The following is a 141,049-nucleotide window of genomic DNA, read 5'->3' as shown; positions in this document are numbered from 1 at the left end:
CCAGATCCAAAGATACTTTTTGCTCAAAAACAAAGCAGAGAGAACACTCTCTGACGGCGTCACAGCAACACACCTTGAAGTTCTCTCCGAATCACTGTGTCTATCGCCGGGTGCAGTGGCGTGCGCCTATAATCCAAGCGTCTGGGAGGCTGAGGCTGGCGGATCGTTTGAGCTCAGGGGTTCTGGGCTGCATCGGACTATGCCGATCGGGTGTCCGCGCTAAGTTCGGTATCGATATGGTGCTCCTGGGGGAGCCCGGGACCACCAGGTCGCCTAAGGAGGGGTGCACCGGCCCAGGTCGGAAACGGAGCAGGTCAAAGCCCCCGTGCCGATCAGTAGTGGGATCGCGCCTGTGAATAGGCGCTGCAGTGCAGCCTGAGCAATACAGCGGGACCCAGTCTTTTAAACTCAGCCTCTTTATTTTTGGCCACAAAAAACATTTATGTTTAAACAAAACACGTGATATACACATCATAACTTTTATCTTCAACTTACTCGCCTTTCACAACAAAAACTTCTATCAGGCAATCATTTACTGGCTTAAAATGCCTATAGCGCACACTGTCTCCTATAGGAATCAAACTGCAACTGCAGTGTTTATCCAAAAAGGTACTGATAGGTCACTGTAGTGGGTGCAATTTGTCTTTTTCAGGGGTTTTTTCCTTCATATTTTTACATGCCCGTGGCCTAATTAAATGCAACCAAACTATCTACACGTCAGGCCAACTGAGCATTCAGAGCTGTCCCTTTTTTCAGTAACTTGTATTTTCATGTCACAAACTTCCAGATCCAAAGATACTTTTTGCTCAAAAACAAAGCAGAGAGAACACTCTCTGACGGCGTCACAGCAACACACCTTGAAGTTCTCTCCGAATCACTGTGTATATCGCCGGGTGCAGTGGCGTGCGCCTATAATCCAAGCGTCTGGGAGGCTGAGGCTGGCGGATCGTTTGAGCTCAGGGGTTCTGGGCTGCATCGGACTATGCCGATCGGGTGTCCGCGCTAAGTTCGGTATCGATATGGTGCTCCTGGGGGAGCCCGGGACCACCAGGTCGCCTAAGGAGGGGTGCACCGGCCCAGGTCGGAAACGGAGCAGGTCAAAGCCCCCGTGCCGATCAGTAGTGGGATCGCGCCTGTGAATAGGCGCTGCAGTGCAGCCTGAGCAATACAGCGGGACCCAGTCTTTTAAACTCAGCCTCTTTATTTTTGGCCACAAAAAACATTTATGTTTAAACAAAACACGTGATATACACATCATAACTTTTATCTTCAACTTACTCGCCTTTCACAACAAAAACTTCTATCAGGCAATCATTTACTGGCTTAAAATGCCTATAGCGCACACTGTCTCCTATAGGAATCAAACTGCAACTGCAGTGTTTATCCAAAAAGGTACTGATAGGTCACTGTAGTGGGTGCAATTTGTCTTTTTCAGGGGTTTTTTCCTTCATATTTTTACATGCCCGTGGCCTAATTAAATGCAACCAAACTATCTACACGTCAGGCCAACTGAGCATTCAGAGCTGTCCCTTTTTTCAGTAACTTGTATTTTCATGTCACAAACTTCCAGATCCAAAGATACTTTTTGCTCAAAAACAAAGCAGAGAGAACACTCTCTGACGGCGTCACAGCAACACACCTTGAAGTTCTCTCCGAATCACTGTGTCTATCGCCGGGTGCAGTGGCGTGCGCCTATAATCCAAGCGTCGCTGAGGCTGGCGGATCGTTTGAGCTCAGGGGTTCTGGGCTGCATCGGACTATGCCGATCGGGTGTCCGCGCTAAGTTCGGTATCGATATGGTGCTCCTGGGGGAGCCCGGGACCACCAGGTCGCCTAAGGAGGGGTGCACCGGCCCAGGTCGGAAACGGAGCAGGTCAAAGCCCCCGTGCCGATCAGTAGTGGGATCGCGCCTGTGAATAGGCGCTGCAGTGCAGCCTGAGCAATACAGCGGGACCCAGTCTTTTAAACTCAGCCTCTTTATTTTTGGCCACAAAAAACATTTATGTTTAAACAAAACACGTGATATACACATCATAACTTTTATCTTCAACTTACTCGCCTTTCACAACAAAAACTACTATCAGGCAATCATTTACTGGCTTAAAATGCCTATAGCGCACACTGTCTCCTATAGGAATCAAACTGCAACTGCAGTGTTTATCCAAAAAGGTACTGATAGGTCACTGTAGTGGGTGCAATTTGTCTTTTTCAGGGTTTTTTTCCTTCATATTTTTACATGCCCGTGGCCTAATTAAATGCAACCAAACTATCTACACGTCAGGCCAACTGAGCATTCAGAGCTGTCCCTTTTTTCAGTAACTTGTATTTTCATGTCACAAACTTCCAGATCCAAAGATACTTTTTGCTCAAAAACAAAGCAGAGAGAACACTCTCTGACGGCGTCACAGCAACACACCTTGAAGTTCTCTCCGAATCACTGTGTCTATCGCCGGGTGCAGTGGCGTGCGCCTATAATCCAAGCGTCGCTGAGGCTGGCGGATCGTTTGAGCTCAGGGGTTCTGGGCTGCATCGGACTATGCCGATCGGGTGTCCGCGCTAAGTTCGGTATCGATATGGTGCTCCTGGGGGAGCCCGGGACCACCAGGTCGCCTAAGGAGGGGTGCACCGGCCCAGGTCGGAAACGGAGCAGGTCAAAGCCCCCGTGCCGATCAGTAGTGGGATCGCGCCTGTGAATAGGCGCTGCAGTGCAGCCTGAGCAATACAGCGGGACCCAGTCTTTTAAACTCAGCCTCTTTATTTTTGGCCACAAAAAACATTTATGTTTAAACAAAACACGTGATATACACATCATAACTTTTATCTTCAACTTACTCGCCTTTCACAACAAAAACTTCTATCAGGCAATCATTTACTGGCTTAAAATGCCTATAGCGCACACTGTCTCCTATAGGAATCAAACTGCAACTGCAGTGTTTATCCAAAAAGGTACTGATAGGTCACTGTAGTGGGTGCAATTTGTCTTTTTCAGGGTTTTTTTCCTTCATATTTTTACATGCCCGTGGCCTAATTAAATGCAACCAAACTATCTACACGTCAGGCCAACTGAGCATTCAGAGCTGTCCCTTTTTTCAGTAACTTGTATTTTCATGTCACAAACTTCCAGATCCAAAGATACTTTTTGCTCAAAAACAAAGCAGAGAGAACACTCTCTGACGGCGTCACAGCAACACACCTTGAAGTTCTCTCCGAATCACTGTGTCTATCGCCGGGTGCAGTGGCGTGCGCCTATAATCCAAGCGTCGCTGAGGCTGGCGGATCGTTTGAGCTCAGGGGTTCTGGGCTGCATCGGACTATGCCGATCGGGTGTCCGCGCTAAGTTCGGTATCGATATGGTGCTCCTGGGGGAGCCCGGGACCACCAGGTCGCCTAAGGAGGGGTGCACCGGCCCAGGTCGGAAACGGAGCAGGTCAAAGCCCCCGTGCCGATCAGTAGTGGGATCGCGCCTGTGAATAGGCGCTGCAGTGCAGCCTGAGCAATACAGCGGGACCCAGTCTTTTAAACTCAGCCTCTTTATTTTTGGCCACAAAAAACATTTATGTTTAAACAAAACACGTGATATACACATCATAACTTTTATCTTCAACTTACTCGCCTTTCACAACAAAAACTTCTATCAGGCAATCATTTACTGGCTTAAAATAACTATAGCGCACACTGTCTCCTATAGGAATCAAACTGCAACTGCAGTGTTTATCCAAAAAGGTACTGATAGGTCACTGTAGTGGGTGCAATTTGTCTTTTTCAGGGGTTTTTTCCTTCATATTTTTACATGCCCGTGGCCTAATTAAATGCAACCAAACTATCTACACGTCAGGCCAACTGAGCATTCAGAGCTGTCCCTTTTTTCAGTAACTTGTATTTTCATGTCACAAACTTCCAGATCCAAAGATACTTTTTGCTCAAAAACAAAGCAGAGAGAACACTCTCTGACGGCGTCACAGCAACACACCTTGAAGTTCTCTCCGAATCACTGTGTCTATCGCCGGGTGCAGTGGCGTGCGTCTATAATCCAAGCGTCTGGGAGGCTGAGGCTGGCGGATCGTTTGAGCTCAGGGGTTCTGGGCTGCATCGGACTATGCCGATCGGGTGTCCGCGCTAAGTTCGGTATCGATATGGTGCTCCTGGGGGAGCCCGGGACCACCAGGTCGCCTAAGGAGGGGTGCACCGGCCCAGGTCGGAAACGGAGCAGGTCAAAGCCCCCGTGCCGATCAGTAGTGGGATCGCGCCTGTGAATAGGCGCTGCAGTGCAGCCTGAGCAATACAGCGGGACCCAGTCTTTTAAACTCAGCCTTTTTATTTTTGGCCACAAAAAACATTTATGTTTAAACAAAACACGTGATATACACATCATAACTTTTATCTTCAACTTACTCGCCTTTCACAACAAAAACTTCTATCAGGCAATCATTTACTGGCTTAAAATGCCTATAGCGCACACTGTCTCCTATAGGAATCAAACTGCAACTGCAGTGTTTATCCAAAAAGGTACTGATAGGTCACTGTAGTGGGTGCAATTTGTCTTTTTCAGGGGTTTTTTCCTTCATATTTTTACATGCCCGTGGCCTAATTAAATGCAACCAAACTATCTACACGTCAGGCCAACTGAGCATTCAGAGCTGTCCCTTTTTTCAGTAACTTGTATTTTCATGTCACAAACTTCCAGATCCAAAGATACTTTTTGCTCAAAAACAAAGCAGAGAGAACACTCTCTGACGGCGTCACAGCAACACACCTTGAAGTTCTCTCCGAATCACTGTGTCTATCGCCGGGTGCAGTGGCGTGCGCCTATAATCCAAGCGTCTGGGAGGCTGAGGCTGGCGGATCGTTTGAGCTCAGGGGTTCTGGGCTGCATCGGACTATGCCGATCGGGTGTCCGCGCTAAGTTCGGTATCGATATGGTGCTCCTGGGGGAGCCCGGGACCACCAGGTCGCCTAAGGAGGGGTGCACCGGCCCAGGTCGGAAACGGAGCAGGTCAAAGCCCCCGTGCCGATCAGTAGTGGGATCGCGCCTGTGAATAGGCGCTGCAGTGCAGCCTGAGCAATACAGCGGGACCCAGTCTTTTAAACTCAGCCTCTTTATTTTTGGCCACAAAAAACATTTATGTTTAAACAAAACACGTGATATACACATCATAACTTTTATCTTCAACTTACTCACCTTTCACAACAAAAACTACTATCAGGCAATCATTTACTGGCTTAAAATGCCTATAGCGCACACTGTCTCCTATAGGAATCAAACTGCAACTGCAGTGTTTATCCAAAAAGGTACTGATAGGTCACTGTAGTGGGTGCAATTTGTCTTTTTCAGGGGTTTTTTCCTTCATATTTTTACATGCCCGTGGCCTAATTAAATGCAACCAAACTATCTACACGTCAGGCCAACTGAGCATTCAGAGCTGTCCCTTTTTTCAGTAACTTGTATTTTCATGTCACAAACTTCCAGATCCAAAGATACTTTTTGCTCAAAAACAAAGCAGAGAGAACACTCTCTGACGGCGTCACAGCAACACACCTTGAAGTTCTCTCCGAATCACTGTGTCTATCGCCGGGTGCAGTGGCGTGCGCCTATAATCCAAGCGTCTGGGAGGCTGAGGCTGGCGGATCGTTTGAGCTCAGGGGTTCTGGGCTGCATCGGACTATGCCGATCGGGTGTCCGCGCTAAGTTCGGTATCGATATGGTGCTCCTGGGGGAGCCCGGGACCACCAGGTCGCCTAAGGAGGGGTGCACCGGCCCAGGTCGGAAACGGAGCAGGTCAAAGCCCCCGTGCCGATCAGTAGTGGGATCGCGCCTGTGAATAGGCGCTGCAGTGCAGCCTGAGCAATACAGCGGGACTCAGCCTCTTTATTTTTGGCCACAAAAAACATTTATGTTTAAACAAAACACGTGATATACACATCATAACTTTTATCTTCAACTTACTCGCCTTTCACAACAAAAACTTCTATCAGGCAATCATTTACTGGCTTAAAATGCCTATAGCGCACACTGTCTCCTATAGGAATCAAACTGCAACTGCAGTGTTTATCCAAAAAGGTACTGATAGGTCACTGTAGTGGGTGCAATTTGTCTTTTTCAGGGGTTTTTTCCTTCATATTTTTACATGCCCGTGGCCTAATTAAATGCAACCAAACTATCTACACGTCAGGCCAACTGAGCATTCAGAGCTGTCCCTTTTTTCAGTAACTTGTATTTTCATGTCACAAACTTCCAGATCCAAAGATACTTTTTGCTCAAAAACAAAGCAGAGAGAACACTCTCTGACGGCGTCACAGCAACACACCTTGAAGTTCTCTCCGAATCACTGTGTCTATCGCCGGGTGCAGTGGCGTGCGCCTATAATCAAAGCGTCTGGGAGGCTGAGGCTGGCGGATCGTTTGAGCTCAGGGGTTCTGGGCTGCATCGGACTATGCCGATCGGGTGTCCGCGCTAAGTTCGGTATCGATATGGTGCTCCTGGGGGAGCCCGGGACCACCAGGTCGCCTAAGGAGGGGTGCACCGGCCCAGGTCGGAAACGGAGCAGGTCAAAGCCCCCGTGCCGATCAGTAGTGGGATCGCGCCTGTGAATAGGCGCTGCAGTGCAGCCTGAGCAATACAGCGGGACCCAGTCTTTTAAACTCAGCCTCTTTATTTTTGGCCACAAAAAACATTTATGTTTAAACAAAACACGTGATATACACATCATAACTTTTATCTTCAACTTACTCGCCTTTCACAACAAAAACTTCTATCAGGCAATCATTTACTGGCTTAAAATGCCTATAGCGCACACTGTCTCCTATAGGAATCAAACTGCAACTGCAGTGTTTATCCAAAAAGGTACTGATAGGTCACTGTAGTGGGTGCAATTTGTCTTTTTCAGGGGTTTTTTCCTTCATATTTTTACATGCCCGTGGCCTAATTAAATGCAACCAAACTATCTACACGTCAGGCCAACTGAGCATTCAGAGCTGTCCCTTTTTTCAGTAACTTGTATTTTCATGTCACAAACTTCCAGATCCAAAGATACTTTTTGCTCAAAAACAAAGCAGAGAGAACACTCTCTGACGGCGTCACAGCAACACACCTTGAAGTTCTCTCCGAATCACTGTGTCTATCGCCGGGTGCAGTGGCGTGCGCCTATAATCCAAGCGTCTGGGAGGCTGAGGCTGGCGGATCGTTTGAGCTCAGGGGTTCTGGGCTGCATCGGACTATGCCGATCGGGTGTCCGCGCTAAGTTCGGTATCGATATGGTGCTCCTGGGGGAGCCCGGGACCACCAGGTCGCCTAAGGAGGGGTGCACCGGCCCAGGTCGGAAACGGAGCAGGTCAAAGCCCCCGTGCCGATCAGTAGTGGGATCGCGCCTGTGAATAGGCGCTGCAGTGCAGCCTGAGCAATACAGCGGGACCCAGTCTTTTAAACTCAGCCTCTTTATTTTTGGCCACAAAAAACATTTATGTTTAAACAAAACACGTGATATACACATCATAACTTTTATCTTCAACTTACTCACCTTTCACAACAAAAACTACTATCAGGCAATCATTTACTGGCTTAAAATGCCTATAGCGCACACTGTCTCCTATAGGAATCAAACTGCAACTGCAGTGTTTATCCAAAAAGGTACTGATAGGTCACTGTAGTGGGTGCAATTTGTCTTTTTCAGGGGTTTTTTCCTTCATATTTTTACATGCCCGTGGCCTAATTAAATGCAACCAAACTATCTACACGTCAGGCCAACTGAGCATTCAGAGCTGTCCCTTTTTTCAGTAACTTGTATTTTCATGTCACAAACTTCCAGATCCAAAGATACTTTTTGATCAAAAACAAAGCAGAGAGAACACTCTCTGACGGCGTCACAGCAACACACCTTGAAGTTCTCTCCGAATCACTGTGTCTATCGCCGGGTGCAGTGGCGTGCGCCTATAATCCAAGCGTCTGGGAGGCTGAGGCTGGCGGATCGTTTGAGCTCAGGGGTTCTGGGCTGCATCGGACTATGCCGATCGGGTGTCCGCGCTAAGTTCGGTATCGATATGGTGCTCCTGGGGGAGCCCGGGACCACCAGGTCGCCTAAGGAGGGGTGCACCGGCCCAGGTCGGAAACGGAGCAGGTCAAAGCCCCCGTGCCGATCAGTAGTGGGATCACGCCTGTGAATAGGCGCTGCAGTGCAGCCTGAGCAATACAGCGGGACTCAGCCTCTTTATTTTTGGCCACAAAAAACATTTATGTTTAAACAAAACACGTGATATACACATCATAACTTTTATCTTCAACTTACTCGCCTTTCACAACAAAAACTTCTATCAGGCAATCATTTACTGGCTTAAAATGCCTATAGCGCACACTGTCTCCTATAGGAATCAAACTGCAACTGCAGTGTTTATCCAAAAAGGTACTGATAGGTCACTGTAGTGGGTGCAATTTGTCTTTTTCAGGGGTTTTTTCCTTCATATTTTTACATGCCCGTGGCCTAATTAAATGCAACCAAACTATCTACACGTCAGGCCAACTGAGCATTCAGAGCTGTCCCTTTTTTCAGTAACTTGTATTTTCATGTCACAAACTTCCAGATCCAAAGATACTTTTTGCTCAAAAACAAAGCAGAGAGAACACTCTCTGACGGCGTCACAGCAACACACCTTGAAGTTCTCTCCGAATCACTGCGTCTATCGCCGGGTGCAGTGGCGTGCGCCTATAATCCAAGCGTCTGGGAGGCTGAGGCTGGCGGATCGTTTGAGCTCAGGGGTTCTGGGCTGCATCGGACTATGCCGATCGGGTGTCCGCGCTAAGTTCGGTATCGATATGGTGCTCCTGGGGGAGCCCGGGACCACCAGGTCGCCTAAGGAGGGGTGCACCGGCCCAGGTCGGAAACGGAGCAGGTCAAAGCCCCCGTGCCGATCAGTAGTGGGATCGCGCCTGTGAATAGGCGCTGCAGTGCAGCCTGAGCAATACAGCGGGACCCAGTCTTTTAAACTCAGCCTCTTTATTTTTGGCCACAAAAAACATTTATGTTTAAACAAAACACGTGATATACACATCATAACTTTTATCTTCAACTTACTCGCCTTTCACAACAAAAACTTCTATCAGGCAATCATTTACTGGCTTAAAATGCCTATAGCGCACACTGTCTCCTATAGGAATCAAACTGCAACTGCAGTGTTTATCCAAAAAGGTACTGATAGGTCACTGTAGTGGGTGCAATTTGTCTTTTTCAGGGGTTTTTTCCTTCATATTTTTACATGCCCGTGGCCTAATTAAATGCAACCAAACTATCTACACGTCAGGCCAACTGAGCATTCAGAGCTGTCCCTTTTTTCAGTAACTTGTATTTTCATGTCACAAACTTCCAGATCCAAAGATACTTTTTGCTCAAAAACAAAGCAGAGAGAACACTCTCTGACGGCGTCACAGCAACACACCTTGAAGTTCTCTCCGAATCACTGTGTCTATCGCCGGGTGCAGTGGCGTGCGCCTATAATCCAAGCGTCTGGGAGGCTGAGGCTGGCGGATCGTTTGAGCTCAGGGGTTCTGGGCTGCATCGGACTATGCCGATCGGGTGTCCGCGCTAAGTTCGGTATCGATATGGTGCTCCTGGGGGAGCCCGGGACCACCAGGTCGCCTAAGGAGGGGTGCACCGGCCCAGGTCGGAAACGGAGCAGGTCAAAGCCCCCGTGCCGATCAGTAGTGGGATCGCGCCTGTGAATAGGCGCTGCAGTGCAGCCTGAGCAATACAGCGGGACCCAGTCTTTTAAACTCAGCCTCTTTATTTTTGGCCACAAAAAACATTTATGTTTAAACAAAACACGTGATATACACATCATAACTTTTATCTTCAACTTACTCGCCTTTCACAACAAAAACTTCTATCAGGCAATCATTTACTGGCTTAAAATAACTATAGCGCACACTGTCTCCTATAGGAATCAAACTGCAACTGCAGTGTTTATCCAAAAAGGTACTGATAGGTCACTGTAGTGGGTGCAATTTGTCTTTTTCAGGGTTTTTTTCCTTCATATTTTTACATGCCCGTGGCCTAATTAAATGCAACCAAACTATCTACACGTCAGGCCAACTGAGCATTCAGAGCTGTCCCTTTTTTCAGTAACTTGTATTTTCATGTCACAAACTTCCAGATCCAAAGATACTTTTTGCTCAAAAACAAAGCAGAGAGAACACTCTCTGACGGCGTCACAGCAACACACCTTGAAGTTCTCTCCGAATCACTGTGTCTATCACCGGGTGCAGTGGCGTGCGCCTATAATCAAAGCGTCTGGGAGGCTGAGGCTGGCGGATCGTTTGAGCTCAGGGGTTCTGGGCTGCATCGGACTATGCCGATCGGGTGTCCGCGCTAAGTTCGGTATCGATATGGTGCTCCTGGGGGAGCCCGGGACCACCAGGTCGCCTAAGGAGGGGTGCACCGGCCCAGGTCGGAAACGGAGCAGGTCAAAGCCCCCGTGCCGATCAGTAGTGGGATCGCGCCTGTGAATAGGCGCTGCAGTGCAGCCTGAGCAATACAGCGGGACCCAGTCTTTTAAACTCAGCCTCTTTATTTTTGGCCACAAAAAACATTTATGTTTAAACAAAACACGTGATATACACATCATAACTTTTATCTTCAACTTACTCACCTTTCACAACAAAAACTACTATCAGGCAATCATTTACTGGCTTAAAATGCCTATAGCGCACACTGTCTCCTATAGGAATCAAACTGCAACTGCAGTGTTTATCCAAAAAGGTACTGATAGGTCACTGTAGTGGGTGCAATTTGTCTTTTTCAGGGGTTTTTTCCTTCATATTTTTACATGCCCGTGGCCTAATTAAATGCAACCAAACTATCTACACGTCAGGCCAACTGAGCATTCAGAGCTGTCCCTTTTTTCAGTAACTTGTATTTTCATGTCACAAACTTCCAGATCCAAAGATACTTTTTGCTCAAAAACAAAGCAGAGAGAACACTCTCTGACGGCGTCACAGCAACACACCTTGAAGTTCTCTCCGAATCACTGTGTCTATCGCCGGGTGCAGTGGCGTGCGCCTATAATCCAAGCGTCTGGGAGGCTGAGGCTGGCGGATCGTTTGAGCTCAGGGGTTCTGGGCTGCATCGGACTATGCCGATCGGGTGTCCGCGCTAAGTTCGGTATCGATATGGTGCTCCTGGGGGAGCCCGGGACCACCAGGTCGCCTAAGGAGGGGTGCACCGGCCCAGGTCGGAAACGGAGCAGGTCAAAGCCCCCGTGCCGATCAGTAGTGGGATCACGCCTGTGAATAGGCGCTGCAGTGCAGCCTGAGCAATACAGCGGGACTCAGCCTCTTTATTTTTGGCCACAAAAAACATTTATGTTTAAACAAAACACGTGATATACACATCATAACTTTTATCTTCAACTTACTCGCCTTTCACAACAAAAACTTCTATCAGGCAATCATTTACTGGCTTAAAATGCCTATAGCGCACACTGTCTCCTATAGGAATCAAACTGCAACTGCAGTGTTTATCCAAAAAGGTACTGATAGGTCACTGTAGTGGGTGCAATTTGTCTTTTTCAGGGGTTTTTTCCTTCATATTTTTACATGCCCGTGGCCTAATTAAATGCAACCAAACTATCTACACGTCAGGCCAACTGAGCATTCAGAGCTGTCCCTTTTTTCAGTAACTTGTATTTTCATGTCACAAACTTCCAGATCCAAAGATACTTTTTGCTCAAAAACAAAGCAGAGAGAACACTCTCTGACGGCGTCACAGCAACACACCTTGAAGTTCTCTCCGAATCACTGTGTCTATCGCCGGGTGCAGTGGCGTGCGCCTATAATCCAAGCGTCTGGGAGGCTGAGGCTGGCGGATCGTTTGAGCTCAGGGGTTCTGGGCTGCATCGGACTATGCCGATCGGGTGTCCGCGCTAAGTTCGGTATCGATATGGTGCTCCTGGGGGAGCCCGGGACCACCAGGTCGCCTAAGGAGGGGTGCACCGGCCCAGGTCGGAAACGGAGCAGGTCAAAGCCCCCGTGCCGATCAGTAGTGGGATCGCGCCTGTGAATAGGCGCTGCAGTGCAGCCTGAGCAATACAGCGGGACCCAGTCTTTTAAACTCAGCCTCTTTATTTTTGGCCACAAAAAACATTTATGTTTAAACAAAACACGTGATATACACATCATAACTTTTATCTTCAACTTACTCGCCTTTCACAACAAAAACTACTATCAGGCAATCATTTACTGGCTTAAAATGCCTATAGCGCACACTGTCTCCTATAGGAATCAAACTGCAACTGCAGTGTTTATCCAAAAAGGTACTGATAGGTCACTGTAGTGGGTGCAATTTGTCTTTTTCAGGGGTTTTTTCCTTCATATTTTTACATGCCCGTGGCCTAATTAAATGCAACCAAACTATCTACACGTCAGGCCAACTGAGCATTCAGAGCTGTCCCTTTTTTCAGTAACTTGTATTTTCATGTCACAAACTTCCAGATCCAAAGATACTTTTTGCTCAAAAACAAAGCAGAGAGAACACTCTCTGACGGCGTCACAGCAACACACCTTGAAGTTCTCTCCGAATCACTGTGTATATCGCCGGGTGCAGTGGCGTGCGCCTATAATCCAAGCGTCTGGGAGGCTGAGGCTGGCGGATCGTTTGAGCTCAGGGGTTCTGGGCTGCATCGGACTATGCCGATCGGGTGTCCGCGCTAAGTTCGGTATCGATATGGTGCTCCTGGGGGAGCCCGGGACCACCAGGTCGCCTAAGGAGGGGTGCACCGGCCCAGGTCGGAAACGGAGCAGGTCAAAGCCCCCGTGCCGATCAGTAGTGGGATCGCGCCTGTGAATAGGCGCTGCAGTGCAGCCTGAGCAATACAGCGGGACCCAGTCTTTTAAACTCAGCCTCTTTATTTTTGGCCACAAAAAACATTTATGTTTAAACAAAACACGTGATATACACATCATAACTTTTATCTTCAACTTACTCGCCTTTCACAACAAAAACTTCTATCAGGCAATCATTTACTGGCTTAAAATGCCTATAGCGCACACTGTCTCCTATAGGAATCAAACTGCAACTGCAGTGTTTATCCAAAAAGGTACTGATAGGTCACTGTAGTGGGTGCAATTTGTCTTTTTCAGGGGTTTTTTCCTTCATATTTTTACATGCCCGTGGCCTAATTAAATGCAACCAAACTATCTACACGTCAGGCCAACTGAGCATTCAGAGCTGTCCCTTTTTTCAGTAACTTGTATTTTCATGTCACAAACTTCCAGATCCAAAGATACTTTTTGCTCAAAAACAAAGCAGAGAGAACACTCTCTGACGGCGTCACAGCAACACACCTTGAAGTTCTCTCCGAATCACTGTGTCTATCGCCGGGTGCAGTGGCGTGCGCCTATAATCCAAGCGTCTGGGAGGCTGAGGCTGGCGGATCGTTTGAGCTCAGGGGTTCTGGGCTGCATCGGACTATGCCGATCGGGTGTCCGCGCTAAGTTCGGTATCGATATGGTGCTCCTGGGGGAGCCCGGGACCACCAGGTCGCCTAAGGAGGGGTGCACCGGCCCAGGTCGGAAACGGAGCAGGTCAAAGCCCCCGTGCCGATCAGTAGTGGGATCGCGCCTGTGAATAGGCGCTGCAGTGCAGCCTGAGCAATACAGCGGGACCCAGTCTTTTAAACTCAGCCTCTTTATTTTTGGCCACAAAAAACATTTATGTTTAAACAAAACACGTGATATACACATCATAACTTTTATCTTCAACTTACTCGCCTTTCACAACAAAAACTACTATCAGGCAATCATTTACTGGCTTAAAATGCCTATAGCGCACACTGTCTCCTATAGGAATCAAACTGCAACTGCAGTGTTTATCCAAAAAGGTACTGATAGGTCACTGTAGTGGGTGCAATTTGTCTTTTTCAGGGTTTTTTTCCTTCATATTTTTACATGCCCGTGGCCTAATTAAATGCAACCAAACTATCTACACGTCAGGCCAACTGAGCATTCAGAGCTGTCCCTTTTTTCAGTAACTTGTATTTTCATGTCACAAACTTCCAGATCCAAAGATACTTTTTGCTCAAAAACAAAGCAGAGAGAACACTCTCTGACGGCGTCACAGCAACACACCTTGAAGTTCTCTCCGAATCACTGTGTCTATCGCCGGGTGCAGTGGCGTGCGCCTATAATCCAAGCGTCGCTGAGGCTGGCGGATCGTTTGAGCTCAGGGGTTCTGGGCTGCATCGGACTATGCCGATCGGGTGTCCGCGCTAAGTTCGGTATCGATATGGTGCTCCTGGGGGAGCCCGGGACCACCAGGTCGCCTAAGGAGGGGTGCACCGGCCCAGGTCGGAAACGGAGCAGGTCAAAGCCCCCGTGCCGATCAGTAGTGGGATCGCGCCTGTGAATAGGCGCTGCAGTGCAGCCTGAGCAATACAGCGGGACCCAGTCTTTTAAACTCAGCCTCTTTATTTTTGGCCACAAAAAACATTTATGTTTAAACAAAACACGTGATATACACATCATAACTTTTATCTTCAACTTACTCGCCTTTCACAACAAAAACTTCTATCAGGCAATCATTTACTGGCTTAAAATGCCTATAGCGCACACTGTCTCCTATAGGAATCAAACTGCAACTGCAGTGTTTATCCAAAAAGGTACTGATAGGTCACTGTAGTGGGTGCAATTTGTCTTTTTCAGGGGTTTTTTCCTTCATATTTTTACATGCCCGTGGCCTAATTAAATGCAACCAAACTATCTACACGTCAGGCCAACTGAGCATTCAGAGCTGTCCCTTTTTTCAGTAACTTGTATTTTCATGTCACAAACTTCCAGATCCAAAGATACTTTTTGCTCAAAAACAAAGCAGAGAGAACACTCTCTGACGGCGTCACAGCAACACACCTTGAAGTTCTCTCCGAATCACTGTGTCTATCGCCGGGTGCAGTGGCGTGCGCCTATAATCCAAGCGTCGCTGAGGCTGGCGGATCGTTTGAGCTCAGGGGTTCTGGGCTGCATCGGACTATGCCGATCGGGTGTCCGCGCTAAGTTCGGTATCGATATGGTGCTCCTGGGGGAGCCCGGGACCACCAGGTCGCCTAAGGAGGGGTGCACCGGCCCAGGTCGGAAACGGAGCAGGTCAAAGCCCCCGTGCCGATCAGTAGTGGGATCGCGCCTGTGAATAGGCGCTGCAGTGCAGCCTGAGCAATACAGCGGGACCCAGTCTTTTAAACTCAGCCTCTTTATTTTTGGCCACAAAAAACATTTATGTTTAAACAAAACACGTGATATACACATCATAACTTTTATCTTCAACTTACTCGCCTTTCACAACAAAAACTTCTATCAGGCAATCATTTACTGGCTTAAAATAACTATAGCGCACACTGTCTCCTATAGGAATCAAACTGCAACTGCAGTGTTTATCCAAAAAGGTACTGATAGGTCACTGTAGTGGGTGCAATTTGTCTTTTTCAGGGGTTTTTTCCTTCATATTTTTACATGCCCGTGGCCTAATTAAATGCAACCAAACTATCTACACGTCAGGCCAACTGAGCATTCAGAGCTGTCCCTTTTTTCAGTAACTTGTATTTTCATGTCACAAACTTCCAGATCCAAAGATACTTTTTGCTCAAAAACAAAGCAGAGAGAACACTCTCTGACGGCGTCACAGCAACACACCTTGAAGTTCTCTCCGAATCACTGTGTCTATCGCCGGGTGCAGTGGCGTGCGTCTATAATCCAAGCGTCTGGGAGGCTGAGGCTGGCGGATCGTTTGAGCTCAGGGGTTCTGGGCTGCATCGGACTATGCCGATCGGGTGTCCGCGCTAAGTTCGGTATCGATATGGTGCTCCTGGGGGAGCCCGGGACCACCAGGTCGCCTAAGGAGGGGTGCACCGGCCCAGGTCGGAAACGGAGCAGGTCAAAGCCCCCGTGCCGATCAGTAGTGGGATCGCGCCTGTGAATAGGCGCTGCAGTGCAGCCTGAGCAATACAGCGGGACCCAGTCTTTTAAACTCAGCCTCTTTATTTTTGGCCACAAAAAACATTTATGTTTAAACAAAACACGTGATATACACATCATAACTTTTATCTTCAACTTACTCGCCTTTCACAACAAAAACTTCTATCAGGCAATCATTTACTGGCTTAAAATGCCTATAGCGCACACTGTCTCCTATAGGAATCAAACTGCAACTGCAGTGTTTATCCAAAAAGGTACTGATAGGTCACTGTAGTGGGTGCAATTTGTCTTTTTCAGGGTTTTTTTCCTTCATATTTTTACATGCCCGTGGCCTAATTAAATGCAACCAAACTATCTACACGTCAGGCCAACTGAGCATTCAGAGCTGTCCCTTTTTTCAGTAACTTGTATTTTCATGTCACAAACTTCCAGATCCAAAGATACTTTTTGCTCAAAAACAAAGCAGAGAGAACACTCTCTGACGGCGTCACAGCAACACACCTTGAAGTTCTCTCCGAATCACTGTGTCTATCGCCGGGTGCAGTGGCGTGCGCCTATAATCCAAGCGTCGCTGAGGCTGGCGGATCGTTTGAGCTCAGGGGTTCTGGGCTGCATCGGACTATGCCGATCGGGTGTCCGCGCTAAGTTCGGTATCGATATGGTGCTCCTGGGGGAGCCCGGGACCACCAGGTCGCCTAAGGAGGGGTGCACCGGCCCAGGTCGGAAACGGAGCAGGTCAAAGCCCCCGTGCCGATCAGTAGTGGGATCGCGCCTGTGAATAGGCGCTGCAGTGCAGCCTGAGCAATACAGCGGGACCCAGTCTTTTAAACTCAGCCTCTTTATTTTTGGCCACAAAAAACATTTATGTTTAAACAAAACACGTGATATACACATCATAACTTTTATCTTCAACTTACTCGCCTTTCACAACAAAAACTTCTATCAGGCAATCATTTACTGGCTTAAAATAACTATAGCGCACACTGTCTCCTATAGGAATCAAACTGCAACTGCAGTGTTTATCCAAAAAGGTACTGATAGGTCACTGTAGTGGGTGCAATTTGTCTTTTTCAGGGGTTTTTTCCTTCATATTTTTACATGCCCGTGGCCTAATTAAATGCAACCAAACTATCTACACGTCAGGCCAACTGAGCATTCAGAGCTGTCCCTTTTTTCAGTAACTTGTATTTTCATGTCACAAACTTCCAGATCCAAAGATACTTTTTGCTCAAAAACAAAGCAGAGAGAACACTCTCTGACGGCGTCACAGCAACACACCTTGAAGTTCTCTCCGAATCACTGTGTCTATCGCCGGGTGCAGTGGCGTGCGTCTATAATCCAAGCGTCTGGGAGGCTGAGGCTGGCGGATCGTTTGAGCTCAGGGGTTCTGGGCTGCATCGGACTATGCCGATCGGGTGTCCGCGCTAAGTTCGGTATCGATATGGTGCTCCTGGGGGAGCCCGGGACCACCAGGTCGCCTAAGGAGGGGTGCACCGGCCCAGGTCGGAAACGGAGCAGGTCAAAGCCCCCGTGCCGATCAGTAGTGGGATCGCGCCTGTGAATAGGCGCTGCAGTGCAGCCTGAGCAATACAGCGGGACCCAGTCTTTTAAACTCAGCCTTTTTATTTTTGGCCACAAAAAACATTTATGTTTAAACAAAACACGTGATATACACATCATAACTTTTATCTTCAACTTACTCGCCTTTCACAACAAAAACTTCTATCAGGCAATCATTTACTGGCTTAAAATGCCTATAGCGCACACTGTCTCCTATAGGAATCAAACTGCAACTGCAGTGTTTATCCAAAAAGGTACTGATAGGTCACTGTAGTGGGTGCAATTTGTCTTTTTCAGGGGTTTTTTCCTTCATATTTTTACATGCCCGTGGCCTAATTAAATGCAACCAAACTATCTACACGTCAGGCCAACTGAGCATTCAGAGCTGTCCCTTTTTTCAGTAACTTGTATTTTCATGTCACAAACTTCCAGATCCAAAGATACTTTTTGCTCAAAAACAAAGCAGAGAGAACACTCTCTGACGGCGTCACAGCAACACACCTTGAAGTTCTCTCCGAATCACTGTGTCTATCGCCGGGTGCAGTGGCGTGCGCCTATAATCCAAGCGTCTGGGAGGCTGAGGCTGGCGGATCGTTTGAGCTCAGGGGTTCTGGGCTGCATCGGACTATGCCGATCGGGTGTCCGCGCTAAGTTCGGTATCGATATGGTGCTCCTGGGGGAGCCCGGGACCACCAGGTCGCCTAAGGAGGGGTGCACCGGCCCAGGTCGGAAACGGAGCAGGTCAAAGCCCCCGTGCCGATCAGTAGTGGGATCGCGCCTGTGAATAGGCGCTGCAGTGCAGCCTGAGCAATACAGCGGGACCCAGTCTTTTAAACTCAGCCTCTTTATTTTTGGCCACAAAAAACATTTATGTTTAAACAAAACACGTGATATACACATCATAACTTTTATCTTCAACTTACTCACCTTTCACAACAAAAACTACTATCAGGCAATCATTTACTGGCTTAAAATGCCTATAGCGCACACTGTCTCCTATAGGAATCAAACTGCAACTGCAGTGTTTATCCAAAAAGGTACTGATAGGTCACTGTAGTGGGTGCAATTTGTCTTTTTCAGGGGTTTTTTCCTTCATATTTTTACATGCCCGTGGCCTAATTAAATGCAACCAAACTATCTACACGTCAGGCCAACTGAGCATTCAGAGCTGTCCCTTTTTTCAGTAACTTGTATTTTCATGTCACAAACTTCCAGATCCAAAGATACTTTTTGCTCAAAAACAAAGCAGAGAGAACACTCTCTGACGGCGTCACAGCAACACACCTTGAAGTTCTCTCCGAATCACTGTGTCTATCGCCGGGTGCAGTGGCGTGCGCCTATAATCCAAGCGTCTGGGAGGCTGAGGCTGGCGGATCGTTTGAGCTCAGGGGTTCTGGGCTGCATCGGACTATGCCGATCGGGTGTCCGCGCTAAGTTCGGTATCGATATGGTGCTCCTGGGGGAGCCCGGGACCACCAGGTCGCCTAAGGAGGGGTGCACCGGCCCAGGTCGGAAACGGAGCAGGTCAAAGCCCCCGTGCCGATCAGTAGTGGGATCGCGCCTGTGAATAGGCGCTGCAGTGCAGCCTGAGCAATACAGCGGGACTCAGCCTCTTTATTTTTGGCCACAAAAAACATTTATGTTTAAACAAAACACGTGATATACACATCATAACTTTTATCTTCAACTTACTCGCCTTTCACAACAAAAACTTCTATCAGGCAATCATTTACTGGCTTAAAATGCCTATAGCGCACACTGTCTCCTATAGGAATCAAACTGCAACTGCAGTGTTTATCCAAAAAGGTACTGATAGGTCACTGTAGTGGGTGCAATTTGTCTTTTTCAGGGGTTTTTTCCTTCATATTTTTACATGCCCGTGGCCTAATTAAATGCAACCAAACTATCTACACGTCAGGCCAACTGAGCATTCAGAGCTGTCCCTTTTTTCAGTAACTTGTATTTTCATGTCACAAACTTCCAGATCCAAAGATACTTTTTGCTCAAAAACAAAGCAGAGAGAACACTCTCTGACGGCGTCACAGCAACACACCTTGAAGTTCTCTCCGAATCACTGTGTCTATCGCCGGGTGCAGTGGCGTGCGCCTATAATCCAAGCGTCTGGGAGGCTGAGGCTGGCGGATCGTTTGAGCTCAGGGGTTCTGGGCTGCATCGGACTATGCCGATCGGGTGTCCGCGCTAAGTTCGGTATCGATATGGTGCTCCTGGGGGAGCCCGGGACCACCAGGTCGCCTAAGGAGGGGTGCACCGGCCCAGGTCGGAAACGGAGCAGGTCAAAGCCCCCGTGCCGATCAGTAGTGGGATCGCGCCTGTGAATAGGCGCTGCAGTGCAGCCTGAGCAATACAGCGGGACCCAGTCTTTTAAACTCAGCCTCTTTATTTTTGGCCACAAAAAACATTTATGTTTAAACAAAACACGTGATATACACATCATAACTTTTATCTTCAACTTACTCGCCTTTCACAACAAAAACTTCTATCAGGCAATCATTTACTGGCTTAAAATGCCTATAGCGCACACTGTCTCCTATAGGAATCAAACTGCAACTGCAGTGTTTATCCAAAAAGGTACTGATAGGTCACTGTAGTGGGTGCAATTTGTCTTTTTCAGGGTTTTTTTCCTTCATATTTTTACATGCCCGTGGCCTAATTAAATGCAACCAAACTATCTACACGTCAGGCCAACTGAGCATTCAGAGCTGTCCCTTTTTTCAGTAACTTGTATTTTCATGTCACAAACTTCCAGATCCAAAGATACTTTTTGCTCAAAAACAAAGCAGAGAGAACACTCTCTGACGGCGTCACAGCAACACACCTTGAAGTTCTCTCCGAATCACTGTGTCTATCGCCGGGTGCAGTGGCGTGTGCCTATAATCCAAGCGTCGCTGAGGCTGGCGGATCGTTTGAGCTCAGGGGTTCTGGGCTGCATCGGACTATGCCGATCGGGTGTCCGCGCTAAGTTCGGTATCGATATGGTGCTCCTGGGGGAGCCCGGGACCACCAGGTCGCCTAAGGAGGGGTGCACCGGCCCAGGTCGGAAACGGAGCAGGTCAAAGCCCCCGTGCCGATCAGTAGTGGGATCGCGCCTGTGAATAGGCGCTGCAGTGCAGCCTGAGCAATACAGCGGGACCCAGTCTTTTAAACTCAGCCTCTTTATTTTTGGCCACAAAAAACATTTATGTTTAAACAAAACACGTGATATACACATCATAACTTTTATCTTCAACTTACTCGCCTTTCACAACAAAAACTTCTATCAGGCAATCATTTACTGGCTTAAAATAACTATAGCGCACACTGTCTCCTATAGGAATCAAACTGCAACTGCAGTGTTTATCCAAAAAGGTACTGATAGGTCACTGTAGTGGGTGCAATTTGTCTTTTTCAGGGGTTTTTTCCTTCATATTTTTACATGCCCGTGGCCTAATTAAATGCAACCAAACTATCTACACGTCAGGCCAACTGAGCATTCAGAGCTGTCCCTTTTTTCAGTAACTTGTATTTTCATGTCACAAACTTCCAGATCCAAAGATACTTTTTGCTCAAAAACAAAGCAGAGAGAACACTCTCTGACGGCGTCACAGCAACACACCTTGAAGTTCTCTCCGAATCACTGTGTCTATCGCCGGGTGCAGTGGCGTGCGTCTATAATCCAAGCGTCTGGGAGGCTGAGGCTGGCGGATCGTTTGAGCTCAGGGGTTCTGGGCTGCATCGGACTATGCCGATCGGGTGTCCGCGCTAAGTTCGGTATCGATATGGTGCTCCTGGGGGAGCCCGGGACCACCAGGTCGCCTAAGGAGGGGTGCACCGGCCCAGGTCGGAAACGGAGCAGGTCAAAGCCCCCGTGCCGATCAGTAGTGGGATCGCGCCTGTGAATAGGCGCTGCAGTGCAGCCTGAGCAATACAGCGGGACCCAGTCTTTTAAACTCAGCCTTTTTATTTTTGGCCACAAAAAACATTTATGTTTAAACAAAACACGTGATATACACATCATAACTTTTATCTTCAACTTACTCGCCTTTCACAACAAAAACTTCTATCAGGCAATCATTTACTGGCTTAAAATGCCTATAGCGCACACTGTCTCCTATAGGAATCAAACTGCAACTGCAGTGTTTATCCAAAAAGGTACTGATAGGTCACTGTAGTGGGTGCAATTTGTCTTTTTCAGGGGTTTTTTCCTTCATATTTTTACATGCCCGTGGCCTAATTAAATGCAACCAAACTATCTACACGTCAGGCCAACTGAGCATTCAGAGCTGTCCCTTTTTTCAGTAACTTGTATTTTCATGTCACAAACTTCCAGATCCAAAGATACTTTTTGCTCAAAAACAAAGCAGAGAGAACACTCTCTGACGGCGTCACAGCAACACACCTTGAAGTTCTCTCCGAATCACTGTGTCTATCGCCGGGTGCAGTGGCGTGCGCCTATAATCCAAGCGTCTGGGAGGCTGAGGCTGGCGGATCGTTTGAGCTCAGGGGTTCTGGGCTGCATCGGACTATGCCGATCGGGTGTCCGCGCTAAGTTCGGTATCGATATGGTGCTCCTGGGGGAGCCCGGGACCACCAGGTCGCCTAAGGAGGGGTGCACCGGCCCAGGTCGGAAACGGAGCAGGTCAAAGCCCCCGTGCCGATCAGTAGTGGGATCGCGCCTGTGAATAGGCGCTGCAGTGCAGCCTGAGCAATACAGCGGGACCCAGTCTTTTAAACTCAGCCTCTTTATTTTTGGCCACAAAAAACATTTATGTTTAAACAAAACACGTGATATACACATCATAACTTTTATCTTCAACTTACTCACCTTTCACAACAAAAACTACTATCAGGCAATCATTTACTGGCTTAAAATGCCTATAGCGCACACTGTCTCCTATAGGAATCAAACTGCAACTGCAGTGTTTATCCAAAAAGGTACTGATAGGTCACTGTAGTGGGTGCAATTTGTCTTTTTCAGGGGTTTTTTCCTTCATATTTTTACATGCCCGTGGCCTAATTAAATGCAACCAAACTATCTACACGTCAGGCCAACTGAGCATTCAGAGCTGTCCCTTTTTTCAGTAACTTGTATTTTCATGTCACAAACTTCCAGATCCAAAGATACTTTTTGCTCAAAAACAAAGCAGAGAGAACACTCTCTGACGGCGTCACAGCAACACACCTTGAAGTTCTCTCCGAATCACTGTGTCTATCGCCGGGTGCAGTGGCGTGCGCCTATAATCCAAGCGTCTGGGAGGCTGAGGCTGGCGGATCGTTTGAGCTCAGGGGTTCTGGGCTGCATCGGACTATGCCGATCGGGTGTCCGCGCTAAGTTCGGTATCGATATGGTGCTCCTGGGGGAGCCCGGGACCACCAGGTCGCCTAAGGAGGGGTGCACCGGCCCAGGTCGGAAACGGAGCAGGTCAAAGCCCCCGTGCCGATCAGTAGTGGGATCGCGCCTGTGAATAGGCGCTGCAGTGCAGCCTGAGCAATACAGCGGGACTCAGCCTCTTTATTTTTGGCCACAAAAAACATTTATGTTTAAACAAAACACGTGATATACACATCATAACTTTTATCTTCAACTTACTCGCCTTTCACAACAAAAACTTCTATCAGGCAATCATTTACTGGCTTAAAATGCCTATAGCGCACACTGTCTCCTATAGGAATCAAACTGCAACTGCAGTGTTTATCCAAAAAGGTACTGATAGGTCACTGTAGTGGGTGCAATTTGTCTTTTTCAGGGGTTTTTTCCTTCATATTTTTACATGCCCGTGGCCTAATTAAATGCAACCAAACTATCTACACGTCAGGCCAACTGAGCATTCAGAGCTGTCCCTTTTTTCAGTAACTTGTATTTTCATGTCACAAACTTCCAGATCCAAAGATACTTTTTGCTCAAAAACAAAGCAGAGAGAACACTCTCTGACGGCGTCACAGCAACACACCTTGAAGTTCTCTCCGAATCACTGTGTCTATCGCCGGGTGCAGTGGCGTGCGCCTATAATCCAAGCGTCTGGGAGGCTGAGGCTGGCGGATCGTTTGAGCTCAGGGGTTCTGGGCTGCATCGGACTATGCCGATCGGGTGTCCGCGCTAAGTTCGGTATCGATATGGTGCTCCTGGGGGAGCCCGGGACCACCAGGTCGCCTAAGGAGGGGTGCACCGGCCCAGGTCGGAAACGGAGCAGGTCAAAGCCCCCGTGCCGATCAGTAGTGGGATCGCGCCTGTGAATAGGCGCTGCAGTGCAGCCTGAGCAATACAGCGGGACCCAGTCTTTTAAACTCAGCCTCTTTATTTTTGGCCACAAAAAACATTTATGTTTAAACAAAACACGTGATATACACATCATAACTTTTATCTTCAACTTACTCGCCTTTCACAACAAAAACTTCTATCAGGCAATCATTTACTGGCTTAAAATGCCTATAGCGCACACTGTCTCCTATAGGAATCAAACTGCAACTGCAGTGTTTATCCAAAAAGGTACTGATAGGTCACTGTAGTGGGTGCAATTTGTCTTTTTCAGGGGTTTTTTCCTTCATATTTTTACATGCCCGTGGCCTAATTAAATGCAACCAAACTATCTACACGTCAGGCCAACTGAGCATTCAGAGCTGTCCCTTTTTTCAGTAACTTGTATTTTCATGTCACAAACTTCCAGATCCAAAGATACTTTTTGCTCAAAAACAAAGCAGAGAGAACACTCTCTGACGGCGTCACAGCAACACACCTTGAAGTTCTCTCCGAATCACTGTGTCTATCGCCGGGTGCAGTGGCGTGCGCCTATAATCCAAGCGTCTGGGAGGCTGAGGCTGGCGGATCGTTTGAGCTCAGGGGTTCTGGGCTGCATCGGACTATGCCGATCGGGTGTCCGCGCTAAGTTCGGTATCGATATGGTGCTCCTGGGGGAGCCCGGGACCACCAGGTCGCCTAAGGAGGGGTGCACCGGCCCAGGTCGGAAACGGAGCAGGTCAAAGCCCCCGTGCCGATCAGTAGTGGGATCGCGCCTGTGAATAGGCGCTGCAGTGCAGCCTGAGCAATACAGCGGGACCCAGTCTTTTAAACTTACTCGTCTTTTTCTGTTATGTTACATTACACATCACATTTGACTTTGGTCAAGAAGTGTCTGCTAAATGTAATGTTTAATGAACCAGACACGTAGCGTATTGTGCTAGTCCAGTTCCCTCAGCTGTCTTGCAAAATATTATGAACGGCTCATTGTAGTTCCACACTAGGTTATTATTCTACATGAAAGAGTGAAGTTGGTGTATCTGTACATAAATATGCTTAGTTGAAATGGGGGGAAATAATTTTACCATCCGACTTAAGAGTCTGACAACTAGAGAAATGGCTTGTTAGCTACAATAAGAAACAGAAGGGAAAAATAATTTGCTACAAAGCCTTCACTCTCGTCTTACTACTTTCTCACACCAGTTTTCCCCTATGGTTTGCTTGCTTATTAATTTCATAGTCAAAACTTTTTTGTGTTTGTTTCATCAAAGGTTGCTTATTAGCAGTCTTAATGTTGTGGAATATTTTGCAGTCCAGATACTACCAACAGTCTGTTTTTCATATTTGTTTTTATTTTATTGTGGAATTTTCCACAGTTGAAAGATAAGGCAGGCACCAAGGCCACATTCTTCCCCCCTTCTCCTCACTGTCTGGGTAGAGAATGTTCTCTTTGACTTTTGGAAAACATAAGGTAATTGAATAATTCTGCTTCCATAGCCACAGGCTTCACCACTCAAGGGCAAAGAGACTCAATCGAGAAATCAGTTCCCACTTGAAACTTGGTAATAAATATCTAAACCTTTGTTGAGCATGTTCATTTTTTTTTTTCAGAATTGAAGATTTTCACCCTACCTCAAATGAGAATGGACAGATTAGGAAAAAAATAAACATTGAAGAGCTTTGTGACACAAGACCTAAAAGTGATGCAATTATCTTGTCTCATCTTACAGTTCATCCTGCCACTGTGATGAGCACAATGACATGAGCCAACATTTTACTATTTTGGAATAAGCCCTGATATGTCCAAGAGGCAGTAGTTTCACAAGGAACAGTTCGGGTGCATTCAACAACACATTTCCATCACACGTGCTGATGTTTACCTTGCTTCAGGCTGAATTTGACGTGTTTGTCAGCTTATTAAAGTGGGAAATGTATTAAAGGCAGTCGGCAAAAAATTGTGAAAGTAAGCCATTTTGAAACAACAGTCAAAATTAAAAGCGCGGCACTATACTGGTTTTCCCAAATTCCAGAAGAGTTATTCTTAAAGAGCGCGGGAACATGTCAGTTTAATACACATATTTGTAGAAATATTATTCTACGTAAGGTTATCCATGGGGGGAAAATCTATCTAGGGAATGAGAAATAAGTATAGACATACCGAGAATACTATAGAATGCTTTACTGCACAAACAACATTCCGAAAATATGTGCAGAGCTTTACAAAAACAAAAATTCTATATTCAAATCATTTTTTTTAAAATCTCTTTAAACAAAACCATGACAAGACAAAGTTCAAGTCAACTAAAACTACTGAACAATCAAATATTGAACCAAACAAATTCAAACATCAGGTCATGCCAACAAGTCTTCTGCAGGTGTGATTCTTCTTAACTGGAGAAAGAAGGGGAGACATAAGAACAAAAAAAGTTACTGGTTACTTGTGATCATATCAGTATCTTTTCAGTGCAAGGACACATTTATCAATATTTTTATCCAAGCTTCAGTAAGTTAGGAGACCTCTGTAGTAAGCACTAAGTACTTATTCTAGTCAATCAAGGCACAAACTCTATTCCCTGGTCAGCATGGGTCTGCCTCTTAAAGAGGCAGTCTGCATTATGTCTTTAAGGAAAGCTGTTGATATTTGTGCGGAACAGCTAATGGGCCAGTCTTTTATTCGTTGAAAGTGCCCAGTCTTGCTTGACCCACTGCCTCAGTTAACTCATGGCCTAATTTAGTTTGTGTGATCAGATCTCTCTTGCTTCATAAATCTTATGTATGTTCAGAGGATTTTGGACTTCTTGCTCAAAGCAAGTCTGAATATTTTTTTGTGAAAGTGAAAGTGAAAGTTTTATCTGAACTTATGATTAACTGATCTGATTAGAACTGATTAGAACATGTTAGTTGTAATGTATGTAAGCTGTTGCTGGGACATTTCATATAAGAAATTAAGAAATTCACCTCAGTGTAACGGAGGCGAACTGAGCTAGCGTGCTAGTTGCCCGTGTAAATCCTCACAGCCCTAACCTTAAGAACACTTCTAACTGCTGAGTTGAAAGCCTGGGCTTTTAGCTCAGTGGTTAGAGCGTTCGACTCCCATGCCGGTGTGTGTTGAGGTGGCGGGTTCGAGGGCCGTGATCGGCGGATGAATTACGACCTCTGTTACATCAGGATGAAGAGTCTTCACTCATTTCAAATCATCAACTTGCCATTTACATACACTCTGTATCTGTGTCTGTGGTTACGTACCTGCTCTGAGTCTTCGTCCATTTCAGAGCATGACGCGGGGGCACCGAGGTCGAGGGGTGGTAGAAGCTGCATCCTTGGCGTTTGCACTGGCCAGCAAACCTGCAAGGCTACACACACACACACACACACACACAATATCCTCAAACTCAAATTCAAATAAGACTTCTCTCATACATTAATAATAAGCAAACTGATTTCAAGTCCAAAGAAACAGAAAGATGTAACGGGGTAAACAGCCATTCTTCATCATGTGCTACCATTACAAATTAAGACACGCACGCACACGCACGCACAAGAAGACTCAAGGCTCAAACCTTAACATTCTCAGACACATGAAAGGCCACCAGGCACACTCACCTTTGGATGATAAAAGGGGCAGTCCATCTTCTTGCAGTCTGGGAAGAAGCGGCAGATGGTGGGGGGCTGTGCTGCAGCTACTGCGGCCACTGTAAAACAACCCAGGAGTTCACTTTACACTATTGCACATTACATTATTAGTGACTGCACATGATGTTATCCAGAGCCACTTAAAGTGAGCTAACTACATGGGCACTGGGCAGTCCCCTTCTGGAGCAACTTGGTGTTGGGTGCCTTAGGGACACAATGGTTGTAGAATTGACAATCCTGGGGTATCCTACAGTACTTGTAAGCCAGATCCCCAACCACTAGACCACCCACCACCCATTAACCCAACCCAATGGCTCTCTTACGAAAGGATTCTGAGGACGGAAACAGCAGAAAGGATGGGTGAGGGGGTGGGGGTGTGAAGGGGAGTGTGTGTGTGGGGGGGTGCTCACCTGGTCGAGGCAGGTTGGGTGCTCCTCTGCGGCTAACGTGCGTGAATGGGCAGTCAGGTTTCTTACACTTGGCATCAAATTTACAGTTGGGGTGGACGAACAGGCACTTGTCACCAAACTTGCAATTGGGGAAGGTTCTGAAAGGGGGGGGACATAAGAACAAACAAACAAACAAACAAACAAACAAACAAACAAACATTCGTGTCAGCACATAATCATGAGAGGTCATGATGCTTTTAATAACTGTACGTACACACCGCCGGGGACTTGAGCTGCAAAAGATACAGGAAGTCATTCATTTTCAATGGAAGCCGGCTTCTCTCAGCTGCAAGAAGCGGCAAATCCGTCAGCGTCGCGTTTTGGGCTTGTTGAGCGACCAGAGCGTCAAGCATAAAGTTGAAAGTTGGTCAGCGGCAAACGACCAGCAACATAGAATGCTGCCACGTCAGAGCAGCCAAAGCGTCAAAAGCTCTTTGACAAGCGTCCTTGACATGGCGGCCAGAGCTTCTTTTGCAGCTCAATTCGGCGGTGGCGTGTACGTACAGTAACGAATGAACAGGAACGCAAAATACAGATGAGAATTACTTTTACAAGGTTACATGCGTCCCAGTGTGATTTAATCATTACGCTTGAATTAAAAACATTCCATTACAAAATACTCTTTTGAAAATAAACTAGGGCTGTCAAAATAATTTATTAATTTCAATTCATTAATTTGAGAAAAAATAACTGATTAAAAAAAATAACGCAGATTAATCGATTCTGTATGACATTTGACCCCGAGCCATTGTAGTCAGTAACCATTAGACTGTAAAATGAAGGAGAGAGAAGAAAATGTGCTGCCTAGATCATTGATTGGAACTTTTACTTTTCAAAAACGGCTTGATGGTGTTGATATTAATAAAGTGTTAATTAAAATAAAGTCCTCTGCAATGTATGTGATAAAAAAAAAACTTCTTCCCGAAGCACTTTTGAATTTATTTCCTCAGCATATTAGGTCATATCATAGATTATTATGGCCATTATTAAAATAATAATAAAAGAGTTTTTGAACTTTAATGTCACTAATGCTGATTATTCAATGATTCATTTGAATTTAAATATTTAAAATACTTTCGCAGCAAAAATCATATATGCGATTAATTTAGATGAATTAATCACAGAGTATGTAATTAATTAGATTATTTTTTTTAATCGATTGACAGCCCTAAAATAAACATTCCTCAACACTTACTTGCACTGGGTGGTGGGATGGTGGTACACACAATCATCCCCACTTTTACAGACTGGCCAAAACTTGCAGCGTTCCAGAACTTTCTGTCGCTTCACAGGGACGGGCTCTTGATCCATCATGTCACTGTCCTCCGCATCCATATCCTCCTCTAATGTAAAACCATCTATTAGGCATCCATATACTCTTCTAATGTAAAAATCTATTAGGCATCCAGATACTCTTCTAATGTAAACATCTATTAGGCATCCAACACGATAAAGGCCAACTACAGTACATAAGTCACAATGTGGCACTGTGTTTAACTTAAAAAAAACTGGGAATGAATGACAGCCAGACCAAGCTCTTCACTAGTCTGCATTGTGCTGCTTTGTGTAATTTCATTTTAGATTGAAAGGTGTGGAGCTGAAGTTAAATCCACTACTCCTACCCTCTTGTGGACCGAGAGATCTAGTCTGGCCACTCAACAGCCAGCTCTCGTCGCCACCACCTGTTCACGCTACCTGGACTTCTTCCGCAGACTAGATCCACTAGATCGTGCACTGGCAGACACAGTTGTGTAACCTGTGCCCAGATGTAACTGTTTTTAACTCCACTCCAAAACCAAGAGCTTTGACAAAAGATGTCAGCACAGCTAGCCTAAGTAGCTATGTTCATAGCACAGTATAGAGATTGGTGCTCAAGGATGGCAAATAAAAACTGAAGGGACGACACACACACATCCCCAACACCATTTTGTTGGGTGTAGAATCAAATCAGTAGTAAGAGAAAAAAAAATAATAACGACTCCCACGCCAAGAATACCGTGGGATAACATGCGTTCATGCACTGCTTTTCCTCAGGGATACCCACCGTCTGAGAAGCTGACGACCTTCTGCAGTCGCTGGTGGGCACCGAGTCGCTCTCGGATCTTCAGTCCCAGACCAGGTGGGTCTGCGGGCCTGTCCACTCTGGGCACGTCGCTGTCGTCCACATCCATGTCCTGGTCGCCGCGGCTGGCCAGCGGGCTAGGTACCCCGTCCAGCGTCACGATGAACTTAGGACTCGCAGGGGCTGCCTCAGGTCGCTCCCTATGAGAACGGGTGGAGAAAATGACAATGTTCCAACAGATAACACAGCAATGCAGATGTGAAAAAAAACAGGCCAACCAATCATATCCTTTTTTTTTTTTTTAAGTTAGCAGAAAAAGGTGTGGAAGAGGGACAGGGGGTAACCACACACACACACACACACACACACACACACACACACACACACACACACACACACACACACACACACACACACACACACACACACACACACACACACACACACACACACACACACACACACACACACACTCTCACACACACACACACACACACACACACACACACACACACACTCACTAAGAGACCAGTGGCGACTGGTGACCAAATTTTGAATAAAAACAATGTGTATGGAAAGGCATATGATGGTGAACTAGAGTAGTGGCAGGAGTGCTGTGGTTTACTGCACCTGGGCTGGACCATACGGAGTGGGGTGAGTGGGGTGGTGGGAGCGGCGGCGGGGGTGGGGGCTGTAGTGGACGGGACCTCCTGCAGCTGAACAGAGGTGCCCAACCGGCTCCTGACTGAGGGCGTCTCCTCCAGCTCCGGTCGCTTCACAATGAAGGAGCGCGTGTCAAAGGCCTTCAGCCTGTTCATGTCACACAGCTGGGTCTCTGAGCAGGGCAGAGGGAGAGGCTGCATTCAGACTAACACATATTCACACAGCTGGGCACTGAGCAGGGCTGAGGGAGAGGCTGCATTCAGACTAACACATATTCACACAGCTGGGCCTCTGAGCAGGGCTGAGGGAGAGGCTGCATTCAGACTAAAGGCCCATTCACACCAAGAACGATAACGATAACTATAAATATATATCGTTCTCATTAATATGAATGACTACGTTCACACATAAACTATAACGATAACGACATGAAGAGCGATATCGTTGGAGATCACTTTCAGAGCGATTTTCAGAACGATAAAAAGCTAATAGCCAATCAGAACCCATAGAATTTTAACCGTCACATTCATTAACACAAGGAGAGACTCTGTTTATCGTTGTTCAGTGTGAACGCTTTTATCGTTATGGTTATAGTTATCGTTATCGTTCTTGGTGTGAATGGGCCTTAACACATATTCACATGCCTCTGAGCAGGGCTGAGGGAGAGGCTGCATTCAGACAAAGGCTGCATTCAGACCATTCTATTTTTTACAGTCTATGATTCAGACAAACACTTTTTACCTTTTTCTCACTTTTAATCAGCACTACTGCCTCCAATATGTGCGTTCCAAAACTACTTACAATACTCATAGCACTTAAATTGCACTCAAGGTTCAATTCAGACTTCAGGGACATGGTAACACTATTTTGTGCTCATTAAAACGTAAACGTTTCTGATTTGAGAAAAAGAAAAGAAAAGCAGCATCAAGATACTGACTAAGGGAGAAATGTGGTGCAGATGGCTGCTCTATCACATTTTGGTCAAAGTGCCCACGGGAACCTCGGGGGCAACCCCGACCCAAGGACATTGCTATCTCCCACTCATTACCTGTTCCTGGAGGAATTTAGATCTATGCCGCTTGGCATCGACATTCAACAGCAGTTAGCGCTAAGACGATACCCCCAATTAGTCATAAACTGACTAAAAGGGTCACGATCCTACCCGATCAAGAACTTCACATAACACAATGTCAAACTTCACATAGAGCAATGTCAAACTTTCATAGGCAATGTCAGAGACTTCATTCTTATTATAAGTCGTTGTAGCATCAGAATTTGTGTTAAGTGTTAAGTAAAAGAATTGCATTGTGTTCCTTTAACCCTTAAAAGGTGTAGTGTCACACAGGTGTGATGGAAATGTTGGAAAATGTTGTAAAGAATATCTGGGTTCATTGAATTCAAGATAGAATTTTAGAACCTTCAATTGTTGCAGAATGGAAATCTTATGTCAGAATGTTCAAAAACCCACACCTTTAAGGATGATGGGTTAAGGATGATGACCGTACCGTAGTCTGGCTGCTGGGGCGGTTCCTCGTCCTCCGGCACCTCCTCCACCTGGAGCCGCGAGGACAGTGACCTGGACTGACCTGAGAGAACAGAAGCTGCAGAAGCAGCTATGGAAATGATAAAGAACAGAAACACACTGCGGTCAGGGTGGGAAATACACATGACCATCTTCAAAGAGAAATATATACAAGATATATAACTCAGACTGTTTTTGTTGCGTGTTTCTTCCCCCAATTCATTTGTTGTGTGTGTGTGTGTGTGTGTGTGTGTGTGTGTGCGCGTTCAAGTGTAAACTAGTTGTAGGTAACACAGTTTGGCACTAACCGAGTTGTGCCTCTGGTGTGATAAGCCCCTGCAGCTGCTCCTGGACGAAGCGGATGGCGCTCTTCATCTCCTCGCTGCTGGGACGGGTGCGTGGGGCTACTGGGACCGTCTGCCTCCGTGGACCTGGGGGGGGTGGGGGGGCGGTCAACAGGGGGTGGGTCAACACTCCAGTCAACAGCTCATATTGTCATGATGCTCACAGGTCTGTTTTTACATACGAATGAAATGTTCCAACAATTCAATTGTGAACAACACAAAACGGTATACGGACACACTACGGGCATTTTTACCTGTTGTGCGGCTTGTTGTGTAACTGGTCGTCTTGGTAATAGACTGCTGTGCGTCTGAGATCGCCTTCAAGATCAAGTTTTTGTTGGCCTGCTTGGCGGGTGGAAGAGAGGGCCTATGCCAGCAACATACATACATATATTTATATCAAATATTTTATACACATGGGCTTGTGCTTTAACCTGACTCTCGCCAGATGAATTTCATTCCGCCTAGCTCCACTCATCCATCTGGGATCGCATCATTGGAGAGGTGTTTCAGAAGGCTGGGCCTCATCAAAAATCCTTGCATATGATTGGATAAGCCACTTATCCGTCATCTTTATTGACGTGCTACTTCAACCACTCACATCGAAGCCAACCCGTGAAGCTGATGAGAGCCGCCATTGTTGTCTGAATCAAAACACTCAGTCGCTTCTACGCTACGTCACATCTATAAAACTCCCGCCCTGCGTCCTGATTGGCTCTACCATAAAATCTGGTGCCGAAATTACTCTCAACGAAAGCGATCCCATATGGATGTGAGCGGAGCTAGGCGGAACGAAATTCATCTGGCAAGAGCTTTACATAAATAACCACAATATAATACATATGCCATAGATCATGTCACACACACACACACGTGTTTACACAGACGCCCTGGAATGAGACAGGACTGCATACTTGCGCTCTGGTTTGGATGGAAGGGATACTCTGCTGGAGACGCCACTCCTCGAGCCGTACTCTTCCTCATCATCGTCGTCGTCGTCCACATCATCGCTGTCCTGGCCCTCATTGGCTCCTCTGTGAACACGAACCACAGAACTGGCCACAGGGGCCTTCCTCTTCCGGTGCATCTCATCCTTGATGAGAGACGAAGAGAGACAGAGAGAGAGAGAGACAGAGAGGGAGGGAGAGAGAGGAAAAAAGACATATGATTGAAGTTAGAAGATGACTTGGATAAATTCTAATGATGTGGCTATTGTGGTTGTAGCACAATAACAGATACTTCAGAAGAGCTTGTGCGTCTCTACCCTGCTGCCGCTGCTCCTGGAACTGCGGCCGTAGGCTGAGCTTAGGCGCTCCTCCGATGGCCTGTAGCTCTCCGCCATGCGGCCCGAGCTTCGCGACGAGGCCCCCGGCGGCACCCGTGACCTGTGGAGTTCGGCCGCGGAGCGTCCTGAGATGACACGCGGGGGCCGGCCGGAAGTGACGCTCGTCTCGGCGTGGACTTCGGCGATGAGGTCGTCGTCCAGGTCGGGTTTAATGTCTATGATGGCTTCAGCAGAATGGGGTTCCATCAGGGGCTTGACTGCGGAGGTCAGTCTGGAAGCATTCTTGTCTGAAGACCCTCGCCTGAGGATGAATAGACAGATAGACAGATAGATAGATAGATAGATAACTATTGATCCTTGAGGGGACATTGTAGTGTTGCAGTAACAATAAGAGTGATAGCAAACAGGGGCTTAGAAAACAGCTGAGTTTGTGTGGTCAATGGTGATGGATCAATTGGTGATCGATTTCAGTCATGGCTTGTGCACAACACCTGCTGTGGTTGTCGTATGCAGAGCTGGAGACGCGAGCTTCTGTCCTATCGGAGCGCGAGCTGGAGACAGCCAAGGCTCTGGAGTCCTCGCCCCTCCGCTCACCGTCCCGGCTTTTGGAGATCGGGGCACTTGTGTCTGAGTCAAGCTGTGGCCTCATCGATGTCGGTTCTAAAAACACACAAGGGTGCGACGGTGTGAGGAAAACGAAAATGGCCAAAGCAAAGTCTTCAAATGTTTAATGCAATGTGGTCACAGGAATTAATATTCATATTTCAGACAATCCATTAGTCCTAACATTTTTGTACAACCCAGAAGAGGCTCAAAACTAAACTTACCAACAGCAACTGATCTAAGTTTTTCCAAGACACCATGTAACCTGTAAAAAAATGAATTAAACATTAAAACATCGTAGGTATATCGTCAAATGTCACATTCCTTTCTGCCAATTGCTGTGCAGACATACCATACTGTGAACTTGATTGTGTTGTTTCCAAGAAAAAGAGACAGATCATCTGCCATTTGCTGTGCATTTTTCTTGTTGGCCACCATAACCATTATGTAGTCAGGAAGTTCTTCATCTAGAAAGGAATTTACGGGTCATAAAGTTGGTCATAGTGCAACCTCTGCAGCCGAACACTTCACAAAGGGACATCATTCAGTTTTTGGAGAACCAATTTGCCTGCACAATGCATGACCTGCCCCTGAACTGAACCCATCAGTACCTCCCCTTGGTTAATGCAGCGGTTCATCCGATCCATAATCTAGTGTTTATTCCAATAACACATTTCGGGGTGCATGCAGCTAAAAGGTGTGGTGGGCTCAGCCTTGAGAACCAACCACAACTTTAAATGAATAATGAACGTTCTACTTACCAACATAAGCGCCAAGCTCCTGCAGTTTTCCTTTGATAGCAGCCTAAAGGAAAACCATACGTTTAGATCGCGGCAGTAATGTCAAGTATCTGAAAATTGCACGAGCTGTTGGTTAGCTGATCTTGGAAAACAACGCTCTCCTTAGCCTTCGCAACTGGCTTTATTTAGTAGTCCCTTTTCACGCTTGAGAATGGTAGGAACTCTGTCTATCAAATTACCAAAATGCTCAAGAGCAGTAACGTTAGTAGTGGTCACCATGTTTCAAGGCCCAAGAAATGCAGTGATTTTCGAATGCCTTAGACTATTAGATTATGGTATATCTAACTTGCATACTACCATTTCAATAACTATGGGTGGCAGTAACGTTAGAGCCAAGTTCACTTTGTAGCAATGCAAACTAAAATAACTAACCAAAAGTAAACAGCTTCGTGGTGAAAGTGCACATTTGATTAACGTTTCGTTAACGTTAGCTACTTGAAACCGAGACATAACGTTAACGTTATTTCAAAGTATTCTGCTAAACATTAACTGTTATTTGCAACCTGAATGCATGACTCTAAGAGACTGCCTACATACTTATCAAGCAGCTATTAGATAATGAGCATTAACAAGTAGGTATAACGTTAAATGTGTACCAAAATAATTAACTTAGCTTACAGTTAATTGTTAGCCTTAAAGCTATTCTGACGTTATGCTCCTTGCTAAACGCAGCTAGCTTCTTAGCAAAGTTAACATTGGCCAAGACGGGCCAACCAACGTTAGCCAGCTAACGTGAACTAGTGCTAGCTAGCTGGGACAGGTTGAGTAGGTGGTCTTGACATTCTTATTTACCCGTATTTTCTTGCTGATTTCTGTCCCAATCTCCATGTCTGCTGTGGTATATTCCAACACAAAAGATGATCAGTCTGCAAGAGAGTGCTGAGGAGATATGTATGGATGATATGAAACAACTAAGTACACCACACGACTAGCAGCATTACAATCACTGTCCCCTTCCTTAACAGTGGAAACTGGTATAGTGCATTGTGGGAATTATAATCTAGTTCTTCTATCAGAGAATGTATGTGATTCTATCAGCTATCCGAAAAGCTATGCGAAAATCCTATGGTGAAAACTCCTTATTGTATGACTTCTAAGAAAGTGTGTGCATTCTCTGAGAGGTAAAAGTCATTCATGTTTAATTTATGTTGCTTTGTAAACTAAAATCACTTTTTGCATATAGCGCCTCTAGTGGCTGGTAGACTTGTGACGTCATGACCATTAGGTTCAAGAAAACCAAAAACTGCTGTAGAGATCGCCGGGTGCAGTGGCGTGCGCCTGTAATCCAAGCTACTGGGAGGCTGAGGCTGGCGGATCGTTTGAGCTCAGGAGTTCTGAGCTGTTGCGGACTATGCCGATCGGGTGTCCGCACTAAGTTCGGTATCGATATGGTGCTCCTGGGGGAGCCCGGGACCACCAGGTCGTCTAAGGAGGGGTGCACCGGCCCAGGTCGGAAACGGAGCAGGTCAAAGCCCCCGTGCCGATCAGTAGTGGGATCGCGCCTGTGAATAGACGCTGCAGTGCAGCCTGAGTAATATAGCGGGACCCAGTCTTTTTCTGTCAAAATTGTTAGAATATTTGTTTGACGTGTGGAAATGGTTAACTAAAACATTTTTGCTTGATTATCAAATCGTTAAAATTGGCAGTCCATGTAGACCTGTAATCATGAAACATAAACAATATTTTAATATAAAAAAACCCTCAAAGGTTCACGCATTTTGAGTGTTTTTTTAGGTCCAAATGATAGCAAAAACACCTCACATTTTGACATTAAAACTATTAGTTCGTGCTTGTGTTGAGCACCTCCCTCTGGGTGCTACGTGTAATTTCAGGTGTAATTGCGTTGCAATTGGATAGATGACAAGTTGAGGGCGCTGTTTCGACAAATTATTGCCCACCTACAGGCACATCGTTCATTTCAAACACGTTTCAAAGGCCTTACAAATAATTTATTAGCACTTTTAGCAATTTTAACTTCATGTACAAATGTATTTGAAAAACTATTATATAAAACGTTTTAAAAGGTGTATTTTATTGCCATCGCTACATGAAATGTACAGACTGCCTTGGAGTTAACTCACATTCAACACAATGTCAGTTTTAAAGATTACTTTAACAGATAATCAATCAAACAAAACAAAAAACAGTGTACAAGATGCTCAGTATACTTTGCTGAGGTTTAAGTGACATAAGTGCTTCTGAGAGAGTTTCTTAGGGTGTTTACTCTCAATTATTTGATCAAGTTGATGTGGTGTCCATGGCAGTGTGTTCCTTATATGTAGTTAGTTCCATATTAATTTCAGTTCAATTTCAAGTGTTAGTATACTGATGGTACCACTACACAGTAACTCATATCATCCCCCATGTGCTTCACCTCACTGTGTGTTCACTGTGTGCTGAGTGTTTTTCACTAATTCACGGATTGGGATAAATGCAGAGACCAAATTTCCCTCACAGGATCAAAAGAGTATACTTATACTTATAAGTATACTTATACTTTCACACACACACACACACAAAGATATTCCAAAGGCACCTGAAGAGGCAGGCCGTTTTCTGTCTAGTACTTTCACAAAAGCTCCCAAACACAGCTAATTCTGTTAACATCTATCCGCCACGATCTCAATAAACACAACACAAACAGATGCAGTTAGGTATATTGCCTTTTTATTTACAGGTCTTACAACTCATGGTCTTCAGGGTGGTAAAGCTCACTCACTAAACGGTATATGTATGAGGGAGCATTTCCACCAATGTTGGAGATGAAGAGTGTGATGAGCTCTGGAGGAACGTAGTCAAACACGGGGCAGTGTACGTTCACCTTGGAGAGGATTTCACCTGGAAATGAAAACCAACATGTGTCTCTCTAATACCCTGTCACACGTGAATCTAATGCCATGGCACAACCAACAACTACCAGTTCAGTTGCAATGTAGAAAAAAATCCCAGAATTCCAGTTTGGAATATTTACAGTCTGTCCCATTGACTAACAGTTTTGTTACCTTCAGAGAAGGGAAGAACTTCATGTGGGGACACAAACTTGTGGAAAGTGTCCTCTTCATTAGGGAACTGAAAAGGGAGAATGTGATAAAAGCAAAACAGAAAAGAATAAACCGCTTTTACCACTGGCCTTAGCATGGACAGCAAAGCAATGGCAATATTACAGTATAGCTCATCTAAACAAGAAACACAAAACATTTAAATCAAAATAGTCGAGGAAAAAGAAGAACACAAGAATAGATTTAGCACATTCATAGGTTCAAAAGGAAGTGTCAAGCAGTGGAACCTTTCAAAAGAAAGAACAATGTGGATGAGGAATAATAACAGCATGTTATGTAATTTACCTGTGGCGACAGCTTGAACATCGGAGCACACACAATAAGTGGAGTCGAGTGGTGCTTGGCAGCCAGTGCCAGTGTGTGTGTCCCGTTGACAGCTCGCAGTCCTCCATTTGCCAGCACAGTCTGTGTACCAATGATGACCTAGGCAGTAGACACAAATAATCCACTGAGCAGGGAATACTTAAATATTTTAAAAGCTGCCAGTTTAGCAACAATATATAAACAATCACTATTACTGACTGGAGAAAATGTATAAATGCAAAAATTCAGTAGAATCCAATGAAGCAGGGTGTATATTTCACGTGTCTATTACCATTCATTTATCTATTCATTAACCATTAGGTGTCAATGACGCACAATGTGCATGTAAATTCACACCTTGTTAACCCGGGACATCACAGCAAATATGGCAGCATCAGCAATGACAGTTGTCTCAATGTCAGCTTCCGATAGGCTGGTAGCCATCTCATGACCCTGGAATGAATAAGGAAAAAGTCTCATTTGCTGACAGCAAACTAATCAGAAGAGTATATACAAAAGAACAAACAGCAAAGACATACCTGACAGAAAGGAGCACACTCTGCCACAATGACATGGAATTTACGCTTTCTCGCCGCGTCTTTTAAGAAGGCCTCTACTGTTCGAGAGCGTCCAATTGTCATGATGACCTCATTAGAATGGATGTGCTCCAAAGCTTGCATGGCAATGTTGTCTGTGGTTCCCTCTGTAAACAATCAGAAGACAAGTTTGGCTTTCCATCACTCAAGAATGGATGGAATGTTTAGAAGTTCAAGCGAACGTTGGAGGACTAGCTTCAGGCCACATATTTAGGATTTACCCAATTCAGTGAGGAGCTCGTTTATTGCTTCTATCACGTTAGCTTTAAGTGACGGGAAGTGTTGCCTGAAGTTATCATCGCTCAGTCCCCCAGATGTCAGAAGTTTGTGAAGAGAATCCTGCTGATCAGTTTCTTCACTACTCCCTGTAGACCTGAAGTCATTAAAACAATATCTTTAACATTTTCTTTTCCAATAATGTTTAATGCACTAGGGTGAAATCATCCTTGACCTAGACCCACCTGGCATACTCTTCTCTGATGATCTTCAACACTCTGCGTACCATGTTGCCTACTGTGGTCTCAGATGGCTGAGCAGCTGTCATCCGTCTCCCCTCCTTGCGTATGATCTCCATCAGATCCCCTGCAATTCATTGAACCACATCATGGTGATTTAATAATCTAGTCATGTTAAGTCATGGTTGCTGTTATTATTTGCACTGCCATCTGTGTGCATTTCCTCTGATCAGTTGCCACTTCATAAATGAAAACCTTTCGCTGTGTTATTTAAAGTCAATCTGATCTCGGGGTACCAGCCACAGATCGCTGTTAACATTTTTACTGACCAGCGCTGCTCCATCGTGCTTGCGCTGTGATCCTCCGTAACAGGGCTGTGGTTTCTCGGGCTGTCTCTCCAGCACCACGGAGTGGTCCTGCCCCACTTCCTCCACGTTTCAGTTCAGCAAGGAAGGCCTCTATGCGTTCCGAGAGGTCTGTTCCTTTATCGGCACCAGGCATAGTTACTTGAGTCAATAAATCCCAAAACTACTTGTTTGTGTAGGCCAGTCGCTCAAAAACACACTGGGTACAGCCACAGCGTTGACAGCAACATTACCCAGGAAATACTATCAACACATCCGGGTCAATTGAAAGTGGGTGAAAAGAAATGCCACTAGAGGGCGCTGTATGTCAACATGCCAGTACTTCCTGATTATACTCATCGTGTTTTTTTTTGTTCGTCGCAGCGCTATTGCGTGTATTTATACAAAGAGTCTGTGTCAGATTTGCGGTGATTTGAAGAAACTCCTAAAAATAACGATGGCATCGAACTGATTGTTTAGTTGAAGCAGGATAGTGGTAATTTACCGCCATATTGGTAGGACCCATGTCGGACAGTCGGGCTCAGAAGAAAGTTCGGAGGCCTAGGGCTACAAAGGCTGAAAAGGGCACCCAGTGTTGTGCATATGGTTGCAAGAAGCGTAAGAAAAGCAGACTTAATGGCAGAAGTGATAGCGAAGGCAGCGAAGACGAAGAGTCGGCCTTAAAGAGATGCCACCCTAGAACATTTCATTCGTGAGTATGCTCTAATACCCTGCAAGCAATAATTGATTGAACGTTATATTTGTCACAAACCTCAACCTTCATCAAAGTAAATGAATGTAGACGTGGTAAATAGACCTCTGAAGTTCGCCTACAAAAAAGATCCAAAACGGCCATTTTTGCCCATATAAGGAGATCCGGTTGTTAATTGAAGCTAACTACCTATGGCAAATTGCATTGCAAGTTAGCTCTGGAGTAGCAAAAATCTAAGTGTGCCGCCTTCACTTACCGGAGATCACAGTATCCACTCGAAGGCAGAGGACAAAAGTGTGTTCAGGAAAACGTCTGCATTTCAGACTTTTTCATCCCCACGAGACTTTAACAGGTGCGATTATTCAAAATCCCCATGTTATTTTCCCATAGGAAAAATCGCCAGATACCGGATGTCAAAGATGGCAGCTTTTTTTGTAGGCGAACTTCAGAGGTCTATAGCCTACGTTCAAGACAAGTTGATATGCGCCCTATGCAATTATAATTAGATTGCCTGGCCTACTTGGAATTAATGGGCTGACTATCATCACATCATAATTAGTGTGAATGTGAAGATTTCAGGTGCTCATTCAGACATTGAGAATATATGCATTGTATAACTGTTGTCTAAGAAAAAATATGTTTTCCATTTTTATTTGGTCTTCACAATATTTAGGCCAACATTATAGGCCCTCTCATTACAAAACACACCCATTGACTGCCCCTGTAGTAGGCTTACATGTCAGATGTTTTTTCAAGACCAAACAAAAAAAGAAAAGAAAGAAACTATTTGTCATTTGTTTGTCACATATATATCCTTGATAATATAGGCAGCAATCATGATTGGGTCGCACCCATCTTTGTCATTTTACAGTATCCCAAGTGATCCAGAGAGAAGAAGAGCCTGGCTTGTTGGTCTCCATCGAGAGAAATGGACACCTAGTTCACATTCGCGTGTCTGCTCTGACCATTTTAAAGAGAGTGACATGGATAGAACTGGCCAGACTGTCCGGCTTCGTTCTGAAGCCTTTCCAACTCGATTTAAAAGCCTCCCAAAACATTTGAGGATGACGGTGAGTTCTCAACTTCTCAACCAAACAGCCAAACAGCTGAATAAATGAAAAGTTCCATATTGTGTAACTAAATTACATGTTTTACATGTCTATTACGTCATATTTTCCATTTATCTACTATTTGTGAGTTGTTGTCAGTTGAATTTCTTTTTCTTGGATGTGCCGTGATCCAATACAGTGTTTCCCACAGAATTGGATTCAATTTGTGGCGGTAGCTGACTTGGACAACGGGGGGGGGGGGGGGGGGCATCGTCTTGGTAGTGTATAGGTCTAATTGAGTGCCTGTCACTTGAGGGAACCCTTGCAAATTGCAATTGTAACACAGTTTAAAGGCTGCTGATGTGTGGATGCAATTCATAACGTTTTCTACATCGTTAAAATAAAGGTTCGTACTTTTCCTTGTAAGCACTTTTGAGTTTTGGAAAACACTTTTCCATTTACATCGGGATTTTGCAAACATTCAGTGTCAAATTCATTGCTTGATTGCATAACTTAACTTATAGTCCATGAGCCACAGGCCCAAAAAGGGGCGTGTCACTACCACTTGGGGGGGCAAATTCTCACTATATTTTTCTGAAAGCTACATATCTCTGGAGTATTAAATGGTATGATAGCAAGTTGGATCTTGTAGCTTTGTGGCTGTACAGGCCTTCAAAGTTGACCTCTGATTTGAAAAAAGGAAATTCCGCCTATTGGCTTTTTTTTTGTTAAGCCACTCATAAGAGCCCAGAAAATAATCCAAACCTCATTATTACTGATGCATATGTGGTGTTTGATGTTGGCATACATATTTTGAATCATTATGTGATTTTGCCCTTCATTTTGGTTGATAAAATTCAAGATTTATGTGTAATAATGAGCAAATCTACGTTTTCAGAGACACAACGTGTTGCAGCACTAATTGAAATGCCCACTACCTCATTAATCAATGTATTTATACCTTCCTACCTCCCAGCAGAGACTTGAAATACAAATGATTACATAGGTCTGCATTTCTATGCTATTTACTATTTGTAAATGTACTATTCGGAAACACCCCAAAAATCAGTAAATTAGTATTTAATTGAAACTACTAAGAGATATTCCAAGAGATCAAAACATCATGATTACCCATCACATATTACCTTTACATTCAAGGAATACCATATGAAAATTGTTCACATCACCACATGTACCCAGCCTAACATAACTATTATAATTTTATAATGTCCAGGGCACATGAAATACATACAGTAATTTCCTGTATATTAGCCGTATTGTGTATAAGCCACAGGACAGTGTTTTATGCAAGTTAAAAGAAACAAAACCATATACCATATTAACTGCCCCCATGTATTAACCTCATAGCTGAAGAAATTTTGCAAAATCATTGTATAAGCTGCAGCTAATAGTTGGGAAATTATGGTAATTGCATCACAGGTGCTAAAATGATCTACATTATACTTTATTGTATACATATTGTACTTTTGACTAGTAAGAATGTGGGAATGAGATGTAGATGAACTGGTTGGTAAAAATATTCATACTTTACACATTGTTATCATTATGTACAATTATTATTATTATTATTATTATTATTAATATTATTAGTGGGTTTGATCCAGCAAGCCCACTATTGTTCTTCTTAAGTTTACTTATATCTTCTTTTTCACCCACTTTTTGTACTCACTACTGCTCCTAGACCGTTTGAGCTATCGACGCGGTTCAAAATCCAAAAATTCAGGCCCGAACCGGTGTAGTGCGCGTGTTACTTTCGTGTCGCTGGTCCTTGTAGTTTTCGCGTTATTCCCGTTTTTCTGCGTTTTTTGGGCCCATTGAAATGAATGGCGGAATGTTCAAGGATTCTAATTCCGATTGTGACATCACAGCTCTAATTGTTTAAGCTTGCACCTGGCAGAGTTCTAAGCCATCTGGCAGAGCTCTAATGGGCTGGGCTGGGCTGGGCTGGGCTGTCTGTGTATATGAAGGTGTGTGCATGTAACTTTTGACCCGTATGTCCGATTTTCATAAATGAGGTACCGTTGGAATCCTTGGATGAGGCCGAGTTCCATGCCCCTGATCAAACCCACTCCTCGGAACCGCAATTCTAGTTATTATTATTATTATTATTATTATTATTATTATTATTATCATACTTAAAATTGTCTTTCATCTGATGTTAAAATAATTTCCATTGAAAAGAAATAATAACTATTTTCCAAATTTTGATCTACAAGTACATATATATTTAACAGTTTTAAAAATTCTACACAGTTAGATCTGATGAGACAGAAACTGAAATTGGATCAATCCATTTTCAGAGGAACATGAGTTCATTTGCATATCTACAGCAGGCAAAGCAACACAAGGTTAGGGATGATCTGATTCAGGCTCATACTACAGGCAAAGATCATGACATAGAGGCTGGAGTCAGATACACCTAAGCACAAATTCCATGATACATTGACAAAGCAAAAATTAAATACATTTACGAGCATGAGTCAAAAAAGAAAACACAGGCACATGGCAAGACCATCATGTTAAAGACTGGACATGAGAGAAGTCTTTTGTCACCCTTTGGACCTTAACCATGGTCATTGGCGACACCTGAGGGGACCCCAAGGAAAACCTCTAAAGCAGCACTTGCAAAGCATTTGCAGAAACTTGCATCACTATCAGATAATCTTCCAGATGAATATAATACAGAAACAATCATTGATGGAATGTCTCTGGTCCAGAAGGTCAATAACAATGTCTCAACTTATGCAGACATTGCTGCTGCTATTCATAGCATGATCCGTAAAGAGGCAAAGCAGAGGCAGATCATTTTTTAGATTAGATTTAACTTTATTGTCATTGTGCAGAGAACAAGTACAGAGACAACGAAATGCAGTTTGTGTCTAACCAGAAGTGCAGAAAAGTACTACGAAAACTACTACGTTGAAAGTAGTAAGAACAATATAGATATGTGCAGTGTATTAACAGAATATATTACAGAAAAACTGAATAAATATGGATATTTAGTATGAACCATATAGACAGATAGGTACAGTATGTACAACTATGTGCAGTGTGGTAAAAGTACCATTGTAGTGCAGAAACAGTAACATTACAATAGTATTAATAATAAGTGTATGTGCAGGATGAAAAGCAGTAGAATATGGCTATGTACAGTATAAGTGTAATTACAGTATGTACATTTGTAAATAAATAGATGGATGGGATAGATGGGTGGGATAGGGTAGTGCAGTTGTGGGGGGGGCTAGGGGATGTCCGCCTCCTTGTTGTCCCTGTCAAGGTTGCCATGGTCGTGGACACCTCAACAGGCACAGGCAAGGAGGAATCAGGCGGGGGCGGGGCAGGGGGTGATGGGGGCTTAGTTTGTTGGATGTCACCAGGATGCAGTGCTAGAGTTCAGTAGGGTGACAGCCGCAGGAAAGAAGCTTCCTCTGAACCTGCTGGTTCGGATGCGGAGAGACCTGTAACGCCTCCCGGAGGGGAGTGGGGTGAACAGTCTGTGGTTGGGGTGAGAACAGTCTTTGATTATGCGCACCTTACGCAAGCATCGCTTGCCCTGGATGGCCTCGATGGAGGGGAGTGAGGAACCGGTGATGTGTTGGGCAGTTTTCACCACCCTCTGCAGTGCTTTCCGGTCGTGGGCAGAGCAGTTGCCATACCAAACTGTGACACAGTTGGTGAGGATGCTCTCGATGTTGCAGCGGTAGACGTTCACCAGGATCTGAGGAGATAGATGGACCTCAGAAAGAAGAGACGCTGGTGAGCCTTTTTGATCAGGGTAGAGGTGTTGAGGGTCCAAGAGAGGTCCTCAGAGATGTGGACACCCAGAAACTTGAAGCTGGTGACATGCTCCACCTCAGTCCTGTTGATGAAAATGGGTGTGTGTGTGCTAGCTTTAGACTTCCTGAAGTCCACAATGAGCTCTTTGGTCTTCTTGGTGTTGAGAGTCAGGTTGTTATCAGTGCACCACGATGTTAGGTGCTGGACCTCCTCCCTGTAGGCCGTCTCATCGTTATTGCTGATGAGCCCAATCACCGTAGTGTCATCTGCAAACTTGACAATGGTGTTAGAGCCATGTACAGGTGTGCAGTCGTAGGTGAAGAGGGAGTAGAGGAGAGGGCTCAGCACACATCCCTGTGGTACACTGGTGTTCGATGGTTGAGGAGGTGAGGTCTCAGGTGAGACTGAGGTCTGTTGGTTAGGAAGTCCAGAATCCATAAGTTTGTTTTTTCTTTTATCACATACACATATATTGGTAGATGTTTTTTCTTTACCTTGACATGTTTCGACGTATACTTCCGTCTTAATCAAAAGGTCACACGGTGGAGTAGTGTGACGCGTTTTTATCAGCTGATGTTGTTACGGAGGTGTGCTTAATGACTGGCATGCAGGAGGTGTGGTCCACCTGTCAAAAAACTGACAGGTGGACCACACCTCCTGCATGCCAGTCATTAAGCAGGAGAACAACCGATACCACCGCTGGATAAAGGAGGCGATTGAAATAAGAAAGCGGAGCCCAAAGACGATGAACAGAGATGAGGGAGCGTATATGCTCTCCCATACCTGGAGTGCCGTCCTAGGGGGCGGCTGACTGACAGCAGGAGGTGTGGTCCACCTGTCAACCTGTTTTTTGACAGGTGGATCAAACCTCCGTAACAACATCAGCTGATAAAAACAAGTCACACTACTCCACCGTGTGACCATCTGATGAAGATGGAAGTATACGTCGAAACATGTCAAGGTAACCATATACCAATATATGTGTATGTGATAAAAGAAAAAACAATCTTATTTATCTCAAGTGTAGACAATGAATGCAATACAAGTAGTCCAGAATCCAGTTACAGAGGGAGGTATTGATGCCCAGTTCACTGAGTTTGGTGATCAGTTTGGAGGGGATGATGGTGTTGAAAGCTGAGCTGAAGTCAATGAACAGCATTCTTACATAGGTGTTGCTATTGTCAAGGTGGGACAGGGCAGAGTGAAGTGCCATAGAGATGGCATCCTCTGTGCTCCTGTTCTGACGATGAATTCAATGAATAGATTAAAGATCCTTTGTACACGTTTCAGCTACAATTTACTGCAGACCTATGTATGTCATCATTTAACATTAATTTCAACTCGCAATTGAAAGTAAGGAAGGTAGAATAGTAATGATCAATAAGGTCTGCATTCAGGTATTGCAATAACATGTTGCTCTGAAAACTCAAATTAGCTTTTTTTTTGCACATAAATCTTGGATTTTATCAACCAAAATGAAGAGCAAAATCACATAATGAGTCAAAATATGTATGCCAACATCAAACACCACATATGCATCAGTAATAATAAGATTTGGATTATTTTCTGGGCTCTTATGAGTGTTTTATATTTCCTTTTTTTTCAAATCAGAGGTCAACTTTGAAGGCCTGTACAGCCACAAAGCTACAAGATCCAACTTGCTATCATACCATTTTATACTCCAGAGATATGTAGCTTTCAGAAAAATATAGTGAGAATTTGCCCCCCCAAGTGGTAGGGACGACCCCCTGTGGCTCATGGACTATTAAAAACATGATATTTTTATGCTCTGTAGTCGGTTATCTGCAAATTGATTTAATTATTCATCCATAATATCAGAAATTGTGTTATTAAATTACATGTTTCTGAATGAGTTTTAAGTGCTTTTGAATGTTATTAATGGGCAATTCCATGGAAAATTACGTTTTTTGTAACATCCATAACGGCAATAAAATGTGATGGTATAGTATGATGTGAATGATTACATGAAATTTGACCATTTGCTATTTTTGGCTGAAGAATGTACATGAGAAAAAATGCACAAAAAATGAATGTTGTCATTCACATCAAATGGCAAGGCATTTCACTGGTGTTATAAGTGTGACAAAAAGTCAATTTTCCGTGGAATTGCCCTAATGTCTTTATTTTACCATTTAGGCACCACCACCAAGGAAACCACCATTAGACCGTTCAAAAGTCATTGCAAGCAAGGCTGTTCAAGAACGTATACAACTTGAAAATACAGTTCCAGAATGCAATCGAGTGTCACCTACAAGAAGGGTACAATTGAGTGACCATCAGTATTACAATCCTGAATGTAATCCTACAAGAAATGTACAACTGGGTGATCATGAGTACCACATCAAGGATTCACCAAAACGATTAATTGGAAAACTTAACTCATCCAATGAAAAAATTGCAATTTTACGAAAGAAACTGAAACATGCTCAGCAGAAATCCAGACGTTTGCAAATGAAAGTCAACTCACTGAAGGATATTGTAAAACATCTGCGCAAAACACAGAAGCAGCTGGAGTTGGGAACTTCACATGAAAATGTGTCTTCTGAAAACAGTTCAAAAAGTAATATGAAAAATACGTGACAGTGCTAACACAGAAACAGTTTGATCTGAACAGGAAAGGACTATCAAAATCCCAGTCCTTAAATGTCAGTCAGATAACTGGCTGTGCCATGGTCACAGAAAATACTTGCTGGAAAGTATCTTAAAAAGGTACTGGGACATCATTATACTCTGATGGAAGTTTGACCAGCATTTTGTCAACACACCGGACCATGACAAAACCAATACAAATAAACAGCAAGATAAACATGTTGGAGGTGTTAGACATTGTGAAATTCTGATTTATCTGGATGTCCTTTGTCCCTTATTTTGAAACTCTAGTAGTCCTGCGATTTTTGAAACTAATAGTCCTGCGTCCAACTTCAAGTCCTGTGTCTAATCGCTCTCCATTTATTGATTATTGATTTTCAGCACCTTGCTCAGTGATAAATCCAAAAGGTGAAATTGTTTTTTCAGGAGATGGTTTGAGATATGAGTTCAGGACTCCATATTTCTCTTTTGATAAACCTCTCTATTGTAACCAACTAAGTGAGAAATCTGCACTACAGCATAATTAAATAAAGATTGTCACTTAAAAGGTTAATCAACAGCTGTGGAAGTCTTGCTCGAATACTTTACATATTGTCTGACTCAAAATTCCGAAGTAGTCCTCTGTATCAAGACAGTATTTGGTGACCTAAATGGTAGTGTGTATAAATTGTGAGAATACACATTGGCTTATTAGGGAATTAAAGACTGCTTTAACTGAATGGTGGCATGGTTCCTCGTAATATGTTGAGTTTTCACTGGTTGGCAGATGGCAGGGCTGTTAACTACTGTAATTCCAATCAAGGAGCAATACACCAAAGATAATGGTAATAAAGGGTCGCATGACAACTTTTAGCAGACTTGCAATTAAGTGTTTCAATAACAGATAAAAATCATAATGATCACATTTTAAGAGCATTGGAATTGTGGTTTGTCTTTGTATTTGAGGTAACATGTGGAACATTGGTGTCCTATTGTTTTGAGAGATGGGGTCTTTTTTTAAGCAAACGTGTTTGCACAGGTAGGGAAAAAAAACAACCTCCTACTATAAAAAAAAAAGAATTTTCACTTCTAAATGAGACTGAACTCTGATCTCCAACTTGTCTAGAATGAATTAGTTTGTCTTTTGTCTGCTGAAGATGCAGTGTGCTGTGTCTAACTAAACCGCCTCAAACCAAACACATTAGCTGGTTAGGAAATTATTTACAAAGGGAATCACATTTTAATTTTTATTGAATGAAAAACCCATTTTCAACATTCAAAATGCAAATTACAGAATTCAAGAAACAATGGGGATGTGTGCATCAGTGTAAATATACCAATAAGCTGTCATATACCTTGTAATTGTAGATTCTAGGGAATTTGTTGTGAAGTAAAACCAAAATAAGTTTAATGGTGTAACATTTATCCTCTATCCATGCCTCAACTTTGGGAAAGTAGAGCATGGATGACTTGTTCAAGCCAAACTTTATCCAGGGTACAGTTTCCTGAAACCATAAAAATTTCAGGAAGAACAACACCTCTGAAAATATAGGCATTTTTCATATTAACATGTTCATTACCAGTAAATTGTGGTACATAAACTTTTAGAACAGGTTACAAATGTTATCAAAACTCAAATGACAAAACATACAAATACATGGCATGGTATTAAATGGGGGCGGGGGCGGGGGCGGGGGCGGGGGGGCTATATCCCAAGACCAATATCCTGTCTTGTCAAGGATAAATTTACTACAAGCAACTCAAACTTGATTGTGGTAAAAGTTGTTGTCACAGAATAGTCAATCCCATACCTCAAAGAAACCCAATGCGAGCCCCAAATCATTTACAGTGATTAAAACAAACCCAAACCTAGGAGTTACTTAATCTGCCGTCAGACAAAAACATTCAGTAGTTGAAGAGAACATCTTGTCTAAACAAAACAAGCTTATCAATTATACCAAATATGCACCAAGAGTCTTTTTACCGACAGCAAAACTGTAGCAATAACTAAAATGAGTTTGTACATGTTTGAGGGCTTACTACAACAGAATCATAGCGTGGAGAAAGAAGACATAAAAAAGTGAAAGAAAAAAAAACGCAAAAATATGCAGTAGGAGAACAACCAATAGTGCATTCCTGTTCCCCTGGAAACTAGAATTCTCCTTCTCTCCAGCCCTCAACTGCCGGAACGTTCCTCCAGCCAAGGAGCCGGGTGCAGCAGGCACAGGGGAAGGGAAGCCGGGGCGAGGGCTGTGGGGGGGTGTGGAGGGATATTTGGATCCCCTGAGCAAAACCAGTCTCACTCTACTCAATGAGCTTCTTGGCCTTGAAAAAGCGGCGCAGGTAGAACACCTGCCAGGTGGCCAGCCCAATCAAGCAGCACATGGAGAATATGCTGAAGTACAGGACGCGCGTGTTGGTGGATTCTGGTGTTTTAAAGAAAAGGTAAACATAGAAGGTGGTGAGGAAGAGTTGTAAAGATTGAATGATACTGACAGATAAAAGTTCACAAATATCAACACAGATAAGTTGTATGCACATCACAGTCAGTAAAATGATAAGGAGTTCCACTTCTCTTGCACATGTACATCCATTGTGAATACTTATGCATAAATGTAATTAACACTACCACACATCACTGGCACTGCCAATCTGTGATCTTACCATTGGTATCCCTCATCTCCTCCTCTCTTTTCTTCATGTATGCAAAATCATTGACAATGGACTCCGACAGATCTTCCAGTCGCCTCAACTCGACCTCCAATGGTTTCAGCTTCTCCACTTTGGCAATCTGACAGGGAAAAGATTGCCTCGGTTGAGAGCGACCACATGGTCTTTTTCCCAGCGGAATGATGGTTTGAGCAGAGTTGTACACACACAACCTTGAGACCATTTGCACAATTCCTGCCGTGCATGTGAGAACTCAATGCAAATGTTTAAATGTTTTTTATTTGTTTGTTTGACAGTTATTAGCAGAGGTAAGGTATTGAAAGACATGCTGAAGCTGAAAGCAGCTATCCATATGTAGTTCCACAGTGCCACACTATAAGTACTCAGATATACAGAATGTATATCCCGTAAGTTAAAGGATATTTGGTACTGGTTACACAACAGGATTGGTATACCTATATGTGCACAACTTTTGCTTGTGCCAATATTCAGACACAGCTTTTAAGCTACATAATGTCTACTCTGTCTGTCTGTCTACTACTGCCAACTACCAACCTCCTCGTAATTCTTTGCCTCTACACCATGCTTCATGTCCAAGTTGACCAGCTGATCAGGGACCCTCCCAGTTCCTGATGTTACAAAGCAAAAATAATTGTTTAAGGAAAAAATATTAAAACATATGCTATTCTCATGTGAGCTTTATCATCACAGTTTACTTACCACACCCCACATGAAAATATGATAACACACACCATTAGCCAGCAGTTATATGACAGTTCCTAGGTTATTGCTCCAGACACCACAAAGTTGTAATACTTTTCAAGCCTCCACAATTTATGAAGTAGAACAACTTGTAAACTCACCCATTGGGGATTTGCTGTCAAAACAAGCTTCAAGCATGTCGTAATCCTCTGTGGTGAAGGCGAATTTTCCCTTTGTGGCATCTTCTTTAGAATAAAGAATATGGCCTGAGGAATCCGTGATCTAAGAAATGAGGAGGGAGGGGGGTATTTAAATATGAATGTATTTAGACTGAGTGTGCAATGTCTACTACGGTACATCATGAACACGACCAGGTGTGCAGGACATGTGGCCACATACCTGTATTTACGGTTCATTTGTTTCAGACAGGTGTAACTTTATGGAACGTCCCTTTAGCCACTACGATGGCTTGTTCAACATATTTAACTTAACGTTCCCAGACAAGCCATACCGGACTGTACGATGGCAACAGAGGCATATTCTTCACTAATTTTGATCTGGGCATGGTTTAGCACAATGCCTTTAACATGCAGAATAAATAGCAGTCAGTCTGCTATTAGCACAAATAAGACTGACGTGTAACATCCTGAATGAACCATACAAATGGTTGCCAGCTTGCTGGGCCTTCAAGCTAAAGCTAGCAAGCTACCAAGAGCGGCACTTCATATACATCTATTTTGAATCAGTTCAACTATCCACAAGAAGTCAAGAATTTTAACGCGAAATGAATGTAAAAATACCGACAGATTATCAAGCAGAACTTCAGATAGACTAGTTACCTCGCAAAGTCCCGGCAAACCAGGAAGACGCCGTTGTTAGCTGTCAGCTCACTTGTTCTAAAGATGGGATGTTGGGCCCCCATCGCTATTCTTGCGCTAACGCAAGCTAGATAGCTATAGTGCTATGGTTCCAAGTTAGCCTGTCAGTGAACGACTGGCACAACACTAATTATTCTAGTAACGATTTAATTGATGCAGTTCACATATTATGATATAAAGCAAGATATATCCTGGTGTGATCATCGTCCGTCTTAAAATATGGTCATGTCTAGCTAAAGCTAGCTAGCATTAACGTTAGCTTATCACTCACCTTCAGGTTAGTTTTCGTGCTCTGTTGTTCACTAATTTCATACTCTCCTGTTACAAGCACATCTTTGTGGATCTCTTCCCGTAGACATTTCCTTGTGTTGACCGGTAGAAAGAAAGAAATTGATACCACTGATTCCAGTAAAACTGGTAAAATCAACAGCGCACCGAGCCGATTCATGGCTGCTGACTGCACAGCAGTTCCTGGATTTCAGAACTGGGGGACAGGACAGCGAAGAACTGCTGATGATACTAGCGAGCTAATCTGCTAATGCTACGTATCGTTGTACTTCTTCTACGACGTGGTCGGGATGACGGGCTTCGATTTACTGCCACCTATTGTACGGAGTGTCTGTTGGAAGTGAGACATCTCATTGTTGAGATGCTGGGCAAAGATTCTAGAATCTTTGATGCTGGGATTGTTCAAAAAGATCAGTGGTGAGAAAACAGTTGATTCTGATGACCTATTGACAAAAAAGAATTTCATTACTTATAATTTATTTTATGAGTACATGACAAAAAACTAATTGATTACTACGTATAATGAATTCTTTAAAGTTGAGCTGGTTCTTGAGCAAAATAATTTAATTAGCCTACTTACAATTACTTTTATGAGTGCATGACAATAAACTACTTGATCTTGAAATATTATTATGATGACCTAATGCACACACGCATGCACACACATACACAAATGCACACAAGCACACACACACAAACATAAACACAAATACAGTAGGCTACACATGCATACACACACAGGCACGCACACACGGGTCATTCTATAATTCGGGGTACATTTCAAGTGTAGAGAGAAACCAAAAAAATGTAAAGAGTTTTTATCATTAAACTTTTTTATAGTCATAGAACACACTTTAAAGTTAACATGACAAGTATTTGCTGAGCTTAAACCTGTAAGACTTCAAGTATTTATTTGAAAAAATTATGTAATAACAGAAAAATCTGTCAACTCTGTTAGAGACAAACTCGGTCAATTATATGTATTTAGCAAATGTGATACCTTTTTAAATTATGCCTTCCCTAAGAGAACTTTTGTCAAGCAACTTTGAATTTGATAAGATTGCTACTTTTTGTCCTGAAATAAAAAAAAAACAACACATTCCACTGGCAAGCTTCCAAGAGGTGCATTTTTACATATATCATTTTTACATATATCATTTTAAAAAAGAAATCATGTGGTAAAAATATTAGTTGTAACACATCTTCTGATATACATTTGAAACTAAAAACATATTTAGTCATCATTTTAAGAGCAAACTCTTAAATTAACAGAGACACTCTCATTAAATGCAATTGAAAACAGAGTTGACAGCACATCATTGTCAACTCTGTTATCATTAATCTATGCAGAATTAACACAGAATTAACAGAGTTGACGATAACAGAGTTGACATTTCCCATCATTTTGTGGCTTAGGTCCACATCCTAGCCTCAAACTAGTTACTGCGTGATATGTATAAAACCAGAATTTCATGGCTTTTAATCATATTGTTTTTTAAAAATTGAGTGAGAGTTTCACTCCAATAACGCAATAACAGAGTTGACTATTTGGTGTATCCTCAACATTTTGTTCAAATGAATGAGAGAAGAAGCTTAACATATCTCACTGCCTTTCCAAAGTTTCCTGTCAGAGGAATTGACATCTCTTTGTGTAGGCGTCATGCTTCATATTCAAAGTCTGTGTGGATTTTAAGCAGTTGTATAACAGAGTTAACAGAGTTGACAAGAACTTTGAGACAGACCAAAATTATATTTTTATTACACTTAAATCTTGCATAATAGATTAGATTAGATTCAACTTTATTGTTATTGTGTACAAGTACAGAGACAACGAAATGCAGTTTGTGTCTAACCAGAAGTGCAAAAAAGCAGAAAAGTGCAATGTGATATACAAAGTAGGTGGTGCATAGACAGGACAAAAGATATAGTGCAGTGTAGACAGTATTAGTTGTTTTCAGAAGGTGGTAATTAAATATAAGTATGTGCAGTGTATTAGCAGTAACCTTATAAGAACAGAATATATATGGCTATCTAATATTAACAATGGATGAACAACATGTTCAGATATCTGCAATGTAGTGGCAGTACCATTATAGTAGTAGTAAGAACAATATAGATATGCAGTGTATTAACAGCATATATTACAGAAAAACTGAATAAATATGGATATTAAGTATAAACCATAAACAGATATGTACAGTATGTACAGCTATGTGCAGTGTGGTACCACTGTAGTGCAGAAACAGTAACATTATAATAGTATTAAGAATAAGTGTTATGTGCAGGATGAAGAGCAGTAGAATATGGCTATGTATAAGTGTAATTACAGTATGTTTGTAAATAAAACACTATGGTGTTATTACATTACTACTAGTGTTATAACAGTAAATTAATCTCCAAAAAATAGATTGTTAGACTTGATAACATCATGTTATAGTAATTTAGTTCATATTTTGTGGATAAATTGGGTCTAAAATAAATATAAAGTATTGTTATTGGTGAAAAGGTGTTTTAATTGTTCAAAATGTATTCCATAAAGATTTATTTTTTGGATAATAACTAAATCTTTATCATTGAGACGGGAAATGTACCCTGAATTATAGAATGACCCACACGCACACACACATAAAAACACACACGCACACACACTCACATGCATGCACCCACACACCCATAAACACACCCCCACACACATGCACACACACACACACACATAAATACATCCACACACACACAGATAAACACACACACAAACACACCCCATCACCCCCCACCCCACACACACACACACACACACACACAGATACACAAAAGCAAACCCAAACATGCACACGCTCATTTACATACACAAAAGTCCCAAGAGTAGTGGATGGAGTAAGAGATGGAGACAAATTGACAAGCGTATATATTTTTTTTTTGCGTAGAGAATGCAGGACTGAGCGGCAGTCATATTTTGTACCACATTGCGGTACATCTAGTTTGTGTAATGTTGAAGCCTTTCTTTGGGGCAATACCAAAATGATCCATTAGATGACAGTATGATAACATAGATTATATGTGTTGGCATATCTCAGATTACACACAGGAATCAACTAACTCAATCACAACTAGAAAATGTAATTTCGAGGAAATTACCAGTGCGTGAAAATGCAAAACATACTGTATATTAATATAAAATGCAAAACAAACTTTTATTTGGAAACAGTTGTGGGCAGAGGAAACAGTTGGCAGGAGTCATAGTTGATAACAACTGACAGTTAAAATGGCTGAACAGTTAGTTGAGTAGTTTAAATAGTTACATTATTTAATAGTGAATTATTGTAGTGAGGATATTTATTTTGAAACAGTTGTGGGCAGAGGAAATAGTTGAACAGGATCTGTAGAGAGCCAGATTGTATGCTTAAGTATATAGTTTAAAAGTTAAATGTAGATAGTGTAATGGATGTTGATAGACAGAAAGTTGAATGGATGTTGACAGGCAGATTGTTTAATGGATGTTGATGGGATAGTTTAATGGGTGGATGAGTGAATGGTTTGAAGAGGATGAATGGTTAGAAAGTTGGATGGAATGTGCCTTATATCTTTGTAGAATGGAGATACACAGAGAGAGTTGGCCTAGTTGAGCAGAAAGCAGTTGATACAGGTGCAATCCGTTTAACTGGCTTTTTGATGGGGCCTAGTTGAGCAGCTGGAAGTTGATACAGGTGCAAATAAAGTTAATTAGCCCATTGTGATGTCATAGTGCCAATGCAAAGTCTATGGGGAAAAATAAGCTTGTTTTTTATTAATATCTCAAAAAGTATAAAGTTTACAAAAGTGAAAAATACATTCCTCAAGTGTCCTTTTCAAGACCTACGTTACAAAGTTTGAACAAAGTTTCTACGTTAAACGGTTGAAGCTGAATTAGACGCAGAAATTTGGTGGGAAGAAGAAGACTTTATAAGATAACAGAACAGTGCATTTTCATGCACTGTAATTAATTTAAATGACAAATAAACACACAACACAACCCAGTAGAGGGGTGAAAAAATAAATGATTTACAGCTTGAAATACATTCACAGAATTAATATCAAGGCTTAGCAGAATCAGACTCTGATGACCTAATGATCGAGCTTCAGAGTTTATATGAAAAACTTCCCATTCCCATTAGCTCACTATCAAACCAAAAGGTAGTGAAATGTATTGAAGCAGGATTGAGATCAAGATATATTTTACAGCTCTTGGGTTTCCAGGGAGACCTCTTGTTGATCCAGTCGGGCAGGATAAAATCACCCTCACATGAGGGAAATTCAGTGGAAGGCCGTTCTTTGTTTTTTTTTGTCTTTTATCACGGTATCACAGAATCTCACCCATTGTTTTTAGGAGCTGATCCTCCTTTCCTACCCATCTCATTCTTTATTTTCACTCTTTAAGAAAAGTATGGTTCCATTTCATTAACGGCTTTCAGCTTGAGTAAACCTGAGTAAACCTGAAATCGCTACAACAGGTAAATGATTCTTCCATGACACCTTGGCTGAGATACAAGGAGGCTTACAAGACTATTAGTATAATGCATTATCCTGCGCTACACCTTAAAGGCGTATCTGCTGTGTGTCTGTAAATTAAAAGCCATAAATTCAGCCTTAGAAGGTTTTAGCAATTAGGACCAATCACCTGTCAACCACATTTCCCTTTTATAAGTGTGGTTTGGAAGGCAAGACAGAAATGTCAGAGCAGATAATTAAGCATGCAATATTTACATTTTGGAGAGATATGTACTGAATGAGGAAACACAATCACAGTTTTTACTGAATACTGAGCGTCCCGAAAAAAATCACTGATGTTTAAAAAAAAAAAAACATGAAAGAGGAAGAGATGAGCAACTACCATAGAGACCCCCCCCCCTTGGTAAAATCAGCATGGAGTGAGGGCTCTTGCAGTGATCGCCTTACCTTCCACACCCCCACACACCATACATTGTTCACCTTCCCAGTATTTACAAGTAAGCATCTTATTACAATCATACAAATTCAACTATTGACAGTTGCATGTTTTTACAATCTGAAAGGGATGGAAAAAAAACTGGAGGCGAATGAGTGTAAGGTGATCTGAAAATAGGAGCATCACTTTTGCTTTTATGGAATTGCATCAAGCTGTTCCCTCTCTCATCACTGCACTCAAGATTATTTCCGTGCAGGATCCTCTCCTTGTCTCCTCTCCTCCTCTCCTGCTCCTCCCATCCCTCTCCTCTCAAGCATACCCTGCCTGTCTGCTTCCTCCCCTGGGCTGAAGCACCGACGTAGGTTGGCGTCACAGTGTTCTAATTTTACCACTGTTGATGCTGATGTTAAAAGAAGCGGCGGGCACCTGCTATTTCTGCTTCTACATACGCTCCCCAGGGCTGGCGAGAAGTATTAATAGATAGTTATTACGCGCTGTGTGATTTCACATCAGGGTTAACATGGAAGGCCATGCTTTGCTTTTTTATTAGCAACTTAATAGAAAAAGGTATCACGGAATCTCACCCATTGTTATTCTTACAGGAGCGAAATGGTAATTTCATATTTTTTACTCAGATTAAGAAAAGTATCTGGATCTGGAGTATCTGGATTGATATTGAGTAAACCAGAAATGTACGCTAGACCTTATAGTGTTAGGGTTTCCATGGAACAGACAGGTTTATCAAGCAGCAGGTCAATCATTTCCCTATGACACCTTGGCTGAGATACATGGAGGCTTAACTAAGACTATCAGTGTAATTCATTATCCCACGGTACACCTCAAAGGGTGTGTCAGCTGTTAGCTAGTTATTGCATCACCTATCACACACTTGACCTCCTAGCACATTACTCTCCCTATGAGGTCACTGTTCCAGATAAACTAGCATATGGGAGCAGTAGGAAATGACAAAATTATGAAAGAAACTGATGGTGACCACAGTCAACACACCCCAAATGTCACTAATGAAATATATCTCTTGATGCTCTGGATTATGAAATAGAAATTATCTGAAGCTAAGCCCTGTTCTGAGTTACTGTACAAAACTCACACACCACACTGTCTAAAATAGGAGTGGTTAGGTCTAAGAAATGTAAAAAGAGGGGAAATTATGTTATATTATTATTAGTGTTACATCAGAGTATGTCTTCCATAGCAATGCAGTTCTCTCAACGTCTTTTTCTCTGTTAGTTTAAAAATACACAGATCCTAGCACAGGCTACGATTTTGTCATAACTGAGGGGAAAAACACACCTTGTTATTGCCATCTGATGGTGATTTGTGTAGGCTGAATGTGCAGTTTGGACATCATTTTTTTTGTTCATGTTTCATATACCCACTGCAGGAATCGTCTGTCACGTAGGCTATTTCATGTCGCAGAGGTGCCAGGGAAAAATACATTCTGATTAACCCTGTTTTTTTTTTTTGCTTTTATTTTTGAGCACCTGCTAGGTCTTTCATACGAATTTTCAATAAATAGGCCTACGATCCGACAAGAACACGACAAGGCAATCTATCATGGTGTCCTTACATAGAGCCATCCGTCAGTCTAAATAGTAGCCTCTCATTAGCCCAATTATTAGTAGCATATAATATTCCTTGGGCTAATGCTTACAAGACGTCTATAAGAGCCAACAAATCAGAAACGTGTGCTTATCTTCCCCATAACTGCAATACAACACACCAGCATACTTGTTAATACCGATCCTTGATCACAAGATTCATTATCTGTTCAGGTTGTCTGAAAGCTCTCTAGAAATTTCCATTCAAAAGAGAACAGTAATAAATTCCATATATGGACACGGAAACATGACGTTATTCCGTTGACGTGATGCGGGAAGAGGAGGAAAAGAACGCAATGACGCGGTGACGTCAGCATCGAACTCGGAGACGGAAGGCTTTTTGTCATACGCAAAAAAATCCGCGAATCCACTTAATTTGACATGACTTTGATTTTCTAGGCCCATCGTTTCACAGTTAACAGGAATAATTGTGGGTGTTGAAGCCTACATGTTTTCATGTAAGCCTATACATAACCATACAGTTCAAAGAATTAATGACAGAAATGTCAGCAATAATTTCTTGCTGTTTAAAGAAACAAACTCAAGTTTACATTTTAAATAGATTTATTGTCACGAGCTTTCCAGACAAGATTTAACTTTGCTTAATTAAGCATTCAGTATCAAGTACAAAAATAACTTTAAGTTTCATAAATTAAACACAACGTTTTCACAGAAAACTCATGTAGTGAGACCATTCAGACCATAGTAAGACAAACATTTTTGTGGAAACAAATTCACTCACATTCTTACAACATGTAACAAATCTCTTGATATCTATTGCTCTGAGCTTATGTCAGCAGCACCTAAATAACTCCATTATCTAGCACCAATAAAATATTAGAACTACAAATTTAACCAAACTATATTTATGTAGAACTGGTTAAACCATGCTTTAGCTTGCTACATAATAAAGAGGCTGAGGAGGATGATAAATAGGGTAACTACAATATATATTTTATAAAGTTTGTTTGTTGTTCGTCTTCTCTATAGCCTTGTGATCAACTTAGCATTATGATGTATAAACATTTATGTTGTAGATGGCTGTTACAAGGCCAGCAGGGTGGGGGAACTGAGAGAATCTGAGGACTGGTCGTTGCTGCTGCTACCCCTGCGATGGGCCAGTCCACAGGTTGGGAGAGCTTCACTCTCGGGATAGGTAAACGTGAAGGAAGACGTGTAGGTGGTGCAGGCAGGGGTGCAGGTGACTACCGGCGTGCACAGGGGCTCCAGGTCGTTGTTGGCTGAGGTGTAGAGAGGCTCCCAGTCCTGGGTGTACAAGGAGCTGACGAGATCCATGTCGGGGACAGAGCGCACGGTCTCCAGCTCGCTCTTGGCGAGCAAGTCCAGCGATTCCTCCAAGGAGCAGTCCAGGTCAGCCATCTTGACTGTCGTCATGTCGCTGACCACGCTAGGGCTGGAGAACAGTGAAGTGGAAGAGGTAGTGGCGATGGGGAGCTCAGTCGACCTGGAAGACCCGGCAAGGGTGCTCAGAGGTTGGGCGACTGGCTCAAGCAGGATGGAATGGGAGCAGGAAACGGGAGCTTCAGGAAAGGCCTCTGGCAGGTCTGAGGGAATCTTACAGATGGGCTTGTGAGCTGCCAGAATAAACTCCAACTTTTCCTTCTCTTTCAGCAGATTGGCAATGTCCGTCTGAAGAGCGGATTTCTCATCCTCCAACTCATCAGTTTCCTGTGAGGAGAGCAAGTGTAAGAATTTAATGTCATGTTCATACAGGTCTATGTTTGAAATGGCCATAACATGTCATACAGTGCATGTGTCAGTTCAGAAATCGAAGTTTAATACTTACAGCTTGCAGAGTATCTGTGAGTTCTCTTCTTCTGTTGCGACACTTTGCTGCAGCCATCTTGTTGCGTTCACGGCGCACTCTTTTCTTTTCCTCTTCCTCGGGGGAAAGCTATTAAAGACAATAAAAAGGGAAAGATTTAGAGTTGTTTTCAAGTATACATTTTCAGTGTATAGTAGATTATATTGACGGTCATTCTATAATGTTGATATCAAGTTGATGTATCTACCTGTTCAATTTTGCCCCTTCTCCCAGAGCTTTTAGCTCCTGCAGTCTTCAGGCCTGGGGTACGGTAGGCAGAAGTGGAGTTTGCACTGTAGGGATGTGCCCGGGTATTGGAAGGGGCCACTGAAGACACCACTGGCTGTACCATCCACCGCAAGTCAGGACAAGATGATATAGCAGTGACAGTTGGGATGAAGGAAGCACTGGTGACGCTGAGGTCTGTAAAATCCTGTAAAAAGACACCAAAACATCAGTGAAACAAGCCCATGAGGGAAAATCCATGTTATGTTATGTGCACCAGCCATTTCACCCTAAGCAAGTTAAAGAGTTTGGCTAATTTATGGACATTTGTTAAATAATATGAAATTGCGACTTCTTAAATACAAATAGCCTGTTTCAGGCATTATGCATTTTGATTTTCATCTCTAAATGTCAACAGTTAACTTACTGATGTATGCACTTATTGTTTAGAGTATCTTTGAACTTGAAGACTTCAACACTAGGCTACTATTCGAACTGGGATAGCCGCTACCCGTAGCCTGTGAGCACCCAATTCGACCACAAAAGTATAGCAAAGAAACGACCATTATTAAATGAATGAAACCATACCTGAGATTGGCTTAGTGGAGAGCCCATGCTCGATTGTGATCCGGCAGGCGACGGATAGTAACCAATGTTATCGATGTTACTGGGGGAAGCTGTGCTACAGCGTGAGGAAGAATCGCAATCCGTGTTAAAAGTGGTAAACATCATTGTAGTAATCCGAGGAAGCTTGGCTCGTCTCGTCGAATTCGGTAAATTCTCAAAAGAGTTGAGCTGTTTATGTTCCTCTGTTGCAGGATCGCTGTCCCTGCCTGTAGAATCCTTTTTCGTATTGCTTGATCCTTTGCTTGTGAAGTGCAAAGTTTGTACTGACTACTTCCCGACTTCGCTTCTAATATATATATTCAGAGCTAGTGACGTAGTAAGGGGCGGGGTGACTAGAGAAAAAAATTGTTCTTACAGTAAAAACTACGGTTCTAAACACACATAATCAATACTGCTGAACAATTATGTCGTATTTATCGATCTGTGGGAATCTATAGAAAAGTAATTCATTTTTATAAGTGATTTATTTAAGCCTAAGTGATTAAATATCTGTAATCGGGCTCCTTACGACTGCAGAGTCGAACGTTCCATGGCAGGGTATCCCGAAAAATACGTCACACACCTAATATGGAATGCATCCTGAAAGGGCGGGACTTACGGGAAATGCACTGTGCCGACTGTGCCCCTAACATCAGATGCAATTGGCTGACAGTAACATGACGTTATGTAAGCACAATAGCCTACAGAGGTTGAGTGAACTTGTGGACGACATAAACAATGTATAAACAATGCAACCCATTTTTTTCATTCTTTACTTTTTGCATCGATTGTTCACGAAATAAATTATTGACTATAAGGAGATTTTATGGGGAACACAATGACCTTTTAATTAGCAAAGAACGTATAGGTAACTTTAACTGCGTTATATTCTTCATTGGCCATAGGCCTATAAGTATCTAGGCTATGTAAGCCTATATCTTATTTACATTGACCTACAAACGTAGGCTATAGACCTAGGTAGTCTGAACTGCCTGAGCAAGCAGTATTATGATTATGCAATGTCTGTTTTTTGCCGATGTTTATCTTGCCTACCTTTGTGGAATGCAAAGGGTGTGTCTGCCGTTTAGACTGGCAGAAGATGTTCTCATGTAGATTTCCCTTGGGTGTTCCTAGTCATGTTGTAACCCAAGCTTACTTCAAAGACATATGGGCTTGACCTAGTGCCTTTTGCAGGAGCTGGGGGGGTAGCAGCCCGCTCTGTGAACACCTTTTGTCCTAGGCCTCTCTTTTTAAGCCAGTCAGTTTAGGATGCTTTTCAGAAGACACTATCAATTAGTCAGTAGACTGCATCTAAGAATAAATATTTGTATTCATGTTTAGGTCTGTCCTTATAAGATAGGCCTACAGGCCTAGCCCCAACTAAGCATAGCCTATTTTTGAATTATTATTATTATTATTATTATTATTATTATTATTATTATTATTATTAGACTATTATTATTTGTAGGCTCTTTACCATTTACTATTTTATCTTATGGACTAGTTTACTCCTCTTCAAAATTAAAATAATGATTAATTACAGTTTTTATATAGTTGCTAAAATGTCTGTGTCAACCAAAAACAAAAACAAGGTTATACAGCCTTATCAGCGTTCCAAGACAGATTCCCTTAGCCGTGTTTCCCAAGTTCATGTTTTGTTTGACATGTGCCGTTGCCCTGGTAACGTCCCGCCCCTTCGCGTCAGTGACGCTCAGTACACATGGTGCTGCACTGGGCAAAGTTGCGGCAAAGAGCAAACAGACCGAATGCAAACTATCACGGGTTGTTCCAAGACAACTGTTTGTTTTGTTGTTCGCAGGTTGAACAAACAAACATGAGACAAACATGATCCAGATTAGCCTTTTAGTGTAGCAGCCCTAATCTTTAGCCTAGCCTACATTATAAAACTATGCGTCCAACTAGGGTCGCTACATTTGATTTGTGAAAATCCATCTCTGTAAAAATCTCTCTTTCTCTCTATCGCACTCAAGATGCGTTCCAGTAATGTTCAAGTTGTATCTGCTGCATGATCATCCTTGCATGTCACGGAGTTGCATTCTGGCGTCGTAGTAAACATTCTCGAAGAAGAGTGAAAAGCAGTTTGCAGCAAAGCTACTATTTATTGGCTACGTTTTCGTCCCTTGGTGCCCTTGTGTGTGTGATGCGTGTGGTAGGACAATGTAGCACAATGTAGCCTAGCCTATGCAATGTTGGGACATTTCCTATTGTCTCTTACCTAGCCTATACTTGACCTGATGCACCCCTTGACGCAAACACACTCCTACTCCCTTTGGACTCCTTTCCCTGCTGCTGTCTCTTTCTGCTTTAGCCTACTGAGCAACTAGGCTAGGCCTACTAGAAAGGCTCGGCAGTTGCTAGGTAATAAGGTAAACGGTATATTTCTGCTGCCAATAAAAAAAGCATGCATTTTATATCTGTGCACGTAAGCTACACCGGTAAACACAACCAAGAAGAAAGCAGAATAGCCGTTTCATTTAAAACTAGCAAAAATTATAATCAGAAGCTCATTTTCATCAAAAACCGATTCGTGTCCCGGAAATATTAATTATCCGGGACAGTCACTAAAAAAAGAGAACAATCCCTGAAAATCCAGTAGCCTAGGCCTACGTGTGGCAACACTACGTCCGACACTAGAAGTAGCCTAGGCTAAAGAGGCAAAGCCTAATATCGCCAGCCTAATCTAACGCAAGCAAGAAAGACGACATTTCAATATATTTTCGTAGCCTATTAAAGTTACATTTTAACAACTCAAACTACATTTAAAATTCCGGGAGCTGTTTCGTCTGCATAACGGGCAGCTGACCCTCAAAGGTCTAACAGAAAATGACCAGGGGCGCGGCTGTCGGGAATCACTTGGCTCTGGCTTGAACTAGAGAGGCCAACTCTCACGCCTTCGCCTGAGTGGACGTATTACCTCATGCGAGCTATAAATAGCCAGGCGATTTCAACCAAGGAGGTCTCTTGTCTCCGTGAGAATAGTTGGTTAGCCTATAGCAAGGAGTCTCTGAAAATTAATTGTTTTCTTTCTCGTTTGACCTAGTTTAAGTAGTCTAGACTATTAATTACATGATGGGCCGATGTTTTTTGTGTGTAGACTATTATATGGCATTGGGATATTATGTTATTGTTATTAACCTATTTGTTTTAAAATAATGTATTTCGGTGATGGCACAAGCAGCGTCTCCCACGTCGCCAGATGACATTCCTTGTGAGATCGGCTTAAAATAGAATGATCACTACTACTGTAGTTTATATTCCACAATAATAATGCTGTGATAGGCTGCAATGCAGTTTGGCTGTGAGAACCGGAAATGCCATATATGGTTTTAGCAGGTTAACAGCGATTGGCTGCTTGGCTAGCAACCTGTCTGCTGTGCTGTTTGTCATAATTATCACCCTTAAAATAACATCTAAAGAGAAAGAAATGTGAGAGGCAGATTTTGATGTACAAATGTCATATATATTGACATATCCTATATATCAGAGATAAATCTATTTTACTTAGATGGATTATTGCAATACCCCAGTAACAACAGCAGTGTTAATAAAATATTCATATCTCTAATAGTGCATTCTAATACTGTAGCTGTAGGCCTAAACATGAGTTTTATTCCGGCAGGTTATTTTTCGATCAGGCTTATGCATGCTTAATGTTAGGTAATTGGCAAATAATGTGTTTATATAGACTTATAATAATGTTTTATTAACATTATTATTAGCATATGTTTCTTTAAAGTTTGACTAAAATATCTATGGCCGCTGTGAAAGAATGTTCCATAATGCAGACTGAATATATTTATGACGTCAGACTGTTCATTCATGTTGTTGCACGTGGGCCTATCATTTTGTTTTTTGTGGGGGGAGTGAGGGAGTATGGTTATAATTTTCTATTATTTGACGATATCTGTATCATTTATTTTATCACAATGCATTATTATTAGCAGTTGCCTGAGCTACTCTAAGATTTTCTTTGACTGAAAAACATAATTCGTTGTGCTAATAGGTATCTCCCTCCTTCTTGAATGGTACAGTCGCACCACACATACTTCATTCATAAAATTTAGGCTCACTATAAAACGAGTAGCCTTACAATAAAACTGCAGTTTCCAGATGTGTAAGCAGTGAGGTGACATTACACAATCAAGGGCTGAAGTTTATCTAATCACTCTGCCAGGACGCACAAATTGACTTATAGAGATTCCTGCAGATTATTAGAGATGCGTGACTTGAACGTTGACTGCGATTCCATGTCTTGCTCCTCTGTCTCCTCCGTTGAAGACACTGTCGTGATCAACCACCAGCGGTCTCCAGCTGAGTCTGTCTCCCGCGCATCGGTGTCCTCCGTGCAAAATGTGCAGGTAGGTGTGAATTGACAGTCTTTGCAATCATTCAAAGTGCACGAATGACGGAAATGTGAATGTGCTGTTGACAGCCATATGACCCTGCTTCGTTAAAAAAACATGATGTCTGTCACGTTGGTGGTTAATTGACATGTACACTTTGAACCATATCAAAGTTAATGCATTAATCAGAAGATTCCCACAATGCGCGTAACAAGTGAACACATTAAATCGAATTCTTTGCTTAAAGACGTCATAATGGATTTGAAATTGAACATATTTTCTTATGGGTTTCAGGAATCGGGTAGAGGGAGACCTGTACCAGATTATCCTTTTGTTCCAACTGTCACGTCGCAGATGTCCACAGCAGACACGCAGCCGATGGTCCATCCTACCGTCAACACAGTCTCCCCAGCATTAGGCGCTGCAAGGCACAGAAGATCACGGTGCCTTTCCCCATCGTCCTCTTCGGAGAGCGACAGCCGTGAAAAATCATCCCGCAGGAAAAGACAAAAAGATGTACGTCCGCATTCATAGGCACATGCCCATTGATTCAATGACTTTCTTTTTGAAAATGAAAATGTAATTCATGTTGCTGGCAGACTGTCACAGTGAGAACTTTAAGTGCGCACCTTCAAATTAATGATACTGAATGACCACCCATTTCTGTATGTTTTAGCTGATAAGATATTTTACCATGACATTTTTTTTTAAAATATTTTTTCTTGTAAATGTTTCAGCTCACCCCAGAGGAGGAAGAGAAGAGGATGCTCAGGAGAGAAAGGAATAAAATTGCTGCAGCCAAGTGTCGCAACAGAAGGAGAGAGCTCACAGAGAGATTACAAGATGTAAGCAGAATGTATAGCCTGTATGAGAATCTGGATTTCTCCTGCCAGTCTCCTGCACCAGTTTGTCAACCCAGTGCATCATATACATGTATATTTTAAGCCTTTGTTTGTTTTCATAGGAAACGGACAAGCTTGAGGAGGAGAAAGCCACTCTGCAAGCTGAGATAGATAATCTCATGAGAGAGAAAGCACAGCTTGAAATGGTCTTATCAGCCCACGAGCCCACCTGCAAGATCACAAAGGATGAGGAAGAGATGCAGCAGAGTCCGCATAGCCCTAATCAGCACCTGCCCCCAGTTCTTGACCCCAGGAAGGCTCCTGAGATGCTTCCATCCCTCCAGGACCTGGAAATGCATGCAGGAGGCATCTCGTCGACCACTGCGATCTTGGGCAACTCTAATATCCTGCTATGCTCCAGTGCCGTGGTGGCCACATCCGAGTTAGAGGCCTTCCTGGGAGTGAAGGAAGAGTCCTCGCGGGAGCCTGAGAGTAGCAGTGGATACGATGTGGCCCCGGCCGTCCCCGACATTGACCTCACCAATTCCCTCGGCATCTCCGACTGGGAGACACTCTACAAGTCCATGGCGGACAACCTGGAGATCCTCAACAGCCCTACTGTGATCTCCAGCCCAACGTGTGGCAGTAGCCTTCATGGGTTCGAGTTCAACTACCCAGATTTTGACAGTTTGGCAGATGACTGTGAATGTGGCGGTCAAACAAAAGGCCGATCGGATATGGTTAAAGATATTCTGAACTCCCCTACGCTTTTGGCTCTGTAGAAATTCAGAGTCTGCAGGGAAGGTTCAGGTAGACCAGGGAAACAGGTGGGAGGGGGATGTTACAAGTTTATACGTACAGGGTTGTGTAACCCATATCAATTATTCTGATAATGTTATATTTGACTGTGCCTGCACTTAAAATTGACCTCTTCCAGACACACTGTGTTCGTCTGAGTACTGTTGTTTACATCAAATGCATATTATATATATATATAAATTGTCGTCATTGGATCCTCAAATGGAAATTGAGATGTGTTATCATAAACGTAGAATGCACATAGAGATTTGGTACTGTCTGTGTTCTATGTTCTGTATGGCCTGATTGTGCCAATGTGTCAAATTGTGATGACTGACTTGAAAATATAGGCCTATCATGTGACATTTTACAACATAGTTTATTTTTTTACCTTTACATCTTTAAGGGTTTTCCAGTTATGCAAAAATGAGGTTGTAGTTCAATAAGCTTGCACAAACCATCAATGAGTTCTAACATCATATTTCAATAAAACTGTTCTAAGCATATTGTGGTAGGCCTAATGTGTTGACATTGGAATTAAAAAACAATAATAATGAATTTACTAAGAGAATGTTAATGATAACTAGATAATAAAGCTATTAGACCCACACAACTTGCACATTTTGACATTTTGCACAATGTCCTACACTTCTGCCAAAGCGCCTCTAGTCATTCAGTGCCCGCACGCACCGACGTATAGAAGACGTCAGAACGTTTTTGCATAGCACGCGATTTCGTCACACTTCCGTGTCCATATTTGGAAGTTCAATGTGATTTGCTGTTTAGTCTCTATGGCGACACGCATATCATATTTCACGGTGGAATGTTTTCCTGGAAAAGTCTGGCAGGCGGAGCTGAGAAAGGAGAGCCTGTATTTTTCCCGGAACTAAAACAGAGTGATTTTTGTAAGGCGTCTATAGCAACGCATTCTAATGCATTCTCGGTAAATAATCATGATCCATTTGCAAAGGGATTTACTGCACAGGCTAATCTATTTTACGGTAAACTGTAGATGGGACAGGGACGTCAAAAGGAGTGAATGGAACTAAACGTGTCTGGATGATCAGTTAACGTTAATCGGCCAATTGCAGAATTTAACGTTCTTGCCGTGTGTAGATGCAGTGACTTGCTATAGTTAGGCTATTTTATTAGTCATGCTTTAGTTGGATGAAACATGGAAGGACTCTGCTGTAAGTTAGCATGGGTTATCAGGGTGGTGTAGCTTTGCAGGCTGTTTTACGTAGGCCCAGTAGATAACCTAGCCTACGTATAAGATCTGCTGCAGGGGCGAGTTGTTTTAGCCCACAGTTGTGCAGTCTATCAGCGTTCCACGCAGTCATCTAATGTTAGGCTAGCTGTGTGTTTAGCCTACTTTACGCGCAATGTTTGTTGGTAGCGTTTCCTGGGCCTGTAGATGGGACAGGCTATCAAGGAGGCGGGATACATTTCACCTTGAGCCCAAATATCAAAACCTTTCGCCAGGACCTAAACTGAATCCGTTGCTTGCTACACTTTAACAAAGAGTTGCTTGGAACAGCATTCGACACGTTTTTTTCACGCGTGCGTATGCCAGTCACTATGTGCTGCCTGTATGAAGTAGTATATGGGAAATTCCAGGATTAGGGGACAATTTAGACCGATACATTTCTTAGATGTTACATTTGATGCAGAAGTTGTCAGCAGGAGTGGGACAGGAGAAACATCTCATTTTAATGGGTGTTCCACAACTATTCACTATTTTTAATCATGTAAAGGCATATTTCCAAGTCACACCATTTCTGAAAGGTGTCACTCAAACACCATAACCCCATTTCAAATCTGCAAAACTATACCAATTCTCAGCCTTTAACTCTGTTTTCAATTCCATAAAGCACTTTTTGTAAAACACCACACATAATTCTCTTAACTACAAAAATCAGAAAGTAACTTGATTTGCTTTTTCAAATACAATCTTTCAAAATGCCACACTATCCACACTATTTCACCAGTGCCTCACTCCTCACAAATAGTCATTACTGAACACTAACAAATCATTGCCTTTGTATAGATACATGCCTGTACACTGATACAGTAGATAGAAAATATGAAATACCGCATTCGGGTATTTAATTTAGCAGAAGATATGACATTTTGCATTTTGTGTGAGCAATGGCCTAGTTAAATTTGTTCGAGTTTTGAAAACAAAAAAGTTATAGAGCTTTGTAAAAAACTGTAAAGGGAAAAAAAACCTACAGCTTCTACCTCTAATGTTAATCATCTTTTTTTGTAATGCATTATGTAATGCATAGTTTTATAGCACAGTAGAGCGTAAGATATAGACAAAGGGGGTATTCCACTGGAACTGTTGGTGATTTAAATGCCTGACAGCTTGTGTCACTTTTGCATAACTGCGTAATGAGAACCCATAACTGTTTATTTCAAATGAGGTGTCCCCTCAAAGCAGGGCAGAGAGCTAGGCTATTATTAGAATACCATGGGCATGCATGTTGGGTCAATATAAAGAATCAACTAACATTTATTCTCTTTTCAGCAATTTAGGCTGTACAAAGGTTGCCTAATTTCAAGTCATGTGCAAAAATTAATTAAATTTAAGTTTATGTAATGATAGCCATGCACTGCAATCTCCTGAGAAATATTGGTGTCGCATGTGTTGCTTTATGCATATATCCTCACGTTTCCACACTGTCTTTGTATGTATATGTAAAACTAGATGTACCGCATAGCGGTACAAAATATGACCGCCGATCAGTCCTGTACAGCTGTTCCGCGAAAATAAATCACACTTCAATTTGTCTTCATATTTTACTCCATCCCCCACTCTTGAAACTTTTGTGTATGCTTGTTTGGCATGCCTGAGTGTGTGTGTGCGGCTGCACAGAAAGTAGCCTACTGGTGCTGAAAAGTTGAATAGATTGTAGAATAGCCAAAGAAGATGTAGCATTATTATAAAACCTTTAAAATCTCTAAACAATCACAAGTAGGGCAGTTCATCACAGTTCATCCATGGCAACTGATTGATGAAAGGTCATTTACACCTGTAGGCTACATTGTATTTGGGAAAAGCAAAAGGTATCAGCATAATGTTATTTATGTATTTATTTGTTTGTTTGTTTGTTTGTTTGTTTGTTTATGAACAAAAACATCTCTGTCAGTTCCATGCCATTTTCAACAGCTATCAAAAATCATATAAGGTCATTTTTGGATGGATGGATTTTTTGTGAATGTTTCTTCTACATAAGATTTTAGTCATCTTTAGTTCATGTAATACTTCATTGTCAATGCACAAATGAAGTAACAGTAGTCTGAAACGTTATTGTTAATGCACAAATTAAGTAACAGTAGTCTGAAACGAAATGCTGTTTTACATGTAACCAGTGGTGCAAATAACTGACATGTCCAAATGGGCCTTGATGAAATGCGTCGCTAGACTGTTCATACACATTTTAACGGGCCAAAGTTGAAGAACTGCATGTTGTCCGTTATTGTTCGTGCAAATATAGGCTGATTCATGTTCCCTTGCATTGTGTAACTGAGGTCCATGGCTAGTCTGGCTTTCACCAGACCAAGCTCAATCTTTTAAGAAATCAAAAAATAAATAGCGGGCAGATCAGGCTGGGTTCACCTGGCACCCGATATTGTTTAATTTTCCGATTGAGATATCCACGCTCTGGCTATTCTAAATGCAAAAATGCATCAGGGAGTTATGACAAAACTGTAACTAACAAACTAGATCCTAATAGAAATTTGCTGTTAGCTTCCCTAAGCTACAGGTAGGCTTATAAGGTAGGCCTATTTACAATTGTCAATAGGCTATGCTGGCGACACAAATCAAATCTCCTTTGGAAACCAATGGCTTACGCCTTACAGTATCAAGCGGACTTAAACTGCCATATTGTGGCGAAAAGTTGTAATAAAATTCATGCAGCTCCATGAGTTAAGGAAAGCGCGAATGAAGTAGCCACTTCTAAATGGGACCCACTACACAGTAGCTTAAGGTGTGTTGCTAAAGCAACCATAATGAAATGAAGGTGTCATTGTTTGGATACTTCACACACACGTGCTTTTTAATTTCACAGACTACAACTAAAGCTGGAATCAAAGCACATCGATTCCCCTCTCACACACCCTGCACGCACTTAAAACGAAATAAACAGGCGTCTTAGTCTCATGCATGTATAGGCAAAACTGTATCAGTAACGTTGGTAAATCTTCCATTGCACAGAATGATTTTTGTAGCACGTGCAACAAATGACAGTCGAAAGATACAATTACAGTGCTGCTATCAATTTGCTTGGTATATCCGCATTTCTAGTTTTCTACAAATGCAATCAATCAAATTGGCCTCCATCACTCAACCAACGCTAACGGTAACATTACCTAGGTCCTTATTGATATTATAAGATTAACGTACCTGCAGTAAAAACCAAGCATGTCCGATAAACATCCTCAGATTTATGTCGGCTTCAAGAAGAAATGGGAATTACATTTCATGTGAACATTGTCCTATCCTTATTAGACGTTCTCTGCGGTAAATTACAGTCCTTGTAGGAAGCGTCCATTGTTTTCTTCAACCCACTTTTAAAGGAGAAGTTCGGTGTGAAATTGACCTTAGCTGTACTGAAAGATGTTGCCGAGTACTCACATGTGTCCAATAGGCACCTTCGCTCACCCCCTAGCATTCCAAATTACGCCGTTTTTAGCTGAGTAGCTGTGGGGGCATAGCGTAGCCTATGCAACTAAATCCCTATTTTTACACAATTAAAAAGGTTCCAAGTCACTCCACACTGCATTGGTAGACTTCTGAGGGTCTTGGAACCTTTTTAATTGTGTAAAAATAGCGATTTAGCTGCATAGGCTACGCTATGCCCCCCACAGCTACTTGGCTAAAAACGGCGTAATTCGGAATGCTAGGGGGTGAGCGAAGGTGCCTATTGGACACATGTAAGTACTTGGCAACATCTTTCAGTACAGCTAAGGTCAATTTCACACCGAACTTCTCCTTTAACTTCCAACAAAATTACGTCTCACTGCAACGATGCGCCATCTAGTGGACAAACGACTACTTATCGCCAATACTGGAAATGCAGCCATGATTATGGTGATGAATATTTATTATGGCTTTCTTTTAATCCTACTGAATTTGTAATTATGTATCGGCCGTTCTAATACCGATAGTATGTGGGTGCCTGTGTGTGTGTGCATGTGTATATGTGTGCACCGCCATCTACAGGCCAATGAGTGTACAGTCACTAAATGTACACATAACCTAATTTTTTTAAGACCCCCCATGGATGAAATTCTACGAAACGTGGTATACCCCCAGAGAATGCCAGGTCAATCATACACATAAAATTTGGTGCAGTTCTGAACATCTTAACTGAAGATAGGGGCAATTAAAGCAGAATAATATTGCATTTTCATTTTTTACCGGGGGGGTGCAAATCACAAATGAGTGATTATGGGCCAGGTTGATGTGGGCCCTTGAGACCAACATACCATAAAATGTTCTTCATCCTCAGTGCCACGGTTCAGGTAGTTATTTAGGAAAAACTGCTTTTTTTGCGGTTCGGGGGGCCCAGCACGGGGGTGGAGTGGCCCCCGGGGACGAAACGAAAATTTTCCGTAAAAGTCTAGTGGGGCTACATACCCACCAAATTTCATGTGCCCCGGTGGTTCGGTGTCCCGGGTATCGTTGACCAAAAATTCAGGAAGTAGATGACGGGAAAAAAATATATATATAAATTTGACAATCCCTATATGACCGCTTCGCTAGCTTCGCTAGCTTCGGTCATAATAAACACCAGATGTGCTCTGCATCACTTTTCTGTGATCTGTTAGTGATGCATGATTGACATGTTCTGTAACCCTAAAAGGAAGAAGGAAGAGGAAGCTAAATGACAAAAATAAGTTATGAATGGACCAAATTCAAGGTTCACGTTCTGTCTGCGGTTTGCTTGCAGACATGATCTGAGTCAGAACCTTAACCTTAAGAGTTCCCTTTGTGCAAGTTTGCATGCAGGCCTAGTTTTGATGTATTTGTGTATCCTTGCTTTTCACACAGCAGCAAAACTGTGGATGGTTAGTGATTATCCACAACACAGTTGGTAAGAGATGACAAAAAAATAAACAAAAATAGTAAATATTCCATTCCATTCCATTTGGATGATAAATCACACCTTCCTATGATGAAATCAAATAGATTTTTATTTGTCACATACAATTAAAGAAGGTACAATATGCAGTATGCAGAGAAATGTCACTTCTCTGTAGTGTGCAATAATGTAAAAAAAAATACATTTACATATACAGGGATGGATTACTGCATGGGCCTAACGGGGTCACACACACACACACACACATACACATGTGACAATTAGTGAGAGAGAGAGAGAGAGGAACTAAATAGAATATTTAAGATAAATCATGTCGTGATACAGATATTGAAAGACGCTTTTCCTCAGTCTCAGTGAGGCTTTCAGGCATATTAAAAGGAAAATGAAGAGAAGTGCAGTGAATTAGCAGTATGTTACGTAGAAACACACTATTGTATCATAAAAATGGCAACTTTAAAATCGGCAGTATTTTAAATATTGTAATCTTTCAGTTTGTCATCAGGCACAAAGGTACCTGGTGTAGTAAAAGAATGTGTGTCTGATGCTATGCAAGAGTTGTAATTACTTAGAAAAAGACTTGATAAAGACGTCACTTTTTGTGCTCTTAACACCTCTAACCTTCAACTTCTAGATTCTGTTTTTTATTCCAATATACATTTAAAATTCTAACAATATTGTAAAACAAATATAATATTTATTTAGAATACTTCCCAATCTATGTTCCAGTCAGCAAAGTTAGAAGAGCTATTTTACGTATTTATGAAGCAAATATTATGAAGCATGTCCAGTCGACCTGCTGTATGTACTATCTAAATGTCTCATGGAGCTGATAAAGTTTGCAGGCGCCAGAAGTGTATCCAAGGTCAGATGACTGATAAGAAGTACATCCATAGGCCTAGTGTGGGCTCTCCTTGGAATCTAGGGTACAAAATACCCCGGTAAGGAACTCACAACTTGTTTCATTTGGTTTTCACATTGTCAGGATATTTAGGTTACCTGTTGGTCAGTGTATTTACTTTCAACAGAGTATTAAGTGAACATTCAGGAGGAGAGTACTTGGCAACCAAGAATGACATTCTATTGCTGCTTACTTTGGAATGTGGCACACCAGGTGCATTCAATCTCCATCTCATCTATTCCTTAATCCTATTTTTACACAGGAACTGATTTAGACTACACACATCTTCTTGTGTAATGGGTATCCATCAGTTCTGCTTTTTCCCAGCTTTGTAATAGCTTCCCACAACGTGTTGCTTAAATTGAACAAGACAAGTGAGACATAGATCTCCATAGGAAGTGTGCAAAAATAAAACAAAAGAGCATTGGTAAAATCTTACACACACAGGGAAGTAGATTATTTCTGAATCCCTTTTGAAACTGCAGGTGCCACAGCTGAGGTTATAATCCAGTCAATGGAAAATATGGGTCTAATTGTGCTACAAAAAATAGTCCCTATTTGTACATTGCAAGGGTGTTGTTAACTAGTCATTTTCTTGAGATGTTTTGTGATTAGACATAGGGAAATATGATTCATGTTTTTTTCTTGTGATAGTTTTGGGACTTTCAAGAAATTAAATGAAATGAAGAGTCAACGATTCACCTTGCACTTAATGAATTAGCTTAATCCTCTTAGTTATGCTTTGTATGTTCATGTTTTTGTTAATATGAGTAGCCTGCTCATTATTTTCATTGTAGGTATTTTATATTGTTATAAGTATTGATGATGATGTTATTACTATTATTAGCCTATTGTAGGCCTACAGTAGGCCTAGGCTTTTTAACTTTCACTATTAACTATAATTTAACTATTATATCAGTAAATAGGCCTACTACTATATATTATTTAACTAATAGTGTTTAAGTGTCTGCCAAATATCATACACATTAGCATAATGTAGTAGGGTACTGAGTCAGGGATGGATTACTGCACGGGCCTACCAGGCCCAGGCCCAGGGGCCCAAGGGGTCAGGGGGCCCTGAAGCCCAAGCCTTTGCATGGAATCATTGCCTCAATATCAACAAATCAGGATGTAGGCTATAAATCTGATTGAATTTAGTATTGGCCATCCCCAAAATGCACCAGAATACAGGAAATCACATCAAACAAATTAAACATTTTCTGGGGGAGAACCCCCAACCCCCCCCCCACATATACGACAATAAGTGGGGGGCCCTTAATACATCTGGGCCCAGGGGCCCGAAAGTTCATAATCCGCCCCTGTACTGAGTGCATGTGAAAGTGATAAAAAGCTATAAAATTGTTCCTTAATCCCTGTATTGTGTCACTTTTCTCATTGATTGTATATGTCTTCAAGAAAGCTTACGTATGAACCTACGTATCAACCCATTTAATCAGGAACATAATATGCAAGTCTTTGATAGAAAACAGAGTTTTGTGTAGCCTAGGCCTACATGCATGGGCAGCACACTAGATGGATGTGTTTAGAACCACGTGAGCTCATTATCACATTCGAATAGAATGTTCTGAGGAGTGGATTATTTGCACATTGGGTTTTGGGAGAAACCAATGAAGAGAAACATTCCCACCAAACTGCAGCAGACTGCAGTACAACTCCTGGCATTTGCTTCCTGAGCGTGCATTTTTACCACTAGAGGGGGATATACATCTTGACGAGAAGCAGAATAAAGTAAGCCTAGCAAAACCTGGAGAACGGAGACATGAAAACAAGTGTTAACATCACATACACGCATAACCATGGCCCTTCCTACAAATGAGGTACAGGAAAGAGGTCTTTGCAGAACCATATTTCTCTAAAATGATTGAAATGAGCAGCAGGCATATAGGTTACTCTCTGACAACAAGCCAACACTGGCACAAACCAATCCTTGAAATCCTAGATTATATGGCAACTTTTCACTGGAAAGGGTCTAGGTCTCGGTAAAATGAGCATAGTGGCTCTAATCTGGGAGAAGACAGCATCTCAATACAGTTTTATTGCTCACGTTCAACGGGACCGTTGTTTTTAATGCCTAAACACAGTTAAACAAATCCTTAGCTTAGCCTACTCAGAACACATGTAGGTTTAAACAGCGTTGAGCGAACATGCCGAGTTGGCATAAACCCCCCTATGAACAGTAAAGTCCTATTTTCATTATATTCCGTAACCAACATCCACACATCACTTATATTTTGGGCACTTGACTTGTAGATTGTTCCTAGTAAACATTTCAGGATGATGTTGTCAAATTTAAAACGAAGATGATGAAATCACAGACAAATACATGACCATAAACATGACAGGGTGTATTTGGAACGGGGATTCTCTCGAGGTAGCTTACGCGTGGGTGGACCGCACTTGGCTTCTCCAACATGGTAGAAATTTCCTCTCTGTGTTGTGTTTGCTGGTTGCTAGGGGTGGAGCAATCGGGTCTTCTTTCATACAGCGCTGGTCTCGTATTTTTACATCCTTGCTTACGTCTGGCACAAAAGAGTTCCGCATTCCGGAGCCCTCCCTGATACCGATCCCGTATTTAAACGGGCTGATGCAACGAACAGGCATCTTAGATCGAGTGGTGACCCAAACAAACAGTCATTTCGGATTCCGGACCAGAATCAGGTAGGTCTATTGATTTGTATTTCTGGCATTAATTGTCGATATCTTGATCATTTTCAGCATGTATCACATTTCAGCCGACATTTATGCTAAGTTGCCCACACGAGACCAACTTAACGATAAAGTTTTAGACATCTGAGAAATATTGTTTAGACCACAACATTTCATTTTAGTTAATGTTACAGGGAATTCATATAACAAGGCCTGGTTGCTGTACATGTTATGTAACTCTCTCACATATCTGTCGAATAATGTTCTCGGTTTATTGACACCGGTGTAATATATTGGTAGGCTATTATGTTAATCGCTTCGTTATGTAACACAAATGCGCTGATCATGCTTTGGAGACTAGGCCACAAGAAGGCCTAGGCATACTACGATTGGTTTAAAATGCATGTCAACCCTTTATTACTAAAACTATTAACACTATACAGAGGCGACAGCTTGGAGTTGCAAGCGGTGGCATGTCTACTCTTTCTTTGGACACTAAACGAAATTTCTTTGGTGAGGATGTCGATACCTTGATGCAGAGAAAAGGGGAGGTTTATTTATCCAAACAATTCTCAGTTATGTTTCCTGCACATGGCCCATGCATAACATTATGGGCGTAGTTCACACGTTATGACCTTTTTTATGGCATTACATTCTTTTGTTATAAGGGGCCAGTAGGCTGTACACAACAATGTGTGAATGAGCAACTCCATAGGAACCTTAGTTAACCAAAGGGACTAAATTCCCTCATGAAGTGCTATTTCATAGCCAGCCAGGTGGCTTATCAAGAGCAACATCCTGCTAGCTTGCACCTGGAATTATGTAGAATGAACATCAAAAAGACAGGCTTCAGGCAACAGCTATATATTGGGTGTGTTGCAGGCAGGATGATCAGTGTTTTGCTTTAATGCAAGGAGACATGTACAGTGGTGCAGTGCACTAGAAGACCAAAGCATTCCCTTTCACTGGGGTGCATGCTGGCATTTACGCCCTCTTTGTTTTTGGTGCCAGTGCCCTCTCTTGATCCATACGTGGGATTGTTTCCACACAGACAAAATTCCGGTGTGGATTTATTGGGGAGACTGTGCGTCAACAGGGGGAGAGCAGGAACGTGGGTCTTATTTTAGGTGTAACTGCCCTTCACTGGGTTAATGAGGAACTGGCACTCAACACCGATTTAGTTATGCCAAAAGACACAAAAGGAAACAAGTCATGGAATGTGTGTTTAAGTCAATGAGTGAGAGATATTACACAAGGATGTATACAGATGATCTAAAACAGGCCTAATGTTTGAAGGGTGATGTAAAATGAAACTGAAATACTCTGCTCCCTTTCTCAAATTCAATCTTATATTCAAGTTAAATAAATTAAACAAATTATACAGTGGTATTGACTTTGCGTCAATGTTTTTAAAAGCTTTGTAAAGTGTGTGTAAAGTTGTGTCAGGTTTCCCAGTGTTTTTACATTGTTTATAAAGAAGTTATTACTAAAACAGAGCCACAGAGCAATAGTCCAGAACAATAAAAGAGAAATTCTGAAATGTTCCCTGAACCATCAGAAAGATTTCATAGAGGTTGGATTGCAGTAATAAGACAAAACATCGTGAAAATGTCCCTCAGCGGCTTATATAATTGAGTTGCTAATTGCTTTAGCAGAGAGGGTATTTTAAACCCTTTTGTTAACTCTGTTTGTTAGTTTATGCATCTGAAATGTCCAGTTGCCACAGTTTACTTTGTGTTGCTCCTGTTTTGAAAATTATGTCTAGAGGGTGGTGACCATGAGGTTTTCATATAAAATCTTGTGGAAGAAATCTGGGCTGAACATACTTCAGGCATGTCTAAAGTCCCCCTTTCAATGGCACACAGGTCTCTAGTACATTGGGCCAAAAATACTTGTCCTGGAACAACTAGAATTTTGCCAGACCAATTATCATTTTGGACCTGAGCATTTTGTAATTTTGTCAAACACAGCTGAGTATAATGACATTGCACATAAACACACTACACAGGCCACTCAGTAGGAATGACGGTCTTGCAATGTTTTGTACAATGCAGCACATTTGCCTTGTATCACTTGTAGAGATGGAGGAAGTTGACTTTTAGGCTAATGCACTCTCAGTGTCAAATATTTTCCTCTCACTGCCCATCTGGAAGTGAGGGGCTGAGCGACTGTAGCCCGTGAATGGCTGCAATGTGAAGGGAACTGGGTCAAGAGCAACTTGCAGGGTCCTACAGAGAGTAGGAGGAGGAATGTGACAGTGCCAATGGCTTCAAAGGCGAGGAAAAAAAGCTAAAGTCCTGGCTTTGAATATTCTCTCTCTCTCTCTCTTTCTCGCTCTCTCCGTGCCTCTTGTTCATGTAGCTCTGGGCTTAAAATGGCAGGAGCCACTGAATGCCCTCGTTCTTCATGTCCATTTCTGAGTGAGGGTTTCACGACTTGATGTTCGACATTGTCTCAGGCGATTGAGAAACTGCACTGCAGGTTGGGGACAACCCTGACTTGTTCTGCAGAGGAGGGTGGTGGGGTGGGTTGGAGGTTGGAGTGGAGCTTGTCTGAGGCTAAGCTTGGACCCATTTGGACGTCTCTTGGCCGGGCCCAAGTCGCTCCCTGTCAGCACCTTCAGGCCTCCGGATTTATGGCACCAGCTTTCGTCATGCATCTGTTCCCGAGCGTTCTGCACAGGAGTGCGGCGAGTGCATCTGTCCCCGAGCGTTCTGCACAGGCGTGCGGCGAGTGCATCTGTCCCCGAGCGTTCTGCACAGGCGTGCCGCGAGTGCATCTGTCCCCGAGCGTTCTGCACAGGCGTGCGGCGAGTGGTGAGCAGGAGGTTGGGGAAAGGGGGCGGAAAAAAAGCAGTGACTCGAGGTTTGGAATTCTTCGCTGGACGTCGCTCCTACTCTTTCACAACTCTCGCTCTAATTGCGCTCCGGGGAGGAAGGCTCATCCACTCTGGCCTGAGAGTGAGCCTGTGTCTGCACCCCTCCCAGGCCAGCAGCCCTCATAAGCATGCATATACATCACTCACACCATGCATGGAGAGAAGGCTGTGTTATGCAATGGGATGGCCAAAAAAAACGATAAAGCAATTATATCATTTGAGTCTGAAAAAGGTGAAAGCATGAACAGAAATGACTGTTCAGGTGCAGTCGTCAGGAGAATGACTTCCTAAATGCCTTGCCGGGCCACAGTCCTAGTTTTGTGTGCAAAATGCAGGCGCTCGGTTAATACCACTCAGGTCTTCACAGTGCCGGAGTGGTCGGCTCTGCCTGTACCCCCATGCTAATAGTGGGGCCTTCTGTCCTTTTGGGGGGGGGGGGGGGGGTATTCATAGCAGAGTCTGGATGTGAATTCCTCTGCCCCTCAAGGTTCTAATTGCCCTCAGGAATGGTGCAGGAAATGGAGCCATTTGGCTGAAGACAGATGAAGTATGTATACATACGCACATATGGGCCCCGGTACTGTGGATAGCGTTAGGCCCCGCTGGTTATGGAGCTTGGCCAGCTCGACTGGAGCGTCTGTGTTTCATAAGTGACGGCAACAGGGCGTTTTCCGTTTTTCGCCCTACTGCTGCTGCCCGCAAGAAAGCACCTCTCTCTCTCTCCCCTCTATCTGTCTCTCTCTCTCCCTCTCCTGCTCCCTGTCCCTCTCTCTCTTTCTGTTGGAGGCCTCGGAAACAGGACTGGCCTGTGTCAGAGGCTTTGTCTGGAAGCCCCGGCTTTAGCGCTGGCTTTTCTGCTCGTAGCACGGAGGTGGAGTTTCATCACCAAACTCCAACCCAACTAATTCCTCTTCATCGCTCATATGCAGACTCACAAGGGGGAAAAATAGAAATGTGTAGAAATCCCTTTCCATCAATCAGGAAAGCCACTATCAATCAATAGTCACTTTTTTTCGGTTATGGTCGCTGTGAGGTAGCCTGCTTTTGAGTCTGACTGCTGTTGAGTCTGGCGGTCTGTGTGGCACTTAGGTGAACGTGGTTGAAAGACTGTCTCTGTCTATTGTGGAGACTGGAAACTGTTGAAAAGGTCAGGAGTAATGAAATATCAGTCCAGAAAAGTGCACATACAGTTTGGTATCTCAGCCTATAAGATACATGAAAACACTGCAACGCTGGAGTGTTTTCGGTCATGAGATAACCCAAAGAATCAGGGCAGCAACTGAAAGTTACTTCATTAGTCTGAAATTTTTGTCTACCACAGTGGGGGCCATTATACAGGAAATATTGGGAAAGCCCAGAGTTTTTAAAGATTGTCCACTTTGTCTTTGTCAGGGCAAAGAGTTTGACAAGTCAACATTAATGGCTTGCTAAATTACTAATATGAATCCAAGTACATATTTTCAGGCATGCCCTTAACATCTCTCTCTCTCTCTCTCTCTCTCTCTCTCTCTCTCTCTCTGTAGCAGTGGCTGTGGCCGGACCTGACATGATGCCAGGACAGATCCCTGACCCCTCGCTGACGGCCGGCTCCCTCCCCAGCCTGGGCCCGCTGGCCGGGATCTCAGCCACCACGCTCACTGACCAGCTCAAGTTCTCCGAGCTGTGCAGCCTGGGCGCCATGCTCTCGCCACTGCACTTCCTCGCCAGGCACGGGAAGAGATCGCTGGTCCTCAAGGATGAGGTGAGAGAGAGTGAGAGAGAGAGAGAGAGAGAGAGAGAGAGAGAGAGAGAGAGAGATATAGACATAATTTAAATGCTCGGCAAAGTGCAAAGTCAGTCTATAAGCAAAGTTGTTGTCCATGAGCTACTAAGTAATACATGGGGTGAGTCTCTGTTCATCTGTTAGCATTTAAATGAACATCCCGTGAGAGAAATTTGGTCTCTGCATTTATCAAAATCAACTATGTACTATGTGGTGGTGGTGGTTAGTGAAGTTCCGTCTTTAATGTAAAGCACTTTGGGTGCCTTGATGAAGCGCTATATCAAGTTGATATTATCTCATCCCCACAACAAACAATCTGAGCAATTACTTAAGCTGGATGGGCCACAAGTGGATAATAACATACCTGTAATGCCTGATCATGACAGGTGATAGCATGGGCAAGTACCAGGCAGTTTACAGTATCCTCCCTCTTTGGTTATTTTCTCATGTGTGTGCATTGTGTTTGTGGAAACCTTTCACAGATGGAAGAAGAGGAAGAGAGGAGGAAGCGAAGACGAGAGAAAAACAAAGTGGCAGCGGCCCGATGTCGAAACAAAAAGAAGGAGAGAACGGACTTCCTTCAAAAAGTTAGTGAATTACTGGAATTCCTCTTGAATCGTTTTCCTTTGTTTACTTTAAATAAGTTGTTGAGAGCTCTTTAGTGTTTGTTCCCCATTCTAAATGTCAAATCCAAGCCAGTGACTCCTGCTATTGTCCAACTTGTATGCAACTCTAACCACATGGCAGTAGCACAAATCTAATCAAGAGCTTTCATCCAAGGGATGGTCGCCAACCATCTCAAACTGACTGAACACACAATAGAAATGATAAATTGCAAACGAAAAAAGAGAAAATTAGTGTTTCTGTCTTTGTGTTCTTAAGATTTCTTCAGATTGTAATCCTTATCAATTCTCTCAATTCAAGAATGCTTTATTGGCATGACAAGCTCACTTATATTGCCAAAGCAGTTATACAATAAATCTTAACACATACATGTCATAAATATTACATAAATATCAATTCTCTCTGTCTCTCTCTCTCTCTGCTCTGGTCACTCAGGAGTCGGAGCGCCTGGAGGTGGTCAACTCGGAGCTAAAGGCCCAGATCGAGGAGCTGAAGGTGGAGCGCCAGCAGCTCATCCACATGCTCAACCTCCACCGGCCCACGTGCATCGTGCGGACGGACAGCATCAAGACGCCCGAGAGCGAGGCCAACCCACTCCTCGAGCAGCTCAAGGAGAAGTGAAGTGGGGGAGAAACACACACAGAAACACGGACAGAGAAACACAAATAGGACAGAGGGTGAACTTTTTTGTCGAAAGCAAACAAACCCAAAACTATTCCTACGTTGTGGTGGCTACGCCCATACTGACAGTATAAGCCAATGGCCGGAGAGAAACCTTGGCGGGAGGACCAGCCGTGGGCTTGGAATGAAATCACCTCCCTCCAGGATGCGCACAGCCAAGAAGCAGCCTTTCAAGTCTCCATTGATACTCTTTTTGTGGACGTCTAGTGCCTCAGCAATATGCCTGTCAAACGTTACCAAGAGGGGAAAGGCAAGCGGTCTCAAAATGTAGTTGGGGAAACAGCACAGTGTGAGGTTCTAGTGCTGGCATGTAGGCCTGTGAATAGGTTATGTCATTCTTTTTTATTTAAGGGTACATACCATGGTAGCATCTTTCAAACTGGTCTATGTCAAGCAGGAGGAAAGTACAGCAAATGTATACAGTTAGTATACATTGTTGTCAGTTTTTTTTACATAAGTTTGCCTTTATAGTCTCCGGTAGACCAGATTTATGAGGACGCAGGCGTCATGAAAGCACATACGTAATAAATAAACATAGATATATTTACATAATGTTTACACTTTTTTGTTTTGTTTGTTTTTTTTGCATTGTACTCACAATTTATCAGTGTAATTCTTTTATACTGCTATGTATGAATGTTACGATATAAACTGTCACTTGATGTGATGCAATAAGAATCTTTTTTTACTTCTAGTTTGGTGTGCTGGTCATAGCAGTGCTGAATGAGTGATGCGAGTAACATTTTTTAAACCACTCCCAGAAGTGGCCATCATCTCTTTATTTGTTGTTGATAAATAGTATTATATTGTACGTATTTTTCATTAAACTCAAACCATATTCAAAATAATGTTTGTTTCAAAACAAGACTCATTTTAATATTTCTGAAGAAAGACTTATACAATAAAAAGGGGTCAGTGACAATAGCATTTTCACAGCATTTCCATAGATAATCTGTATTGGGGAATGTTATTTGTTTGAGTGATCTAATTTCTGGACGGCAGTCTCGGTTTAGAAATATTATTTCAAAACTGAAATGTCATTCTGCGGGACGCATTTTGTCACTGCTCTGATAGTGCCCATGGAAGGCTGATGACGACTATGACAAATCATCAACAAATAATCTAATTACTTCAGGACCAAGGAATTACAATGCATTTTCAATTCTATAGATAGATAGATAGATAGATTACTTTATTCATCCCCATATGGTTTTACAGCAGCAATTAATAATATAAACATATATCACACATAAAAATACATACAAGTTAAAAAATAAATACAATTGATATAGTCTCTGTTAAAGAGGTTGTAAACTGCATTGACTCTCAGCATAAGATTTTCTCTCACTGCACAAAGCGGAGTTGTTGTAAATAGTTATGGCAGTGGGCAGGAATGATTTTCTATAACGCTCCTTGTTACAGCGAAGTTGGAGCAACCTTCAGCTGAAAACACTGTTGTTTGACCAGTAGTTCGTTCAGTGTTATGTTAGGGGTAGTTGATTCTCTTGTAGGCAAAGAGAATATAGAAGGTATCTTTCTTTGTGATAAACTGTCAGTATTCTGTCTAAACCCCTCATGTGTCATCTCCATAGGTTATACCAAAGATCCTTGATCCTTGCTTCACTTTAACCCTCTCTGGTTATACTGCCTGATAGTACTTTTCCACAGAGAATCCACATGAATAATGACACTTGAAGGTTCTAGAGTTCTTGGGTGACATAATGCAACAATGACTTCAACATTCTTAAATTACATAGAGGCTTGTCACTCCTCTTCTGGGTCATCACCTAACCTTGCAGCGCAGATACGGTAGGCTCTATTTGAAATTCCAAAAAACAGACAAATTGTCACTTTGTATTATTTATTTTGACTAAAAAAAAATCTCAGTGTTATTAAACACTGTGACAGAAAACTTTTGCACCTAATTCTTTATTAGTGTATTGTGTCATAGCAGGTTCCAATGCCTCAATTTAAACAAATGCTTGTGATGTGATGTAATATCATTTCAAATAACGGTTATTCCACTCTGATTTCATTAGTCACTTCACTTGCATTCTTCAAGTGTTATATGAAGTATTATTCACACCACTCTCCATGGGCACTTGGATAAAAAGTTCTTATATATTGTCATAATGTATATGTCATCCCTGACGCAAGCCTGCCTTTTGGTCATCCAGTGGTCATTAAAGGCACCCTGCGTTGGCGGTGGGATACGGTTACAGTTGGCAGTGTGTTAATGAGACACATAGCGCAGGGGCTGAGAGAGGCCTATTCTTAGCACTCTGACTTGGGCCTCCGCTTTAGTGTGGGCTGAGGCGAAACGTCCACTCAGGCGATGGCAGAAACGGAGCAGAGCATCAGCCTGGCTGGTATGCCGCTGCATGACGTCGACGCGGACGAGAGTGACGAGTCGCTCCCGGGGGACCGGGCGGACAGCGCAGATGCCGATGGCTGGGACACTGACCTGGAGGTGGACGGTAAAGCTGGCCTCTGACCGAGAGGGGATTTCTCTCTCTGACACGTTAGTTCTTAATATAGCTCTGAACATGTGTAGGAGCTGACAGCGCTGGTGAAAATATGACATATGCTCTTCCCCTGTGTGTATACAGTAACTAAAAAGGGAACATGCTGGCCTGCTGAAAAAAGGATGTCTTAGAAAGCTTAAATTCATTAATTGTACCCACTCACCTTTCTAGAAGAGAATGTTTATACCAGTAAGGACTGATTTCTCTAAAATCCTGTGATTCTCTTACCTTACTCTGTTCTTCACTTTTAATAAAATAGTCAACCACGTAAAAAAACAAAAGACCGTCGGTACTTTGTGCCTAATAGCTTGCTTAATACTTCATGAATTAGTAAGTACATACTTTTTATTAGTGGATGTTGTTACAATGTTTGCTTTATTGATTGATTGATTGATTGATTGATTGACACTTTATTGATCCTTTTGAATTTAGACTTGACGTGCCTTTAGTGACATGCATTAATGAACTTCCTTGAGGAGTACATAACATGACTAATTATAAATAAAGTAACCCACTAAAGTAAATATACTGTAACGGGAGATCACAGTTACAGAGTGCTGTAAATAAAGTGCTTACAACATGTTCTTGCCCTTTTTTGACAATTAGTCTTTCGAATGTTATGTCGTGCCCAAAAATCACATGTATTACACACACGTCACACCACCCTGGCACATCTAGACAAGAAAACCTGCTATGTCAGGCTGGGGCTGCTATTTATAGACTACAGTTTAGCATTTAACACTGTCGACCCATCCAAGTTCATCCAGAAACTGCTAGCTCTGAGATTCAGCTCTGAGACCTGTGCAGCTGGGTTCTGGATTTCCTCACTAACAGACCCCAGCACATGCATATAGGCAGTAACACCTCCTCCACCTTGATCTTCAACACCGGCACCCCACAGGGCAGTGCTCTGAGCCCGCTACTGTAGCCTAGTCCTTGTTCACACATGAATGTGTAGCCAGACACAGCTCCGATATCATCATGAAGTTCCCTGACAACACCAACATTGTGGGCCTAATCACCAACAATGGTGAGATGGCCTACAGAGGGGAGTTAAAGGTGCTCTAAGCGATGTAATGCGGTTTCTAAGCTAAAACATTTTTTTGTCACATACAGCAAGATTCACCTTACCATCCGCTAGACACCTGTCTCCTGAATACACTGTAAAAAATGCCGTCTCTGTGGACAGCCCAGGCTCCAAAAGCAAAACAGCAGCAAAAACAGCCTGGTCCAGCCTGGACCATGAAACATAACAAACTGTTCCAGCCAATCACCGACAAGATAAACATTTAGAAGAGTTTGCAGGGGGAGGGAGGGGCGAGCTAGCTCTCTGTTTTGTTTGAACGTCCACAGAAGTGACGATACCCAACATCGCTTAGAGCACCTTTAAGGCTGCTGGCAGAGTGGTGCCTGGACAACTATCTCAATGTCAGCAAAACTAAAGAGATAGTCATCAACTTCAGAAAATATGATACAGCTCACACCCTCATCTACATCCGTGGGAATGCTGTGGAGTCAGCAACTTTGGGTGTGTTCCTAAATTGCCACTCCAAGCACACTTAACCGTTTGTAAATTCGGAATTGTCGTGTGTTAATTCAGAGCTTCACACTCTCGGAGAGTCCAGAGTGTGTCAAATTGAATTTACGAACGTATCCTTTATATTCCTTGGAGTCACCCTCAGTGATGACTTTAAGTGGATAGAACATGCAGCAGTTGTTACAAAAAAGGTCCAACGCCTTAACTTCCGGGGGCACCTCCATCCTCCACACCTGTCCATCATCACAGGGTGTATTATATCCAGGTATGGCAGGGGCACTGCAAGGGACACGAAAGCCCTACAACGGGTGGTTAAAAAAAAAACTGCACAAATAACTACTGTATAGACACACAGCTTCCATCTAGAACATCTCAGACACTGCTTCAGGAAAACAAGGCGCAGTATCATGAAAAACTCCAGCCACCCTGCACAGCCACTATTAAACACCTCAGGGCAATCTGCATTATGCAGCACAACGAGATTCACAGACAATGCCTATCTCCATGCTATGTGTTTAGTGTTAAGCCATAAGACTGCTTAACACTAAACACAATCATTAACATGCACTTGTGAACAATGAACTTTGTCAGTGGTATTATTTTAGAATGATGTCTAATAACCACTTGTATCTGCAGACATTGGGAGAAGGGGAAAGGCTGGCTTAGCAGCTGAGCTTTACCTGCAAGCCTGTGAAATTGTGGGCGTTATCCCCGCCACCTCCTACCTGCGTAACCTGGGCAACTCCACCCTGAACATGAACCATCACGGTCTGGGGCCGAAGGGGACAAAAGCACTGGCCATTGCTTTAGTGGTAAGAGTATTGATAGGAAGTAGTGCTGCTGACTACATGGACTACTTTGTGTATGTGGGTAACTTAAGCACCAACAGCCAATAACCCAATAACAACTTAGGTCATGAACTTTGCCACTAACCTGAGCTGCAAAATGTACAGATTAAGCTCTATCTCATTGATATGGATGTTACACAGAACTGGAAGTGGCCTGATATCACTTGTCAGGAAGTACCAACATTGACTCCTTCCAAGTAAATTACATGACAGGGAGTGAAAATCCATTACACATACAATTTCTACCTCTTTGTTCTTTTTCACGGAGTCGACTTGAGTGACCGATGACAAAGTCCCCACAGCAAACAAAAGAGTGTGAGTGTGTGTGTATGTGTGTGTGTGTGTGTGTGTGTGTGTGTGTGTGTGTGTGTCTGGTGTGGTCCAGTACAAGGACACCATTGAACTGCAAGCTCTCGTGGAACAAGTTGTCTGTTATATAGTGACACTCTGCACTCAAGCACCTGGCACGCTGCCCACAGCTCTCTCCCTGGTGGGCACAACAATGTAGGTCGCTACCGACGCTTCACTTGGCAACGCTGCCTCGTGGCATTCTCAGAGCGGCCGGAGCATGCCAAGGTGACTAGCCCTGGCGAAAGCCTGCGTGAGCACATCTCACATTGTTTGCGCTATAAGGAAGACAGCCTAGCTCACTATGCCACATAGCTGATGTCCCTGACAAGTTCATGGTTTCAGTTCCTGAAGCTCTGAGGGCATATCTTAGTCATTCACAGCAAACAGCTATCTGTAGAAATATTACCTTTAAATTTACATTTACATTTATTAATTTGGCAGACACCCTTATCCAAAGCTACTGACAGCAATAGAATCAAATTTTGAAAGCTAATAAAATTTGAACATGTAAACTACAGAGCTACAGGTATTCACCTCACTCTCACTTTCCCTCCCCCACTCTTATTCTATTCTCTCTCCCGCTTTCCATCACTGGCTCGATCTGAATCTAGGAAAGGCGATAGATAGTGTAGAGATATTGATGATATACCAACACCTCAGCTGGTAAAGATGATTCAAAACAAGCTAGAATGACCAATAGGAAACCACTAAGGCCAAGGTAAATGGGGGTGAAAACCAATCATGGCATCAAATCTGCTCACACACAGAAACGCAGGAAACAATCCCTAGTGAACTTCAAACACAGCTATGCATTTCTCACAACTTTGCTCTTAGCACCAGTTCTATGAATGGAGATGATGTGATGTATGCCATTGGCCATCATCTGCCAAGGCATTGTTGACAGCACTGTCTCAACAAGTGAGATCAGGCCGTTTTGCTGTCTGTGAAAGGCGCCACCCAGTGGCCAGGAAAGAGAGTGGTACCTGGTAAATTGTCACAGTGCATAATGATTTACATAACACAACAAGGCATAACATAGTTACAGTAATATTTGTCTCTGTACCATTTTCTTCATGTGGACATAAATAAATTGTTAAAATGTGTGTGTGTGGCTGGGGTGGGGTGTGTGTGTGTGTGTGGCGTGTGTGTGTGTGTGTGGGGGGGGGGGAATCTTTCCTTCTGTTCATATGTGGGCAAGTCCCTTCCATTTCTTACAAAAGAGGCATGTAGGTATGTGGTTGGTGGTCATATACTTTTTATTGGCCCACTGAAAATAATTCTTCGATAGGTTTTACAAATGGGGAGTAAAGGGGCAAATACAGAACTGTACACGAGTATTCAATGTAAAAGTACACACTTGAACAGGTAAACAATAACTTACCAGAAGTGTATTTGTAGTGCTAAGCTTCAGACTGATTGGTGTTCAGTTTTCTCTATAAGTGTTTTCAGGTATGTATGTGGATGTGGGTTTTACCAATTACCAGATGTGCTTGCATTTTGAATAGAAGTGTTTTCCCAATGATAACTGGAGATTTCACTTTTGAACAAAGTGTCTAATGTAAGAAATTGTGTGTAGTGTTTCGTAATAAGTGTGTTGCAGAATTGCAAACGGTGCGAAATAGAAAATGTGTTTAAGCTATGGTTACACAGTGTTTAAGGTATGCTACAAGAAGTTTAGGTACTGGGCCTTTGGTCCAAGCATTCGTTTTTAGTGTGTAAGCAATGGGCAAAAACTGTAAATACAGTTTATCTACTGTTATGCCAAGCATGTATAAGATGACATGTTATGACATGTCAAGATGCATATTATAATGTTATCTTTATAGTTGACATAATGTTGGAAGTGGGAATGGGGTGTGGAATGTCTGGTAGGCTTATCACAGTGCAGTGTACATTCAAGTACATAAATAAATCAGGCTAAGGTACAGAATGTGACAAGCTTACCAGCTTTAACGCTGTCTTGGGTCTGCTATCTTGTGTACAGTCTGACATACAGATTACAGACCTGGAGCTGGAGGATAACTGCCTTCTACCAGAGGGTGCAAGATACCTGGTGGAGATGCTGAAAGAGAACTTCACCATTCAAAGGATGGTATGGGAATACCTGAAGAGATGCCTCCAGCTACTAATAATTATACCTATCAACTCAAATCTACATCAGAGTGATGTATTTATTTAAAGAGAGTGAGAAACTGAACAAGTTTTTGCATTAGTACACAGAGAAAATGATGTTACGTAAATATGTTTTCAATCCTCCGCAAGAGGGCAACAGCAACCTTTCTTAAAGCCATAGGGCTTGTTTAAAGATGGATTGTCCAAGGCACTCTTCAAAAAAAGTTAAAAAAGCTTAAATAAATAGGCTTAATCATAGTTGATCATAAAACATGATTAACTACGATTAAGCCTATTTATTAAAGCTATTTTAACTTTTTTAGAAGACACATATAATTTTTCTACCAAAGAGCACATTCACAAATACTTTAAGTTACCAGTGGTACTACGCCGCAGCCCTCCAAACTCGTTTCACGGGGTTTGTTGTTGTTTGTTGTAGGCTGTGTGGGAAAACTAACCACTATTTGTCATTTTTCTAGAATCTCTCCAACAACAATCTCCAGGCTGCTGGTGCTAAAAGCATTGCTAAAATGTTGCTGGAAAACATCGCAATCAAAACACTTGCATTGTCAGGTGCTCTATTAAGCTTGTGCATATGAATGTCAGATACATTCGATATATTATGTTCAAATAAGTGCTATGAATTGTGCTGTGACACTGAGTATTTTAATAGGAAATGGATTCGTTGATGAAGCAGCCAAAAGTTTGGCAGATACCTTAGCAGTAAGTCTGATGTGTAAAAATTTAGATTCTCATAACCAGTTTTGTGGGGCACATTTCATGCTTCTTTCCCTCTTCTTTTTAGAACAATTTCCGGGTGAAATCCCTGGATCTAAGCCATAACTGGTTCTGTGAGACAGGTGGAGAACACCTAGGCCACATGCTGGGTAAGGGAATTTCTAAGCTATTACTCAAAATGTAGGCATTTTTAGAAACAAGACAGGAAAAACAGCACCAAGACACCACATTATGCAGCCTTTGATTGCTTTATACTGAGCCAAACAGAGTTTATTATTTAGCTGAGCCAATACTATCAATTAGCTCCAAAGCTCATCAGTGAAAGGTGAGAAGATAATAGCCCCATTTGTACTGTGGGCCATCAGCCCAGGGACTTAATCCCAGCCAGTAATAATGACAATTCCTAAGACAGGAACTAAGTTCAAGCATCAGATTTGGCCCATGTATGAAGGAGTCTAATGAATTACATTACATTACATTTGGCTGATGCATTTTTAACCAAAGCGCCTAACAACATGGTAAACAGTTTAAGTTTTAAAGCAATTCTCTCAACAATTTAGGACAATTAAAAAAAGGTAGAGACATGTCCACATGTCCTCTCTCCTTATAGCCAGTAATGAGAGTCTGGAGACCCTGAATCTCAGCTGGAACTTTCTGCGCATGAGTGGAGCAGTGGCACTCTGCAATGGATTAAAGGTACGAGGAACCGACAGCAGTCCAAGCTTCTATTGGGTTGGATTCCAGTGAACACGTGCTAGCTGTGGCCAGAGTGGCAACAGACTGTCATAAACAACAACACTGCATTTATATAGTGCTTTTCAAGGCACCCAAAGCACTTCAGCTGTGTATCATGGGCAAGCAATGGGCCTGAGGATTGTTGGTCTGGCACATTTCCATTGATATTGCACAACACTTGTTTGTCAGGAGGACTTTAATCAGCACTAGGCAAATTATAAAGATTATGCAATTAGAACACATGGAACCGGTTATGTGGTTGGCCAGCAACATTGCTCAAAAAGTTGCCTCATGCTTCTTCACCTTATGTCAGAGTTAGAAGGAGCAGTGTCTAGTCTTTTTGTGTGAAAGGCGTGTGTCCAAGAATCACATAATTAGTCTGTAACCTACAATTTGTGCTGCAAATGTAACAAAGTTCACAAGAACAAACCCCCACATCATGAAGACTAGAGACACAATATAAAAGCCCAACCCCTCCACAGGTGAACGTGACATTGAAGCACCTGGACTTGTCCTACAACGGCTTCGGCAGTGAAGGAGCGCAGGCACTAGGGGGCGCCCTCCACCACAACAACACCCTGCTCTCACTGAACCTGTCCAGCAACCGCATCACCTACGAGGCCCTGAGGCTGCTGTGCCACGGCCTGGCCTTCAACGACACCCTCAGGGTCCTGCGGGTAGGCTAAGCCTGTAGATGGACACCCTCAGGGTCCTGCGGGTAGGCTAAGCCTGTAGATGGACACCCTCAGGGTCCTGCGGGTAGGCTAAGCCTGTAGATGGACACTGAAGGCCCCTGCTGTTATTCACCAGTCTGTGGGTCTGTGTTAGACTTCTCTATTTAGTAACACTCACAAGTTCACGAAAAATGTCTGCGGATTATCATATTGATAAGAATATGTTTCTTACAACATTAGATATTCTATGGTAATGTCACATGCACGGCTATGAACTCTGTATTTTGTATTACATTATGTTTGACTTGCAATACATTAGGGTCTAAGTTGACAATGATCTTATCATAGGCTAATGTTTTTCCCCCTGCTGATTTTGTTACATCCCCTTATCTTGTCAGTAATGAATCATTCTCACTCACTGCTTTATACTTTTCTTACTGTTTTTTTCCTCAGTTTTGTGCCATTTATTATTTTCCCATGAATGTCTTTTTAGTTGCTTCACAACCCAATAACATCTGAGGGAGCCTTACTGCTGCTCACCACTGTTAGAAACAACTCAAAGTCAGCGCTGGAGGAGATCAACATATCAGTAAGAGCATGACCTCACAGCCACACTAAAGCCATCTTCCCTATTCTACCTACAGTATAAATGTAACATGCATAAATGTACATATAACATGTATGCACGGTGCATATAGTTAAGTATATGTTATATATTTCATGGTAGTGTGTGATTGATACATAATTAGACCATCTTAAACCATCTCTAATAAAAAATAATAATTAAAAACAAGACATGGTGCTTTTGGTTCATTGGTGGCCCCTAACGGTTGTCTCCATTAGTTTGGTGTGTGTGTGTGTGTGTCCGTCTGGGCATAGATGGTCATTAGTTTGGTGTGTGTGTGTGTGTGGGCATAGACGGTCATTAGTTTGGTGTGTGTTTGTGTGTGTATCTGGGCATAGAGAGTCATTAGTTTGTGTGTGTGGGCATAGACGGTCATGGTGAGCGAGGCCTTTGTGGAGATGCTGGAGAGCATGCAGCAGCAGCATCCAGTGCTGGATGTCCGGTACCTGGGGGTCACCGGTGCATTCACCCGAACGCGTAAGGTGGATGCCATGAAGGTCATTCAGGTATTTACAATCCCACTTCTCTCATCATATTGCACAATAGGTTTATGTACAGCATGCGGTGTGTTTATTTTTTGGTCTGTTCTATAATTTTGTTTCCATGTCCTGTGTTTTGGAAACACAAACGCGGTATGCAGTGGATGGTTTATGGTTATTTGTCAGTCTTTATGGGGTTGATTTTAAATTCGGTGTGGAAAGTAAAAGAAAAAAAGAAAAGGTTGGACTCATAATTTTAAAAAGTCAGCAAATGTCCTCATTACTTCTTTCAGCATTTTCTTGAAGGACGCAAGCAGTGCCTCATTGATTTCTTTAAGAACATTGACAAGGAGGGGACCATGAGAGTCCATGCTTCAGACCTCAGGAAGGCTATACAGGTTTTTATGTTAATTTCTAAATGTGACCTTCAGGCATACTTGATCATTTAATTTTTCAAAGAAATGCTTCTTCAGAACTATGGAAATGCTATAGCCTGCATAAACATTCTATTAGGAAGACAAGTTGTGTAACTAGTCATGTATGTTTACATAGCAAGCAAAGATGCCTCTTGACAGTTTCAACATTGAGGTGTTGATTCAGAAACTGGATGTGGATAAGACTGGCTTGATCGATTACAGGTGAGTCTGCTTTCTTAAGGTAATAACTGGCATTACATACAGAATGAGCAACAAAGACAACACATCTGCAAGGTTTAATGAACTAAACTGTAGATTATAGTGCAATAATAATTCCATCTAAGTTTTTCTATCCTACAGTAGGCCTATTTCACATATTTACACACTTTTTTAACATTTAGTCTTACACTATTTATTGTTGCCTTGTGTTTTTAAAATGTTCAAATTCGGACTTCTCATACACCAGTTGGAGTTGCAACTCTATCTTCGTTGTTTGCTCTGCTTACAATGACAGTAAAGTCTTTCTAAAGTATGTACTGGTACATTCTGAGAGGTAAAACTTATGTTGAATTTTATAGTTTCGTTTTCTGCTTTAAGATGAACCACTTACTTTTAGTTTCACAGGACAGTTGTAGCTCTGAAGCAGCAGCCACAGTCTACTTGATCCGGGACAGACAGTAATGATATACAGCTAGGGAAGATCAGAAAGCAGTTTGGTGAAGCTAAAATGAGTAAAGAACGTCCACCAAAAAACTGTTAAGTGTCTCGTATTTATTACATAGTTTCACACATGGTTACGACAGCAGTTTTTTACGAGTCATTCTCTTTTTCAGTCAGGATTCCCTAATAGATCTTCATTTGGATTTTTAGGACTGTTGAGATCTACTTCAAAAGTCAAAATTACATTATTTAGAGTTAGACAACTGCTTCCAGTACTTCTAGTCTAAATCTATACCATTTGAATTCTCAAAGTGTAGAGTTTGAAGCAAAAGAGTAGAGTGGGGTCTGAGGAAAAGGCAGGCAGCCTGAAGAAAGTGACCTAGGAAAGTTTGTTCAAAATAGAGCTCTGTCTTCTAAGAAAAATTTTCAGTTTATTAAAGAAATCTAATATTGAGATGACTGAAATCAGTCGGAAATCTAACATTGACTACTAAAATAACATAGGTTTGAGATAAGTGATTCACTGATACTGAGTTTAACCTAATCTAAGTAAATAACCTAATGATATTTGGCTTTACTTTTTATGCGAAACGGACCTACAAATGGCTTTTCGGAATTACAAATACAGCTCCTGTGTCCTGCTGCAACATGATCAGACGTCATGTTTGATGTGACACCTGCACACTTGCAGATGAAATACTGTACACAACAAAACCACTCAGAGCTAAAGAGCTATTAGGCCATGACTGCAACCCATTTACGGTTGGAACGTCATATGAGGAATAGGGTTCAAAGGCTTTTTCGAACCCTCCCTCGCCAAGCTTCCTCAGTCATGGATGTGTCCCCTCTAGCCGGAGGGGCTGTAGGATAAACTGCAGATCTGCAGATGTTGATTCCAGATGCTAGCCATCTATACCTCTGAAGTTTCTAAATGGTTCCTTTGCATCTCTTAAAGATAAGTGCACCATAGTAATGTCCCATGTGCGCGTTTCAGATTTCAGTGAAATTCCTTGTAAAATTCTGCAGGTCAATCAAAATAATTCATTTATCTGATTTATTCATAATTGATACCATTTGAGTGCAGCTACAGGAAACAAAGCAAACATTTTGGACAGTGTTTTAACTGGTACCTGATCTGGGAGGTAACTCAGTGAAACAAGGCCATCATATATGAAACTTGGCCCCAAATTCCAGGTTTACCTTTGTAATGCCATTCCCTTCATATACACAGCATAAATTCAAAATTGTTGAAAAAATTCCTTAAAATGAGTTAATGGTGAGTGATTATGGTCCACTGCCTTGGTAAGTATTTTGTTTGTATAGCACATTTTCTAGCAAAATGGCCACTCAAAGCGCTTTCCACAGACTCTGCCTTAGCATGCTAGACATGTGTGATTCACTGGCTCAATATGATGAAGTAAACAAAAACTAAGCCCATGAACAAACAATAACAACAGTTTAGGTAAATTAGGCTTGTGATGTTGCTAATTTAGCGGCTATCCTTTCCTAATGACCATCTTTCATCTCACTCCACACAAAGACCTTAAAGGTCCTGCATGATTTAGAATACACCATCTGTATTCAAACATCATGCCGATTCAAGATACGGGAGGAATAACAAAAAAAGCCCTGGCTGAAAACAGATATCGATGCACCTTGCCAATTAAAACAATCTCTGTCGTGCTAATGGAATCTTGAGTGGCAATAAAAGTAAATAAATAAATTAAAGGCCCATCGTGTTTTTGTTCTGGCTATTCATGCCCATTACGACCTCCTTCATTCTCATGGTAATCTGAGGTTTGGAGTATTTCATTTTTTTAGGATGGGTATTTTTTGGGGGTGGGTGGGTAGGGTTAGTGTTTTCATAATGAAGTCCATGTTCTCGGCGACTGGCATTGTTCAGACGCGTGTGTAGATGCTGGCAAAGAAACAAAGATGCTCATTAGGAGAGGCATTGTCCCTTCACGGTTTATGAAGGTAAACAGAAAAATGGCCCACAGCTTGGGAAGCGCAGCTGCATGCTCTCGAAAAAGAAGGGGGCTTTTGTTGGAGACGTAGGAAGCGCCAAGCAACCCAGAAGACTCTTGTCGTGGACGGTTCAATTACTGTGGATCACATCCAAAAAGGCGTTGAGTAGTAATCAGCTTGGAGAAACATCAATCCTAACGATGATGCAAGCTCTTGTACATGTAGTAGATTTGGGTAACAAGCACCTGAGGGTTTTAGGATTAGGTGAAGTATCACTTCAAGGCTTGGGTGAACATTTCCAAAACCACAGAGTGAGGCTCATTGCCGTAGGACATCTTGGTGTTTTCTGTGAAGTGACAATGTTTTTATGAGCTGTTTGGAAGCAGCTAGCATACTTCTTTCGACTGCTTCATTAATCTTACAGATTAAATTTAAACACATATTTTTCTGCTACAGTTTTTATCTCAAAAAGTCAAGTAGTTTATAGGATCAATAAATGTAGCAAAATAAATTAGCTGATCTGGAGATTTGTTGTGTCATAGAAAATCAAAAAAGAAACACTCAGGGGGGGGGGGGATATATATATATATTTAAAAAAAAAAAAACTCATTTGGGACACAGATGTACATAAAACTAGGGTTTTTAATGTTTAAATCGGATGTTTAAATAGCAACATGTACGGAGTACAACGGATAAAGAAATAAAGATAGTGTGTTCCAGGGCAAAGAGCTACTTGTGCAAAACTCAAAACATACCCCTGACATTTTTGACTGGACAAGGTCAAATCAAAGCAGGGAAGGACTGCACTGAACAGGTCCTTCTTACCAGGGCAGTGTTATATAGTGAGTCAGAAGGGAGGTGGTTCGCCAGAACTTGTTCCTACACAAATAAAGGGTCACCAAGGTGGTGTCACTACGGAACATCCTTATAAACCACTGTCAGTAAAAGCAAAGCATCTTGGGGTGTGCTTTGTTTTGGGTGACCTGATCTTAAACCCATAAAAGACAAACCAAAGACGCAAAGAAGCAACACACAGCACTGTAAAGCAAACGCCATTTATGCTATAAAGGTTACCACACAAACATTGCTCAGACATTTCAAGGGTTGTGCACTTAAAACTGTTCCAGTTGGTTGAAATGTGAAGCTTTGTGGCAAGACTCGCTATACAGTTTCAGTTGGCAAAAACTGCTCACAACAGTACCAATGACATCCCACTATCACTGCAGGTCAAGTGCTTGCTTTACTCCAAATTTTTAAATGGAGTTTTGGCTAAGAGTATGTGTAATGCTTTGTGTATGTGTGTGTGTGTGTGTATTATGTCAAGTTTTACAGATCTACTGGATCTACTTTGAGCTGGATATAGATAAGGTACGGTATGGTACGGAAAGGTCTTCTGTTTTATTTGTGTGGTACAATAGGCGTCATGTGTTGAACCACCTCTTCTGACTACACAAATGATAACCCCCAATAAAGCCTGACATTTCTTCCTCTGTTTTTTACTTTTACAATTTCAGTGAAATCAGAGCATTGGAGCATGAAGACGATGTGTTTGTTCTGTTGTTTGGAGAGAGAGAGTAACTTTATAGAATTTAGACAAGCCATATTTTTTAAGAGGCCTGAACATATTTGAGCATACCGTCACCATCAAACACAACATGATACCAGCTGTTAAGTGGATAGTCAACACTGACATATTTTCAATCCTCCTCATAATCATCTGCCAGGACATTGTGCAGTCGTTCATGAAGCACTTTTCTAAATAAAGTATGAGAGCAGATATACTACAAAAATTGAAGGGGTCCTACTTAGCAAGATATGGTTCTTATAAGCTGTCCCTTTACAATATTAGCCAATATGAAAATACCCATTCCTTGTTCACGTTATCTTATATCTTGCAGTGAGACACGTGTCATGGCCTCAACGTCGTTTAGAAAGGCTCTCTGGAGGGCTACACAAGTCCACAAATGGTCATCGTGTTGAGTTGGCATCACGCGTGTTTAATAAGTGCGTACTTATATAATAGAAGGGAGACCCCAGGGGTTACATATCGAGGAGCAGAACGCGGGGGTCCTCCACCACGGCCTTGATCTTGCGCAAGAAAGTCACCGCCTCTCTGCCGTCAATCAATCGGTGGTCGTACGTCAGCGCCACGTACATCATGGGCCTGATTTCCACCTGTGGGGACAGACACGGGTTAGAATTTACAGTGAGAACTTTAAGCCGCAGGTCACACTGGACAGTTTTTAAATCACAGGACAGTTTTTTGTGCGACCACACAGGTCTCACAGCTGAGCTTCTGATCTACTACAGAAGTTAGTGTAAACATCTAGTCAAAACATCTTTGGCGCAAGAGTTATTACAAAAGCTTCTGAACATCTGTTAGACAGAAAGGTACAACAGGTTGCCAAACATCTGCCTGGCATGTGTGAGTGAGTCAAGACCTTCTGGACATCTGTCACATGTCTACATGTTGATATTTAAAATCAACAGGCAAGAAATGGCAAGGGTTCTGAAGAATTAGCCACTGCTCCAAACCTGTCCACAATTCAGATGGGGATCAGTGGTGTTCCATGACTATATCGTAAGCTCATGAAGTAGAATTAGCCACTGCACCCAAACCTGTCCAGAATTTAGATGTGGATCAGTGGTGTTCCACGACTATTATGGTATTCTCATAAAGTAGGAGGATTGTGGGTAACGGAGTGATGCCTGGAGAGAACTAAAAGTACAAGAGACAATTTTGGCGATGAACATGCCCCCAGAGTATAGCAGTGTAGCACTGTAGCTGCCTGGCAGCTCTAGCTGCTGGCTGCAGCAACTTGAGCTAGGAAGAACCCGATTGTTTTCGTTTTTTTCGTACCGACAGTACTCTGTGACTTCGAGAAAAAGAGATCTATCTGAGAAATCTCAGGAATTTTCCTTTAAAGCTAATAACTCTCGGAATAAAAACAGAATAATTGCATTTGAGTTTTAAGACCTCGGTCTGCCTTAAATGTAAGCCTTTCAAGTTAAACATATATTGTAATACATATCATATGGTGGCCTCTGTATTTTGATGTATATTACTGTGAGGTTGCAGGTATACCCAACTCAAGTAAGGAATCTGGTCCAAATGTGAGTGGGAACATCTTAGTATACCGTAATTTCCCAACTATTAGCCGCGGCTTATACATTGATTTTGCAAATATTCTTCAGCTATGAGGTTAATACACCGGGGCAGTTAATATGGTATTAATATGGTTTTGTTTCTTTTAACTTGCATAAAACACTGTCCTGTGGCTTAAACACATTGCGGCTAATACACAGGAAATTACTGTAGTAATATATGATGCTGAAAACAAGTTAAGAGCAACCTCTGTCCACTCACCTTGCCATTCAGGGCCACGGGCCTGTCAAAGATGCCGTGCATGCCCAGGATGGCCGACTGCGGAGGGTTGATGATGGGCGTGCCAAACATGGAGCCAAACACGCCACCGTTGCTGATGGTGAAGGTGCCGCCATCCATGTCCTCCACGGCCAACTCGTTCTTACGTGCCTGAGGGTCAAAGGAGAGGTAGAGGGGTCATTGGAGAAACCAATTAAACTTAAAGGGAGGTGTGTCGTTGTAATGCACAAATGCAACTACTGTATTTCGCCACACAACAGATGATAGCAAGGAGACTTTGCATACCTTCTCTCCCAGTGCATTGATGGTTTTCTCAATGTCTGCAAAGTTCATGGTCTCCACGTTGCGGATGACCGGCACCACCAGTCCCTGTGGAGAAAGAAACAGTTGACACGGTCAGCTCCTGCTCTTCACATCTACGCTTACATAATACCCCTAAGTTCTCCCAGCCAACCAATTCTTTTTTTGTAAGAAGTCACAAAATAACAAAAATAAAGAAAGAATCAATAACTTGATCTTACCTTTGGTGTGGCCACAGCTACGCTGATGTCTACATAATCCCTATACACAATTTCTTTGGTGGTGTCATCAATAACTGGTGGGAGAAAAAAAAAAAATGGGGTAAAGTTAATTATACAGGGATTAACAGGCTGAGTTTCAGTGCAATGAGATCTGAATGAATACCTGAATGAAAATGTAACTTATATGATGGTTATTATGTCATTACGAGAACAAATACAGATTGTATTTTATTCCTTATTTGGTTTAGCTTAGTTTTGCTGTGGGCTAGCAATGGAGTGCAGGCTTACCGCCATTGACAGCAGGTTGGTCAGTAAGAGCATGAGCAGCAGCTTTCACAAAGGCGGACATGAAGCCCAGCTTGATGTTGTGTCTTTTGAGGAAGGCGTCTTTGTGCAGTTTACGCATCTCCTGGATGTTGCTGGGGAGAGAGAGAGGAAGTGGACACGGTAACATCGCTACATTGCCTCAGATTGCTGGATGGGGTCATCTCTGCCTCAAACACAATGTCTAAGCTCAGCAACTAACTACCATGTGACCTACTGACTGCTACACTTTACAAAAGCCTCTCACATAGTCGAACAAAAGAAAATAACATCCGTTCGCAAACATTTTAGATAAGGGGAGTAGGTAAACATGCACAGCACAAGGTCCTTACATTTCAAGAGTAAAGGGTATGAACACAGGGATTACTGGTAACTCAGTGCAGTTAGAGTATCTATGACTGATGCTCATCTATATGTCCATGCCTACCTCATGCCCACCTCGTTATCTATATGTCCATGCCTACCTCATGCCCACCTCGTTATCTATATGTCCATGCCTACCTCATGCCCACCTCGTTATCTATATGTTCATGCCTACCTCATGCCCACCTCGTTATCTATATGTCCATGCCTACCTCATGCCCACCTCGTTATCTATATGTCCATGCCTACCTCATGCCCACCTCGTTATCTATATGTCCATGCCTACCTCATGCCCACCTCGTTATCTATATGTTCATGCCTACCTCATGCCCACCTCGTTATCTATATGTTCATGCCTACCTCATGCCCACCTCGGTATCTATATGTTCATGCCTACCTCATGCCCACCTCGTTATCTGGATGTCCATGCCTACCTCATGCCCACCTCGTTATCTATATGTTCATGCCTACCTCATGCCCACCTCGTTATCTATATGTTCATGCCTACCTCATGCCCACCTCGGTATCTGGACGTTCATTCCTACCTCATGTCCACTTCGTTGAAGGTGGTCAGCATGGCACAGGTGTTCTGGGCCTCCTTCAGACGCTGGGCGATCCTCAGACGCATGCGGTTCATCTTCACCTGTGACGCAGAAAACAGGCAGATCAGTTTGTATTCAGCTGAAAAAAAGCCTCTCTCTCACACATGCTCTCATTCACACAGAAAATATGGCGACCTAATTTAGTAGATTAAAGCGCAATTAAATAAATATAATATCTTAGCGTACGGAAGACGGTACACAATGATCTTACACAGTACATTATATCCCATTTTGTTAAAAACCCAAATTCTAAGGTAGAACTGTGACTTGTTGGTCAGTTACTGTTACAGAGTGCTCTATGACTACTTGTCCCCAAAGAGTGAACTGTCAAGAGTCCTTGGGCATGTAGCATTTTTTTCCTGGAGTGCCAGCCTATTTTTTTCCCCAACTGTTTCCAATGAGGAAAGAGTGTATGCGGCCACCTAAACAAAGAACGCTTTATAAAGAACGCTTCACCTTTTTTTGGTGCGGCTGCACTCCACACTCGTTTTTTTTTTTTTAAATGTTTAAACTTTTCAGAAAGGCACTGTTGTTGTCCCAATGGGGTGAGGCTAGTAAAATTATGGATAAAGTATGGATAGGCACTCTTCAAAAAAAGTTTAAAAAAAGCTTTAACAGATAGGCTTAATCATCGTTGATCATGTTAAAATTGCCAACATGTTTCGGCCTTGGATAGGCTTTCATCAGGGCAAAATCTATTACAGCAAAGTGGTGAGGCTAGGGGTGAGGCTAGTGGTGAGGCTAGGGGTGAGGCTAGTGGTGAGGCTAGGGGTGGTGAGGCTAGGGGTGGTGAGGCTAGGGGTGGTGAGGCTAGGGGTGAGGCTAGGGGTGAGGCTAGGGGTGAGGCTAGTGGTGAGGCTAGGGGTGAGGCTAGGGGTGAGGCTAGGGGTGAGGCTAGGGGTGAGGCTAGTCTTTGATAACGGCCATCCTCTGCCTCTGGCTCTTACCCTGCTCTCTGTCCTGGCTCCTGTGGAAGCAGCTGGGGCAGCCGAGGCCACTGGGGCTGCTGTGGGCTTCACGGCAGACACTGCAGTATGAAGGAAAACTAAGTAAACACAGGCAATAACAACAGACTAATAAATAAATAACAACAATAGTCTAACAGCAATCTTATTTCTATGTGATACATCCAGTGCAGCTTAAAATAAGGGCGGTGGTAGTGTAGTGGTTAAGGAGCTGGGCTAGCATGCACTAGCCTGAAAAGTTGTGGGTTCAATTCCCGGCTTCCACTGTTGTGCCCTTGAGCAAGGCACTTAAACCCACGTTGCTCCGGGGACAAAGTAATCCCTTGTAATATAATTGACATTATGTCAGTGACTTTGGATTAAAAGTGTCTGCTAAATGAATACATGTATATATATATATATATAAATATTCATGTGAGACATATAAGAACACATTATAAAGGATTGATTTAGAATTTACAATTAAGTGAAGAGTTAGAAGTAGAGACTTGTGTGTGTTACAACAAAACAATAATTATATACCGATCATGTTGTTTTCATAGTTCTTGGGAGTCAAAATTTAAATCAAAGACCTACATTTCCCAAAAGCCCTAGTAAGTTTGACTAACTGAGAGTCACTGACCAGGTTTGGCATCAGCGGCTTGGCGGCTAGAATGACGTAGAATTGATACCGAAGCACAAACCGATAGAAGGAGAGGTGTGTGTGTGTGTGTGTGTGTGTAAGAGACAGAGAGCCACTGACCAGGTTTGGCATCAGCAGCTTGGCCTGGCACAGGGGGAACAGGTGGCATGGCAGTGGGGATGGGCGTGACCACGGGTGTCGGGGGTGGAGCGGCGGCGGCGGCCGGGGTCTCAGCTTTGGGTGCCGCGGGTTCAGCAGCAGCAGCAGCAGCAGCAGGTTTGGGGGCTCCAGCTGTAATTACACCATCAGTTACCACGGTAACAGACAACAGGGGGAACAAGGGCAGCAGGTTTGGGGGCTCCAGCTGTAATTACACCATCAGTTACCACGGTAACAGACTACAGGGGGAACAAGGGCAGCAGGTTTGGGGGCTCCAGCTGTAATTAAACCATCAGTTACCACGGTAACAGACTACAGGGGGAACAAGGCCAGTCTGCCATGAGGCAGCCAACAGGCAACACTTCAGAGGGGTAGGTATTTCAGTAATGTAAGGTCAGGAATCTAAATTGAATGGGGAGAGAGACCAACAAATTCCACACATAATGGTGAACCTAACTCTCCCAGAGCTTTCTGCATTAGGAGTACATCACATTCCGCAAAATTAAGATTCCACTTTAAGAAGTATATGGTCATAAATGGATAAAAAAAAAGCTTATACTTGTTGTTTTATCTACCCTATGTGAGCAACATTCGACAAGAGGTCTACTTTGATGTCAAAATAGGCCCGAGGCCAAATGAAGAGAAAGGTCGGTTAGGCCTTTAACAAGGTAACCAGCAATAAATTACAGGGAAAGTGTTCTGGTTATGGAGCGACACACCAAACAGTACAGGCTTTCCATTTTTGTGGCACTGCCTCCTCCTTTCCTGAGCCTGTTACAGTTTCATAGCGTTTTTTAGGTCCCAGCATGCACCACGAGTGTCCACGTGTATGTGTCTGCATGGCGACTTGAAGCGTACCTCCTTTCTTGAGTTTGAAGAGGGGTTGTCCTCCCTCCACTCGTCCACCATCTGCCACCAGGAGCTCCTCGATCACGCCAGCCGCAGGAGAGGGCACCTGCACAGAGGTCTACACCCCAGCCCGCCACAACACCCTCATTACCACAGCCAACAGAGGTCTGTACCCCAGCCCGCCACAACACCCTCATTAGTACCACAGTCATCAACATTTAGAGTGCAGGCTACAAGCGTCGCTTGACATAAAATTACATGAAAAAGAAAATGTGTGTCTGCTAGTCAAGACAGGGTTATTTCTATAGCACAGTTCAAAACAACCAAGGGATGACAAAGTGCTTTACAGGGTAAAAAGGAACATATACTATATAAAGTATACTCTATTAAGTAGAGTTTTGTACATCAAAACATTTTAAAAAGTGCAGAAGTTGTTGAAAGAATAGCAACTCAAAGTTCAAAATCCTGCAGTGTTGCCGTGGTCACGGTGTGTGTCTGTTTACTGTGTTACACAATGAGATATAAACAAACATAGCTATGGCGTCACACAAATTATTATAGAAACTAGACAATATTTTATTCAATGTTTAGTTACTGGTGCAAAATTATCAAAGCCTATAGCACCACGATATACAGTTCTGTGCAAAAGTGTTAGGCACTCATTAGATTTGATGTTTTAGCAATGCTATGATGACCATATGTTTATTTTTCCACTGTCTTTATTAGAATTCAACTAGAAGATAGACAGAATATAAAAAACACACACACATTTCTAGTTCAGGCATGCCCGTCAGTGGCCTGGGTGGGGAATGGCAGCTCCGTGAAGAGCTTCCCCCTTGGGTAACTGGTAATTATAACACTGCTACAACAAATCCAATGGCAGCTTGTGACTGAAATTGGACTGGTATCAGAACAAAATCTACATTGTACATGTATTTAAATACTGTGTACTATTTGCTGTGTTCTCTGGTCATATTCTAATTAAGAGTGAGACTGAGAGAGAAATAAACAATATGGTCCTTATGGCATTACTGAAGCAAAACATGTGCCGAAGACTTTTGCACAGTACTGTATGTCAACAACATATTTGTTTAGTTAAACAACAGTTTGTCATCTAAACAACGGACCTTAACTCCTTGAATGCCAAGCTGTTTTCAGAAGCTTTGTCCTAGAGTGCCAGCAATCTAGACCATGGATCGTCATATATTTCATTTCCATTCATCACAGAGTTCCCAAAATCACATATAAGGTGTGTTAGAGTGTCTAGTTTCGTAATTAAAAAAACAAAAAAAAGCTAAAAACGTAATATTACGTTTTTGGCACTCAATGAGTTAAGGCATGCTGAGATTATCTGAAAATAGTGCCAACTGTTCTGACCACAGGCACAAAACACTGCAGACAACATAAGATAACTCTTTGCAAACAAGATAGCCCTTTAGACAACAAAGTTGGCTGCAATTTCTCTGTTTAAGCGTTTAAACACTTGAATACACCTAGTTAACTTAACAATAAATGTAAAAATTACATTTTTTTTCAGAGTTATGACACCCTTAAACAATTAGGTACCTTGCACAGCGCCTTTGCATGCAGACAAAACAGTCAAGAGTCAATATAACCCCAGGGCAATACGGAGGACAGGCTACCTACCTTATCAGTTTCAATCTCGCACACCACCTCATCTTCAGCTACAGTATCACCCACGGCTGTGGAGAAGAGAGGACAATGATTGTGGTTAGATAAAACTAGATTACAAGATGCAATACTTCAGCTACAGTATCACCCACGGCTGTGGAGAAGGACAATGATTGTGGTTAGATAAAACTAGATTACAAGATGCAATAAGTAACTTTTTGCTAAACAAAATGTTCATTTACAACCTAGATTTAACTCTGGAGGGTAAGAAATAGAATAGAATAGAATGGAATAGAATAGAATGCCTTTATTGTACAATAAAATTGGAGAATGGTCTGGATGGTAAAAAGTCTAGTGATTAACTAAATTTCTGTGGTGTCCATGCTTATATTATTTCCTGTGACTGACCTTTTATCAAGACTGTTAATATTTACAGTACGACTACACAAATGCAGAAGGGAAAAAACCACGGTGGCCACTATAGGCAATTTCATTTTAAACAACAGAAAAAAGGCATATTCCGGCTTTAGCAGCTTGTCAATTCACTTCACGTGATCACTACCAAATACCACATGCCTGACGTCACCTGTATCTGATGGGGGTCACTCACCTTTCTCCCACCTGACGTCTCCCTCTGTGACCGACTCTGCGAAGGCGGGCGTTTTTACTGTGATGACTTCGTTCCCTGCAAATAGACAGACAGATCAAACAACACGCCCCAGCAAAAACAAAATGTGCCTGGAGCATAGAGGAACATTGAGAAATCTTACTGTAGCATGTAGAAGTCCTAAAGTATCTTATGTGGGAGACACTGGAGGCCGGCTTGGGATCGCATCTGAAAAACATGCAAACACACCATCGGTATGTGAGAGTGCAAGGTGTCAAATGGCATTTTAAAATGCCATTCTTTAAATAGTTATATATTATTATAAGACACCAAAATGACTAAGGCAGAGAACTTACGTTTGACTGTTCTTGTAAACAATCCGACTGCCTGCAGAGAGGCCTTTAACATAAAAGACTTAATTATAAAAGGCAAAGCATATATCTCTTCATGGTACACAGAAATACCTACTCTTAAAATAAAAACATAGTATATTGTAAGTATATTGAGATCACAGCAGCAGCTATTCAGTCAAGGTCATGGGTGCCTGAGGACCCACGGTGAAGTATAAAGATTTCCTTTGCTTTACACTTAAGTGTCTGCAAGATTAACTGACATAAGAGCTATGGTATTGTACTAGATTGATGTTACGAGGTTTTTAGTCGTTACCCAACACATGCTTGTTGTTTTCTTCTAATAAAAACACAACTTACCAAAACAATATTGAAACGTGAACACATCTAGCCTATATAAAGCATATTCACACTTATCCTTAAGAAGTTACTGACCATATTCATGCCACAGGCATGCACAATCAATTTTTTGGGTTCAGGTTTGTTTTACTGTTTTTCCCTATGTTGTTCCTATGTAGTCAAAATGTTCAATAAACAGTATTCATACCTGACACCATCCGCTGTCCAAGCCCTTTATTACTCTGAAAGGATGAGTGAAATTGAACATGTGAGCGTGCTGCGTTCGTTCAATTCTCAACAGAAAAATTAATATCAGACCCTCCGAGAGGTTATAAAATGACACTCTTTTACTAAATGTTGAGCGAATACGTCCATAATAAGAATTAAGCATGGCCAGTCGACAAGCATGTACACAAGGTGAATGACATTTAACACATGCGGCACGTTTTCATACGTTCTTATTGAGACCCTCGGTGCATAACTACTCAACACCATAAACTTTGACAATGCAAATGTCAATATCGATGCAGTTAATAATTTTCCCAGATAAAATTAATAACGTTAACCATTCTGCTGCACCTTAATAGCGACAGGTTTGTTAAGTAACATTACCTTTGAACGAGGTCACGCTCATGTTAATAGTAGTTCCTGGAGTATTAAATGTTAGTGCTTAATGTAAGTGCTTTATGTGTTTGCAACATTATGTCCCTAGGCCTAGTAGCTACATAAGGATCGCTATCTTAACTGACTGACTGGTGTTAATTTCACGGCAAATGGTTAACCTATAAAGTTAACGTTAAATAAACGAAGATTTACGAAGGGGCGGTAGCCAGTTAGACGAGTTAGCCTAGAGCTTAGCGTGCTATGTCTGACGTACGGTTGACCTCTCAAGAACAGCAAAAATCTGACATCAACTTGAGATTTACACTACTTGCGTGACAGCCAACACAATTTACGCTTCTTTAAATTGTTAGCTACCGGCTAGTCAGCTTATGGCCATGACAACTCAAATGAAATCAAATAACTAACTGACGTTAGCTGGCCTGTTAGCCTCAGTTAGCTAGCTAATGTTTGGAGCATCCCAAAGGTGTGTTGATAACTTGCTTTCTAGGAGATGTCAGTCAATGGGTTCCCTTAACCCAGTGAAATAGCCATGATTTATTAGAGACACAGTGGAGTTACATGATTCGTTACTCCACGTATACATTGCTATCTCTAACTACTCCAGTCGACAAGGTTAACGTTAACATTAGTATCTGTATTAGCTAGCTTCGAACCTAGCTACAGCCTGCTATCTGAGGGGCTAACCGGTTGTTTCGGTGTCCCTCTGTCCTTGGGTTTTACTCAGGCCTCGGCAAGGCCCATAAAAAGAGAAATGTTAGCAATTTACAAGATAATACACAAAAAACTTAAAATAACATTTTCCAAATACATACCTGGGACAACACGGAAACAGAACGTCCAAATGTCCGCGTAAAACATCGTGAACGGGACAGCATGTTGGCTGAAATGACAGGCTGTCAACTGACCTCGCTCAGTGAAGCCAGCAACAACACAAAAGGAAGTGAAGTGAAGTAGGGAGAAAAGTCTTCCGGGTAAATGGCTCATTAGCAAGTAAAAGTCATTTGACGGAGCGGTTTATGGTAAAAGTCGCTTTAGTAGGCCTACCTTTAATTAGTACTTTAATAATGAAATAAATGTAAAGACAAATGTGAAAATGATGGATGTTGCTGACAAAGATCTTGTCTGTCTTCAACTACAGGACTGAGGTGCTAGGCTTTGGTTTGATCAGTTATTAAATAGGCCTACTTATTCTCTGACTGGGCAAATGTCCTTCTTTCCTCTCACATCTGTTCTAACATCTAACGGGTCCTCGGCAGAATAGCCTACCCAAATCACACAGGGAGACCATTTTAAAGTGTTATGTGAGCTAATCTTAGCCGAGATACATAATTTCCATTGGAGACAATATAGAGCCAGTAGAATCTGGTATTGTGCCAAACTGTTGGCTCTGCCCCCTTGCATCTCATTTACGATGACTATTTATTAATGCTTGTCAGTGAGGGGGCACAGACCTCACCACGGGGAGACTTGCTATGATTCATGCGCGCTATTTCTCAACAGGTAAGACCTAAGCTGCTGCACACAACCTACCACCAGAAAAAAAGTTTTATTTAATGTTTCTTGTGATTGTGTCTCTGTGACCTCGATATTTTTTGCATATTCGATATTTTTTGAGTTTTGTATTGCAGCCTATAACATTGAGTAAAATGCATATCTGTTCTTTTCAAGTAACCAGTGATTTATTGTAGCCTAGGCCTGTTATTAGTTTCACTAAAAAATAAATAATGCATGTCTTAACTTATATTTCTTTGCTGCCTATAATGTTGATTTATGTGTTCTTTTTGCTGGTGGTTGCTATGCAGTTGCTAAATATGCACACACACAAATAGGTCTTTATTTTTATTTCTTCAGTATAAGTAAGTCAGTCATTTTAATAACACATTTCCTTCCAAAGTTTTTCAGTTAAAGTTTAAAAGATGATTCCAACACCAACTATACAACTGACACCTCTAGACACAAACCAAAACAAAAGTAGACGGACATAAAAAGAGATAAAATACAAATAACATCCAATCCGTCTGTTGGTAAATACTTTTTCTCCTCTGATATTTTTCAGGTAAATATTAATCATCGTATCTGATACTTTGTAACCCACCAACATTTAAAAAACCTTTGGCATGAGTTACAGCTCATCTGATCAGAACATGCACACTTCGAGTAATGGTTACCCTGAATGTGGTGAACTGAGCGAGCCACAGAACAGGTACGGCCACTCTCTGACTTCAAGGACCACGGAGTCCATCATCTCTCTCCTCTTGAGAAAAAATGCAGAGAGGAAGAGGTCACACCATCCGAATGACTTTCCCCAACACTTTGACCCCACAACCTCTTTAAACAATTCTTACTATGTTGAGTGCAGGACCAGCCCTTTAAGTGAGGATGGCGAAACCACACAGGTCCAAACCAGCCCATTCAGTCCTAGTTGGGACCATTCCTGCCTGGAGAATCATCGGGTCAAACGGGCCCGGGTCGAGAACATTCTCCAACGCATGGTTGGATCTCCTCCGAAACAGTTCAGAGACGAAATAGCCGCCGGTCACCCTGCACAAACTAATGCATGGCACAGCAGCAGAGTGACTCTGCCACCACTGGATTACAGCCAGGGCAGAGGCGAAACCTCCTTTGGTGAGGATTACAAGACCAGGGAGAACCCTGAGCATATGAATGTGCTTCATGCAAGGCATCAGAAAGACCAGATGACCAAGGTCTACCACAAAAACTCTGAAGAGGAGTATCCAAGAAGAGAGACTGCACCGAGGGGAGTTGCGAAAAATGAGAATCTCTCATGCATTACAAACTCATCTTCTACACTGCTAATACCAGACACTCCTATCTTGCATAATTCCAGAGGTGACTTTCAACATTGTTTGAGTGGTGAGTGGGAAAGAAACAGGATCAAAATACAGAGTAGTCACACGGGTCTGGACACAGATGAACTGATTGAACTTCTGAAGTCAGAGCTGTCCAGGGCTGTAAACTTTAGTGTTGATTTGGTTTTCAAGAAAATGTTTCCCTCGTTATTCAAGACACCAGCGCAAGATCCTGACGAAGGGTCTGAGCACCCTTTGTTTGAGGAAAATGTGAAATTTGAAGAGGCAACCACACCAAACTACGACTTGCGTTCACAGATAACAGAGCCTTCACTGCCAAATGTTCAGACAGAAGCTTTGTCATTGGTCATTCAAAAACCATCCAATCAGGAGAATCCCAATACATTCACCCAAGTAAATACAAGTTTTTCTGAGATCAGCAATCCACCCTCTCAATCAAAACAAAATAATTTTCACATAGACCAAGAAGTGCTACAGCGATTTCAAGACAGCCCCACGAATGTGCTGGACAGCCTTCCATGTCAATACAATACGAGTCAGTCTTCGGTGGACATAATGTCACATTCCTGGGAGCCAATCAAGGTAACTTCAAAGGGAATGTCTAACTGTATGAGCCAACAAGCACAACTGGTAGCTCTGAGTCAACTGGCATTTGACAACCTCTGCCTTCCTTACATCAAAAGGGAAAACCAAGGCTTGGTGGAAAACAACTCATTCTTGCCTCTTAATATATCCTTTAAAAATGAAGTAGCTAGCAAGACATAATGTTACCACGACCAGTCAACATTTTTTTTAGGAGTTATCAATGAACCTTAAAAAAGAATCCTTATTTAGTCTTGTCTATGTAGAACCTGCATCAACTAGGATGGCTTGGGTGTTCTGGGTAGTTCGGGTGGACAGAAAGTTTTCAATATTCCTGGCAATTTTAATCACCTCAGCTACAGATGAGGTCAATCTGAGCCAATTCAAAATGTATGTAATCTTTATTTTAACAAATTAGAGTTGAAGCATTTGATATCTCTCTCTTGGTATGGATGGGTAAGATTCAACCAAAGCCACACAACACAATCATCTATGTGGTGTGTTTTTGATTATGCTAATTGTCATTAAGTAGTGCATGCATTTTAAGTGAAACTATGTGGCTTTAATAATCAAATATAACATGTCTGTTTAGGATGTAGTATGATCCTCATTGTCAATACACTTTCCATACACTGTATACTTCAGTATACAGGGTGGATGGGCCAACCTGCTGGTTTTTTCTTAACAATGTCACATTCAGGAGGGACTGACCCCTGGCCATCTAAAAAAGGCAAAGCTAATGTTCTTCTACACACGTTACCCAAGCTCTAATGTGCTGAAAACCTTCTTTCCTGATGTAAAGGTAAGAACAGATATAAGTGTTCCATTGTGGTGAGTCAGTGATCTCAGCTATGTTTGCTCAAAGACCTACAGCGACTGCAGATTCAGTAAATAAGCATTTGGGGGGGGGGGGGGGAATACAAATAAAAAGAAGTACTCGGGTAGATCGTTTTAAAATGCTTTATTTCATCTTTATTTGTCTCAAAGTAAAATGAGTAATAAAAAAAGTCACATAATTATGCGTCATGTTGAAGTATACATTATATAGATAAGCTGGAAAATTGCCTTCATGCAGCATTGTTTATTAACACAAATGTGCCTACCTTATCGTATTTAATGTAGTCCACTAATTTTATCTAATAGCACTAACAATAAACACTCACCTGAAATTTTTCCATCCTCTGCGCAGTTCACCAGGTGCATCACATCCCAGCTGATCAAGTGGTTCAGCAACTTCCGCGAGTTCTATTACATCCAGATGGAGAAGTTTGCACGGCAGGCCGTGGCGGAGGGAGTGGGCAACACGAGGGACATCACGATGGACCGGGACTCCGAGCTCTTCAGAGCACTGAACACACATTACAACAAAGCCAATGACTACCAGGTAGGTCACAACAAACGCATATCAGAAGTGATCCACTACAAGGAACACCTTACAATGAAACTACCAGGGGCACAACTTGTTCACGCACATGCACATTACATTATATTAGTTAACAAGTTACCATAAGTGTCCAGAGTGTTGTTACTTGCACTCACAAATATAATAAATTGTCATATACTGGAGATGGGTGTGACAAACTCTCTCCCCCTTTCCCCAAACAAATCAGATGGGCAAATAAACCTTGAAAGAAACAATGAAACTGAAAAATACATTTTCATTACCTTTGACAGTGTTAGTCTTTTTGTATTAATGATGCATACCTCTAATTTGATATATATATATATATATATATATATGTATAAGTTCATAACAATAATAAGTTCTCTTATTGACTCCAAAAAAGCCTGGTAAGGTTAAAAAAAGAAAACAGATTGACAACCATCTATAATTTGCATTATAAAAATGCTGTTATGTAAAGGATCGACAACTCTTTTCAACTCTTTTCCCTACTACTTAGCGTCACTAGCACAAAACAGAAAGTCACATTCATGTGTGGCCTTGTGAATATAACACACATACTGTTCAGCTTCCTCTATGTAAATATACAAAACTGATACCTACATACACACAATGCAGAAACCATTCAATTCAAAAACATCTATAGAGCGCTATTAGTCATTTTGAGATATAGCAAGATAGACATAAGGAAAAGACAAGTTTGATATGTACAATCCGTGTAGTACATTGGAAACTGATGTTTTTTAATGGAATTTGATTACGGACAGAAAGAAAGAAATATTTCTAATTTCACACAGATTTGACGTGTGTATATTTTTAAAACATGATTGATCAGGCAGTTGTAAGGAAGTTGTAAGGTTTATTACACAGAAATGTTACTTTTTATGGTAGGCTGTTACAGCCTTGCATGGCAGTTGACACATTTTCCTCAGCACAGTAATCTGGCTATTGTTACAAAACGTCTCCACCAACCCACTTAACGTGTTGTTAATGAGAGTGGTAACGCAGTCTATCATTACGATGTTGTTGATGTAGACAGAAGACGTGCTCTATAAACTGCTCATAATAAAATATAGTCATCGAAAGATTCTACTGTAAACTAATTCTAAGAATTAAATTACATGCATAATTGATGTCTGAGATGAACATTATGAACTGAATAGACAAGATATATTACCACAGATGTATTTGTATGTCACAGATAGACATTTTGGATTTTCTTGTTCACTGTTTTCTTGCTACTCCACAAACAAACTTTGTCCAACCAAATTAGTCACAGATGATTAAAGTCAACGGCAAACTGCCAAATACAAAGTGCGCCCATATCTCCAACACTTATTTACCTTATGAACCAGGTTTTTTATTTTTATTTTACTCGTTTTTTTTATTCAAAAAATCGACTCTGTAGTTAGCTTACTGACGTCAGTTGTCTCGTAGACGCCTCGCAAAAAAACACCTTTTTTTGGGTATGATAATTGGTATAATCTGTCAAACCTATGATCATATTTCTATGATCAAACTTACAAAAAATACAAAACCTAAGCGAAAAATAGGGCAAGTAAATTACATTTATACGCATGTAGCGTTAGCCTAGCTAGTAGCGCCTTGTAAGTAGCCAGAGCTACGCAGACATGAGCGCACATTCTTACATTGGCATAGGCTAATTTCCTATAGCTATGCCTAGATTCTACGCTTTAAACCCCATTCAGACTGCTAGTGCTAGTGACAGGAGACCTAATGTTAATGTAAGTTAGCGATTACAGGTGAATTAACGTTGCATGAACAGGGCTTTAGACTCAAGGCACTACAAAACACGGTCACAAAATTGTTGAATGAAAACGTATAACCACGTACTTGACAAGACATCAAATTCACATGGCAACTACGCCTTACTGTGCTACTTAACCCTCTCTGCTTTCAGTTATATTTTCTTATTTGTTGTTTTAAGCCTTAAAACATGTGTGTCATAAACATCTTTTCACGACAGTTCCCCAAAGACTCAGCATCTCAAAATAACTGAAGCCAAAGATGGTTATGTGATTTGGCAGGCACCTTTGTCCAAAGGGGCATACACATACAAAACAATAATAATACTTAAATTTAATAAGATACACAGCATTTATCTATTCAAGCACAAAGACTTAATTTATAGCATTATGCGACTGTCCATGAGTGTGTGCTAAGATATGGATTTAAAGGGTCTCCTCCGAGTCTTATTAAATGATCACAAAAAACAGTGAGATGTTCATCACTCTTTAACTGTTTTCCAACCATGAAAATATGATTTTAACAATACAACCCCATCACCCCCACTTGTCATCACATAACATTAAAGAGACACACATTTCTAACATTCTAAGTAATAAATCAATGATTTGATATATAAGGGCTGTAAGTACACGATATCTAGCAACACATTTTCTCTGGGGTGTTGCATTACTTACCTTTTCAAATGACTGAATATGAAAAAAAAAAAATACAGAAAAACTTAAAAGGTCATTCGACTGGATATTAAGGTCTTTACAGTGTCATTAGTAACGTTTGACTGTTCTTGGCTGTGTGTGTTTGTTTTACTTCAGGTCCCAGACAGATTTCTTGAGGTTGTGGAAATAACACTAAGAGAGTTCTACACTGCCATCTCCCTGTCCAGAGATATGGACCCCTCTTGGAAGAAGGCAATATACAAGGTCATATGTAAATTAGACAGTGATATCCCAGCAGCATTTAAATCTCCTTTGTTCACATAGTGATGTAATTGAGTGAGGAGACCAAGAGGTACTGAATGCTAGAATATAAAAATGCATACTGTCAATCACTTTGCAAATGTAAAATTAAGAATGAATTAATCCAGGTAATGAAGCATGCAGTGTGCTAAACAAGTCATGGTGAGGTTTGGAAAAAAATGTCTGTTGGTATATGTTCTGTTACTTATGCTGTGAAGTTATCTTTTAAAAGTATACGCTGTTAGTTTTTAACGTCTTACCTGACACATTTCCCTTGATGGTATACAATTAATATGCCACAATATGTTCTCAAATACTGAGACAATCTACAGTCTACTGGAATACTCTGATTAAATGCCAGTGGACTACAGTGTACAGCTGATTCACTTACCTTCAAAATGCTAAAAAAATGATCATAGTTCCAATTGGCAAATGTTTTATGCATTTGACTCTTGCGTCTCAGTAAAAATAATCCCTTATCCACTATTTCACTTGGTCCACAGAAAATCTGATGTCAGCTTTTCTCAGCGGTGAAACCTTACAATTGAAAATGTCTAAGTGCTACATCATAAAGTACCAAAAATGTATCGACATACACAGAAAATCACAGGACTAGTCTCAAACTGGCCAGTGTTTGTGTATTGTAACAGATGAGTTTCTGTTCAGTTTTTGTGCACATCATTTTTTGTGAGTTCAAGAGAGACAAATCTGTACTCTCCCCTGAGACATTTAATTGCTAGATGAAGAAATTGTAAGTTGAGGGACCAAAACTTCATTTAATAATAAATAAGACTCAACTCATTATTCTCCATAACATGTTAATCAGTTCTACTTCTTTGCAGTTTAACACTAATTAACACTGCTTTACTGGAAACATAAAATGGTGCAAAACGTACTGAAATGCAGCCAGCTCACAGGAGAGAACAGTTCTCTATAACTACCTAGCTAGCACTCATACTAAATGGTAATCTTAAAGGTAGGGTAAGCAATGCGAATCGATTTCTAACACACAACACTTTTTGTGTAACATTCGGAGAGCGTTTTCTGTAGATCCGCTAGCTCTACATTCTCTGAAAACACTGTATAAGTGTAGCAGCCTGTACCCCAAACACAGCAGGGAGATGTACCCCTTAGGGAGCACTGAAAGGAAGAGTGAGCTACCTCTCTGGTAGTTTAGTTTGGTTCAAATGTACAGTACATATGGAAAAGTGCTTCACTTTTTCCCCATTTTCTTATGTCACAGCCTTATTCCAAAATGAATTAAATGTATTATTTCCCCTCAAAATACTACACACAATACCCCATAATGACAACTAAAAAAAAGTTTGAGATTTTTGCAAATTTATTAAAAAATAAAAAACAAAGAAAATCAGAGAGGCACAGTTTCCGGGAAGGGTACAGAAAAATTTCTGCTGCTTTCAAGGTCCCAAAGAGCACAGTGGCCTCAATCATCCGTAAATGGAAGAAGTTTGGAACCACCAGGACTCTTCCTAGAGCTGGCCTTCCCTCTAAACTGAGTGATCGGGGGAGAAGGGCTTTAGTTGGGGAGGTGACCATTAACCCGATGGTCACTCTGACAGAGCTCCAGGACGACCATCGCTGCAGCACTCCACCGTTTTTCATCGAGGGAACTGGGAGATTAGTCAGGATTGAGGGAAATATGAATCCAGCAATATACATAGACATCCTGGAAGAAAACCTGCTCCAGAGCGCTCTTGACCTCAGACTGGGATGACTATTCATCTTTTAACAGGGCAACGACCCTAAGCAAACAGCCAAGATATTGAAGTGGCTTTAGGACAACTCTGTGAATGTTCTATAGAGTGGCCCAGCCAGAGCCCAGCCTTGAATCCCATTGAACATCTCTGGAGGGATTGAAAATTGGCTGTGCACCGATGCTCCCCATCCAACTTGATGGAGCTCGAGAGGTTCTGTAAAGAGGAATGGGCGAAACTGGCCATAGGTGTGCCAAGCTTGTTACTTCATATTCCAAAAAACGTGAGGCTGTAATTGCTGCCAAAGGGGCCACAACAAAGTATTGAGCAAAGGCTGTGAATACTTCTGTAGTGTACATATTATATTTTTGTTCTTCATTTCTAATAAATTTGCAAACATTTAAAAAAAATATGTTTTTCATGTTGTCATTATGGGGTATTGTGTGTAGAATTTTGAGAAAAAAAATGAATCCATTTTGGAATAAGGCTGTAACGTAACGAAATGTGGAAAAAGTGAAGTGATGTGAACACATTCCGAATGCACTATAACGGAAGTTGCTTTGGACGAAAGCGTCTGCTAAACATGAACAAAACGCAACTTCAGTCAACATTGCTTACTCTACCTCTACAGTTACGCTGTACGGAGTGGAAAGTAGCTTTTGCTAAGTAGAATGCACGGCACTTCAGCAAATCTACCGTACACAACACTGGAGTTTGTGTCCTTTCAGGCAAAGTATTGATTGTGCATCAGTGTAAGGCATTATTAATGACTCAAAAAAAGTTATACAAAACATATATATAGAACTTATTTTTTTAATATATTCCCACAGTTGTCCCAGTAATCACACTGAGGCCAAACATTTTCTAACAAAACACAGTTCATTTTTTTTAAAAGGAAAAATAAAACAAGGTGTGACATTTCACATTAGGGTTTAATTTATTCAAATCTAATGACTAAAACAAAGCATGAATTCTGCTGGGAATACATACAAGGTATAAAAAATACAAGTGGAGCTACAGGCAACATGAAAACTTAGTGATGTAGTTCCTGGCGCAGGAGTTAAATCACCGTGAGTATTCATGAGAAACACCAAAAAGATGGAACACATCTAACAGTGTCTTCTCCTCCTCCTCCCCTGGTGGATCCCGAAGACAGTATCTTCTTCTCTCTTCTCTTTCAGCAATATGTTAAATAACAGTAACAGGATGGGGAAAGCATTCCTTCATCCACCAAAGAACAGAAGAGAAATCTGTAGATTCATGGTATGACTATCTGAAAGAAAGAAGAAAAACTCAGCTGAAACAAGGCACCCAAGCAATACATGTTGTAATCTTTTTTTTTTTTTAAGAAAACACCAAATGTTTATCAATTTAACGGGTAAAGGATCTGAAAACAAAGACTCTAGAACACTATTATTATTTCTCACAACAAATGACAATAAATCCATGTGTCAATACAATAATCACACCTTTACAAAGAAGTCACTTAGAAGTACAGCAAAATGGATTAATTACCTCTGTGCCAAAAGTGTGCAAAGACTAACGAAATGTTCTTCTCAGAAATACTTTGTGCGGTTAAGAGCTCGCTGGGCTAACTGTCCGGTTTCGTCGGTTATCTTCTCCCAGTCGGTCTGGCCCACAACAAAGCCAATAGCGCGCTTTCGGTCGGCGTCCTTCTTCTCCTCCAGGTCCGCCCATCGCACCTTGGACCAAAACCAGACCAGTGGCATGATGAACGGGAAACAGGACACCAAGAATATGACTAAATTTTATTTCCGCTCAGCAGTATGTATAACAGTATGGACAATGAGGTCATATAGGACAACACTAAAGCAACACAGCCTCCTACTTTGTCTGCCATTGTAGCGAATGGCAGTTGTTTAAAGTGTAATAAGTTAAATAGGAGCAGGAAATGTATTAAAGGTTATACGGCAAGAATAAGAGCTGTGAGACTGTGACCAAAGTAAATGGAAGGCAGCAAGAACATATTTACCCGCTTCTTTCCGGGTTCGGACATCCGCGTGGCGTAGTCGTCTGGGAGCTGAAGGAAGTCCTCTATGCCTGCTACATCAGACTCACGCTTCCGTTTGCTCCCACCAACCAGGCCGTCCAGCTTGTCTGGAAAAAGAGTGCTGCCAACGTCATCACCTGCTGTGTCCAGCTCCAGCTCGCTATGTTTTCTGCATAAATCTCTCACACCCATGCCTAAGACAGGGCTTGACAACTCAAGGAACTATGTTTGCTGTGCTTCCACTGATTTTTAATATTTCCTTCCTTCTGGATGTTGGGAGAGTTTGTAAAAAAACAATGACCAAACGGAAAAAGTTGGAACAAAATGGTCCCTGAAATAGTTTCAAATAACATGTTTGTTCATACATCACTGATTGTAAAGATATTTAAAAGTCGTAGTTTGTGTTAAAAATCAAGAAATTAATTAATAAATAAAAAAACGGTTTGTAAGACCTGTGTATACTCATGAAATTAATTTCATATATATTTATATAATTTCACTGCAATTTGTTGTGTGTGGTTAAAAGACAAATTAGAGAACTAACAGAATCTGGCTTCATTGATCATCTGAATAACTCTGGAAAATGTTTACAATTATAAAAACATTCACATCATTACAATAACTGGTATATAAAGGCTTCCTTTGCAACCTAGAACCAACCCAGGTTGCAAGCTACTTAAAAGAGGCATTCCAAAATGGATCACCAAAATAAAGTTTGGAATATTTATCTACGATAAGTAATCACTTTTTAATATGATCATAATGAAATACTGCAATATGTCAATTACTAGAGAGGTATACAGATGCAAGAGGGGGAAAGGTACAGAGTCTGAGAGAGCGAGAGAGAGAGAGAGAGAGAGAGAGAGAGAGAGAGAGAGAGAGAGAGAGACGGAGATAGTTTTGTGTGAAAGAGAGAAGAGTGTCTACACGTGTGTCAAAAGAGGAGCAGATATGGTGAACACCTACCGAGCTTCGCCTCAGATGTGTCGATCTCCCATTTGCTTTTTGGAATGTACCCCTATATTATACAGAGAGAGACTCCAATGGTTAACAGGGAAAACAGAAGTGAAGGAGATGGGGAGACAGATATGAAAAGATAAAGACAGGAGAAGGGTGAAGGGTATAATTGGAACTTCCTGAGAGAGTTTGGAGAATGCAGAAGGCTTGAAAACAGATACAAGTTAGTCAAATATAACCATGAGAAATGGTGTCAAAGAGAAAATCCATCTCATTTAAGCATGCAACCAACAGAGAAGACCAACGGGTCTTGCAATGTTGCAGCCTTAGATCAGCACAATATAATTCAAACAATAACACAAATGAACATTGGACAATACATCATCAACTTGGACAGACCTATAAAAGGAAGCTCTTCTTAAGATAAAAGATCTGAGTCTTTTTTTTTAAAGTAGTATCAGGAATACCGAACAATACTTCGTTTTGAATATTTCAAAACAGGTCCACTTATACAGTATGTGATAGTAATTTAAATATTTAAATCACAGCATTATTATAACAACATTTTGTATCATGTGATGTTGGCCAATGATGAGCAAATACAGTTCTGCATGGTCTTGTGAAATAAATCATTACCTGTTGAAAAGGCAAGTTATCATGCTAAGAGTAGTGTGGGCCTTAGAATCTTATTGGTATTACACAGATGAAACTTGCATCATTACAGTTTGTTATTTTCATTGGTGGTGCTTAGTCAGGTTGTACAACAAACTGTAAAGCAATTGACATATAAGACTGCTTGACAAAATTAAATTAAGGCCAGTTATTGGTGGAGTGGTCTTCCAGGAAAATTAGGAAAAATATCACTAAAACTTTGTAAGTATTGAGTATGTACATTGAATGAACAGAATGTACATTGATGACAAAACTATTTAACATTTTAAAGTTGAACTAAATAAGTACTTAAAAGGTCTGTGCATTAATTGACAACTGGCAGTTGTGGTAAAAAAAGACAACAACTATGTCCTTATACCAAATGGTAACACTACATCCAAAGAGAAGGTAGCACTACAGCCAAAGAGAGAGTGAAGCTCTGCATTAAAATCATCTACCACACTGACCAAACGGTCTTCTAGGAAACTTGGCCACTAGGTGGCAGTCCAGTACACAGGGCTCAAAGCACAAGACATTTCTGTGTCTGAAGTTCACTCCAAAATCACTATATATAGAAGTATTTTCAAATATTAAACCACCCCGCCCATGAAAGGTTTCCTGCACAGTGGCAGATAATTTTAAGCTCTCACTATAGGAATTTTTCCACATTGCCTGAAAGCCAGTTGGGAAACAAAGAGTGCATTAGGGTGTGATGTGCCATGAAATCCGCACTAACTAAACAAATAAAATATTAGGGGTGGGAAAATTTTTACTTTTGAAGTAAAAGCATCAACAAGCTACATTATTCATGTCATCACTTAGCACTGAGGTGAAAACAGATTATTTTATTGTAGGTTGGCATTTAAAGTGAGATGTATTCTAGATCTATTCTATAAAGTATATTTCTGCAGTAAACAAATCCTGTTATGAAGTTTTGAAGCAATGTTTAACTGCTATCCTGGACTACACTGGTGGATTACCAAATAAAATGGAAATACCAGTGTGACGCTGTGCTGACAATTATCCCCAATTTTACTCTGAAGTTAAAGAAGAGTAACTAGACAGTAGTGTTAGATAATAACTATTTGACCTTTAACACAAGGTAACATTTCAGAGCTTTTTGAGGCTTTAAGGCTTTTTGATGTTGTAATTCTCAACTTCCATGTTAAAGAGTTTGAAACACGTTGTCTATCACTTATCTATTCATAAGGAAGTCCATACGTTTGACCAAGGTGGCAGAGGCGACTATGTATTTGAATGTAAATATTAATAAGGCAAACAGATCTGCAGGTCTGCATTTAAGAATTTGCGCTTTTGAGCTAGCTAACAGCAGAAGTGTTAACCAATGGGCTTACTACTGAGTTACTTCTTGATAGTAACTACAGGATAGCCATGGTAACTCAAGTCAATTTGTAAATTCAGTCTAGCACTCTGAAAATGGATTGAATTTGAGGCACTATAGCTTTTATAGCTTTTAAGTGTTGCATCACTTTATTATGACACAAATTGCTTAAAGTCATTATTTTAGCCACTAGAGTGGGATTATAATGATAAAATGCTGGTGATGACGACATCTTTACTTTGCTTGGCTGGTTTCGCTACATTGACTCCAGCGTCTTTTGAGGTACAAAGTGATATTAGTAGAGTGGAAAGGCAGGAGGTCTTACTAGCTTAGATAACTTCATTGGATATCTGGACCACACAGAGCTTAGTGGTTTCACTTTTGTCAAAATGGCTATTTTTTCACATTCTATTGATTTCTAGGTGATTCTGAACTCGTTGTTTGCTTTATTTTTTACTATAATAACAAAATAAATAAAACGGCTAAACTAATGAATTCTTCTTATAGTTGTGGCTGGTATATGTTTATGGGTTAAATTATTATTCTGTAAAATTGTATGTAGTGTATTACTAATATTAGTATTGTTTTATTCAAGCTATATGATTTTACTTCAAACTGTTCATTTCAATGTTAATGTAATGTTTACACTGATGTCACTGTAAGTCACTTTGGATAAAATCATCTGCCAAGAACTATAAACACAAACAAAATGAATTATGTTCAGTAGTGTTGACAAATGAAAAGCTGGACAATGTTACGCAGGGCATTTCTACCCATGACATCTGACAATTGTGATGAAATGATACACAGTACTGAACAAGTAAAGGGTCCATTGATTTACGGGACTTACCAAGACAATTCAGTTGTTGTTTTTTCCAATTTCTAGTTATAACCATGGTGATGACAAGGAATGACTGCATAATTTGCACTGCATGAACATTTGTAGTGTTGAGTGCCTGATATCCTATAATTTTCTTCAATATTATTTCCCAGTGTTAGAACCTGAAAATATAACTAAACCTAATCAGCACAATCAAATGCTGATTGATTATTTATTTTATCATTGCTAAATCTAAAATCTAGATCAATATCACATAAAAACCCAATTTTCACATAAAAATTCAATCCTATTGAAAAGTGTGTTACCTTTTGGTACAACTGTTCGTTATGCACACGAGAACCGCACAATTAGACTCAACTGGACAAAGACCACTTGCAAAAAGTGGTTTTATTCCAGTTCCTCTGGTGCAAACTAACCCAGTCAATTAGACTGAAAACATAGATTAAACCAGGTTGGAGCTAGTTTCAAAAAGTAAACCAAAGATATGAGCTTTTTTTTCTGACAAATTCATTTGAGTCTCTGCTGTTGATGAACAAGAGGTGAACAACAATGCAAAACAGGTGCCAATAGAGAGACTTGGAAGGCAAAAAAATATATACAAGGAATTTTGGTTAAAGCGAATAGTAATACAACTCTGCATTACTTAGACTGAATTACTTTACTGGAAGATTCACACAGTAGAATACTTTTACAAATGGACAGTAATATTTTGGGTTCCTGAATACATCCCAAACCAGTGATTCTACTAAAGAATCTTTATAAGATGAACTTACCATATGGAACGCATTAACCTGTTGAGGAGTGAATTATTTTCCTGGTTCCTTTTAGAATTCTACGCAAATGATCTATAGTTTAGTGCGGAACTCTCGGTTCGCAAACGTTCTAATCACATATTCGTGACCGTACTGCTCAACAGGTTTCAACGGAAGAATCACATACGTTTTACATCGGTCTCTCACACAATGCCTTTTTTTCAACTGTGCCAGCTATCAGTCAACAGAATATTTGCCAGTCAGTCTTCACTTCACTGTAAACCAACCTTTCCATTTCCAGCCGTTTAAATGTTGTTTGATGTTGAAAAGCATGCTTAAAAGGTATAGATCAGGTATAGATCACACTGTTTTCTCACTTATGCTCAGCACCATTGAGTGCTTACTCCAAGGTCCTTCAGACCTGCCAACATACTTTGTTAAAATTATACCAATCAATTTTAATGTTCATAGCAAGGGGGGTCCTCAGTTGACCAAGAGCAGTACTATGGTTTAGATTACCGATTCATGGAAACATTGTGGATTTCTGGCCTCATTCTTGCCATGACAGTTTTACTTTTTTGTTTTTGCTACTGACACAACTGAAGTGTGTTTCAGTGCAAACCCTGCCCCACACTCCGTTGATCACCATAGGTGATATTTTGTATCCATCTTTGTTCTTGGAAATTGACCCAAATGTGAGTCAAAGGCCACAGACAAATAAGGTTGTGCAAATGAATGGTTAGTGACCCTTCAGGCTGACCCGCTGCTGACAGAAACACCTGCCAGCACAGATCAAGACTCAAGGGTAAGATTAGATTTTGCTGGTCAAGCTGGTTCTTTACACATGAAGAGTAATTACAACAATCAATTATTTGCAGGGGAAAATGTCAGCAATGTCTGGCAGATAACATGCGTTTGCCAGGTAGTATTGGAACTGAATTCACCACTGTTATTGTTTTAGTTTGCAGTATTATGAAATGGTAACAGTATGACTGCACACAATGCACATGGAAGTGCAGTGCAGGTTTATGCACAGTACAAGTAGCAGCATTTAAAAATATGGCTCCAATTCAGCCTATTTAAACTTTTTTTTGATAATGACCCATGTGTAATTTTTGTTATTTCAAATCATTCATTCATTCAGTATATTGTTAAGTTCAGAAACTCCCTTTCATTACCTAAGGCCTATGGCAACTATAACTTACAGTGTTTGAGATAATATCTTCTACAAATAATGACTAATATTTACATGAGTAATGTTCACTGGACACCGCTTGTCCACAAGAGCATGTTCAGTTGTTCATGACTGTTTGCTTTTTGTTTTAAACCAAATTTTCCTGCTGTTTGATTTTTAAACTCAAGCCTTTTGCTTTGAATCAATTCATTATTATCAATTATGCAGGATGGGCAGCGTATGGACACACAGTACGACTGGTGTCCCACTGCCTGCTCCTCCGCCCTGCTCACACACAACAATGGTGGACACATGAACAGAAATGCAATGACACAAGCAAGTAGCATTATACATGCAAAAAAGTGACGGACCCCTACCAGGTCGGTCTCCTCTTCCTCCTCCTTCTTCATCTCGGTCTTCAGTTCTTCCTTAGAAGGGTCAAAGTCTTCCATTTCAACCTTGGAGACAAAATGATTAATTTCCACAGAAAAATGGCTGGCAAAATCAGTCAAAAAGAGCTTGTTTTTCTTCTTCTTCGTAAACAAGATGAGGCTGCGGTTTGACAACAATACAACCCATACAGAGTTTAGAGAGTGAGTGAGTGCCTTTAGGAAACCAAGTATTGGTTGATGGCTAATAAAGCAGAGTTCCCACTTTAAAACAAGCAACTCATGGTTTCAGATCAGTGTATCAAAACATGTGCACTGTAAATTAGCATTTTTCCCAAGCATTCACTCACTAACTTCCAAATATTTGTTTAATTAATGTAGAGCAGCCATTGAAAGTTTGTGTTTGGTCCAAAACATTGACCATATTAGGAGATGATGACTATATATTACAATTACCTCTTCAATAGCTGCATCTTGCAACAGGGACCTGATATCTAGTCGCACCATGTGACGAGGTGTTGGCTCCCAGCTACTGGCCATCTGAAGGAAATATAAATATATAAAACAGGAGGTGAGAAAGGGTAAAACAATTACATATGTACATGTGTGTACTGCTTTTGGGCAGAAAAAAAACACCTTTGAGATGTCCTTCATCTTCCTTCCGTGGATGTTTCTCTTTGCACATGTCTGGTTATCTGCTGCAATTTCAGCCACGTACACCTGCAAGAAAACAAAGCAAAGTAAGTTTTTCTAAGCAAAGATTAGAATTACCAAAATTTTACCTTGTAAATGTGACCACACACTTACACAAACATGATGACAATCATGTACGATTACTCAGTTTTTTACAGTTGTTTTCTATTAAAACCCACAAACCAACACTGACATTTTCAGCTACTGCTGCTGTGTTGATTACGAGTATTTTTGTATGGGAAAAAATAAACAAAATAGTAATCAATACTCCACAGTCCTGTCAGTGCTGGTGTGCGGCTGGCTGAAATCTAGACAGACAACTCACCTCAAACCCTTTGGTTTTGGCTGCACTCCAGAACTGATCAAAGTATTTGACTTTGTCATTGATCGCATCAATGATGATGAAAGGGAAAAAGCCATCGTCAAGTGTTTTCTTGAAGGTCTTCAGCATGCTGCTGCGATAAGTGTCCTCCATCTCTGGTTCATACTCATATTCCAGCACCTTATGAAAACACAATGAATTTGTGATTAGACCTCTAGAACTCTGGACACATAGACCTCAAACTGTGGACACATAAACCTCAAACTGTGGACACATAGACCTTAAACTTTGCTCTGGTTATTAGACACAAAGATGGTATCTGTTTGGTGTCAGCCTGGCACAAGTAAACACTTCAATATGTAACTGGTCAGAGGCTGAAATGGACAGACCTTGTTCTTGACGTTTTTGCCACTCTCTGGGTCCTTCTCGACCTTCTCCACCTCAGTCATGAAGTAGTCGTCTATACTGAGGACACGAGGAGGTGCTCCACCACACTCCACTTCCTTATCCTATGGAAAATCATCAACAAATGTAAGCATTCAACAGTCCCTATAAGCTATACAATTTAAATAAAAATGTTCGCTTTGGACAAAGGTCCCTGGTTAATTCCATAACCATAAACATAACCAAAATACAGGTCTTTTAACATTTTGACTATTCAATATTAGGTTAATATTTCACTGCATCATTGTTTCTGAACAGTGATGTGTTGTGTGGCACTGCTGTTGTTGTAGAGTTGACCATAGCAATGTTTGGCATGCATATTATGCGAGTGATCACATATCCTACAAACATAAGGCCAATGTCTAAAACAGTCACAAGCTGATGATGAATTTAAAAAAAAAACAAAAAACAAAAAAACGGGCACTCACCCGAACCAGTTTTGCGACGTGACTTTTACCACTTCCTGAAAGGCCACGCATTATAATGACAATCTGTAGAAGCAAAGACCAGGACGTGAGTAACAAACACACAGGTACCGACCCACCAAGAATTCCATACAGGCTTTCGGTTTTGTGTCTGTGCTTGTGGATGTGTATGCACATGTGTAGACTTTCAAGGACAGTCACCCTGTCTGGACGGTTTGATCGGCCAGGTGGCTTGAGGAGGTCGTCCACGTTCTTGGTTTCAGGCTTCTTCTCGGCGCGGGGGGGAGGGCCGGGAGCAGGGGCCATGGAGGGAGGTGGGCCAGGTGGTCTCTCATCGGGGTAGCTCCTCCGGTCATCTGGAAACAGAGCATATTAGTATTACACACACACAGCTACAACACGTTTGGTGTGGGAACTCCCTGGACCATACCTTCTAAACATTAAAGATGCATTATGTTATGACAAAATATGAAACTGCTTTTGGAGCTTAACACCGAAGGCTTGATTAACAGCTTCCCCCAATATTACTCTGCACTTTTCACACTTCTAACTTTGTTTGACCCTAGGCGAGCCAGAAAAAAAAAAAGAAACCCGATACCTTGGCTACTACAACACTGATTTGAATCCATGTAAATGAGGATAAGTTCTCAAAACAATAAGTTCTATGGATGTAAAATCTTTTGAAAACTCAATGGAAAAACTTGTCATTGTGGCATGTGGATGGCCCATTTGTTAAATAAATCTGCTGGCAGTTTGTGCTTACTTCCATAACCCGGAGGGCCTGGGGGCCCGTGCTCGAACCGCTCAGGGCCTCGTTCGTATGGCGGCCTGTCGTAGGGTGGGCGGCCGTAAGGCTCTCGGTCCCGGCTGCTGCGCCCCTCTCTCTCTCTTTGTTCACGCTCCCTATCTCTGTAGCCGGGGCGACCTGGGGGCCCTGGTGGTGGCCTGTGACGAAACAAACAAACGGAACAGTGCAGACCTATGAGTAAGCTTTGGCATCCAGGATCACAGTAACTGTACGCTGCCTGAATCGCACAGAATCAGCGTGAAAAGCGCACACACACACAAACACAGAATCACGTACCGGTCATCTCTGGTGAAGCGTTCCCGTTCGAACCGTTCTCTCTCGTGGTCTAAGACCGGCCTTTCCCTGTAGGGGTCTCGCTCCCGCTCTCTACTCCATTCCCGCCGTTCCATATAAGGGTCATTCCGTCTGTCAAAATATGGATCCCTCGGGCCATAGGGATCTCTCGGGCCAAGCGGTTCTGAAGAAAGCCACATTGATGTCTCCTCAGTAACAAGTAACACATGCCGTTTCCCCTTATACAGAGATACTGATTTTCCATCACCATTTCTATGACCCGTTCTAAAAAGCTTATTGCATGCGTTTAGCAGGAAAATTATTTTCTTTTGACTGGAAAATGCAGATAGCACCATGTTTCAACTAGGCCTACCCTTCTCAAATGTCCTCTCAGGCAAAGGGTCAGGCCTCAGGATAATCCTTTCGCCATAAGACATGCGCTCCACTGTCGCACCAGATTCTGAAATGCAAACAACAAAAAAAGGCATATTTAAGTTGGCAAAAGTACAAACATAGTGGTACAACATTAGCAGATGACCTCTTAGACCTAAGCAAAAGACCAAGCAAACAATATACTTCCAGGATTGTACTTCCAGAAAAAAAATGAAATTTCCTTATGCTTATTTCAATGCTACTACAAATGCACTTAAAGGTGATGTCATCTTCATAAAGCTTGCTGCTTACCATGCCCATGTCCATAATCCACCGTTTTAGTGATGATGGGTTTAGATGGTGGGGGTTGTTGGTGGTAACCACCTTCTGGTGGTGGGTGGCCATACTCCCATGAGGTTGGTTTCCCTCCACCAGCCTGTCCAGTCTCAGACAAAAGACCTGTGGACTAGTCAAGGTGAAAGAAGAGAATACAATTACAAAGGGAATACAATGCAAATGTACCATCCAGTTCAAGACCATCCAACACATTACATCATTACGCGTATTAAATCATTAATTTTATACACTTTACGCTACACAAAAGCTACACACAGATATGAGAGCCACAAACATTCACACATAACAACTATTGGCTTACCTGAAGGGCAGTCTTGACTTCAGGTGGGATTTCTAGCCCAAGGAGACCAGGTAGTAGTTCAGTCTTGACCTCGGGGGCGGCAGTTTCTCCAACAGGGCCTTTACATTCTTGGAGCTCTCTGTTGACCACAGGTATTATTATGAGGATGTGATCACAACAGCTGTGTTACATTGTGTAATCAGGGTGACATTTCCCCCCAATTTATCTAGAGGAATGACATAATATATATATATCAGGATAAAATACCTGATCATTTTTAGCTCCTGTGCTGCTTTCAGGATGATCTCGTGTTGTCTTTGAGAGAGTGCCAGGACACCCTTTGCAGTTGTTGGAGAAGACTGCTCATGAGCTGGATCCGACCCTGCTTGGGGAGGATGCGGGGGGATATCCATGCTGGATTCTGAGCCTGCCTCGAACGAAGGCCTCCTCGGCTCCATGGGAGGGTAAACTCTTTCTGGCAAGGGCTTCTCCCAGTCTGGCTGGCCACGGTAAGGAGGTTCTCTGCCACCATACGGAGGCTCGTCTGGATAACCAGACCCTTCGTAATCAGGTCTACCGTGTTCTTCCTCGTAAGGATACGGCCTCTCTCTTCCCTCTGACCACCGGTCTTCTCGCATGCGCTCCGGTGGCCCATGAGGCGGGTAGGGTGGATACTCCCTGCCACCACGCTCCATCTCCCAGTCTTTGGGCGGAGGCGGTGGAGGATAGTAGTCCTCCTGGCCATGTTCATAGTCTCGAGTGATGAACTCCAGTGGTGGAGGTGGCGGCCTTCTGTACCCATCATCGGGCGGCGGATATTCCTCTTCGTAGGGCTCCTCGTACAACCCCTCTGGGTCCTCGTGGGGGAATGGTGGCCTCCTGGGGTGTCCTGGACCATAGGGTGGCGGCCTTCTCAAGTCTCTTTCCATCATGGCATGCGGGGGCGGCGGAGGGATACGCCTAGGCTCTCTGCCATGTGGTGGAGGTGGCCATTCTGGATCGTGCTCCATAGGGTCGTGGTAAGGCGGAGGTCCATGTGGATCTCTCTCCATCATCTCTCGTGGCGGAGGGGGTCGCGGCTTCATCATGCCACGTATGCCGGGGTGGCCCCGTGGAGGGGGCCCTCGATGCATCGGAGGGCCCATAGGACCCCTGGGAGGTCCCCTGTAGCCCTGGGGGGGCCCGTAAGGCTCATGCTCCATGCCCTCCATGTGGGGAGGGTGAGGAGGAGGCGGGCGCCTCGGACCCTGGTGCATGAAGCCTCGAGGCGGAGGTGGCCTTCCGCGCATACCGCGGGGGAATGGAGGTCGTCCACGCATGGGGGGCCTTTGGACATTCCAATATTGATCTTGCTCTTGTTCCCAGTACTCCGGTTCTGCCTCTGGTTCTGCTGGCTCCTGCCAATGTTTGGCCTCTTCCTCCACAGCCTCCTCCTGACCCTCTGCTTCTTCGTAGTATTCTTCGCCAAAGTGATGCTCCTCTGGGAGCCACATGTCTTGCTCGTGATGCGGTGGCCCTCTTCCAGACACCCTTCCGGAAGGCTCTGCCGAAGGATCCTCCCACCCATAATCCACCTCTTCTTCCCCCGTGTGACCCATGTGCTCTTGCGGGGCTTCGTACTCATACCCAGAATGCTCCTCTTCTTCTTGTGGCTGGAAGTTGGGATCATATCCATGTGGTGGGCCCATTGGCCCCCCGGGCATTCCCCGACCACGGGCCCGTCCCCTGCCACGCATAGGCATTGGCATTTGCCCTCGGCCTCTCCCACGCACCATATGCGGGGGACCCATTGGATGATCACCATACGGAGGACCTGGAGGACCTGGAGGACCATGCTGCCCGCGCCCCATGGATGGATGACCCATCTGATTATCGCCATGGGGAGGGCCTGGAGGAGGCTGACGAGGCATCTCATGAGGCATAGGTCTCGGAGGGGGCCCGTTGTTGACACCACTTTTGGCCGGACCGGGTGCCTGACCGGGAGGTGTAGGAGTTTGTTTTAGCGGAGTAGAAGAAGGCGCTGACACTGCATTTTTGGAGGCATCAGTTTCCTTAAGGTCCTTAGCCTTGTCTTTCGCTCCAGCGACTGGATCCTCTGCTTTTTGCGGAGTGTCCTTTTGTGACGTCTGAGGAATTGGGTCGTTCTGGACGAAGAACCCATTCCCAGAATCAACAATATCCTCAGCCAGAGTGTCATCAACTGTGCTTTTCTCCTTCGCACTTTTATTTTCAGATGTTGATTCTTTGGATCCAGCCTGCTGGAGCTGCGATCCAGTAGTTTCACGTTTTTCCTCTTTATTTTGAGCAGCAGAATTTGGTTTCACTTGGGAACCAATACCAGCTTGTTGTGGTTGAGGTGCAGGTGGTCTGTCAAAACGAGACATTGGACCCTGTCCCGGACCAGGTGGTCTTTCAAAACGAGACATTGGGCCCTGTCCTGGACCAGGCGGTCTTTCAAAACGAGACATTGGACCCTGACCAGGACCAGGTGGTCTTTCGAAACGAGACATCGGACCCTGACCAGGTGGTCTTTCAAAACGAGACATTGGACCCTGTCCAGGACCTGGTGGTCTTTCAAAACGAGATTGCTGATTCTGTTGTGGACCTGGAGGTCTTTCAAAACGATTTTGGGGATTCTGTGGAGGTCCTGGGGGTCTTTCGAATCTATTTTGTGGATTCTGTGATGGGCCAGGTGGCCTTTCAAACCTCATTGAAGGATTAGAGTTTGGACCAGGGGGGCGTTCAAAACCAGGAGCATTATGTCTCATTGGTGAATCAAATCTACCAGGGGGTCCTTGGGGAGGCGCGTTGAATCTTTGTCTTGGATCAAATCTGGGTGGTGGTGCATTAAAGCGTTGGTGTTGTGACTGATCAAATCTTGGGCCATCAAACCTGCAACATTTTCACAGATAATATTAAAACGTATTACTTGAAAAATGATCTTAATTTGCAACAAACATTATCATCATCATGGTCTCACAAAGCTAGACAGCAAGTACACATCTGAAGACAACCACTGCTACTGGGCCACTGGCTGACTGTTCAACTTAAAGGAGAAATCCAACAAAAGATCTATGTGAAAACTCACCAGATCTCTCCTATAAACTTGATACCTTTGCTGTTATTTTGGAACTTGCACCATTCTTAAATACTTTATAAGCTTTTCATGGCACCATTACTTTATGTATTGCATTAATTGCATTAGTCTATAATATACTCTCGAGGTTGAGGTTTCTCGAGGTCACCGAGTACTGTCGGTATGAAAAAAACAAAAAAACAATCGGTTTTACCTAGCTCGAGTTGCTACAGCCAGCAGCTAACGCAGCTACAGCGCTACACTCTGGGTCATTTCCATGAGTTCTCATGTAGTTAGAGTGTAGCGCTGTAGCTGCCTGGCCGCGTTAGTTGCTGGCTATAAAAACTCAAGCTAGGGGTTTTTTTGTACCGACAGTACTTGGTGACCTCGAGAAACGGAGATCTATGTGAAAATTAGTCAGATTTCTCCTTTATAGCACTACTTCTTGTAAAATATTCAATAAAGGTGTAATACTTGTGGCACATGCATACATATTTCACCCTTCCTCAATTGTATGAAATGTCCTAGTTGTTGTCCTGAGATGTGTCTTGTGATACATGCCTGGCTCTGCGAGACCATCTCAATTACAAAGATTCCTTACCTTGGGCCAGGTGGTCTCATTCCAGGATGGGGAGGCCCAGCATTATTATTACCGTATGGGCCTGACATATTTCCTGCTGCTGTTGTCTGGTACGACTCCGATGTGGGTGTAGACGTGGTGGTTGCTGTAGAAACACCTGCTTGACCTGCAGTTGTCGAAGGCGGCGGTCCTGCTCCAGGAGTGGGGCCTATGGGAGGAGGTCCTGTAGTGGACTTTCCAGCAGGGGGCGCACTGGTAGGGGGAGGTCCTGCAGGCGGCGGTCCAGAAGGAGGAGGTCCAACAGATGGCGAATGCTGCATGTTTGCATTCGGAGGCAAAGGTGGGTGATGCATCTGTGAATCTGGGGGCGGCATGCTCTGCCCATACTGACTCATCATGCCCCCGTAGCCAGGCGGGGGGCCGTACTGCTGCTGCATGGCTCGAAGGGTCGTGACTCTCTCCTGCAAATGAGCTGCGGTGGAGTTCATCTGTTCCTGCCACTGTTTCCATTGGGCCTCATAGTCCTGGAGTTGGTCTTTGTGCGGGTAGGACTGGAACTGCTCATACCACAGTTTAAAGTGCCGGTCCCAGTCCTGGTACACTGGGGTAAACTGCTGCTGCTGCACCTCGTAGTGTTTCAGCTGCATGTCCAGTGGCATGGTCTGAAGCGAGGGATTGGGGGGAAAGAACGCGGAGCTCATTTCTCATAAAGATCAACTTACAGGCAAACACTTTCTACAACTCTTTTTCTTTCTTTTTTTTTTTTTTTTAAATAACCTTTGCTGTCAAAACTTGTTTTGAGTGTCTCAATTGTGTCCCCACCCCCCTTTTCGATTTCTCAAGAAATAAAAAATTGTGCTTGGGTGTTTGTGTGGGAGAGATGTCGAGTCAAACCACAAAGGCCAACAAATAATAAGCTTACTTTAACCATAACTTGATAGTAGTACATTACATAAAAATCTATGAGGAGGGTTAATGGTCGGTCGGTTCGCAAGCCTCTCTGGGCAACTGAATATTCAATGTATGATTTTGAAGTTTAGGTTTTATATACTGTTCTTTAGTAGACATACTTCCCAGTCTCGATTGGCACTACTTTGGAATAGACGGTAACAATAGCTGTGATGATACACAAAACAACACATACATGCACATGTGGGTACAAACATACAGTGTACCCAATGGCATCAAGCTCAAATATTTCCTGTGCATATATCATGTTCACCAACACACACCACAGCTGGAATCTTCAAATATTTTCAACAACAGTGGCCAACATCATCATTCATCACTTTAGGATTTTGAAGCCTTATATTTCTTCCTCTATCTTTGTTCGTATCTGGCCAGTAAACTCTAAGTTGTTGGTTTTTTTTTTACTTCGCTATTCCCTATTATGAATGGTATAATACAGGCAACTGACCACAGATTTCAGAGCAGCCGCATAGCATTCAAGAATCTTTGACTTTTGTTAGAGCAGAAGATGAATAAATAAATGGGCATTGAAGGAATAAACAAAGTTAGGCTAACCACAACCACTTTAGCAATCAGTAAAGCTAATAACCAGATAGAGGTTACACCAATTCTGCGCGGAAATGTATTTCCATTAATGTATTTTTGCAAGTAAATTATAAACTACTACAACAAAATTGTATTCCACGACTTCGTCCCAAATATAATGACTTCCCATGTCTGGAATAGACTTTATCAAAATTCCATGATATTCCAGAAATGTCATAACCCTGTCCATGGATTCTTCTACACAAATTTCATGTTGAAACCTTACATCTCAATTTGAATCAATCTTAGAATATTGTTATTACTCATCAGTAATTTCAGAACTCCATTTTCCCATCTCGGCAAAGTTTATGCACCATCCTCATTCCACTCCAGAACAAAGCTCCATCACGCTCCATAAATACACCACCCTATAATTATGATGGGGACATCTACAGTAATTTCCAGTGTATTAGCCGCATTTTGTTTAAGTTGCAGGACAGTGTTTTATGGAAGTTAAAAGAAACAAAAACATATTAATATCATATTAACTGCCCCTGTGGATAGGAGCGTCACCCAAAATGAATTGAATGAAGTCAGTTAAGACACATACCTGGAGATGCGCAGGCTGCTGGATGAACTGCTGATACTGCTGCAGTATCTGCTGCAGCTGAGCGTGCTCGTGCATCAGCGCCTGGTACTGGTGAGCGGCGCGCTGCTGCTGCGCCTGCTGCCACTGGGCCGCCGCCGCTTGCAACTGCTGCAGGCGCGCTGCCTCAAACGGGTCCCCCGAGCTCGCGATGTTGGTCTGGGAGGGAAATCAACAGGTACATAATGATCAATGAAACGTATGCTCTAGAAAGCTTCCAAGGTGAAGACCTCGCAGGCCTTTTCTTTAGAGAAACTAAAGTTAGGACCATAATCATACAAGCATGTTATGTGCATTTCCTTGCATTAAATTCGACTTTAAACAAAGAAAGATTTTGAGGACCCTCAATGTTATTGCCAAAATGTCTATTGTGGTCTGTTTCACTTGCAGTAATAATTTTATTACGAACAACATTTTGGTGCGCAGTAGGGCTACACAATCGATTTTTAAACGAAATGGCAATTTGAACTAACGCAATTAGCTCACTGCAAAGGCTGCAATTAATCGTGTAGCTCACAACTCTGTCCCAATGGTTAATCTTTCCAAATTTGTGCAAGAGGCACGCACATCCCAGAGGTTAAAGTAGGTGCTGGACTCAGAGACTTAAGAGGTGAGGAAGGGCAAATCTGGTCCGAAAAGTTAAACTTGTGGTGATTAAACCATCTTATCATCTCATGATCATCCAATGGTTAATCTTGTCACATCTATGCTGTTTATATTCATGTCATCCTCCGTGTGTGACGGACAGTAAAGCTCATCTAACAGGAGTGCTGTGCTTCTCCTGCACTATGCACTCTCACCAATCAGAAGTGCTGTTCTTCTCATGCACTAGGCACGCTCACCAATTAGAAATGGGCAAACTTAAAAGCAAAATTTTGAATATTGAACTGAAGCTTGACTTTCAAAAATTATATCACAAATCAAATCGCAATTTCTGTCAATAAATTATTATTCTGTCATATATTAAAAAAAATCTAATATTTTCCCGAAATCGTGCAGCCCTAGTGCGCAGACCTTTGTCAGGTTATCTGATATTGTGGCCTTTCTACCTTAGGTTCCTCAGGTGGAGGTGGTGGCGGTGGCTCTTCTTTGGGGGGAGGTGGAGGCGGAGCGTTCTTAGGAGGCTCGACAGGGGGGGGCGGTGCCTCGCCAGGTTTCTGGTATTTATCAGCAGGTTGACCCTGACTTTGGCCCTGTTTTGCCCTCTCATTCTTAAGCTTCTGCAGATTCTGGAGGTGTTGCTTGTACCAGAACTGTTGCTGATCCTAGGTGTGACAGGTGAATGAAAAGATCAGAAATCATGTGATGTGGTCCGCTGAAGTAACCATCACCTTGCTAGCTTTGTGGTCAGAGAGACTGATGTTAAGATTATAGGAAATTAAACCATACATAATGCCAAATTGGTTGGATGGGTGGATGTATACTCATAGAGTACTGATCAAGAGCATTGAACAACCAGCATATTCAAGACCAGAGATTCCATTCATATTCTCTGAGCAATCTGCCAGGAAGAGAGAAATCCTATTGGATACAATGATCATATTAAAGACTTTCTTTAATTATTCATTTTTTTACAGAGAAATGTATTGCTCTTTAGAGATAAAACCCAGCAGACTTCAGAGATAAGCCAAAACACCACATGATATTTAACTGTGTTTGGGGGGGCTTCTGATTGGAATTACATCTCAATATTGTTTGTGCACTCGTTTTAACCCACACTTTGTCTCAATGGCTCCTTCTCAATGAATACAGTAAAGAAAAGGTTTTCATACAGGCAGTACTCAATTTTCGTCAATAAAACCACATGGAGGAGGAAATGCCTTCTCATTTCATTACTATGTCAAATAAGTTAACCACGATAACAGAGAGAGAGAGAGAGACAGAGACAGAGAGTCACAGCAGGCTGAAAGATTAAAGGAAATCAAATTGAAATCGCCATTTTGTTTTTTTATCTAATGCAATTAGCAAATGAAAAGGCTGCAATTATATGTGCAGCTATCAACTCTGACCCAATGGTCAATAATGTCATATGTAAATGTTTTTATTTTAATACATGTTGTCCTTGTGTGACAATTCATGTCATCCTGACATCAATCAGTGGCAGGCTACCATGCAAATTAAATATGACCCACATTAACGCTATATGTTAAGATTATAACTACAGTTTCATTTTAATCCTTAAATTAGTCAATAGAGCAGTTCATATTTATATGCTATCTTAATTGAACATATTCTTTAAATATAACATGTAGTGAACCTTGAACTGAAGTTTTAACTCAGCGACAGGAAATTAGGTCAGCACGTTTCAAATTATGAATATGATACCAATCATGATGATGATTATTAATATGATACCCAGGTATCAATATAGATGACAGGCTGGGCTAAATAACAAGAGCCTGCTTTCACAAAGAGGGACGGCAAAATATGCAAGCGTCCAAATACCAACTTTTCCAATCGACTTTGCTGTATAACGTTACATAACTTTACCTGTAATGTCATCGATGTGAAGTCGGGATTCTCTCCCTCCTGTGGAAAAGTCATCGCTGATATGTCTTTAGGAGCGTTGTTTTCATTACTGGACGTGTGGCCCCCGGGAGCAGTATAGTTTTGTTGAGTAGTCGGAGGAGTAGGCTCAGGTGGCTTGGGTGGCGCCTCTTCTTGGGGCTGTGGAGGCTGCGGAGGTTGAGGTGGCGCAGACCCAGGTGGACCTCTCGGGGGTTCTGGTTGATAGTTCGTGGTTGCCTCTGAACCAGACGGAGGAAAACCCGGAGCAGCCCCTTGCTCTTGCCAAGCACCAGGGCCTCCTGGATAACCGCTAGCATTACTGTAATGAAGCACCGACTGCAGTTGTTTCTGATGGAGCTGTTGCAGTTGTTGCATTTGTTGCAAATGTTGCTCCCGTAAACTGTTAAAATTAGACGCCGGTGGAGCACCATATCCTCCAGGCGCCCCTCCTGTCGGTGGTGGGGCCCTTACTGGTGCCGATCTCGCATCAAATTGATTAACGTTAACGTTAGTAGGAGGCGGATGTCCACCTCCATAATTTCCCCACGAAGGGTACATGCTTCACCAAAGCGAACGTAACGTTAGGCCTTTGTGTTCACATAAAGCCGGTCCAATTAACAACCTGTATATTTCAACTGTTTTACCTGTCTTCAATACAGATGTTGTATGCATGCATACACAATCGATCCTAACCTACTCTGCAGTGATTATAATAGAAGAAAATCGGTTAAATGTAAATATTTCCCGCTTCAGCAGGTCTTTCCCCGTGCTAACATGCTAACGCGTTTCTTTCTGCGTAAAGTTTCAGGAAGCAGGAATACGTTTTCTACGTCATATCCGAGACGGCTGCTAACCTTTCAGATAGGGATGTGACGCTCGAAGCTGACGTTTCGAAACAGTGTCGAGCTTCCGAAACGCAAGTGTTTCGAACAGTGTTTCGAAGTGTGGTTCAAAACGCCCATGTCACGTGACCATGGCTTCGTGGTGTTTCAATTTGGTTTGGACCTTACCGCGCGAGCCAATTACCCGAGTAAACACCTGTTTGATCTAAATTACAAAGTCCCAGAATGCTTAAAAGTCATTCAAACACATCCTATCTTTGTGGGTTTTTTGTGAGGAGAGAGATTTTGAGAGATATAGCGACATAGAGACATAGAGACATATAGAGATATAGCGATTTATAGTGCATTCTTGTGATTGATAGGTTAGTGATATAGATTAGTTGACAGGCTAGAGACAGACAGTGAGCGATAGTTTAGATAGATATAGTCTAGTGACGTTAATATTTAGATAGTAGCAGAAGTAAAAAAATATATGACTGATGCCTTTATTTCAAGAACAGCTGACCCTTTGAAATACTGGCAGGAAAGGAGAGTGGTTTATCCAAACCTAACTGTGATGGCCAAAAAATATTTGTGCATGCCAGCAACAAGTGTGCCTTGTGAAAGAATTTTTTCCAAGGCTGGGGAGGTTTATTCAAAAACAAGAAACAGATTAAATGCCAAGACGGCAGAACAACTGTTATTCCTAAATAAAAATGTATGTTGACATACAAAAAATGTGTTTTTTATTTTTCCCATGTTGTACCTGTTTAGTCTAACGCATGTATCCTTTATTTCCCTACAACATGTTCCCAAAAAAACCCTGGGCCATAAGCATAGCCTACATTTTAAAACCATTGTAGCATTTTCCTCTCCAGCATATTCCAAAGGATAATGTACTATGAAACTGAAATAACAAAACATCTAACTGGCAGATATAAAAATATTCTTGTTATAGAAGGCATATAGTCTGAAATTTCTAAGCACCAGCAGGGAATCGAACACCGGACGCTCCGGCCGAATGCAAGTGTGTTAACCACTCAACCACGTAGCTGTGGACGAAGTCGTGCGTTCCATGTTGGCTATTTATATTCTTCGTCTGAAGCAGTTGTGCTTCACGGTCAAAATGTGATGGTGACATCTAGTGGCTAGTTTTGCTAACATGGAGTTACGGGTGTCGGATTGTTTCGAAACCTCGACACATTCCGGCGCAATTGCTTCGAACGTTTCGTTGTTTCACAAAGCCTCGTTCTGCCCATCCCTACTTTCAGATACGGCTCTGTAACATTTAATGATAGAGCGCCCTCCTCTGACTGACAGGAGCAATACCCTCCGTGTGCGCATACATGGAGCAAAGCAAGTTACATGATTTATTTCAGCATACGCACATGTGTATATTAGATGATATGCTGTATATAGTGTAAAGGTAGCAATGCACTCGCGTTGTAGGCTACATCTTCTGATGTAAAACGTGGTCCAAAAAGTTACAGCCTTGATTTCTCACCATATTGCATCTTGCCATATAACATCAACAACACATTACGTGGTTAGAAAATAATATCCAATGTGATTCACATAAGTCATGTGGCATGCGTAAAAACTTCACAAATGTTTGAACTGGATCAACTTGAGGAACTTGTTTATCGATTTGTTTGCACTCATTTTCCCAACAGGCACTGCGCATCGCGCGTTCACCTTTGAACCCTTGTTGAAAACAAGCCGATCAGCTGATCTGACCTGGTAACGTCCACTACATTCTCCTGGGGAGGAGGGGAATTATTATAAACAAGCTGGTTGAAAATTATGACTCCCTCACAACCGGCACAGTATCTAAAATTAATGTTCTTACAAGCAGAGTTTGTACAAAGACACGGCTGTGCAGTTGGACGATGAAGATGTATATCGCTATGCGGCTAGCTGCTAGCAAGTTGCCTGGTTTTAAATTCAGTTCTTTTGCTAGCTAGGTCGCAGCCTCTAGAGAGCGAATATTGTTGTGTTGATGTCGGGAAACTTATTGGGTGTATGATGATATCGATGTTATGATGCGTGTGTATATTTAACTATTCTGCGTTATTGAGTTGACGCGTTTTTGCGGTGTTTTACATGTTGTCCGTAACCTTGTTTATTTCACCCTTATGTTAGCAAGCTGAAGGCTAAACCAGCTAGCAGTCCAAACAATAGTGTTGTACACAAACACTGCTAGTGAGT

At 42.4% G+C, this 141,049-nt stretch overlaps 12 protein-coding genes across 16 annotated transcripts in view; 6 read left to right on the top strand and 6 right to left on the bottom strand.

The window, feature by feature from the left end:
* Positions 1 to 25,899: 25,899 nt before the first annotated feature.
* zc3h14 (zinc finger CCCH-type containing 14) lies at positions 25,900 to 36,210 on the bottom strand. The gene is made up of 17 exons (XM_076272415.1): positions 35,889 to 36,210; positions 35,058 to 35,100; positions 34,649 to 34,763; positions 34,521 to 34,561; positions 34,185 to 34,353; positions 33,673 to 33,994; positions 33,323 to 33,501; positions 32,663 to 32,775; positions 32,373 to 32,495; positions 32,048 to 32,155; positions 30,510 to 30,714; positions 29,862 to 30,079; positions 29,013 to 29,160; positions 27,779 to 27,915; positions 27,339 to 27,427; positions 26,982 to 27,088; positions 25,900 to 26,126 (listed from the first exon to the last, which is right to left on the bottom strand). Exons 1-17 carry the CDS (start codon positions 35,922 to 35,924, stop codon positions 26,123 to 26,125), a joined length of 2,157 nt encoding a protein of 718 aa, XP_076128530.1. The 5' UTR covers positions 35,925 to 36,210; the 3' UTR covers positions 25,900 to 26,122.
* A 1,531-nt stretch (positions 36,211 to 37,741) lies between these two features.
* eif2b2 (eukaryotic translation initiation factor 2B, subunit 2 beta) lies at positions 37,742 to 40,119 on the bottom strand. The gene is made up of 8 exons (XM_076272248.1): positions 39,839 to 40,119; positions 39,516 to 39,636; positions 39,276 to 39,427; positions 38,998 to 39,161; positions 38,816 to 38,911; positions 38,441 to 38,578; positions 38,099 to 38,165; positions 37,742 to 37,934 (listed from the first exon to the last, which is right to left on the bottom strand). Exons 1-8 carry the CDS (start codon positions 40,008 to 40,010, stop codon positions 37,777 to 37,779), a joined length of 1,068 nt encoding a protein of 355 aa, XP_076128363.1. The 5' UTR covers positions 40,011 to 40,119; the 3' UTR covers positions 37,742 to 37,776.
* A 49-nt stretch (positions 40,120 to 40,168) lies between these two features.
* On the top strand, positions 40,169 to 48,877 carry LOC143109497 (THAP domain-containing protein 1-like). The gene is made up of 3 exons (XM_076272249.1): positions 40,169 to 40,565; positions 41,437 to 41,635; positions 47,570 to 48,877. Exons 1-3 carry the CDS (start codon positions 40,378 to 40,380, stop codon positions 48,011 to 48,013), a joined length of 831 nt encoding a protein of 276 aa, XP_076128364.1. The 5' UTR covers positions 40,169 to 40,377; the 3' UTR covers positions 48,014 to 48,877.
* Positions 48,878 to 49,234: 357 nt separating this feature from the next.
* On the bottom strand, positions 49,235 to 52,758 carry tmed10 (transmembrane p24 trafficking protein 10). Its single transcript, XM_076272490.1, has 5 exons — positions 52,523 to 52,758; positions 51,535 to 51,655; positions 51,227 to 51,300; positions 50,666 to 50,792; positions 49,235 to 50,427 (listed from the first exon to the last, which is right to left on the bottom strand). Exons 1-5 carry the CDS (start codon positions 52,697 to 52,699, stop codon positions 50,306 to 50,308), a joined length of 621 nt encoding a protein of 206 aa, XP_076128605.1. The 5' UTR covers positions 52,700 to 52,758; the 3' UTR covers positions 49,235 to 50,305.
* A 6,867-nt stretch (positions 52,759 to 59,625) lies between these two features.
* On the bottom strand, positions 59,626 to 62,007 carry fosab (v-fos FBJ murine osteosarcoma viral oncogene homolog Ab). The gene is made up of 4 exons (XM_076272395.1): positions 61,718 to 62,007; positions 61,113 to 61,337; positions 60,887 to 60,994; positions 59,626 to 60,768 (listed from the first exon to the last, which is right to left on the bottom strand). Exons 1-4 carry the CDS (start codon positions 61,859 to 61,861, stop codon positions 60,124 to 60,126), a joined length of 1,122 nt encoding a protein of 373 aa, XP_076128510.1. The 5' UTR covers positions 61,862 to 62,007; the 3' UTR covers positions 59,626 to 60,123.
* Positions 62,008 to 65,973: 3,966 nt separating this feature from the next.
* On the top strand, positions 65,974 to 67,756 carry LOC143109265 (protein c-Fos). Its single transcript, XM_076271922.1, has 3 exons — positions 65,974 to 66,114; positions 66,837 to 66,944; positions 67,064 to 67,756. Exons 1-3 carry the CDS (start codon positions 65,974 to 65,976, stop codon positions 67,721 to 67,723), a joined length of 909 nt encoding a protein of 302 aa, XP_076128037.1. The 3' UTR covers positions 67,724 to 67,756.
* Positions 67,757 to 77,329: 9,573 nt separating this feature from the next.
* Positions 77,330 to 84,210, top strand: LOC143109775 (jun dimerization protein 2-like). Of its 2 annotated transcripts, none has more exons than XM_076272566.1 (4): positions 77,330 to 77,429; positions 81,819 to 82,036; positions 82,540 to 82,644; positions 83,117 to 84,210. In XM_076272566.1, exons 2-4 carry the CDS (start codon positions 81,842 to 81,844, stop codon positions 83,300 to 83,302), a joined length of 486 nt encoding a protein of 161 aa, XP_076128681.1. In that variant the 5' UTR covers positions 77,330 to 77,429; positions 81,819 to 81,841; the 3' UTR covers positions 83,303 to 84,210. The 2 variants fall into 2 exon arrangements, with proteins under 2 accessions (XP_076128681.1, XP_076128682.1); XM_076272567.1 differs by having other exon boundaries at positions 77,331 to 77,429; positions 81,822 to 82,036.
* Positions 84,211 to 85,697: 1,487 nt separating this feature from the next.
* Positions 85,698 to 94,784, top strand: LOC143109264 (uncharacterized). Its single transcript, XM_076271921.1, has 12 exons — positions 85,698 to 85,839; positions 88,061 to 88,236; positions 90,608 to 90,715; positions 91,215 to 91,308; positions 91,409 to 91,458; positions 91,541 to 91,622; positions 92,084 to 92,169; positions 92,691 to 92,885; positions 93,376 to 93,471; positions 93,876 to 94,013; positions 94,280 to 94,384; positions 94,539 to 94,784. Exons 1-12 carry the CDS (start codon positions 85,698 to 85,700, stop codon positions 94,626 to 94,628), a joined length of 1,362 nt encoding a protein of 453 aa, XP_076128036.1. The 3' UTR covers positions 94,629 to 94,784.
* A 2,870-nt stretch (positions 94,785 to 97,654) lies between these two features.
* On the bottom strand, positions 97,655 to 109,303 carry dlst (dihydrolipoamide S-succinyltransferase). Its single transcript, XM_076271653.1, has 15 exons — positions 109,185 to 109,303; positions 107,957 to 107,990; positions 107,416 to 107,458; positions 107,223 to 107,287; positions 107,063 to 107,137; positions 106,468 to 106,523; positions 104,830 to 104,938; positions 103,933 to 104,103; positions 103,173 to 103,252; positions 102,169 to 102,266; positions 101,225 to 101,355; positions 100,937 to 101,010; positions 100,701 to 100,784; positions 100,398 to 100,565; positions 97,655 to 99,205 (listed from the first exon to the last, which is right to left on the bottom strand). The coding sequence occupies exons 1-15, from the start codon at positions 109,245 to 109,247 to the stop codon at positions 99,071 to 99,073; spliced, it is 1,386 nt and encodes a 461-aa protein (XP_076127768.1). The 5' UTR covers positions 109,248 to 109,303; the 3' UTR covers positions 97,655 to 99,070.
* A 1,186-nt stretch (positions 109,304 to 110,489) lies between these two features.
* On the top strand, positions 110,490 to 116,233 carry LOC143109263 (prospero homeobox protein 2-like). Its single transcript, XM_076271920.1, has 7 exons — positions 110,490 to 110,575; positions 110,732 to 110,997; positions 111,304 to 111,492; positions 111,838 to 111,932; positions 112,480 to 112,587; positions 112,975 to 113,169; positions 115,767 to 116,233. The coding sequence occupies exons 1-7, from the start codon at positions 110,490 to 110,492 to the stop codon at positions 115,932 to 115,934; spliced, it is 1,107 nt and encodes a 368-aa protein (XP_076128035.1). The 3' UTR covers positions 115,935 to 116,233.
* A 2,191-nt stretch (positions 116,234 to 118,424) lies between these two features.
* On the bottom strand, positions 118,425 to 138,820 carry ylpm1 (YLP motif containing 1). 3 transcript variants are annotated; one of them, XM_076273183.1, is made up of 21 exons: positions 138,003 to 138,820; positions 136,562 to 136,777; positions 135,477 to 135,671; positions 133,394 to 134,034; positions 129,984 to 132,608; positions 129,738 to 129,855; positions 129,392 to 129,545; positions 129,081 to 129,167; positions 128,711 to 128,891; positions 128,390 to 128,571; positions 127,828 to 127,982; positions 127,630 to 127,692; positions 127,147 to 127,266; positions 126,761 to 126,937; positions 126,379 to 126,462; positions 126,199 to 126,282; positions 125,725 to 125,811; positions 120,603 to 120,654; positions 119,619 to 119,743; positions 119,141 to 119,328; positions 118,425 to 118,898 (listed from the first exon to the last, which is right to left on the bottom strand). In XM_076273183.1, exons 1-20 carry the CDS (start codon positions 138,576 to 138,578, stop codon positions 119,182 to 119,184), a joined length of 6,069 nt encoding a protein of 2,022 aa, XP_076129298.1. In that variant the 5' UTR covers positions 138,579 to 138,820; the 3' UTR covers positions 118,425 to 118,898; positions 119,141 to 119,181. The 3 variants fall into 3 exon arrangements, with proteins under 3 accessions (XP_076129298.1, XP_076129299.1, XP_076129300.1); XM_076273184.1 differs by having other exon boundaries at positions 125,731 to 125,811; XM_076273185.1 differs by lacking the exon at positions 136,562 to 136,777.
* Positions 138,821 to 140,554: 1,734 nt separating this feature from the next.
* zfyve1 (zinc finger, FYVE domain containing 1) overlaps positions 140,555 to 141,049 on the top strand; it is a 12,336-nt gene continuing 11,841 nt past the window's right edge. For both annotated transcript variants that reach the window (XM_076273077.1, XM_076273076.1), the window contains exon 1: positions 140,555 to 141,049. This exon is cut by the window's right edge and continues 1,089 nt beyond it. The gene's annotated coding sequence lies outside the window, so the exon portion shown is untranslated.

This window comes from Alosa pseudoharengus, unplaced genomic scaffold (genome assembly GCF_046254945.1).
Source record: "Alosa pseudoharengus isolate Yale_2024_CS ecotype anadromous, Long Island Sound unplaced genomic scaffold, YU_APseudo_1.1 YU_APseudo_1.1_scf_7, whole genome shotgun sequence".
Lineage (NCBI taxonomy): Eukaryota > Metazoa > Chordata > Actinopteri > Clupeiformes > Clupeidae > Alosa > Alosa pseudoharengus.
This window is presented reverse-complemented; position numbering and strand designations above follow the sequence as displayed.

Coding starts and splice junctions, on each gene's coding strand:
- zc3h14 (XM_076272415.1), bottom strand. CDS start 35,924: ATGGAGATTGGGACAGAAATCAGCAAGAAAATACGG. Junction 34,764..35,057: donor GGAGCTTGGCGCTTATGTTG/GTAAGTAGAACG, acceptor ATTCCTTTCTAG/ATGAAGAACTTCCTGACTAC. Junction 34,354..34,520: donor ACTTAGATCAGTTGCTGTTG/GTAAGTTTAGTT, acceptor GTGTGTTTTTAG/AACCGACATCGATGAGGCCA.
- eif2b2 (XM_076272248.1), bottom strand. CDS start 40,010: ATGCCTGGTGCCGATAAAGGAACAGACCTCTCGGAACGCATAGAGGCC. Junction 39,637..39,838: donor AGCACGATGGAGCAGCGCTG/GTCAGTAAAAAT, acceptor AATGAATTGCAG/GGGATCTGATGGAGATCATA. Junction 39,428..39,515: donor ATCAGAGAAGAGTATGCCAG/GTGGGTCTAGGT, acceptor TAATGACTTCAG/GTCTACAGGGAGTAGTGAAG.
- LOC143109497 (XM_076272249.1), top strand. CDS start 40,378: ATGTCGGACAGTCGGGCTCAGAAGAAAGTTCGGAGGCCTAGGGCTACA. Junction 40,566..41,436: donor CACCCTAGAACATTTCATTC/GTGAGTATGCTC, acceptor GTCATTTTACAG/TATCCCAAGTGATCCAGAGA. Junction 41,636..47,569: donor CAAAACATTTGAGGATGACG/GTGAGTTCTCAA, acceptor TTTACCATTTAG/GCACCACCACCAAGGAAACC.
- tmed10 (XM_076272490.1), bottom strand. CDS start 52,699: ATGAATCGGCTCGGTGCGCTGTTGATTTTACCAGTTTTACTGGAATCA. Junction 51,656..52,522: donor GCACGAAAACTAACCTGAAG/GTGAGTGATAAG, acceptor CTCATTTCTTAG/ATCACGGATTCCTCAGGCCA. Junction 50,428..50,665: donor GGAGATGAGGGATACCAATG/GTAAGATCACAG, acceptor TTAAAACACCAG/AATCCACCAACACGCGCGTC.
- fosab (XM_076272395.1), bottom strand. CDS start 61,861: ATGATGTTTACCACTTTTAACACGGATTGCGATTCTTCCTCACGCTGT. Junction 60,995..61,112: donor GAAGGGGCAAAATTGAACAG/GTAGATACATCA, acceptor TGTCTTTAATAG/CTTTCCCCCGAGGAAGAGGA. Junction 60,769..60,886: donor TCACAGATACTCTGCAAGCT/GTAAGTATTAAA, acceptor CTCTCCTCACAG/GAAACTGATGAGTTGGAGGA.
- LOC143109265 (XM_076271922.1), top strand. CDS start 65,974: ATGCGTGACTTGAACGTTGACTGCGATTCCATGTCTTGCTCCTCTGTC. Junction 66,115..66,836: donor CCTCCGTGCAAAATGTGCAG/GTAGGTGTGAAT, acceptor TAAATGTTTCAG/CTCACCCCAGAGGAGGAAGA. Junction 66,945..67,063: donor TCACAGAGAGATTACAAGAT/GTAAGCAGAATG, acceptor TTGTTTTCATAG/GAAACGGACAAGCTTGAGGA.
- LOC143109775 (XM_076272566.1), top strand. CDS start 81,842: ATGATGCCAGGACAGATCCCTGACCCCTCGCTGACGGCCGGCTCCCTC. Junction 82,037..82,539: donor CGCTGGTCCTCAAGGATGAG/GTGAGAGAGAGT, acceptor AACCTTTCACAG/ATGGAAGAAGAGGAAGAGAG. Junction 82,645..83,116: donor GAACGGACTTCCTTCAAAAA/GTTAGTGAATTA, acceptor CTGGTCACTCAG/GAGTCGGAGCGCCTGGAGGT.
- LOC143109264 (XM_076271921.1), top strand. CDS start 85,698: ATGGCAGAAACGGAGCAGAGCATCAGCCTGGCTGGTATGCCGCTGCAT. Junction 92,170..92,690: donor CACTCTGCAATGGATTAAAG/GTACGAGGAACC, acceptor ACCCCTCCACAG/GTGAACGTGACATTGAAGCA. Junction 94,014..94,279: donor ATGCCATGAAGGTCATTCAG/GTATTTACAATC, acceptor TACTTCTTTCAG/CATTTTCTTGAAGGACGCAA.
- dlst (XM_076271653.1), bottom strand. CDS start 109,247: ATGCTGTCCCGTTCACGATGTTTTACGCGGACATTTGGACGTTCTGTT. Junction 106,524..107,062: donor AGACGTCAGGTGGGAGAAAG/GTGAGTGACCCC, acceptor TCTTCTCCACAG/CCGTGGGTGATACTGTAGCT. Junction 100,785..100,936: donor TAGCTGTGGCCACACCAAAG/GTAAGATCAAGT, acceptor CTTTCTCCACAG/GGACTGGTGGTGCCGGTCAT.
- LOC143109263 (XM_076271920.1), top strand. CDS start 110,490: ATGAGTTACAGCTCATCTGATCAGAACATGCACACTTCGAGTAATGGT. Junction 110,998..111,303: donor CAGAGGCGAAACCTCCTTTG/GTGAGGATTACA, acceptor GTCTGGACACAG/ATGAACTGATTGAACTTCTG. Junction 111,493..111,837: donor CACACCAAACTACGACTTGC/GTTCACAGATAA, acceptor CACAACTGGTAG/CTCTGAGTCAACTGGCATTT.
- ylpm1 (XM_076273183.1), bottom strand. CDS start 138,578: ATGTACCCTTCGTGGGGAAATTATGGAGGTGGACATCCGCCTCCTACT. Junction 129,168..129,391: donor GGATTATGGACATGGGCATG/GTAAGCAGCAAG, acceptor TTTGCATTTCAG/AATCTGGTGCGACAGTGGAG. Junction 119,744..120,602: donor CACATCTGAGGCGAAGCTCG/GTAGGTGTTCAC, acceptor CTCTTTTTCCAG/ACAAGCTGGACGGCCTGGTT.